General features: G+C 44.8%; 4 protein-coding genes across 4 annotated transcripts; 2 read left to right on the forward strand and 2 right to left on the reverse strand.

The window, feature by feature from the left end:
- Nucleotides 1-10,108: 10,108 nt before the first annotated feature.
- On the reverse strand, nt 10,109-55,793 carry LOC130706842 (homeobox protein cut-like 1). The gene is made up of 4 exons (XM_057539507.1): nt 55,715-55,793; nt 55,016-55,623; nt 30,109-30,238; nt 10,109-10,990 (listed from the first exon to the last, which is right to left on the reverse strand). The coding sequence occupies exons 1-3, from the start codon at nt 55,791-55,793 to the stop codon at nt 30,197-30,199; spliced, it is 729 nt and encodes a 242-aa protein (XP_057395490.1). The 3' UTR covers nt 10,109-10,990; nt 30,109-30,196.
- Nucleotides 10,828-28,266, forward strand: LOC130706845 (dipeptidase 3-like). Its single transcript, XM_057539510.1, is given in 14 exon segments — nt 10,828-10,888; nt 21,817-21,928; nt 22,353-22,553; nt 22,852-22,975; nt 23,307-23,409; nt 23,582-23,771; nt 24,073-24,142; nt 24,263-24,314; nt 24,317-24,438; nt 25,558-25,880; nt 26,283-26,418; nt 26,519-26,659; nt 27,903-27,994; nt 28,044-28,266. Coding segments are annotated over 14 exon segments (1,950 nt in total).
- A 4,794-nt stretch (nt 55,794-60,587) lies between the features above and the next one.
- Nucleotides 60,588-116,014, forward strand: LOC130706843 (homeobox protein cut-like 1). The gene is made up of 4 exons (XM_057539508.1): nt 60,588-60,609; nt 70,482-71,089; nt 95,867-95,996; nt 115,133-116,014. Exons 1-3 carry the CDS (start codon nt 60,588-60,590, stop codon nt 95,906-95,908), a joined length of 672 nt encoding a protein of 223 aa, XP_057395491.1. The 3' UTR covers nt 95,909-95,996; nt 115,133-116,014.
- Nucleotides 98,404-115,295, reverse strand: LOC130706844 (dipeptidase 2-like). Its single transcript, XM_057539509.1, is given in 13 exon segments — nt 98,404-98,579; nt 99,499-99,586; nt 99,687-99,822; nt 100,225-100,547; nt 101,668-101,789; nt 101,792-101,843; nt 101,964-102,033; nt 102,335-102,521; nt 102,701-102,803; nt 103,135-103,258; nt 103,558-103,758; nt 104,183-104,294; nt 115,235-115,295. Coding segments are annotated over 13 exon segments (1,755 nt in total).
- Nucleotides 116,015-123,439: the final 7,425 nt, after the last annotated feature.

Raw genomic sequence — 123,439 nt, forward strand, 5'->3', positions numbered from 1 at the left:
TAGTCAAAACCCATAGAACATACAACACCAAGCGTGAATCCTAATGTAAACTATGGACTTTGGGTGCTAATGAAGTGTAAATGTAGATTCATCAATTGTAACAAATATACTTCTCTGCTGAGTAGTTGATAATGGTGGAGGCTATACATATGTGGGAACAGGGGGTACATGGGAAATCTCTGTACCTTTTCACTCAATTTTGTTGTGAACATAAAACTGCTCTAAAAAAATAAAGTCTACAAACTTTAAGCTATAAGATGAATAAGTTCTGAGGTTCTAATGTATAGCACGGTGACTAATTGATAACACTGCAATGTATAACTATAATTTGCTAAGAGAACTTAAAGGTTGACCCCCAAAACATATACATATATATTTATATATTCCTCTTTACCATAAATGTACGGCTGTGCTCCTGGCTTCTCTAATCTCTTCCAATCATCTATTTTTATTTCTGCTCAGCACCATGCTGTCTTAATTGGTAGAGTTTTATAATAGCGAGTCTTAATATCTAGTAGGTCAAAAATCGCCAATCCACTCTTCCATTTGCTGTTAAGAATCAGCTCACATGTTCTATGTGGGGGAGGGAGGTGAAGGAAATTCATTTTAGTGTCATAAAATCTCTAAAACAATTTGGGGAGAATCACATTTCCTGTAGATTGAAATTTTCTATTGAAATAAGATTTATTTCTCCATTCCTTTAGTTTTTCTTAAGTGTCTTTGTTTTATACTTTTCTCCATATAGTTGTTGCCTATTTTTGCTAGTTATTCCTAGGTACTTTATAATTGTGATAATATTATAAATGGTATCCCATTGCCTTTTCTAAATAGTTGTAGCAGAGTACAGAAATGCAACTGATTTTGTATATTGATTTTGTTTGCAGTATACTTGCTAAATAACCACTTTTATTCATTCGAATACTTCATATGTAGATTCTTTTGGTTTTTCTACAGGGACAAGATATCCTCAATGACTAGTGATAGCAGTTTCTTCTTCTCCAATGCTAAGAATTCTTCTTTTTCTTCCTGTGTAAGACTTCCTATATAATGCTGCAAAGAAGGATTATCTTATCTTATTGGTGAAAGGTGTCTTATCTTGTTTCCAATATTAAAAAAGAATGTTTTCAATGTTTCACCATTAAATATCACATCTGCTGAATATTTATACCTTCTAATGATAGTTTGTTCATTTTGTATCATGAATAGATACTGAATGTTATGGAATGCATTTTCTACATCTCCTGAGATTAAATTTTTTTTAAATCAAGAATTCAGTGGGGGACAGATGGATTGAGAGTTTGGGGTTAGCAGACGCAAACTATTATATATAGGATGGATAAACAACAAGGTCCTACTATACAGCACAGGGAACTAAATTCAATATCCTGTGATAAACCATAATGGAAAAGTATGAGAAAGAATGCATATATATGTAACTGAGTCTCTTTGCTGTACAGCAGAAATTAACATTGTAAATCAACTGTACTTCAATAAAAAACTGACTCTGGGGCTTCCCTGGTGGCGCAGTGGTTGAGAATCTGCCTGCCAATGCAGGGGACACGGGTTCGAGCCCTGGTCTGGGAAGATCCCACATGCCACGGAGCGACTAGGCCTGTGAGCCACAATTACTGAGCCTGCGCGTCTGGAGCCTGTGCTCCGCAACAAGAGAGGCCGCGATAGAGAGAGGCCCGCGCACCGCGATGAAGAGTGGCCCCCAATTGTCGCAACTGGAGAAAGCCCTCGCACAGAAACGAAGACCCAACACAGCCAAAAATAAATAAATAAGTAAATAAATTAAAAAATTAAAAAAAAAAAGATCGCATCATTAAAAAAAAACACAAAAAAAAAACTTACTCTGCATTCATAATATGTCACACTGTTCTAGACAGTAGAGGTAAAGCAGTGACCAAACAGATGAAAACACTTGCCCTCAGGGAGTTCACCTTGTATTAAAGGAGAACAAACACAATGAATAAATAAAATGCATAGTTTGTTACATATTGATCAACACAAAAGACAAAAATGAAGTAGAGAGGGGAACAGGTAGTGTGGGGAAGGAGGTCTGCAACTTCAAATGCAGTGGTAGGAATGGGTGTCATTGACAAAATGACATCTGGCAAGAGCCTGCAAGCAGAAACAAGAGCATAGCTTGTATGCAGTAAGCACTGCAAGGCAATATGAAGTTCTGTTACAAATTCTGTGAAGGAAAAGTGAATTTCTGAGTAGGTTCACTGGAAAATATAAATGTTAACATACTATTTTAGTTGCTAATTCCCTATCACAAGCAATGAAGCTTAAAAATCTTACATGAACTATTAAGTAAATTTAAAAAACAGCTGAAACCATTATAACCACCAGTAGTACCAAAGTAGCATTCTTATTAAAAGTATGAAAATAACCATTTCAATACAGAATACAGAAAGATAACAAAAATTATTCTGTTGTTCAAAGTAAATTATTATAAAATTTCAACTTGGGTCACAGAAGCCTATCAAAAAAATAAGTATGGGAAAAGCATAAGTGGAAAAAACAAATATTCACAAGTACAAGACCTAAAACTCATTGTAAGTACTCCCCATAAGTAATCTGACCCAATCCAGGGCTAACACTCTAAAGAAACATGAAAACAAAAAGACAATCACTCAGAGACCAGATGACAGAAAGAGGAAAGGAATCGTTTCAAAGATGTGTTACAGAAAGTTCAAGTACAAAATTTTCAAATGAATATTGAGAATGCAAAAGGAAAAAAGACCCAGCAAGTCTAACTAGCAATGAAACAAATAAGCAAAGACAAAAAGAGAAGTACATCTAAACACACAAAGACTGACCAAAAGAGAATAAGGAAACTCCTAAACCAAAAGGTCACAGAGGTGTCCTATCCAACATTAGCTCATGGGATGATGACAGGTGTTTATGGGGGGGAGGGGGGGCGGTGAATAGGTCAAAGTTAATCTGTTAGATTCTTGATGCAGTACATCTCAGAATCTTTCAAAATGCCACTATGGATTATGAATCACTAACCTACTTTGGGGGTAGGGTATGGGGGGCACAGAGTAAGTACGCATAAGGATGTAGTCTTTCCCATGCCAGCTCACCACGGAACCCTTTATTTTGCCCAAAAACAAAAGTCTGTGAGAAAAGTGTTGTCCTAAAGGATGGTAAGACAGATGAAATTCGTAAATCACTTTGAAGAGTTAAAGGAATGCTAAAAAAAAAAAAATTTAAGGACTTTCTGGTTGTTGTTTTTTTCTTTTATTATTGGTAGAAAGCCAGCCAAGAATCAGTTGGACTTACAAACATGAGTACATGGATGAATAAAAGATAGAAAAGAGGATAAATCAAAATTCTGATATATTTTACTGAAGAGGATATTTGGATACAAATTTTGTTATGAAGCAGTCCAACTATGCTAAAGTAAAGAAAGAAAAATGCAAGGGTTGTACTCGTCCTAACTGACAAAAGTGAAATAAATCACCAGGATGGAATGGTATCCAACCAGAGTTCTGGATGCTCTTGAGGACGACTATGAATTTGTAGGCAAAGTTAGATAGAATCATCCGAATAGCCCCAAATTTGGCTCCTACAAAGGCTCTGGAGAAGACCCAATAAAATAAGATTCATTGTGGATTTGTTGGAAGTATAGGGTAGGTGGAGGGAATTTTTAATTAAGAATAGACTCAGACACTGAAGTAAAAATAACCTAATAGAAGAAACACCGTAAAGTTATAGAATCTATAGATATCTGTATTAATTCTATATCTATAGGTAGATTCTGTATCTATAAAGAGAAATAGATATAAAACACCTGAAATTTTTTGAAGTGGTAAATAAACTGAGGCAGGAAATAATGTTGATTTAGACTTTCGACACATCTTAGACAACATTCTTCAACAAAGGCTTAAAATATTAAATCACTATCAAAAGAAATATTCTGCCCCAGATAGGAAAGTGGCTTGGTGGCAGAAAACAAAAGGAAGAAATAAGCAAAATTTCAAATATAGTTTATCTCGGGATTTTAGTGAAAACTAGTCTCATTTGTATAATATTGAAAAATGGAGCACACGGCAAATGTTCAGGTTTAGAAATGAGCAGTGAAATGCCAAGCGCCAGAGATAACCGATGGAGAGTTATTTATTTATTTAGTACAGTCCTGGCAATGACAAGGGTCATAGCCAGTATGATCCACGACATTCAAGGAAGCTCTCCACGTGCCAAACACCACCTGAGTCACTGTATGTGCATTACTTTGTTTAGTCTTCACAACTTCCTACAGAAGTAATTGCCATTTTATTCCATGAGTTTACAAGCTAGACAGTAAAGGCTCAGAGAGGAAAGTCACTTCCCCAAAGATCACTAAGTAGGAGGCAGTAATAGTAGCTACTAAATGATAGAGCTAAAATTTGAAACCTGGCAACTGACCCCAGAATCCTTACCTACTTTGGGGGTAGGGTATGGGGGGCACAGAGTAAGTATGCATAAGAATGTAGTCTTTCCCATGCCAGCTCACCACGGAACCCTTTATTTTGCCCAAAAACAAAGCACTGCGAGAAAAATGCTGTCCTAAAGGGTGGTAAGTCAGATGAAATTCATAAATCACTTTGAAACGTTAAAGGAATGCTAAAAAAAAAAAAAAAAAAAAAAAAAATTAACTACTGCACCAATGGTTCTCAAACTTGAGCATGCATCAGAATCACCTGGAAGGTGTGTCAAAGACAGACTGCTGGGCCCCATCCCCTCGAGTTTCTGACTAAGCGGATTTTGTGGGTTCCGAATTTCTATTTCTATCAAACTGATGTTTCTGCTCAAGGGCCCACACTTGGAGAAATATGGTCCTAAGCCACAGGTGGTGAAACAAAGAAAGCAAGAGATCACCATAAGAATGGTCTCGGGAAAAGGAGAAAACCTAGGTGAAGAAAGCTGGCGTGGAATTAAGGAAAGGAGGGATGAATCATCCAGTAAATGGGGTCAAGCTAAAATCACATGGAAATTTTCCTGGGCCTTTTGCTCCCTGGGTGGGCAAAGAGTCTTCCTGGGACCTCAAACAGCCTAAAACTATTCAACCCAGCTTCGGGCACAGTATAAATTTAATGGCAAAAGGATGTCCCCACGTTCAGGATCTCTGTACTCTGGCTACCACCACAAACCTTACCCACTGACAATGCCTAGAACTCCTTTAACAGGAAACAAAACGTTTTACTTTGTAGCAAGAAATAGAAGCTTGAGAAGGAAATAAGTCCTAAAAAGTGAATATATATCGCTGTCTACAGATCTCATTCCAAATGTAAATGACTGCTTATAGATTAACCATAGGTCTAATATAACATGGCATGTCTAATATTCTTAAAATTACAAAAATTCAGTTTTATTACTTTGGAGAGGAAGCATGATGCTACATGCAAGGCATCAAATTTGGTGTTAGAAATCCTATATTTGGGGATAAATGACTTCTGACAAGTCTTTTTTTGTTTCTTTGTTTATATTTTATTTTTGGCTGCGTTGGGTCATCGTTGCTGCACGTGGGCTTTCTCTAGTTGCGGCGGGCGGGGGCTACTCCTCGTTGCGGTGCACGGGCTTCTCATTGCAGTGGCTTCTCTTGTTGCAGAGCACAGGCTCTAGGCACGTAGGCACGTGGGCTCAGTAGTTGTGGCTCGCGGGCTCTAGAGCGCAGGCTCAGTAGTTGTGGCGCATGGGCTCAGTGGCTCCGCGGCATGTGGGATCTTCCCGGACCAGGGCTCGAACCCGTGTCTCCTGCGTTGGCAGGCGATTCCTAACCACTATGCCACCAGGGAAGTCCAGACATTTTCTTCATACGTAGAAAAGGAGCAGTAGGGACTTCCCTGGTGGCACAGTGGTTAGGAATCGCCTGCCAATGCAGGAGACACGGGTTCGAGCCCTGGTCCGGGAAGATCCCACATGCCGCGGAGCCACTGAGCCCATGCGCCACAACTACTGAGCCTGTGTGCCACAACGACGGAAGCCCGCGCGCCTAGAGCCCGTGCTCCGCAACAAGAGAAGCCAGCGCAATGAGAAGCCCGCGCACCGCAAGAAGAGTAGCCCCCGCCCGCCTCAACTAGAGAAAGCCCACGCGCAGCAACGACCCAACGCAGCCAAAAATAAATAAATATAAAATTAATTAATTTTTTTAAAAAAAGGAGCAGTAATTCCCCACAGAGATGTGAGGATCAAAAGGGATCCTATTTGTGAAAGCATTTGGTCAATTATAACTCACTTTTTCAATTATAAGGTGTTAGGACTACTTCGGGGAGTAACACGTTTTATACAAGCTGTTACTAGATGTGCACTGTATTCAAGTTTAGGGTGCATATTAACGTCCAGTGTCATTTATACACAAGAGATGCCTTCTAGGCTCAAGAGACAAAAGTTACAAGCGATAATCAGGCATTCATGAAGCTGGGATTTGATAACGTTTCTCCCAGTCTAAACGCAGTGGGAAAAATCCAGAACTGAAAGTGGACACAAACTACTTAGTATTTTAGGAAAGCAGGAGAGACACAACAGGATTGGGAAGAAGTATCAAGTCTATCAGAAGCTCTCAGGGACGCCTGGCGTCTACCTACAGAGGCTGCAACCAGCATATTCTTAGGACAAAACCCTAAGGTAGTGGGTGGTTTTTTGTTTGGTTTTTTGTTGCCTGAGAGTGAGCTACTGTCCCGATATCTCACTCTAAAACCTATAGAAAGAGAAGGGCTGTGTTCCTCCAGCTGTGGCACCTCAGGGTAGGGTCCTCTACCTAAGGCTCTGAAAAAGTAAGGAGGGCACAGTGCTACCTCATAGTACAAAAAGGTACGTGAAAGACCTATGTTCTCCTTCCTCTGCTGCTGGCAGGCACTAAGATGAGGAAGAGATGCTCAGAAGGCCATGGCATGGTGATGGAGGAGTCCAGTCTGGCTGCGGCACCTTCACGACCTTCGGAAAACTGTCGGCAAGCTTTCAGTAGAGTAGGTTCAGGCCACAACGTGCATATTCATCTTTCATCTGTTTAAACAAGGCACTCAATAGTAGGTGTCACTGGTCACTTCCTATTGAACAAAGCCTACAAGATTTTAGGTAAGCATCAAGACACTGATGTTGGGTCAGGCGAAGATTTCTTAGCTATGACACCAAAAAGTATATTGATAAAAGAAAAAAATAAGCTGGGCTTCATTCAGATAAAAAATAATGCATTTCAAAAGACACCATTACAAAAGTAAAGACGTGCCATGAACTAGGAAAAAATATTTGAAAATCATATATCCAATCAAGGACTTGTATCCAATAATGACACGTGTTGGCAAGGATATGGAGAAACTGGAACCCTCATGCTTTGCTGGTGGAATTGTCACATTCGAAACTGCTACTTTGAAACACTGATTCATCATATGACCCAGGTAATTACCCCTAGGTAACCACCCAAGTGAAATTAAAACTACATGCACACATCAGCCAGAGCGGCGAAAACGTGGAAACAAACCAAATGTCCATTAATTGGTGGATGGATAAATAAAATGTAGTATATCCATACTATAGAATATTCTTTGGCAATATGATACATGCTACTGCATAACCTCAAAAACATTACGCTAAATAAAAGAAGCTAGACACAAGAGACCACATACTGTATGATCCCATTTATATGAAATGTCTACAAAAGGCAAATCTATAGAGGTAAGAAGTAAATTATCGGTTGAATGGGTCTGGGGGTGGGAATGAGAGTGATTCCAAACAGGCACAAGGTTTCTTTTGGAGGGTGATGGAAATGTTCAAAAATTAGATTACATGATAGGTGCATACAACTCTACAAATTCACAGATTTTACTAAAAACCACTGAATTGCATATACTTCAAAAGAGTCAATTGTATGGCATGTGAATTATACATCAATAAAACTGTTTAAAAAATAAAGAAATTTAAAAGAGAAGTCAGGGACAGCCCTGACCCCAAACCTCACTATGAAATGTTAACATATTTACACAGAAATCTGCCACTTCTCCTGATGTCGCCCTTCCAGAAACTTGACTCTTAGGATGACAAAGAACACGAACGAAGAGTAAGAGACCTCCAAACAGGGTCTAAGATAGCCGTGGCTCATTTATGCACTTTAGACTACAGGAGAAAATGGAAGTCCTCCCCTCGCCCCTACCCAGCCTGAGATGAAAACTTAATGACGCATAGGTACAAATGCAGGGCACCTAATTTGCAGCTCGATTATCTGGTTTTCCTCAGCAGCTACATTAACTAAGTGACAGTTAATACTGAGGATGGGATCAGAAGCAAACTATCAAAGCACAGGCCTCTGGGTCTGGTCAGCCCCTTACAACTTCACACCACTGAGGGCAGGGCAGCAACGGTACCCTGGTGGCCAAAAATGGTTATGACATCTGTTATCTGAGGCTGGAAAGAGAAATCAGTTTCTCAAAATGAGGTCATCAAAATGGCCATGGGTATGCACCCATTTATGATACAGGTTCTCTTGCCTCACTCAAACCAACTGAATCAGAACCTCCAACAATGATACCTAAGAATCTGCATTTTTAACAAGCCCCCTCGATGATTCTTATGTTTTACATTTTATTGTGCACAAGAGCCCTTTACTTAGAGAATATTAGAGATGGAAGGAACCTTGATGATCATCTAACCCAAAGTTCACATACTGTAGATGAAAACACTGGGGACCAACGACGTAACATGATTTTCAAAGATCAAATAGTTCTTTAAACTCTTTTAAAAAAACAAAACAAAACTATGTCTCTAGTCCTAAAAATTGTCAAGAATACTACTGACAAAAGAGAATATAAAATGTACCTCGTAAATATTTTCTTCAAAGATTGATGAAGATAACATGCTTCATCATTTAAAGGGATATGTTTCTGCTCTCAGGAAAATTAATCCAGAGCACCTCATTACCTGAAGCTGCCAACTAAATGAGTCATCATAACAGTTAAATTATTTTTTCCTTGTTGGTATGTTCAGCTTAATTATTGCCTTTTTTCCCCAAACCTACCTCCCTTGAGAAAATGCATAGGTTATTTGACCCAAGACACCAACATTCTTACAGATCACAAGCATTAAGTCATCATTTCCTCTGAAGCCACATCTCCAGGGCTGCAAGTCATATTTTTATATTAATGCAGCCTGAATTCTCCTGTGCGTGGGTCCTAAATCATGAGCTAGCAAGAGGGAGGAGATATGGGGATATATGTATATGTATAGCTGATTCACTTTGTTATAAAGCAGAAACTAACACCATTGTAAAGCAATTATACTCCAATAAAGATGTTAAAAAAAAAAAGATTACATTCTATTGGAGGAAAACAGTCAATAAACAAATATACAAATTAATTAAAAAAAAAAAAAAGTGGGTCTGTTTCCAGGGGCCTATTTAGCCAGTGGGTTCATCACCCGAAACCTCAGGCTCCCTTTCATTATTCCTGCTTGATCCTGCCTTTTGATAATTTCCAGTAAAGCACTGTTGTCTTATTTTCTGCTTTAGACAAGCTTAAGGGAGAGTTTCTTAAGTCACTTGACCAAAATATATTTTGGAGCATGGAAAGAACATAGTTTCTTTTTGGGGGGGGGGGGGGGTTGTTTTCACAAAAGGATTACTTGGATTCAAAATCTTGTTCACTGACTTGTTAATCGTGATGTAGTGACATGACAAATTTCTCAGCCTGTTAGAGGCTTTAATTTCTTTTTCACAAAATGTAAAGAATAACACCTACCTTGCAAGGTTTTTTTGCAAAGAGTCTAAAAAACACGTAGCACGTAAAATAGATAATATATGTAACACGAACAGTGTCTATTGTATATATATAATTGTCAATGAAAAAATGTTGCCTGCCGTATCAGTAAACAAAGGATGTTGCAGCCATCAAGCCATCACATTATAGCCGCCCCAAGAGTGAACCCTGAGGAAACTCAGGATGGAAACAGGATGCCCACCATCTAGCAGTCAACTGCCACAGCCTCCCCTGATGGTGCACCCCGAGGGAACTCAGGATGAGAAAGCACAGGATACTGGCCCACATAGCTGAGGTGCATATCAAAGGAAGGATTTCAGTGAGCCCAGACTTTTGCATCTTCCCAGACACAGAAAAACACTGAAAATTCATTAACTCGAGATGTCTGGTTTTCTTTAATTAACAGGAATCTTTCGATGTTCCGATGACCTGGTCTTTGTTGCAAAAACTCCTATAGTTGATGGTTCCTTCCTCTCCTTTTTGGATCAGTCCCTCAGAGAGAGCTGAGAGGCTGTGTCCCAGGCTTAAGTCCTCAGTTTTGCCCACCCAATAAAACATATTTCTCAACTTTGAGGTTGTGCATTTTTTTCAGTCAACATCATATATATGTTAAATATACATGCATAGAATATATATACACAAATATACATATATATTAGTGTAGGGGGTAAAAACATGGACTTTTCCTTGTTATTTAACCACTCTGAACCTCAGTTTCCATTTCAGCAAAATAGACATATTAACAGGTCCTAAATCACAGTGTTGTCAGAAGGGCTAAACACACATAAAGCATGTACCCGCTGTCTGGCAAACAGTAGGAGCTCAACAAATGTTGTCCAATGGCAAGGCAGCCCTCAAGAGACCAGCGGTCAGTACGTGGTGGGTATTATGATTATTGTTCATTTCTTTCAGGGGCAATCTGGAAGCGCAGAGGCAGAGGTTTGGAGGAATTTTAGGGGTCCACACAATACACCCAGGTGGGAACAACACAGATCCCCTGAGTGGGGTTCAGGGAGCACCTCAGCAGCCCTGGCCCTTCCTGCTCTCTCAGTTGGGAGGGTCTCAATGCTGGACTTTGTATTTTCAAAAGATGGCCCGGGCCTTCTTCAGAGAAGAGGAGGTGACAGACAGCATGATGATGGCTGATGAAGGTGTGGGATGATGAGCGGAGAGTCAGCTTGTACCAGAAACATCAACACTCAACCAATGCCTGGCTCTACTTCCTCACCTGTTGATTGATGACTAGGCTTTACCTAGTTTCAGGACGAGAGTAAAACACAAGGATTCGAAATAGAGTCACAAGTGTAGAAAACAAACTTATGGTTACCAGGGGGGGAAAGTGGGGAGGGGAGAGGGACAGATTGGGAGATTGGGATTGACATATACACAACACTACCTATAAACTAGATTACTAATCAGGACCTACTGTATAGCACAGGGAACTCTACTCAGTACTCTGTAATGACCTGTATGGGAAAAGAGTCTAAAAAAGAGTGGATTATATGTCTATGTATAACTGATTCACTTTGCTGTACACCCGGAACTAACACAACATTGTAAATCAACTATACTCCAATAAAAATTTTAAAAAACACACGCAAGGATTCTCCAAAGATCTTATGTTTGGACCTGATTCCTAGATCTTCTTCTGGGAATTGGGGGTGGGAGGAGAGAGAGTGAAGGAAACAGTGAGGTGGGGCGGGGGGACGTGCATAGGGAAATGAGCGCTTCATGGTGGAAGCACTGAAGCACCACAAAAGGAGTTCCATCGATCCTGGAGAAATCCCCTCACGTCCCCTCCAGGAAAACTTCAAAACTCAGGACTGTCGATTCAGCGCACCTGAAAAAAACAGAGCAGATGGACGTCAGGACCCCGTTGGGATCCTGCAGCTCCATGGCTGCGGCCCCAGCAGTTTTTGAGGGCAAACAGCTTACTCCAGAGTATTGATCCAGCCACAGCAAGGTGCAATCTGCTTTAAAAAAAAAAAAAAAAAAAGTCTGTTTGAGAAATAGACCCACAGACACAGAAAACAAAATTTCGGTTACCGAAGGGGAAAGGGTGAGGGGAGGGATAAATTAGGAGTGTGGGATTAACAGAGACACACAGATATATGATATATGTAAAATAGATGAACAACAGGGTCCTACTGTAGAGCACAGTATTACTGTGCTCAATATTACTCAATATCTTGCAATAAACGATAATGAAAAAGAATCTGGAAAAGAATATATATATACGTATGTATGTATACGTATGTATGTGTGTATGCATAACTGAATCACTTTGCTGTACACCTGAAACCACCAACAATGTAAATCAACCATTCTTCAGTTTAAAAAAATAATTTAAAAATAATTTTAAAGTCTGTGTATGTACAGCAACCCTACCCCGTCAAGCCGGGAAGACGAACAGCAGTTAAGTGTAGACAGAGGCAACCCACCACATTGTCCCCAGCACGCAACTCCAGACATGGTCAGAAGCCTTTTACTGCCTGAGAGTTTTAGCACATGAGGGGGAAGCTTTTCAACTCAATTAGCATTCAATGGTCCTGATGCTCAATCACAGGGATCAGCTGGGAAGTTACTAAAGCCATTACCAGGGGCTGGAGTCGCCAGCTGAGTTTGAAATGTCAGTGCCTTTCCCCTGACACCACCTCCCCTCTTCCCACTGTCCCTCCCAATCAGAGGTCCTGATAATTTGGTAACCTTTCACAACAGCAGGCAGTCATCCTTCAGTCTTGGGATCAGGGACTTTGAAATACCCAAGGAGTCAATTACAGCTTGGCTCTGTCCCTGGGAAAAGAAAGCAGCATCCGAGAGGTGGAAGGAATTGGGGTCCTGGGCAACGCGGGCACGTGAGTTCCGAGGCGCCTTCTCCCAGATGCTGCCTGCATCCCACCAAAGCTTCCGAGGAGACCACAGCCTGTAGGGGTAGAAAGAAGAGCCTGGGAAGACCCAGCTCAAGGTTGCTCTAAGCAAAAGAGAATATGAATGGAGAATTGTCTCGAATTAGAGGAGGATTGCAGGAATGTAACCCTTTGTATTCTAAAGATCTGACAGTGAATTGGTAGGTAGGTAGGACCTTGGCTAGTTGTTAATCAATACCCATTGGCCCTTTCTCTTTGCTGCATCCAGATTCCCTTCGACAGCCCCCTTGCCTCTGGGTGGGGCCCTGGAACGAGCCCTGACCAGTGGACCATGCGCAGAAGTGGCTCTGTCCTCTCTGGGCAGAAGAGGCCAAGAGCGTGCGTGCCTTCTCCAAGCTCCCTTCTTCCAGCGCCGGGGCTCGGAGGACCTGAGGAAGGTGACGCCACAACGTTGAAGGACCCGGAGTCCCTCACATCTGCAAAGAACAGAGTCTCCCACTCCAACCCTAGCCAGTAAATCGAGCAAGAAAGAAAACTTGAACCTGTATGGATGAAGAATGTCGCCTGCCCTATCAGTCAACAGAGTGTTGCAGCCATCAAGCCATCATCAGCCATGGCAGCCATCCCCGATGGTGCACCCGGAGGGGATTCAGGATGGAGAAAAGCAGGATGCTGGCTCTAGAGAGTTCAAATGCACATCAAAGGAAGGATTCCAATGAGCCCAGACTCCTGCCTCTTCCCATACACAGAAAAATGCTAAATTCATTGACTTGAGATGTCTGGTTTTTCTTTCATTAACAGTAATCTTTTGATGTTCCGACTACCTGGTTGTTTTGGGGTTTAACGTTTTGTTTTGTTTTGTTTTTGCAAAACTCCTATATGTCCTGGTTCCTCCCTTCCCTCTTCAGTGCAATCTCTCAGAGCGATCTGACACTGCCTCCCGGGCTTAAGTCCTCAGCAAGTCCACCAAAAAAAAGATGATTCTCAACTTTTAGTTGTGCATTTTTTTCAGTCAACACCTGCTAAGCCACTGAGATTTTAGGTTGTTTGTTAGTACAGCTACCATCAGTTATCCTGACTGACAAAATGACATAATCAGAATTACAAACAAAAATATCCATCATATATATATATATATATAAATATATATATATAAATATATATATATATATAATATATATATATATATATATATATATATATATATATATATATAAACAACAAAATAACTGAATTAACTGTCCAAAAAAGGGAGCTGGTTAAATAAAGGATGGTACACGATACAGCCGTTAAGACACGTCTTTAAAATGATGCTAATGACACAGGGACACGATAAAAAGTGAACTTATTGTGTTTTATACTGCAGAGTAGTAACCAAAAAGTAATTGTAAAATAATTTAAGTACTTTGCTTAGAGTCTTTGAAGGGGATTTATGGATCACAGGTTTTTTTTTTTAAATTCTCCCTTTCCCGTCTTACTACAGCACTTGCTCCCACACTTCCTTCTTCAAATATTCGTGCACAAAATCCCCGCCACTAGCCTACTTACCTCTAGCCTCCCCTTCCTTTTTTCCCCAATACTGTGCCCCCAAAACTAAAGGACAGTCCACCATGCAGAAAAGGAAGAATAGGTGGGAGGAGGGTAAGACTGCTAACAGTCACACATCAACAATGCTCACCCAGAACCTCTGGCAAAAGGAACTTCATTTTTCTACATCTTTCCAGAATCAGAATCTTGCTCACCTCTGGCCCAGGCTCAAAGGGAGCTCTTGTCGTCAGAGAAAAATTAAGGAGTTCTCCACTGCCTGTGAAAGTAACTGAGGATGCTTTCTGATACATTGCAGGCACGGAGAGAGAGCATGTTTAGCTTAGTCAAGGCCTCTTTTATGACATGGAAAGAAAAGAGGTGAAAGTTACATTAAAATGAAGAATCAAAGAGTTCTTTGATTTTTGAAAGAAATCATTAATTGCATGACTTTTGATCAGACTGCATGTCTTATCAAATCTGGAGCTCATACTTGCACGTGGATGAATAATACAAGAGTCCCCACAAGATCCCTCTTCCTCTGCAGCCCCATGTTTTTCTCCCTTTGGCTGGTGACAGTGGTTTTGCTCCTCTACGTGAGTTGGATGGGTTGGGAATGTGTCACTTTGAAAAGAAGATGCCCTAACACCTCTCCATAAAAAAGGCAGAGTTCTGGTTACCTCAGCCCTCCCATCCATTCTGGGCACCCACTCAGGGCTCCAAAATGATCTTGTTGGCTGGGCCTTCACAGTAGATAGGTGTGAATTAAATGACGAAGCTCTGGGCTGCGTCAGACAGAGGGGGCAAATCATAGTGTCTGATAGGACAGGTATTTTGCCTGTTTTTAAACTTCTACACGATGGGGGATCCTTTTCTAGGCTGACCCATCTGGAAGTTGCTTCCCCCCCACCCCCGCCCCAGGTATCAAATTCAGCCTCAACAGAACATGGGCCCTCAGAGATGCCACAAACATAGAGACCCCAGAATGAGAAAAAGGAGAGCGCTGTAAACCTGGATCTCAAGGAGGACAGAAACAGGCATTTTGCAGACAGCATGAAAGGAAAGCACAGAAAATGACTCCACTTAAAACAGAATTTTGAAAACAAAAAACAAAAAAACAAAAAACAGAATTTTGAGCTACAACAGCTCCGGGGACTTGAATTCTCTCCAGTTAGTAAATACATAGTTTGCACCATCTTACCACAGAATAATCTGAGATGAGATGAGAGACAGGGTACTAAAGATCGACAAAACCTAGATTTTGAGTGAGGAGGACTCTGAAATGGGCAAGAATAGAGACATCTGCACTCAATACAAAAAGCTGAGAGTTTTGTCCACCCTTGTGAGGAAGGTATTAAGAACCTCAGTAAAGGGGCTTCCCTGGTGGCGCAGTGGTTGAGAATCTGCCTGCCAATGCAGGGGACACGGGTTCGAGCCCTGGTCTGGGAAGATCCCACATGCCGCGGAGCAACTGGGCCCGTGAGCCACAACTACTGAGCCTGAGCGTCTGGAGCCTCTGCTCCGCAACAAGAGAGGCCGCGATAGTGACAGGCCCGCGCACCGCGATGAAGAGTGGCCCCCACTCGCCGCAACTGGAGAAAGCCCTCACACAAAAACGAAGACCCAACACAGCCAAAAATAAACATAATAAATAAATAATAAATAAAAATTTTTTACAAAACACCAAAAACATAAAATCTGGAAAAAAGTTGAACACCTATATACGCCCTGCAGACTTTACATTTAGTATTTTGAAGAAAAAAAAAAAAAAAAAAACAAAGAACCTCAGTAAAAATGACTTCGAGTCTTCAATTACTTACTCCTTTTCTTAGTAAAAGTGGAGGGAGATAAACCACCTTAGTAATCGTTACGGATAATATCCGGACTATGGGTGTGTCACTGGCAATCTCAGAAAGTGGGTCTCTCTTGCCCTCCTGGGGCCCCTGGGGCTGTGCCAGCCCACCGGCACGCCCCATGTGGGGTGTCTGCTAGACTAGGGCATGGGTGGGGAGGCCCAGGTGTGAGGGGCCAGGTAGAGTACCTCTGCCTCCCCCCTGATCTCCTCCACAAAACTGCCCCTCCTCCTGAAGCCTGACCCCCAAGTCACACGTTCCTTATCATGACCTCACTGGGTAGTGATGACCTCACCGGCCTTCTAACAGTTTCCATGGCCGCGTAACTGCCAACGTGCTGCCCTGAGAAACTTCCCTGACAGTTCTCCACCAGATACCAATCTCTTTGGTTGTCTGAGTGAGAATGTGTGACTGGATCGTCTATATTAACTCAGACCTGTGCTCTGTTCCATGGGTGGGCAGTGCGGCAGGTACACCGAGACCGCCCGGAGGCATGGTGTCCACACAACCTCACCTGGCTGCCTCATGTTCCTGTGGGGTTTGCCCACTACGTATACCTGAGCGCGTTCCCAGCTGTAAGTAATACCAGTGACCTGGGACACCTTCAGGGACCCACAGTGCTCACTGCTGAGGACAAGTGAAAGGTCATCCCTGGACAAGTGTGCAGGATGGTCCTGATCTTTATAAATGTAGCTTCCCCTTTGGGCTACAGATGCTTCCATTCAGACCCTTTCCTGATTGGCCTCTTAGCAAAAGACAAGTGCATTTTTGTTGGCAAATGGTAAATGGAGCAGTTTGAGGAAGAGGGCCACTCTTGAAACACACCTTCAAACCCAGGCACCTCTGTGCTGTCGTGGAGACATCTCTATCGGTGCCCTCACACACATCCCATCCTGAGCTGCTGAGTACTAGGGGAGAGGGTGGTGCCATATTGATGGGAAGACCGGAAGCACCAAGAGGGCTGTTGAAGTGCTAATGAGACTGGAGGGCTGAGGAGATGGTGTCCAAGGAGGCTGGGTTGATGTGAGCCTAGACTTGGTACCCAGAACGCGGTTCTCAGTCTCCTGGTCACTCTGCCTCAGTACTTGGCCTTGTTCTAATCTACATAAAAGTATCAGAGGGCTAGAGTTCAGTGTGGTCGAAACAGGCAGTATAAATGGGGCCCAAGAGGGGTTGCCAAGGTGGGAGGGGTTCTTCACCAATTTATATTAGATTATTTTTTTCCAAAACTTGAAAGACATTTCCATTAAAGCCTCAGAAGTGACAGACTGCAAGAAATGTTTTCTCTGTTGTGGAAGGGAGAGATGGAGAGGCTCATGGTTGCACTGACTTTCGGGTTCTACTGTTTTCCCTGGAAACGGTGAAGAGACTTCCTCATGTGCTGCAGCCGTAGGCTCTAGGAACTGCTTTTGCAGCCAGTGTCCCTTTTCTAGGGACTCATAGAGGTGATGGGCCAAGGCTGTGTTTTGGATGTCAAGTCGATTAAAGGTCTTCAGCCAGAAACTGGGAGAGACATGAGAGAGGGAAATTCTGGCAGGAGGCTGTGTACAGCGGAAATGACTGATCAGTTCTGATTTTCTTTGCAGCAGCAATGGCTCCCGTTTCTCCCCCTACCCCTGGCCACTACCATGTCCTCTACCGAGGGTGTGGAGAAACGCAGTTGGGCTGGCATGGGGAGACATACTGCCTGGCTGGTGGCTACCGGGCCTACGGGGATGTTCCTTTGGCCACGCCAGCAAAGGTGGAAGCAGAGAAGCCAGTCCCCAGACATGCTCCCAAGAGAAAGCGCGCTCCGGAAGAGTCAGACGAAGACCTGGGTTGCCCCAGACCCAAAATCCGGCGATTGGAGCATTCATGGAGCTTCGGACTACAAGGTGCTTTGATTCTCAAGCAGGGTGGCCCAACCTCTGGGCACATCCCCTCTGCAACAGCCCCAGTAAACGAAATGTCCCATCCTTACTTTCTCAAGGTCAACAACAGGGAGTCCCCTCCTAAAGAAGGTTCTCTCGCATTGCCACTCTCTCAAAGGCTGCCCCCAGTGTGGGTCCCACCTGTGGGCCTGATCAGCCTAAGGGCAGAGTTGTCTCTTCCCTTCTCTGAGTCGGACCAAATCGTCTTAGTAACACCTCTTCACAGTGGTGACCGTGTTTCACGGGGGCTGCTGCTGAGCCTTTATCTCATCCTTTCATGGTGGAGAGGGAGGATTATAATGATTTTTACTTCTAGGGGAGAGGGTGGTGCCATATTGATGGGAAGACCGGAAGCACCAAGAGGGCTGTCGAAGTGCTAATGAGACTGGAGGGCTGAGGAGCTGATGTCCCAGGAGGCTGGGTTGATGTGAGCCTAGACTTGGTACCCAGAACGCAGTTCTCAGTCTCCTGATCACTCTGCCTCAGTATTTGGCCTTGTTCTAATCTACATAAAAGTATCACAGGGCTAGAGTTCAGTGTGGTGGAAACAGGCAGTATAAATGGGGCCCAAGAGGGGTTGCCAAGGTGGGAGGGGTTCTTCACCAATTTATATTAGATTATTTTTTTCCAAAACTTGAAAGACATTTCCATTAAAGCCTCAGAAGTGACAGACTGCAAGAAATGTTTTCTCTGTTGTGGAAGGGAGAGATGGAGAGGCTCACGGTTGCAATGACTTTCGGGGTCTACTGTTTACCCTGGAAACGGTGAAGAGACTTCCTCATGTGCTGCAGCCGTAGGCTCTAGGAATTGCTTTTGCAGCCAGTGTCCCTTCTCTAGGGACTCAGAGAGGTGATGGGCCAAGGCTGTTTTGGATGTCAAGTCGATTAAAGGTCTTCAGCCAGAAACTGGGAGAGACATGAGAGAGGGAAATTCTGGCAGGAGACTGTACAGCAGAAGTGACTGATGAGTTCTGATTTTCTTTGCAGCAGCAGTTCCTTTGGCCACGCCAGCAAAGGTGCAAGCAGAGAAGCCAGTCCCTAGACATGCTGCCAAGAGAAAGCGCGTTCCGGAAGAGTCAGACGAAGACCTGGGTTGCCCCAGACCCAAAATCCGGCGATTGGAGCATTCATGCAGCTTCGGACTACAAGGTGCTTTGATTCTCAAGCAGGGTGGCCCAACCTCTGGGCACATCCCCTCTGCAACAGCCCCAGTAAACGAATGTCCCATCCTTCCTTTCTCAAGGTCGGCAACAGGGAGTCCCCTCCTAAAGAAGGTTCTCTCGCATTGCCTCTCTCTCAAAGGCTGCCCCCAGTGTGCTTCCTTCCTGTGGGCCTGATCAGCCTAAGGGCAGAGTTGTCTCTTTCCTTCTCTGAGTCGGACCAAATCGTCTTAGTAACACCTCTTCACAGTGGTGACCGTGTGTTTCACGGGGGCTGCTGTTGAGCCTTTATCTCATCCTTTCATGGTGGAGAGAGGAAGGATTATAATGATTTTTACTTCTAGGGGAGAGGGTGGTGCCATATTGATGGGAAGACCGGAAGCACCAAGAGGGCTGTTGAAGTGCTAATGAGACTGGAGGGCTGAGGAGATGGTGTCCCAGGAGGCTGGGTTGATGTGAGCCTAGACTTGGTACCCAGAACGCGGTTCTCAGTCTCCTGATCACTCTGCCTCAGTACTTGGCCTTGTTCTAATCTACATAAAAGTATCAGAGGGCTAGAGTTCAGTGTGGTGGAAACAGGCAGTATAAATGAGGCCCAAGAGGGGTTGCCAAGGTGGGAGGGGTTCTTCACCAATTTATATTAGATTATTTTTTTCCAAAACTTGAAAGACATTTCCATTAAAGCCTCAGAAGTGACAGACTGCAAGAAATGTTTTCTCTGTTGTGGAAGGGAGAGATGGAGAGGCTCACGGTTGCAATGACTTTCGGGTTCTACTGTTTTCCCTGGAAACGGTGAAGAGACTTCCTCATGTGCTGCAGCCGTAGGCTCTAGGAATTGCTTTTGCAGCCAGTGTCCCTTCTCTAGGGACTCACAGAGGTGATGGGCCAAGGCTGTGTTTTGGATGTCAAGTCGATTAAAGGTCTTCAGCCAGAAACTGGGAGAGACATGAGGGAGGGAAATTCTGGCAGGAGGCTGTGTACAGCAGAAGTGACTGATCAGTTCTGATTTTCTTTGCAGCAGCAGTTCCTTTGGCCACGCCAGCAAAGGTGCAAGCAGAGAAGCCAGTCCCCAGACGTGCTCCCAAGAGAAAGCACTCTCCGGGAAAGTCGCACAAAGATCTGGGTTACCCCAGACCCAAAATCCGGCGACTGGAGCATGGTGCCAGGAGGTAGACCCCACAGCATCTTGCTGGCTGAGGCACTCTGAAGAGAGGGCAATGGTTTAACTGCCTAAGGCAGCGAATGCCTCTTCCTGCAGTGACCCGCCCCGTCCCCCCACTGCCCACTGCCACAGATCACAACCTGCGTCGTTCCGTTTGAGCCTTCCTCAGCCAGGAGCCTCCTGCCACACTAAATGGCCAAAAGCAAGGAGCCTCAGAAACTGAGGTTTGAAATGACAGTCTGCCCTGAACATCCCAGGGCTGAAGCTGGCCTGGAAGAAAACGGGACGTTCCTCTGCTCAATCCTCACGGGCCCCTTTGTCAGCTGAAGACAGAAAAGTCTGCACTCTGCGAGCCGAGAAGAATGCAGGAGCAGAGACAGGGTGCAGAGAAGCCTTAGCAGTCTACCACATGGGCTCCTGCTCTGAGCCATTGTCAGCGGCCACCACCACAAACCAGGGGGGAGCTGGGTTCTTTGAAACTGAAAGCAGCAATCTGTGGCTTCCCAAAGAGCCTCCTGCCTGGGGTCTCAGGAGGCAGGATAGAGAGACCCAGGAAGACCTGCTCCCTGAAGCAAGAACAGGATGGAGAGTCAAGGAGCACGCACCCTGCCCCGAGGTTCACATGCTCCTTTATTCCCAGCCCTTTCTGTCCCCAGGGGGGTCCCTTACTGCTCAATGTTTTTCTGTAACAGACTTCTAGGGTCGCCAGTGCTCACACTTAGGTCACTACCCCTGTGCTAGGCACTCCTGCTACCCAGGAAAGGTGCCAAAGGTGGAACAGCTCCAGGGGGTGCCAGGGATCAGAGCAAAAACTGGAGAGGCTGGGGATGAAGGAGTTTGGGCACAGTCCCTAAAGCATCTCAGGGGTTGAGCTTCTGTGAGAAGGCACATCCCCTCTATCGGTGTGTGTGTGTGTGTGTGTGTGTGTGTGTGTGTTGGAGGGAGGGGGTCCCCAGAGGAGGCAGCTAGGGGGAGGGCCTGAGGCTGGAAATGGGGAGTGGCGTGCGGCCTCTGAGCAAGCACAGGCACTTAGCCCTTGAGGTTTCTGGGAAAGCTAGAGCCACAAGGGCCACGAGATAAGGCAAGTGTAGCAGCAGAGCCCAGGTGCCAGGTCTTTCCTCAGAACCTATACTTCTTCACGAGGCCAGGCCTTCCATGCTGAGGTAGGAGGGATCCTGGCCAGAAGGTCGGCCAGCAGCCCTGGGAGGAAGGTTGCTGCGATGGGGGCTCTGCTGCCATGGAAATGACTTCATTTCCTTCCACTCAAATAGCCTACTGACTGGGTTCCTGCTCTGTTGAGGAAAAGGGTCGTTGACTCTCCCCAGAAGGGGTTCAGTTCACATCCCAAAAGTCCCTCTCTTCAGGCCCTGGGGAGGTGTAGCAGCTCCTGAGGGCACTCTTTCCTGAGGCTGGCTGACAGAAGTCGAGGGGGGGGGGGGGTTCCTGAGAGTTCCCGGGTGCTGGTTGAAGTCCCCAGAGACTGGTCATGCAGGTTGGGGAGTCAAGTAGGTGGAGAGAGAAGGTCGGGGGCAGAGGGCCCCTTCCTGAATCCAGAGCTCACAAGGTTCCCCCATTTCCAGAAACTCTCTCTTCCCCCACACCAGCCCACATGGCCCCATACCGGGAAACCGGGAGCCCAGAGCACCTGTGGCCGCAGAGACACTGGCACGCAGCCCTCGGAGTGGGCGGGGCCGGCTGCAAGCAGATGGGGACGCGGTGTGCTCCCGGGAGGCCTCGGGCTGAAGGTGGCCCTCTGAGAGAAGCGGCCCAGCTTGGCCAGGAAGGTTAGAGGCGGGGGAGAGCAGCCTAGGGCGCCCCCTCGGAGCAGTGGGAGTGGGAAGAGGCGCAGGGGCGGAGGGAACCCGCGACGGGAGGCGAGTGGGCTCTCAGCAGAGGCCAGCTTAGCCCGCGGGAGCTGCCTCGGAGCAGGGGGCGGGAGGGCAGTGCCGCCCCGGGGCTGCCGGGCTTCGCGGATCGCGGCTCTCCGCACACGGCTCGCAGGGCCCTGTGACTCTGTATCCCCTCCCTCACCCCGCCCCCCTCGCGAGGCCGCGCCGCTGGCTGGCCTGTGTGGACGGGCACAACCCCATCGCCCGCCCCTCTCACACCCGCCTCTGCCCACCTGCCTGGCCCTGCGCAGCTTGCGGCCCGGGGGCCTCGAAGGTCCCCGCGCACTCAGCCAGCGGCCTCTGCTGTGTCTGCTGCTGCGGCCGGGAACCCGCGGCCGGACCACGCCGGGCACCTCCAGCACCCCGAGTCCGCGGGAGCGCACGCCGGCCCTGAGGCGAGACTTCCCGCTTGTGGACGGGGGGCTGCAGTGTGTGCGGGTTGGCGGGGGCCGGTGGGGGCCTAGCCTGGCCCTGGGCAGGGGAGGAGGTCCGGAGCATGCAGAGCTAGTGGGGAGGCTCCCTCACACCACCCCTGGATGTCCTCTCCATCATCTATGGATGCCCTTCCCCTTCTCTGTCATCCCCTCCCTGGTGGGAACCCCTCAGCCCAGGCCTCAGCTGCTCCTAGTATAGTCTGTGTGACAGTGTGAGGTGGGGGGACCCCCCCCCCGGCTGGCCCAGGCCAGGCAATGTGTCCTGCCTGATCCCAAGACCTAAGGAGCCCACCCATTTGCCTTGACCTCCCTCCAGCCACAACGACATGCCCCTGGTCCTGAGGCAGTTTTACAATGGGCTCCAGGATGTTAATCTGTGCAATTTCAGCCATGGCCAGACCAGCTTGGACAGGCTGAAAGACGGTCTCGTGGGTGCCCAGGTACCAAAGGGACACACAAGGTGCCACCATGGCTGCTGGGGAATGTGGGGCAGTTTGGGGGCCTCAGAGACCACAGGTGAGTCACACTGGAACTAAGTTACCATAGTGGCTTAGAAAGTGCCATGCCATGGATGCTGGGGGCTACAGGGGTCACAGTGAGCCAACCTGACGGGCATCCGAGTACCACAGAAAAAGCAACGCATTCCATGTGACTTCTGGGCACAGTGAGTGCTGTGCCAGCTGAGGAGGCTATGAGAAGCCCAAGGAGTTCCAAAGCCCAAACCAAGCCCTGGCCTTCCCTCAGTTCTGGTCAGCCTACGTCCCATGCCAGACCCACGAACGGGATGCTGTGCGCCTCACCCTGGAGCAAATTGACCTCATCCGCCTCATGTGTGCCTCCTATTCTGAGCTGGAGCTTGTGACCTCACTTAAAGGTAGACGGGGGACTTGCCTGGTAGTCCAGACGTTAAGACTCTACGCTTCCACTGCAGGGGGCTCGGGTTTGATCCCCGGTGGGGGAACTAAGAGCCCTCATGCTGCGCGGCACGACCAAAAAAAAAAAAAAAGGTAAACAGACTGGTGGTGGTAGGTGCTAGGGACTTCAGTAAGCTACCCCTGCCTCTGAAAATGATCATCTGACCTACCTGCCCCCAGCTCTCAACAATACCCGGAAGTTGGCTTGCCTCATTGGTGTGGAGGGCGGCCACTCACTGGACAGTAGCCTCTCCATCTTGCGGACCTTCTATGCGCTGGGTGTGCGCTACGTGACACTCACCCACACCTGCAACACGCCCTGGTGAGCGCAGTGCAGATGGTAAGGGCCCAGTGAGGCAGGGATCTGCCCAAGATCACGCTGGGGCCCAAAGCAAGTTTACCCCTGGGATCCGGCCCTGAACCTGGGGTGGGGAGGGGAATGGAGGTTCGCAGAACAAGACTGAATCCCCAGAAGGGCCCTCCTACTGCCAGGCACAGCCCAGTTTGGGTCCCTCCTCTTGCACCAGGGAGTTGCAGGTGTAGACGGTTCGACAGAACCTCTTTCTAGGCTCTTGTAGCCAAGTCATGGCCACCAGTCAGACTGCCTCCTGGCCATCCTGCAGGGCACAGAGCTCAGCAAAGGGTATCCACCCCTTCTACAGCAATGTCAGTCGGCTGACCGGCTTGGGCGAGGTAAGGACCCGGGTTCCATACCCTGCCCCACATGAATGTACAGCCCCGCCTGTTCCCTACAGATAAATGCACACAAGGTAAATGCAGCCCTGATGCCCTCTCCCCATCCTGTCCCTGCAGAAGGTGGTGGCAGAAATGAACCGCCTGGGCATGATGGTGGACTTGTCCCATGTCTCGATGCTGTGGCACGGCGAGCCCTAGAAGTGTCACAGGCACCTGTCATCTTCTCCCACTCAGCTGCCCGGGGTGTGTGCAAGAACACTCGGAATGATCCTGATGCTACCCTGCAGCTTCTGGTGAGAGACTGCCCTGGCCCTCACACCTAAAGCAAGAGGTTCAAACCGGGAGCCCTTGAACCTGAGCCTCTTCTCCCTCAATTTCCTCAAACCCCAGGTTAAATATCTTCTGCCCCCAAAACCCACGGTCCACAGCCCCTGAACTCTTGAGCCCTAGGTGGGGGTCTAGGTGCTAAGATACTCCACCAAACCCGGAAACCCAGGGCCAAGACACCACCCAGACCAGGGCTGCGGCTCCTCCATTCACACAAACCCAGAGAGGAGACGACTCTGACCTCAACACCTTCCTCACAGAGGCCGAGAGAGGGAACAGGCAGCTGGCTGTGCTGGGGGCCAAGCTGACTGTCCACCGGTCCGCCCCTGCAGAAGAAGAACGGTGGCATCGCGATGGTGCCCTTGTCCGTGCGGGTGCTGCAGTGCAACCCGTTAGCCAACGTGCCTACTGTGGCAGGTGAGCCTCACCCTGGGCTCTCTGAAAACTCTGATTTGGAGCTGAAGCTGGCTCCAAACTTGGGGAGGACTTCAGAAGAGCCCCAGTGGTTTGACCCACCTGTTGGCAATAGGTACAGCTCCCAAACACCCAATAACGGACGGTACACAGCACCTTGGTGCCATGTGGAACTGGAGCCACGGAATCAAAACTGCGGTACTGATGGGTAGCAGGGAGGCTGTCAGACACAGAGCCCGGGTGCTGCCCATCTGTGCCTCTGCAGGGGCTCCTAAAGCGCACTGCCCCTACCTCTGGCCAAGGGACTGGACAGCTCCTTAGGTCTCTGGGGTCTTCATCAGTTGTACTCTTGTTCCTCTCTCATCCTCCACACCCGGGGAAAGGAGCCCCCACAGGTTCTCAAGGAGACTGGGAGGCAGGGTGAATCGTGGGTGGGAAATGGCCCAAACAGGGGGCTCTGGGGTCCACTCCAAATCTGAAGTCCAGTCTAGAGCCAGCTGGGATCACTTCAGATCAAACCTCAGGGCCCTCGAGTTGGTACTCTCGGTGCCAGGCCACGAAGGAACTGGACTGGTTGGCCTACAGGCTGCAAAAAGGGGAATCAACAGAGGCCAGTCATCACCCCCACCCCTGCCCTGGAAGCCCCACACTGCTGACTTCCCATTCTTCAGATCACTTCGACCACATCAGGGCAGTCACTGGATGCAAGTTCATCGGGATTGGCGGAGATTATGACGGGGCTGGCCGGTGAGTGCTTCCCCATGGCTTGTCTCGGGCTGGCTGGGCAGCAGTGGGGCTTTCACAGCCACCGTGCCCACCACACTGTGGTCCTCATGGCCTTGACCATAGCCTCAGGTGTGCTGGCCCAACTGGTATCTCCCCTCTCCCAGGGTCTGCTTCCTGGGCTCTCCTGTCTGTTTGGCCCTACTCTAGGTCATCATATTTGTCTAAAACACCACACAGAGCTCATCTGCCCAGCACCTGCGCCCACCCAGTGCCAGCAGACCCACGGCCTCTGAGCAGACTCTTCGCAAGGTCTGGGCTGGGCTGACCATCGTCTCTGCCTGCAGCTGGGTCTGTGCATGCAGGGGGGTCAACCCAGTTCTTAAAAAGCTTTTCTTCTCTTTATAAATGGAGGCAAAAATTGCATTCAGTGAAAGGCATAGCTCTTAACAGTACAATTCAATGAGTTTTGACGAATAGTCGAGGCGCTTTTGGGGCCTTCCTTTGAAGGATGAAGAGCAGGAGTGAATCATTTACTCTCTGCAAGTCTCCATTTTCCATATCTGACCAGGGCTGGGGTTCAGTGGACCCTGGACACATAGGGCTTTGGTTCTGACTCAGGACCAGGGAACAGGTCTGAGGCCCAATAGCTGGCTGGCTGGCGGCCACACAGGTTCCCACAGGGGCTGGAGGACGTGTCCATATACCCGGTACTGATAGAGGAGTTGCTGAGGCGTGGCTGGAGTGACGAAGAGCTCTGGGGTGTGCTTCGAGGAAACGTGCGGCGGGTCTTCAGACAGGTGGAACAGGTATGCTGGGCTGGGCAAAAGAGTAGCTCTGAGCAGGTGGTCTGAGCAGGTGTACGTGGGGGTGCTGTGAGAGGTGCTGCCCGCTGACTGCCGCCTCCAGGTACGGGAGGAGAACGAAGGACAGAGTCCCTTGGAGGATGAGTTCCCAGATGAGCAGCTGGGCAGCTCTTGCCGCTCCGTCCTCCCACGTCTGCATCAGAGAGAGGATCTGGCTCCAGACCAGAAACTAACCAGAGCTGCGGTTCGTGGGAATCCCACTTTGTCACCTAAGTGGTCATTCTCAAAATCTTGCCCCCACATGGGCCCAGGCCTCACAGTTATTGCTGCCTTCCCAGTCCTCATTGTTTGGCTCTGGTGATCCAGTTAATCCTGCCAGATGTCACTTTGGCAGCCACAGATACCCCACAAAGTTTCCTTGCATGCGAGCACAAACATTTCCTATGTATTATTCTCTTCTGATAATTCTTTCAATGTATCCCTTCTGGCTTTGTGCAAAGCGATTCTTTGTTTTGTACACGGGGACCACATCTGGGAAAACATCGCCGCACCCTCATAAGTGACAGGGGGAGACCCGAACTGGCCAAGCCATGACAGGAGCTCGCCGCTGCTGAGCTCTACAGATCCCGCCCCTTCCACACAGTTCGCCAATTCCGCGGCGAGCTCATCTTTCTTGATGTTCTTCCCTTAGGAGACGTGTACAATGCAGCAGGAGTCTCAACCCGTTCCCCGTGGTCACTTGTGCTAGATGGAGCTTTGCAGTGTTCTGTGCCGGCCGTGGGCTGCTGGTGGAACACTGTGTGACAACTGCCTGCACAGGACTTCAGGGTTCATGAAATGTCTGTCTTCCCAGCCTGACGCTGCTAAAAACCACGCTTCCCAGAGAAGGAGAGAGATCCAGCTGGTCCACACCTGCATACACATTTGTTGACATGTGCAGATGGCGGCAGGCTCTAGCAGGACCCACATCAGCCTAAATTCAAGAACTCCGGTGCCAGCCCTTGACAGCAGCTGAAGGGGGGTTTACAAGAGATGCAACCTCGAACCATACCCTAGGCTGAGTCAGAGGTGCTGTTGGAAGAAATAGGCCGTTGTGTCACTTTCCCGAAGAGTTTGGCCACGAGAAAAGTCCCCCAGAGCCCAGCACTGTGGGAGAGGCCTCACCCACAGAGCAGGGCAAGTGTCCCAGGCAGGGTGCCCCGCGCCCGGCACCCCGCCAACGCAGCAGGAAGGTGCCCCCCCCCACGCCCCAGACAACGGGAGCTCTCCCTTCCTCAATAATTGAGCTTCTCATCCAAAAGAGGTTCTCTTCCCACCCAAACATTAGAGCTTCTAAATATTTCAGGATCCCTGGGTTGTAGAGGGTCACTCGCCGTGCCCTTTGGATAAATGAAGCCAACGGCAGCTGCTTCTGGGCTGGCCTTGAACAAAACCATCAAGATGGAAAATCTCTGCTCCTGCCCTTCCTCCCGTCACCCCCCGTCAAGCCTTTCCTGCTGCATGCAATGACCCGGCTCTTTTGTGAGCAGGTGAAGAACACCCCCGGTGCGTGCAGTTCTGTGGTCCCTGCAGAGATGAGGTGGGTGCGGGGGACCCTCAACCATGCTGGCCTCTGCTGCCATCCCCAGGGCCCTTGATATGGGCTTCAGCACAGCACAGCCAGCCTCAGGAGGCCTGTGGGACCACTGGGGCCCCGGTGCCGATCCCCTGGATGTTCCTGGGAACGCTCCCACGACTCCAAGGCGAGTCCTGCCAGCACCCAACTCCACCAAGCTGGCACTCCTTACCTTTTCCGGATTCCGTTCGCAGCTCCCTCCTCATACGCATTCTCAAAGCTTCCAAGAGGGGTGACCCCACTTCTCTGCTACAACTCCACCCTGAAGGCAGCCCCCGCCTGACAGCACCGCCCCCCCCCCCGCCCCCCGCAGGGCAGCCCTGAGTAGCTGCCCCTCCACGTGGACTGTCCGTTCCCAGGTCCCACGCCAGCCCGCCGAGGGGTGGAGCCTCCAGGAGAGCCACTGTCCGCTCGCACTGCCCCAGCATCACCACCGCCACTTGCCGCCACTCTGCACTTGCCTCCTGTGTGCTTCCCCACCCCGGTCCCCTGCGTGGGTCCCCCGCTGCGCGTACACAAGCCTGTGCAGAGACAGAGCACAGCCACCACGTCTGAGCCTCGCCGCTGACGTCTGTGCTTGGAGAGGCTGGAGGAAGCTGCTCCCCAGTCGGCTTCACCGCAGAGTCCTGGTACCCAGTCTGCCTCCAGCAGGGAGGTGATGGGACCCCACGGAAGGATGCCCAGAAGCTCTCCCGGCCTGCGGGGTCTGGGGCTGTTCAGCTCTCTAATGCTGGGTCCTTCGGAGATAAAGTCTTCAGTCACCTGCCTGGGCACCCCATCCCCTCTGAAGATACAAACTAAACCTCCTCCAGGGTCTTGGCCTGGAGGGAGGAGCCGTCCAGGGTCAAAGCCCATCCCTCTCTCTTCCCACCTCTAGACCTGTGGGAAGGGCTCAGGCTAAACTCCCGGTGCCTCTTCTCTCAAACCCTCAAATGATAAGAGAAGAGGTATGTCTGTCCACCTTGCAGGGTCCTTACTCCGCCTGCCAGTAGGTGACATGGTCCTGGAGGTGCTTCTTAAACTGCCAGTCTCACTGTCTTAGCCTCAGAGTTACACACGCCCAGGAAGGACCCCGGGTACACGGCGTCCCGTTACTCCCAACTCTACTCCTGAGCGTCAGGGTTAGCTGACAGCAGGGGACAACCCATTTCAGGGATTTCTCATTTCCAAGGGCTCTTGAATGCAGAAAGAGCCCTAAGAGTCAAAGGAATTTGGCTCCAGTGGTGAAGTTACAAGTCATCTGGCAAACACTTGCAGCTGGAGGGCCAACTAAGCACCCCCTTAAATCTCACCACACAGACTCTGCTGATCCGGGCTGGCCGGTGTGGTTCTCCTAAGGTTGCTTGTGCTATCGATCATCTTGCTGTACCTCCCAGTTAAAGATACAGCCTTAGGAAGATGGCTGGACCCAGACCATCAGGCAATCATATTTACCCATTGACCTACCCTCTTCCTCCCTCCTTCCTCCCTCGCTTTGGAAGCTTTAGCGAAACATATTTCACTTCCCACTTTACAATGAAATCATTAGCCTCTAAATAATGCACCTTGCATGGATAGGAGGGCAGGCAGTCTGCACACACACCTGTGCTGGTCGCTCTGCCCAGTGAAAGGGAGGAGCAGAGTATTCCCCAAGGGGCTTTCTCGGCGCTTCGGAGGCTGAAATTTGAGGGTTGACGGGGTGTGCACGTCAGGAAGTGAAAGAGAGAGACTCCAGCTGCGGGAGAGGAGGGGAGAGACTCTCAGTGGTCTTCCTAGGTAGTGAGCTGTCGGAGCGAGTGGCATTCCTCCCCATCTCGCCCATGAAACTGTAAACACAGCACATGTCTCTGTGTCCTTTTCCTAACAATGGATTATTTTTTAAAATCTTTTAACTCTGTGTGTTGTTGTACAGGAGGGTCACTGAGGGATATATTTGAGACTAGGACCCCTAACTCCATGAATAGCAAAGTTAATATCTGATGCAGCCAGGACGTTGCAAAGCCTCTTGGGACCCCAGGCACCCAGGATCGCTGTGCACGGAAGAGCCAGCTGCCCATTCGCTGCTCATCCCCCTGCAGGCTCCCCTGTCACTTGCTTACCTGGCCTCCTGTCTGTATGTTCCCTGTTGCAGCTCACGGTGCTTGACTAACTGAGCCCGAAGCATTCAGAGCCTCTTCTGCTGGGTGCTCAGAGCACTGATCCCAAGAGCTGCACCACCAAAACAGGATTCTAAGGGTCGACAAAATGGGAAATCTTGCAGTTTATCCTCTTTCTAAGGACCCACTGTACTTTTTGTTAGTAAAGCCTCTTAGATAACCTTTAAGAAAGACACCTGGGTTTTTCCCCAAACTCACTCAACTTTTCCCATAATGAAATTTTTATTAATATCCCGCAGACTTGTGCTTCACAAAAACACTCAGGAAGTCTTTTCCAGAAGCGTATAGGTCGTGTCTGCAACAGTAGTTCTCGTGCAAATGCAGCAGTGAACTTTGCATGACTGTTTCAAGGATGTTTAATGAAAGCCAAGGGCATGATTCCTAAAATGCAATTCAGTGAAGATAATTATACAAGGAAATAAACTAATATGGTTCAAGTCATTGGCCTTCTGGTAGACCAGTGAGAGGCATCTGCCTCAGACTGCCTACAGGGGTGGATGGGGCGGGGGACCTTGGATGGTCACTCCTAAAGGGCACTCCTCTCCCAGACTTTGTAAGTACTAAACAGCCCACAATTCGAGGTTAGACTCTCAGAGGGAAATCAAAAGCACTGTTATCTTGCTTTAATAATTGAGGATAGGATCTATATGCTTTGGAGAGGAGAAAAGCAAATGGCAGAGATGCCATCCAAGTAGGAAACTTGGTGAGCTAATCAGTATTCTCCCCTGAATGGAAGTCTCTATCCTCCTCCAGGACTGAGGCAGGGACGGACTTGCCTGAGGTCATATAGTGAGTTGGTAAGAGGAGAAAGTCACATCCAGTTCCCAGACTCTGTTCAGCGATTACTCACCCTACCAACAACCCAAAGACCTCAGCTCTTCTTGAATATCTTGAACTGAGTTGTGGGCTTGTAAGGTGCCCAGAAGTTTTGTATGGTTTTGTTTTATTTCTAGTAAGTAGCTGGAAGTCTGAGACCACGGTTGATGCACAACCAGAGGAAAGGGAAGGAAAAGAGGAAAAAGTAGATGAAGTGCGTCCTCCTGAACTCTTGCTATTTTGGCTTCAAACTTCACTTCTCCGTACTCTGACCATGAAAATACCGATGGTCATGGTGATGGCAGTGGCTGTGATTTACTGAGCACCCACTCTGTACTCTGTCCCGTCTTAAGCAGGCTCTCTTGATTCTCATGCTGGTTCTGTCTCATTTTTCTGACTTTTAAACCTTGGAATGTCCCACCCACTCCTCTTCTCCACCCTCACTCACTCCCTTGATGATCTCATGCAGCCCCAAGATTGTTAATGAACTACACACTGATGATCGTATCCCAGCCCCGGCCTCTCCCGGGGCCCCGGATGCTCACACGCCTCTGTCTACCCATCACCTCCACTTGGGTATCCAACAGACTACTGCTGCTTAATGCGCCTGAAGCCAAATTCTTGGTTCCTGCACCCCACAACCAAAGGGTTCTCCTTTCACCCAGTTCTCCGTTTCAATATGTGACAACTCCAGTTTACCCATCGTTCAGGACAAAATCTTTTTTTTTATTGCAAAAGTGTTGTTTCTTTTTTCTTAAATTTTTATTGGAGTAGAGTTGATTTACAATGTTGTGTTAGTTGCAGGCTTACAGCAAAATGAAATCAGTTATACAGATACGTATATCTGCTCTTTCTTAGACTCTTTTCCCGTACAGGCCATTATAGAGTATTGAGTAGAGTTCCCTGTGCTATACAGTAGGTCCTTATTAGTTACCTGTTTTATACACAGTAGTGTGTACGTGTCAATCCCAATCTCAGGACAAAATCTCGAGGTGTCTCTTTGTGTCTCACTATTCACCCAACCCACCCCTCACACTAGCTCATCCTACAGGTTCTACCTACAGAATATTTCCAGATTCTGACGGTCACTTATCACCACGACCACTGCTGAAATCCAAGCTCTCTTCCTCTCTCACCTGGAGATGCAGTCACCTCCGACCTGGTCTTTTGGCTTCTCCACTTACAGTGTTGTTGTTGTTTTTATTGGAGTATAATTGCTTTACAATGTTGTGTTAGTTTCTGCTGTACAATGAAGTGAATCAGCTATAGGTATACATATATCCCCTCCCTCTTCCCCCCCATCCCACCCTTCTAGGTGGTCACAGAGCACCGAGCTTACAGTCTTAAAAGCTACTTTCCACTGAACAACCAGAGTGGTCTTTCTAAAATATACATCAGGTCATTTCTCTGCTCAAGGCCACCAGTTGTTTCCCATCTCACTTACAGTAACCCTGCCAGGCTGTATGATCCAACCAGCCCCTGCGTGCACACACACACACACACACACACACACACCCTCTCTGCCCTCTTCTCCTTGACCCCCACTTTCCCACCCCTCCAGCCACACAGAGCTTCTTCATGCTCCTTGAACTTGCCAAGCACTCTCCCACTCCAGCACCTTTGAACTCGCTCTTTGCCGTACCTGCACATCTATATGGCACCTCATTTTCGTCCAGGGTCTGTTTAAGTATCATCTTATCAAAGATGCCTTCCTTGACTGTCCTTTAAGAAACGTCATCCCCACATGCATACACTGTCTCCCCTACCCCTCAGCCCGGCTTTATTTTTCTTCTAAGTATCATAACCACCTGACACAGATGTCATTGCCGTTTTCCATCTTCCCATGTTAGACTATTAACATCCGAAGAGGAGAGACTGTTCTGTTTACTGCTTGATTTCCAGCACCTAGAATACGCCAGAGTATGGATTTATATGTTTATATTATTTGTTAAATCAATGAGTGCAGGTACCGTGATCCAATTTTACAGATGAAGAAACAGAGACTCTTAGAAGCTGATTACCTGCCAAAGACCAGTAAGCGGTTAAGTTCAACCAGTAAGTTCATCAGACACTGGAGTCTTTGCCTTGGTGTCCAGTCCCCTGTGGTGCCACCACGTCCATCACGTTCACAACAATAAGGCATCTCCTTCTCCCGACCTCTCTTCTGCTGCTTCCGGGAAACAAACTGCTCTCGGGAGGTGTGGTGGGGAAATGCACAAACCAGCAACAGGCAGAGAGAAGTACAGGGTGTGTGCGGTTTTATTGGTGCCACACACCCGGCCTCTTCTGTCTCTTGTAATCGAGTTGCTGAAATGTGTACGGCTGGCCCAGATTCCAGGGCACCTACTCCAGAGGAAAAGCGGGGCTTGCAAAGGAGGCTGGAGATGCCCACAGCCACTTTGCTGAGCCTCATCACACACGCTGCTCAGGCTTCTGGATTAATCATGAGATGTGGAAAAGAGCAGGAAATCTACCTCCGTAACTGCAGCTCAGCTGGGTTCCTTAGGACATTTCCCAGCAGGCAGAGTGATCCCCGCTTTGCCAGTACTGCAGGCCCATCATTAAGCCTAAGATCCGCCATCTCCTCCTGGGAACAGAGTGCCTGACTCGCCCTCCCACCAAGACCTGCCGGGGGAGCCAGTGGACGCCCCTGACCCAGAGCTGCCAACAGATGCCGCCGCCCACCTGGCTGCCACAGGATGGGGCCGGGAGGGACAGGGCAGCTGGCCCCAGTCCGGCTTCCCGCTCCCCCTCCCCCGCCCCTCCCCCCCAGCGCTGACTCCCCCCAGCTCTTGTCAAACAGAACCAGCTCTGCTACTTACCAACTGTATCACCTTGGGCACGTTATTTAATCCAAGCCTCGGTTTCTGTGTGTAAAGTGGGGGTCAAGATCACGCTTACCTCCTAGGGTGGCTGTGAGACTGACTGAGATGAGGTCTACATTGCAGCCAGCACAGTGCTTGACCCGTAATGGAGCTGGGTAGGTGGTAGCTGTCATCAACACAGACTCAGAGGGCTGGCAGGGGTATCAGAAACCTTTCAGCCAGTGGGAGGCACTGCCAACGACACCCCTGGTAGGCAGGGAGAGCTGGACCAGTTGCCAGCCAGCCCATCCCTCAGTCTCGGGGGCAACTGCAGGGGTTCCTACCAGCCCCTCCCTCCTTCCTGCATCTGATTCCGATGCCATCAGCAGTCAGTGAGCCCAGAGGGACTCTCCAAAGCTCCCCTGGCTTTCCAGTTTCTAATTTCTACCATGATAACCTACCGTGGGTCCAGAGAAAGGCAAACTCTTGGCCACCTGAGGGACAGGGAGGCAAGATACCCAGTCTCGCTGTGGCTGATGGTAGAAAGCACGATGGCAACTCAGGTTTCTAAGCTTCCAAAGACAGTGGGGCCAGGCATGTGCCTACCAGCTTGGGTGAGTCTATTGCTACATCTTGGGGAACTGTGTTAGCCGCCTGGCATCCTGTTGCTGACATGACCTGGCTCACAGTGAGAGTGTTAACACACAGAAATCAGCAGACGTTGCCAGTCAAGGTGCCTCCCTTACCCCTACCCCCAAGAGCTGGTGAACGTTTATCAGCCCACCACCCAGCAAGACTGTTCTCGCTCCCCACCCCTGCCTTGGTGGCTTGTAACTATTCCCCTCACACTACACGCCCATCTCAAGTGTTCCTGAAATAAACCGCCAGAGACAGGTGATGAGAAGCCACTGGGGATGCGGGCAGGGGGGCTGACCCCCTGAGCCAGCATTAAGGCTCCGCCTCCCTCCTTTCACTGTCTGTGCTCCTTCTCGGAAGAAAGTTCACCAGCAGGTATTTGGATGCAAAGACTCATCACCAAGATCTTTGCACCAGTGCTCCGAGGTGCATGTGGAGCAAAGAGGCAACCAGAAAAATGACTCAGAGCCCCGGAACTCTGACCTCTAGGGGACCACCTAGGGTCACAGAGACTTGTGGACTCCGCCCAGACCCCATGGAGAGCCTTGTGAGGAAGAGCTTGTGGGGCTGGTGGAAAAGGAGGGCTATCCAGTGTCAGCCAGCATCAGCGAGCTCAGCAGAGACCTCAGCTTCTCTGGGGTCACATCTGCATCGCCCCTTGAGGAAGCTGAAAGGAATCCAGGGCAGCAGCCTTGAGGCTGAGGGAGACGGAGCATCTCTGCCCCCATGCCCTTCACCAAATGGACACTGGCCGTTCTGTTCCATCAGGAGCATCGCTGAGCAGCAGCAGCTTCTCCAAGGACCCGGGGGCCCCGGATACTGGGAGTGGCACCGCGGGACCCCCGATGGGCATCCCCCTCCCTCCCCCTCTCTCCCCCACGGAACCCCTTTCCTCCGCAGCAGTAGGTTTCTCCCTGAACTTTACCCTTAAGGGAATCTGGTGCATTCTCTCCTACAATATTTATGACCCACATCAATTTTTCATTCATCCCATCACTCAGCTTCTCAGGCGAGTTTGGAAACTTTCCCTCTGAGTTCTCCTTCTGCTGAGGGTGAGATGGGGACCGGAGTAAAGCCCCAGGGACCTGCTGCACCATCCGCCCCGCCATCCTCCTGCCCAGAGAGCCAGTGTCTGCCACGTTAACTGCCAGCCCGTCCGCCCCTCTTTCTAAGCCGCTCACAATCTGATTACACCTCAAAGTCCGACCTTACACCCGACCTCTGCGGCCCCTGGCCCCCCCCCCCCCTTCTCACTGTGATCTGCAAACACAAAGCTTCCCCTCCCTCTCTGGGTGGGGAAAGGGGTTCCTATTGCTTCTGACCCTGTCCTTCCTTTGGTGCATCTGGCCCTGCCTCATGCTCCAAGCCCAGACCAATTCCACATCTTCCCCCAAGCCACGTTTCCCCTCATCTAACCCCCATACCATCTCCTTGCTCATCCCTGTTTCACTTCAGCCAGTAATTAATGACTCAGTATTTAGCTGTTCTTTAACTATTCTCTCTGGCTGAAATGTAAGCTCCCTAAAGACAGAGTCTGCACTTTCACACTTCTGTGGCCTGGTTCCCATGGGGCTTACGGTATATAGCACCAGCTACGTAGCAGGTGCTTCATAAATAACTAGATACAGAAATAAATAGCAAAGAATAAAATAACATAATAAAATGATAAATAATAATATAATTATAAATAAACGATTTAATACATAACTTGGTGGAAATCATTTGGACTTTTCTCTAATTTCTACCATGGGTCTTGGTAGAAGACCCATGGTAGAAATTATTATAATTGGGTCTTGTTTTTATCTGGTCTAGTCTCAGATGTAATGATGATAATACAGAGATGTTCTTATCTCTGAGAAATACGATAGTATGTTAATTATATTAATAATAATAACGATTGCTCCAATTTATTGAGCCCTTACTCTGTGCTGGAAGCAGCAAAGTGTTTTGCAGGCACTATCTAGCTGACCTTTCAGGTAAGTGTTGTTATAACCCCCATTTCACAGGTGAAACACAGAGAGGTTGTGACTTGTCCAAGGACACACAGCTAATACGCGTTACAGCAAATGCTCAACAGCTGTAGCTCAGACCAGGGCCCGTGCTTAAACGTCGCCTCGTTCCTGCCACAGCTAGTAGCCCTGCATCCCTACATCCCTGCGCACAGTCTCCAGGAGGGCAGCCTGAGGTGTGGACAATGCAGTAGCCACCAAAGGCCGGTGCAACCAGCCCAGCAAAAGAGGAGAACCTTCAGGTAAATATGGGGAATGAGCATAAACACTTATATCTGCTCCCGCCTGAAATGCCAGAAATGTTACGTAAAGGAATAACAAAAGGGTCGCTCCCCAAAGACAGGGAGAGGAGGGGAAGCCACAGCATCAACACGACACAACAACCAAGACCCAACACGGCCAAAATTAAATAAATAAAATAAATTTAAAAAAATTATATCAGAAACGAAAAGTACTTCTACTTAGAGACAGATTCAGCAGTAAGGATACTGACAGCAACAGAGAAAAAACAAAAGAAAAAAAACATTAAAAATTAGAGAGTACAAAACAATGAGAAAGACACAGCCCAGGTTCATTTAATACAGGGACAACTAGTCCTTAATACCTTACCTGTCTAGTAGAAATCACTACAATGCAACTTATTTTTACTGTGTATAATGTCACTCTAATTTATCTAGAAAGGATTAAATTGTGTTCAGCATTTTCTTTTTAAGAAGCATGAACTCGTTAAATTTAAAAGTTTTTTAGTTAAAATGTTTATAACATAGAATCCTAAAATAGTTTTCTCCTGATAGTCTGCCTTCCTCTATATGTACAAGCAGTCATATGTGATGATCTGACTGGACCTGTTTAGAAAGAAAAGGCAACTTTGCCCAAGAAGCTACTTTGCATGAACCTGAGATGAGGTGGAAGAAGGAAAATCACTGGACTGACTGAAGCAGAGTGATGATTAGGGATCAATGAAAATAGAACAGTAAACTGAGGGCCATGAATCCTGGCACAGCAAACAGGAGTAACTGAAAGTTTTCAGGAAAATAGTTATGTGGGATGCATATGCAGTCAACTAACCTTTGACCACGGTGCCCAAAACACAAAATGGGGAAAGGATAGTCTATTCAATAACTGGTGTTAGGAAAATTGATACCCACATGTGAAAGAATACCATAGACAAAAATTAACTTGAAATGGATTAAGGACTTAAATGTAAGACCTGAAACCATAAAACTTCTAGAAGAAAACATAGGTGGTAAGCTATTTGACATAGGTCTTCGCCATATCTTTCTGGATTTGACACCAAAAGCACAAGCAATAAAAGTAAAAATAAACAAGTAGAACTACATCAAACTAAAAAGTTTCTGCACAGCAAAGGAAACAACCAACAAAATGAAAAGGCAACCTATAGAATGTGAGAAAACATTTGCAAACTACCTATCAGATGAGGGATTAATATCCAAAGCATGCAAAGAACTCATATGCCTCAATAGCAAAAAAAAAAAAAAAAAAAAAAAATCCAATTAAACAGTGGGCAGAGGACCTGAATAGACAGTTCCCCAAAGAAGACATACAAATGACCAATGGATATATGAAAAGGTGCTCAACATCACTAATCATCAGGGAAATGCAAATCAAAACCACAATGAGATATGACCTCACTACCTATTATAATGTTTATTATGAAAAAAGACAAGAGATGACAAATCTTGGTGAGGATATGAATAAAGGGAACCCTTGTACACTGTTGGTGAGAATGTGAATTGGTGCAGTCACTATGGAAAACAGTATGGCGGTGACTCAAAAAGTTAAACATAGAACTACCGAATGATCCGGCAATCCCACTTCTGGATACATATCCAAAGGAAATGAAATCAGTATCCCAAAGAGATATCTGCATTCCCATGTTCACTGCAGTATTATGACAATAGCCAAGATAAGGAAACCTGTGTCCATCAATGAATGAAGAAAGAATATGTGGTATATATATTCAATGGAATATTATTTAGCTATAAAAAAGAAGGGGAAAAAAAGGAAAAAAAAAAAAAAAAGAAGGAAATCCTGTCATATGTGACAACATGAATGAACTCGGAGGGCATTATGTTAAATGGAAAAAGTCAGACTGAGAAAGACAAATGCTACGTGGTATCACTTACATGTGCAATCTTAAAAAAAAAAAAAAAAAATGAACTAATAGAAACAGAATAGAAGGGTCCTTGCCAGGGTCTGGGAGATGAGGGAAACAGGAAAACGTTGGTCAAACGTACAAACTTTCACTTTTAAGAAGAATATGAATAAGTTCTGAGGATCCAATGTACAACATGGTTACAGTAGTTAATAATACTGTCTTGTATACTTGAAATTTGCTGAAACAGACTTTAAGCATTCTCACCACCAAAAAAAAAAAAACCAAACAAAAAACAAGGGTATGGGGGTAGAGGGGAACTATGTGAGGTGATGAAAATGTTAATTAACTTCATCAGGACCAGTATTTCCCAATGTCTAGGTGTATCAAATCAGTTTGTACACTTTAAATATATACAATTTTATTTGTCAATTATACCTCAAGAAAGCTGGGAAAACAAGAACTAAATAAATATTGAGTAAATGAAAAAAAGTTATGAGGTAGGTGTTTAGGAAATATTAATCAGGAAACACTGTACAGACAGGACTAGAGCAGACAGGTACTGCAAACAAGGAAGTAATCTCTCTCTTCTTCTATGGCAATAAACTAAGAGTACCCATGCCTGACAGCAATTCATCAGCAATGTCCCAAAATTCAGATTCCCAAGAGAAAGAACAAACGAATAGGAGAGAAGAGATGCTACGTATATCCTCAGCCCATGGCTTTATCTGTTTTCAGGCTACAAACCAGTTTCTTACAGTCCCCTGGGAATAGGAACATGAACCTGCAGGAGGATAACGGCTGCTTTAACATCTCTCTCTAAGCTCATCAACGATGTGCTAATAGTTCATACATTTAAGCCAGACACTCGTAACTCATTTTCAGTGGTGCAATTGTCTAATAAATTGTTGGAAACTTTGAAAAATCTTCAGTGTTCCATAAAAATGAAGCCTTTTCACAATCATTGAAACCCGTAATGCAAAACAAATGTATTTCCTTGATAAATTTAGTTTTAGGTAAGCTTTAATTTATATGCTAAATTTTTTAATTTAGTTCAAGTTTTGGCAGAGACATGTTTATTTTAATTGTTGGCCTTCAAAACTCTAGCTTAGGAATAAGCATCTGCTTCTTTTCAATTTTCCGCATAAACTGGATAAATTTCTTCAAGTTGCAAATGAGGGGTGAACATACACTGTATTGCTTCTGGAAAGGTTACAAAATTGCAGCACTTTTTGTGAATCCTTTATGAGAGATCTTACAGCATTACCCTTAAATCTTAACTAGGGTTCTTATATGTACTTACATTTAAGCTGTTTTCAAAGAACATAATACATTAGCATCTAGACCTTGTGCCCAAATAGCCCTCTTTGGAGCACTTGTCGAATACTCTAATACATTTTGAACTCCTCTCATTGCTTTATAGAGATTCTCAAAACACATGGATCCTTTCTCTAAGATGAAAAACCTCCCAGAGGAAAAGCACAAACACAGCCTCAGCCCACCTATATTGGAGACCCTGTAACCGATCTGACAAACATACAGTGCGTATTTCTCCAGCTATAGCCTTTGGAAGAAATCAATAAAACTTTCAGAAAGGTAAAGTTAGAGCTCTTGAAACACTGTAGGAGGTAACATTCATCCTTTGCAAATACCTTAAGAAAACTGACTTCTGAGAGAATCCAATCCCTATTATAAAATAGTCTTCCTTCACCAGTAATGGCAACACTGGTAAAGGCACTGCTAAGCATGTTTGCACTCATCTGAACCAAGCAGGCATAGAACCTAGGTAACAACGCCCACTGGCTATTAATATGATTGAAACTATCTGTGAATTGGGACTCAGTTGATATTCAGATGTAAAACCCCTGAAAATCTACAAGAGCGTTTTCTTCTGGGGTGTTTTATCTCGTCGGTTTCTTTTTCAGTCTACCTTTTAAGGTATTACCCAATCGCCATGTTATGTATGGTGTCTAGCCATGGTACTGATGTTCATGATTCCATGAAATGGCATCTTTGCTTTACAAAGTATCAGGCTTATAACAGAGAGAGTGGTGAAGGACTAAGAAACATACTTCAATAGAGCCAGTTGACTTGCTGGACACTAACATCCAGTCAGGAGCCTCAAGTAAAATCTCTGCCCAAAAGTTTCAATTGCTAAATAGCAAGGGAATAATACCAAGGCCCAATCACAGAGTAGCAAATACCAGAGGCCTGGGAAAATCCCAAGAGAATAGCTTCACTGGCAGTGATTCTCAAATGTTCAAGGTACACAAGAATCACCTGGTGAATGTGTAGAAACAGCTTCTGAGGCCGATCCTCTGAGATTTTAATTCAGCAGGTCAGGCGAGGTCCATGAATTTATAGTTCTAACACGGCTGGCGGAACCAGAGCTGCTGCTCTGAGGAACACACTTTGAGAACCACTGCCCCACCACTATTAAATCAGAGTCGGCAGTCTTCTAAAAGGCAAGGTGACTTGCATGTTCATTAAAGTTTGAGAATCACTGCTTTAGGAAATGAGGCAACAGGTTTGTTTGGTTTTTTCCTTCTTCCTGTGATATCAGGATAGGGAGATGGTGAAAAGAGATGTTTTCAAAAGAAAGTAAGTGCTTAAATCACACTCTTTGTCATGAAACAAACCTATCTGGCCACCTTGCTCACCTTCCCCAATGAAGCATCACTCACTCCTTCCTTTATCCACCTCTCCATCCTCACTGTACCTTACCTAGGGCTCACGAGGAGACAGAGGTCCCATATGAACTTCAGATCTGCATGTTATAGATTTCCCGGGAAAATCTAGAATTCATATAATTGTTTTTCTAGTCCATAAAAATTGCACTGGCATTAAACAAAGAATCAAGTTTGAATTACATACGTTTAGAAAACTTTTCATGTAAATAACTTCACAAGAAATTCACAGAAAAATATTTTTTTAGACTGATTGGCAACAGGGCCACGACAAGAGCAAGAAATGTCAACAGAGGGGCCTCCTGTGGTCACCCATGTCTCAGAGATGGAGGAAGGAAAGATAGCCTCTTGACTGATTTGCACTGTATGTAATTTTACATTACATGTAATTACGTGGACTAAACCAAGTGTAACACAGAAGACTAAACATGCTATCATTCCATGTGATGAGCCTCTACAAAGAGGAAAAAACAGAAGATGTGAAAAAAAACACTTTTTTTCTACTTTAATTTTGTACCTATATGAGATGATGAATGGTCACTAAACTTACTGTGATAATCATTTCATGATGTATGCAAGTCAAAGCACTACGCTATATACCTTAAACTTTTACAGTGCTGTATGTCAATTATATCTCAGTAAAACCGGAAGGGAAAAAAAAAAAGTGGAAGATGTGAATATATCAAGCCTTGGCAATGGGAAAGGCCTAAGTCCACGTGACTAATCACACCTCCTTCTTGCTGATTCAGGCTATTGTAGATTCAGCAGCTCCAGCAGCGAAACAGCTTATCTGTTAATAAGCTACAGAAAGAAGAGCCCCAAGTCCCATCACGCACTGCAGAAATGTGAGTTGAACTGGCAAACATCTCCCAATCCACCACAACAACCCCTTGCCTCGCTTACCTGAAACTTTCACACATACCACATCTCCCCAATTATTTCCATAATCAGTGAGCCTATTGCCGATCTAAAACCTGACACATACATGAGTAGATTCCAGGTCTGTTAAGTACCAAGAGCAAAGGAGGACACAGAAAAACACCGCATTTAGTCTCATTTTCTCTGAGAAATTCAGTGCACTGCAAGACAGCACTGGACTGACAACACGGAACCAAGGTTCTAACACCAGTTTTTCTACCAGATACCTTGAAGCAAGTCACTTGGCCTCTTTCATCTCATTTCTTTCGAAATTAGACTACATTATCATTCAGATACTTCCATATCTAGGAGTCTGTGATTATGCTGAGTATCCATGCTACTAGAAAGCCAAAGAAACAGCTACTCAGAAGCACATGGAAAATAACCATCTTGGATGAGACTTCAGAGCTGCAGTGGCACTAGCTCCACACAAGGCATCCTAATCCCAGGTCAGAACTCGGTACTGCAGGCTGCCCAGAAACTGGGGCATATAATAAGGTGATGGGGCATATTCATATGAGCATCCTTCCTAACTTATTCAACCAGAAGTCTTTCATGAATACCACCCAGATGCTGAACTTAGGATCGCCATCCTTAGGTATCAGGGATTAAAGTATGATCCAAAGAGTTCAAGTTGCCTCCAAAATGTCTGCAACTGCATGGAAGTTGAAGGCCTCACTCACCTCATTCCCACCACATCCTGCAAATCCTTTTCTTAGAAGGAAATCAGAAACTCCCTTTTTTGAAGACAGATGGGTAATTCATGTACAACCATCTATGAGACTGCCTGCATGGGGCCTCCTTGTTTGAAGACTACAGAGATTTTAAATTAAAAGAACCATCTATGTCAACTCTGCCTAGATGATGTGTTCAAAGGGAAGACTCAAAGCAGCAAACTAGAGGGAACTTTTCGTTTACTTATTTCTAAAAAGCCAAATAAAGCCTCTAGGAATGGTTATCTGTCATTTCCTTTCTCAGCACCCACTGTTCCTTCTTCTGGCTGCAGTCACAATTTTTATTTGCAAACCACGACTACCGCCCTCAGTGGACCCATGTCTTCTGTCCCAGGGTTCCTTTTCCTCTAAGAATTTTATGATCTGCATGAATCACTTTGCATAGATAACTAAAATTGATCATTAAAATCTGAAATTTAAAAAAAAAAAAAAAAAAAGAGCATGCAACACCCCGTTCTTATTTTGCTTCAAGGATACTCCTACTGAGCTCATGGAGCTGAAAGCTGCAAAAACTTGAAGGATCCTCCTCTCAGGTTGAAAGACTAGGACATGAAGTACCCAAGTATGCCACACAGAGTTCAAGAAAAGGAATACAGCCAGATCTTCCATCTAAGTATCAGGAAGAAATCGGAGGTAGGGAAAAGAATTGGGGTAGCTCAGCAGTAGCCTTTTTCTTAACGTCAGAAGCCTGATTTTTATTCCGAAACAAGACTATAAAACAACATTTCCCAGACATTCTCGCATGGAGGTGTAATCATGTGACTGTGTCTGGGCCAATGACCTGCAAGAACAAGTGTTATGCTGGCTTCCAAAAGGCTCTGGCAAAAGTCCAGCTTAATGAAATGAAAATGTCTGATTAGACCTTGACTTGTCCTGACAACTCTGGTCACAGGGAAAGCAGTCTTATTGACTCATCATGTCATTTCGCTCAACTATTAATGCAAGGAGTATCATGAGGAAGAAAGAACTGCTTGCAAATGGACAAAATAAGCAACAAATACCCCTGTCAACAGTATTAAATTATTTATCAATCACACACTACAGGTTATATCACAGTAGTTACAAGGATGGAGGCCACTGGGTCCTCACCAACAAAAAGACTGGTTCTTCCACTTTTAGGACAGTTATGTAGAGCAGGGGTCCCCAACCCCCCAGGAACCTGGCCGCACAGCAAGAGGTGAGTGGCGGGGAGCGAGCGAAGCTTCATCTGCCGCTTCCCATCACTCACATTACCACCTGAACCATACCCCCAACCCCCCGTCCGTGGAAAAACTGTCTTCCACGAAACTGGTCCCTGGTGCCAAAAAGGTTAGGGACCGCTGATCTAGAGGACTACAGCGCACTCAGCGTTTATCAGGAGTCTGTGCTTTCATAGAATCTACTCTTCAGTAAGTCTACGAATCTTTTATCCTTGGCCCTAAACGCCAAAATCAGGGTTGTACTTTATTATAATCAAGGTGTTCAGGAATTTCTGGTGAAAATGAAAGTTTATACTCATATTAAAAGTGAATAAATGTTTCTGAATCTACCTTTCATCTTTGGTTAATATGTTTCTTACTAAACAAGCCAAATTCATAAAGGAAAAGACAGGTTACCTCATAACACTTTCTTTTCAACTAAAGCAGTAAAGACCCACACTAACACCGCATTTTTTTACTTCCAAATTCTATACATCAGGCTTCTCACAGAAACTTTCACTTCAGCCAGTGGAATACCTTGCAGGAGGCAAGCACTCAAGAAATATTTGTTACGGTGACTTGAACATAGTAACACATTAGGTGAACATTATAGGAAGTTAGCCTAAGGGCTCTTCACTGAGAAGAAAACAGCTTTTTACCATGTTCTTTATTGCCAAGTGAAAGGATATACATATATAGCCTTGTTCGCTCAAAATGTACCCTCTCCACATCACTGACATCCTGTAAATGGCCATAAATCACAACTGGTCCCTGTCATGAGAAAAACTGTGTGTCAACTTGAGTGTGTCTGCCTTAAAAGACAGGTGCAAGGGTACAATCAAACATATTTAAGTGCTTGGGAAAGAAACACTGCTCTACAGAAGCAAGGGACTATTAGGAATTATAATTAGGAATTATATATGGAATTATAGCAGGAATATTCCTATATATAGGAATTATAAACATATACACCTTTTATAGCAATAGACTCCAGACAGGAAATCAGGATGAGACTGGTCTATCCTGGCATTCATTTCATAGAGTTTAGTTTTGTCTGATGAATATTTAAACCCAAAGCACTGCAGTGGTAGTGCCAATATATGTCATATTTTCAGTTGCATCTCCTTTCTGGACTAGGAGCGCCCCTAACTACTCATAAGCCTTAAAATCCTAATTATTGGGTAGACCAGCGGCAGACTGGAGTGACACGAAATTAAGGTTGACTTTTAAGAAAATAGGCACATGTCTTGTACTGCTCTATTAGATACACTTTGGCATTTTGCAGAGCCCAAATGAATTACAGAAGAGACACAGGTACTGTTAATACATCACATGCCTTCTAAAAATCCTGGAAGACGTGGGGAGTCCCACATCATTTCTTTGGGACTAGAGACGTTGCCAAGGACTAAAATTGATGATGCATAGAAGGAGAACCCTCCAAAACTAACTCCTCTGCTTTGCTGACCCAAAGGAAGCCAAAGGAAAGAGACTCTCTCACTCCAAGTAACTCCCTAAACTAACAATGTTTAGAAAAAACAAGTATTTTCAAGATGGTTCAGAGTTGGAGGATAGCAGGCAGAGAGTAGAAACTGACTTGGATTTGATTATGGGGTCACGAGAAAGGATCAGAAATGTTCATTTTTAGTTGTTATTACTGAAGTTTTTATAAAATCCCAAGACATTCACTAGAACTTTACTAATTAAGACACGTAACCCACACACGACTAGACTACAAATACTTATAATACATGTTTTTGGTTTTTGGTTTTTGAGAAAGAAATCTCAACTACCAAAGGTTCACCAGCTGCAGGACTTCAAAGGCAGTAACAGGAGCAATGGTCTCCAATGACTCAATTTGGAAAGAAAAATCTCTCACACAACCCACCCATTAGACAAGATGACATATACATCTACTTCAGGACACCTTACGTTTTGGATGAATAGCCTTGAATTTACTTCACAGCCAATAGCTTGCCAGAGAAAACTTCGAGTTGGATCCTATTACTTAATACACTAAATCCACAGCTCAAAGTCCATCTCACTGGATAACTGAATAGAACTAGCGATGGGAATTAAAACTGAGGATGCCAGCAGCCCTGATTTCACTGTTATTATTTGTACTGTGTGAAATGATTTTCATATTGGCAAGTATGGGATCTCTGAAACTGTGCACTCTTCCTATCTACCATGGTACATAACGATTATTTGCCCATGCACGCTCTGAGGGGCAATGTGGTACAATGAAAGGAGCCCTGAGCTTGAGTCAAAACCAGTTCTAGTGCCAGCTCTGCCACTATCTGGCTGAAGACCTTGGACCACACTTTAGGTCCAAGTTTACTCATTAATTTATTTAATAACCATGATTTGATCACAGACCTAAAAGAACACAACATTGCTCAGCTGTAAAAGGGGGGAAACTAGACCTAGTTTATAGAACTGGTGTTAGATTTAAATGAGATAATGGGTGTACTTTGCATCCAAGACACATTGGTGCTAGTCTTCTTCTACCATACCACAACTATCAGGCACTGTGTTCAGTCTAAAACACCACTGCAGGGAGCACACTGGAAGCCCTCATCACGTTTGTCATCACTGGGTAAAGCCTCTTGCCTCTTAGTCAGTAAAATCCATGAAGGCCAGGATTTTCTTCTTTCTAATACACAGACACATCCTCTGAACCTGCATGTGCCTCAGCACATAGTAAGCACTTAATAAATAATTGTTGAATGAATAAATTCTCTTTTATTCCTTAAAATAACTCTGGATCAACTAATATTTTTACCATTTTACAGTGAGGAGGCTGAATAATGAGATAAACTGTCTATAAAATCAGGTGATAAGTCCCTTCCAATTCCACAATGCTATCTATAGTTTTTATATTTTCCAATAGTTCATCATTATATCATTCTTCCTAAATAATTGCTACTTACTCACATTTATTGGTTATTGCTTAAATAATAGCAAGAGTCTCCAACTATAAAATCTACTCCTATCTTTAAGGAAAATAAAATATTTGAACTATAAAAAAAATCATTTGTTTCTAAGAAAACTTTATTCTCACATCTACACACAAACTATCTAATGAGGTTATTCTTAAGAAACTCTTCCAAGTAATTTTCCCAACCTGAACTTCCATATCCTTTTCGCCAAATAAGAAGCGAAATAAACAATCAGTCAAGAGTGATATTAAAAACATGGGGGCATGGGGCTTCCCTGGTGCCGCAGTGGTTGAGAGTCTGCCTGCCGGTGCAGGGGACACGGGTTCGAGCCCTGGTCTGGGAGGATCCCACGTGCCGCGGAGCGACTAGGCCCGCCTGTGAGCCACAGTTGCTGAGCCTGCGCGTCTGGAGCCTGTGCTCCGCAACGGGAGAGGCCGCGTAGTGAGAGGCCCGCGCACTGCGATGAGGAGTGGCCCCCACTTGCCGCAACTAGAGAAAGCCCTCGCACAGTAAACGAAAACCCAACACAGCCATAAATAAATAAATAAATAATTCCCATTGGAAAAAAAAATTGTTTAAAAAAAAATAATAAATAAATAAAAAATAAAAACATGGGGGCAATCCTGTCCCTAAAACATTTCTTCACCAAAATTTGGATTCTTTCACTTTAAGAGCAGCAAGATCATCTTTTTTACTATCTTTCAGAAGATAACTGTAGCTTCCCTAGTCTGGGGCCCTAAATGAGAAAGACCTCGGTTAGATGCAGCCAATGTCACAGGGTCTCGTGGCTCTGAATCAGTATTTCCACACACTCCCAATCATAAATGCCCCAGAGACCTCCTATCCCCAAAACGGACACTGCTGTATCTCAAGTTCAGGTTTACAGAATGATGGCCTCCTCCAAGGCCTTCCTTAGAAAACGTATTCCCAAATTTGCCATCTCACCTCACGCTTCCTTCTCCAAAAGCAGCCTACTCTTTACCACTTATAAGTCTTCTCCTCTAGAGGGCTGAATGTATATTGGGGCACTCAGCAGATATTACACTCTACTCCATCAAAAGGATCTCATAAATTTGTTTTCATTTAGTAATTAACATTCCTCTAGACTCGCAGAAGTGCTGAGGGCAAAGTCATAACGCTTTTAATGGCAAAATCAAAATGGAAGCCCAGGTCAGACTTCACATCTAATGCTGTTGCTGGCAGACCCAGTGATTTTGAGACCGAGCAAGATGATTTTATCGTTAAGGCATCACCACTGCTGTGCAGGGAATTTCTCTTTCATTACACCTCAGCTCCGTCCCACCTCAAAACGCTGGGTAGAGTTCTAACGTGCTCTGAAACCACAGCAACTTATGACAGAGCAGCCATCATGATGACCTGTAAGTCATCAAGATACATATCAACCACTGGCTATGTTATTAATACCTGAAGTATCAAATTTGCTAAGGAAGCAAAAAGGAGCTTCATTCTTCCTCAAGGGGAATCAGAAACCAGTATGTTCAAGAGAGGATTTCCATAGGAAAACCGCCCCTGCCTCAGACAGCACCTACCATCAACATGTTTATGGGCAAACACAGTATCAGAAAAACATGCTGTGAGTCTTAGAAACAGCATATGCCTCATTTCATAGGGGCTGCTATGGTGCTAGGCATTGTTTTTTGTTTTTGGGGTTTTTTTTTTTTACTGCATTTCAGAGAAATAACCGTAAAATGAAGGTCTATAACCAGCAGATAACACAATAAACAACAGCATCAACTTCTGCACCCTTTTTGTGAATGGTTTCCCTATGCTTTAATTGAAAAGGTAAGTTTTAATATGCTTTGTGTTTTCTCTCAAAATAGTTTGGGACCAATTCTATTCTAAGACTTCTGTATTTACCATCTCCATCCAAGGTCCAAAGATTACAGAATTTACAAATGAAGGACACCCCCCTACACACACACACACACACACACACACACACACACACACACGTCAGTAATAGAGGAGCTATGACAACAAAATTCCTGAATGACAGAAAGAAACACAGAGGACAGTGGCTTGAAACAGCAATGGTGGTCACCACAAGCTTTGTCCTAGAGTTCAGCTCAGGTCTTTCTGAAAGCCTGGACCAAAAATTCACAAAAACAAGAAGCAGTAACACAGTTCACATAACTTTCCTGAGCTTAAATATATAATAGAGCTGGGTAACTGTCCAACCTAGGTTGTATCTTCAGGGAATCTCAAACTCTCATAAAAAACCAAGGTTTCTGGCTCAAGAAAAGGCTTAAAGTTAGAGATGAGCATTGTTAAATCACTGGTTCCTATTCACATTTCAACCCTTGAAATAACGTTTCACTACTTGTCTCAGTCACCAGCGACTCTAGTCTGTCTTGAGAAAGCTCACACGCCTCCCTGGACTCAGCCATCTCCTTCTCACCGACAGGTCAGGTCCAATGCAACCAAAGCTTAATTCACTTTAAAAGATATGTGAACTATTATTCAAGGACAGTAGCTGTCTGTTCACAGAAGCTTCATCCACATCAAGGCAGCTGAGTTTGTGAGCTTGATTTTTGTATTCTTCTTTCATTCTGTCAAAATTCAAGCTTACAGATATTTCTACTTTCAGTCTATTCTTTAATAAATGTCCCGCTCAGTGGAAGACAGGACTCAGAGTTTCAATGACATAACTGTATATTTTCCCAAGAAAATTGTTTATGTACCTTTCCATAAATGTTTTAACTTTTTCACCTAGAATATAAAATCCTTGAAGAAAATGTCTGTCTTCTATAGTTTAGCAAGATACATGCTCAACACAATTTCCAAATCACCTTTAGTACCAATTTTAACCATGAAGAACACTGAAAATTCTACTGTAAATTATCAAATATATGGAAGCAAATATATAAATGAAATTCTTCTGTCATTTAGTACCAAGAAGAGAGATACAAATATAGGATAATTTCTCAAATGAGTTTCAACTACTTAATGTGCTACTTTAAAGCATATTCACAAACAATAGAAATAATCAATCTGAAGAACTGGATTCATCTCTATACACAAGGGACATTTTTATACAGTTGCTCGAAGAATTAGCCACACAAGCACAATAGGTACCATAAAGATTAAAAGAAAGTAACTGCATTAAAAATACTTCAGTTTATTAAAAGGAACGGTTCCTATTTTATATGTATACACATCTATTTTTATAGAAAAGAACACATCTATTTTTATTCTAATTTCCATGACTCACTCCCCACCCATTCACCGAGGAGATAGATAACAGTTGATCCTATTTTTCACCTTTTAATTTATTCTACCTGGAGAAATAAAATTCATCACTGTCCCATGTTATTTTCCCTCCCCTTTGGACATTTATCCACTAAATAAACATCTACTACCCACTGCTGTTAAGCAGTGTGCTGGGTCCTGGGGCTCCATCCCAGTCTCCTCCGCTGGTTTCCCCTATTTGCCCCAATTTCTAAGCGCTGAAGTGTCCCAGGACTCAGCCCTGTCTCATCCTCAAGTCAGTCTACACATGCTCACTTGGTGGTCTCAGCTAGTCTCCTGGTCTAACTAGCATCTATCCTATGCTGACCACCCCCATGTTTATGTATACTGCAGACCTCTTTCCTGGGCTCCAGTTTCACATATGGACTCACCAACTCATCCTCTGCCAATAGATGTTTTACAGATCTCGAACGTTTAACAGGCCCACCTAACTCCAGATCTTCTCCACCAAACCTCCTTTCAAAGGATGAAGTTGATGACAACTTCGTCCTTCTAGTTAGTTAGGCTGAAATCCTTGAAATCATCCTGACACCTCTTTCTGTCATACCCCACATCCAAGCTATCAACAAACCTCTCTTGGAAGGCTGGCCAAGGAGACACTTTGACGTAAGCTTCTGCCCAATCCTGACGCCTCTGCCTCCCTCCCACTATGTTGTTCCCAAGGGCACATGCTTACAAGTATTCTACACACTAAACCCTGTCTGAGTCTACTTCCCAAATGATCCAAATGCTTCAAGTCTTCACTACAAACATCCATTACAATATTGTGCATACAACAGCTTATCCCTACTAGAAATAAAACAAAGGATGATTTTAGCTGATCTATGTGTAGAATCATATAGTTATAGATTCAGAGATTAAGGATATTTCTTGTCTTCTTTACAAGGACACTGAATGCCTCATGCTGCCTTACTACTCTTTTTGTTTATCCTTCATGCAGCAATGAAAGGCTTTAAATAAATCTTATCCATTCAAGTCCAACTGGTATTTTTTCTTTCTCTTCCCTGAGGAGCATCTTTTTTCTATACTACCACTTCTCTATTACTTCAGTTATTCACTGCCTTTAGTTGTTTATCTTATTTTTTTCAGAAATATTCCTTCATAACAAGGAGGTGCTAAAAACCTCATTTCACAAGTAGGTATGAAAAAGAAATATCTTGAACACCTTTCCTAAAAAGAAATCTAAAGGTAGGTAATTTAGTACATAAGCCTTTAGGAAAGCATTAGAAGAAAGTAAGACAAGGTCAAATATCAACAATTTACTGAACATAAATTCTCATTACACAAAAAAGTATCTCTCCTTATAACTTCAAAATATTAATAGGGCAACACAGCAAAATATCAAGTGTCAGATGCAGCTAGACTACAAAATGTTATGTTTTTATTTTAGAAGTATGTTTTTTATTATTGCTGAAACGAGAATTTTAGAAAAAAAACTACCATCAGTTTCTTAACATGTAATTTATTTGTAAAAGTCAACCAAAACAATCTGAATTCAATCATCAGCTCAGGAAGCAGATTCCATGACATTTTTTTTCCCCTAAATGCTAAACGACACAGGCAGCGATAAAATATGCAGAGAAAGAACCATGTCACAGAAGATGTGACAATTTTGATAAATGACGATAAACTGTGATGTAGAACAGCCGTTTGTAAGCTGCTGTTTTCAAAAACATGTATTTTAATGATGATTTTTGCCAAATATCATTTTAGAGAGATATTCTGTAATAAAACCATTGACAAACAAAATTGGTACCTTATTATAAATTAGAACAGAAATGTATTTAAGTTTTTCAGCAAACTTGTAATTTTGCTTTGAATGAGAATGCATTTTAGATCCAGTCAGTTCCTTACAATGTTAAACACAGTCATCATCTGACCCAGAAATCCCACTCCGAGCTATAAAACAGAAATTAAAACATACTTTCACACAGACCCTTGTACATGAATGTTCACACATGCAACATTATTCATAAAAGACAAGAAGTGCAAACAACCCAAATGTCCATCAAGTGACATATCATATCAATAGAACAGAATATTATTCAGCAATAAGAAGGAATAAAGTACTGATACATGCTACAATACGGATGAACCTTGAAAATATTATATTAAGGAAGCCAGTCACAAGAGGCTACATATCATCATGTTTATATGAAATATAAATTCTATTTATATGAAATGCCCAGAATAGGCAAATCCCTAGAAATAAGATGTAGATAAGTGGTTGCCTAGGGTTGAGAGTGTAGAGGGAATGGAGAATAATTGCTAATGGATATAGGGTTGCTTTCTGGGGTAATGAAATGTTCTAGAATTGTGCACCGTGATGGCTGCACAACTCTCTGGCTATACACAACCTCTGAATTGTACACTTCAAGTGGGTGAACTGTATGTGAACTACATCGCAAAAAAGCTATTTAAAATGCCAGTTAAAAAGGCCAGTCATGGGCTTTCCTGGTGGCGCAGTGCTATAGAATCCACTTGCCAATGCAGGGGACACGGGTTCGAGCCCTGGTCCAGGAAGATCTCACGTGCTGCGGAGCAACTAAGCCCACGAGCCACAACTACTGAGCCCAAGTGCCACAACTACTGAAGCCCGCGCGCCTAGAGCCCACGCACCGCAAGGAAGAGTAGTCCCCGCTCGACGCAACTAGAGAAAGCCCACACACAGCAACAAAGACCCAACGCAGCCAAAAATAAATAAATAAATCAATTTACTTTTTAACAAAAGGGCCGGTCATGTTGTAGCTGTTTATAACTTGTATAGACTTTTCAAAGTCTAAATCCCTAATTATTAAAATATGTTTCTTACTGTCCACAAACCTCATTTCCTTACATAAAACCATCTGCCTATTCCACTATAAATACTACACGTAGTGAAAGAAAGTGCTTCTAAAATTAAATCATGTTTTCAAAACAGATTTCTCCTTAATATATTTAATTTTAATGATTCGCATGTGAATTATCCACACTTTCCATTAACTATGGTTAAATTTTCAATCTCAGATAAGTATCCCCCAATACAAAAGCACATTAACAGGCCATTCCTCTCCCAACACAAGCTGTGTGGACTAAATTTTTAACGTATTAGCTTGAATTTTAAAAAGCAAAATTAAGGAGGCAGATCTGTAAGAAAAGCAAGCACATGAAGTCTCAGAAGTTTAGAATGGAAAATATTTTCAAGATTGATCCTCTTCAGGACTACCGAAACTTTAATATCTAAGAACTAACCCCAGGAATTTTGTGATATTCTCATATCACCTTACTTTTTAAATTTTTATTGGAGTATAGTTGATTTACAATGCTGTGTTACTTTCTGCTATACATACCTTACTATTTTGCCTTAGTATTTATATTTACATTAAGTTGATTCCTTTCCTTTCTTTTCTTTTTAACTTAGCAATGTATGACACAACATCAGTGAACTTATGGGTTTGGTAAGCTATCTGTACTAGTCGAACAAACATTACAATAAATAAAATTTTAAATGGTGATGTGTCTATCACTTAAAAACATCTTGCACATGATCAGTACTACATCTACCACACTATGGGAAACACTGATCTAGTTTTATCTTTTATTTTTATGGGTGAGAAAGTTGAACTTCCTGGTGACTCTCAAAAGTCTGTGCACATCAGAACCTCCTGGAGGGTTTGTGTTAAAATAGAGAGTGCTGGGCTCTTCCCCAAGAGCGTAGGTCTGGGGGAAGGTCTGAGAATTTACGTTTCTAACAAATATCTAAGTGGTACTAATGCTGCTGGCCCAGGGACCGCCCTTCAAAAACCACTGACCAAAACCTACTAACCCCAAATTAGTCAGACCAGAATTTAAACTAGAACCCAATCTTCTCTTAGATGCTCTTATAATTATATGCTCTAGCACACATGTTTAATGTTGCTGAATTTTATTCACCTTTCACTTAATTTTACTCTTTTCAATAAAGGTGATTATTAAATGCTAAAGATCAGGTTTATACATTTTTAAGACTTCAGAGTTGTTATAAAATAGTGATTAATAAAAATTTAAGGAAAAGAACATTACAATCACCTTTGAGGACCCTGAATCCCTTTTCTTGGTCACATACCCTCCGTTAGTCCTTTGAGATAAACATTATCTTCAAGTTTGTGTCTTATCATTCACTTGCTTTTCTTGTTAATTTTCTCATAGCTGTATCTCTAAATAACATATTGTTTAGGTTGTATGTTCTGAGCTTTATACTATATCTTTTTATGCTATTTGCTTTTTTATTCAATATGATGTTTTTGAGATGTAGCCCTCGGTTTTTATCAGTAATTCATTGCTTTCATGGCGGGACACTATTTCATCTACAAGAAAACAGCACTAAAATTGTTGACTTTTTTTTTCATTTTGAAAAAATCAGAGGTAAAAAAGAAGTTGCAAAAATAGTACAGAGAAGTCCTATGTATGCTTCATCCAGTTTCCTCCAATGGTTACATCTTACCTAACTATATTACAGTATCAAAACCAGCAAACTGGTTTTGGGACAATGCTTGTGTATAGTTTCATGCCATTTTATTATATATGCAACTCTCAATTTTTAAGTTCTTTTTTTTTTTTTTTTTCTCGCGGGCCGCACAGGCCGCGAGACCAAGGGCCGCGGGGACCGGGCCGGCGCGCCGCCCCCGCCCCGCCTCAGGCCGCCCGCGCTTGGGCCACCGCCCGGCGACGCGAGGCCAGTCCCACCCCGCCCCCACCCCCGCCTCCGGCCCGGGGGTCGCTCACCTTCCGCGTTGCCCCAGACCACCATGCCCGGGCACAGCCGCCGCCTCCGGCCTCGCTGGCCCCGCCGCCGCCGCCGCCACACGGTGCCCTCGCCTGGGGCGGGGAGAAGGGCCGGGAAAAGAATCGCACCGCCGCGCCGCGGTCCACGCTCGCCCCACGCTCCCAGCGGCCAACCTGAGCGCGCCCAATGGCTGCTCTGTCCCGCCCCCTCCGACGGGCGCGCGCGCCGCGGCTCCGCCCCGCCCCTCCCCATGCGGCGGCCGGCGCGCTCCCAGGCTCCTCCCCGCCCTTCCCGACCCGCGGCGGTTCCGGCCCCGGCTCGCACTCCGCCCCGCGCTGCGCAAGCGCCCGCCTCGCGCCTAGCCTCGGGCGACCCTGAACCACCTGCGCGGCGCCCCTCCCAGGCCCGCCCGCGGAGGTCAGCCCCTCCGCTGCACGTGACCGTCTTGCTCGTGGGGGCGGAGAGGAGCGCGGCGCCTGCCCGCCTTCCGCATCCCGAGACCTGCGCGCCTCCCGCTGGGGTTGATGCGCTGTTCTCCTCTCTGCGAGTCCCCGCCCCGCGCTGCACTCCCCAGTCCGGGAGGACACTAGTTCAGGGACTGACCATGCTTAATCAAGATCATTCTATTGATATTAATGAATATCTGAGTTACTTCCTTTATTCCCCCCCCCCCCGCCAATTAAAGACAATGCTCCTACCTATTAGAAAAATGAAAATCCAAACACTGACAGCCCCAAATACTTGCAAGAATGTGAAGTAATAGGAATGCTCATTCATTGCTGGTGGGAATGCAAAATAGTACAGCCATTCTGGAAGAGAGTTTGGCAGTGTCTTACAAAACTAAACATACTCTTACTATACGATCCAGCAATCGGACTCCTTGGTATTTACACAAAGGAGTTGAAAAATTGTGTCCACATAAAAAACCTGGACACAGATGTTTCATAGCAGCTTTATTCATAATTGCCAAAACTTGGAAGCCACCAAGATGCCCTTCGGTAGATGAATGGGTAAACAAACTGGTGCATCCAGATAATGGAATATTATTCAGCACTAAAAAGAAATAAGCCATCAACCCATGAAAAGATATGCAAGAACTTTAAATGCTTATTACTAAGTGAAAGAAGCCAATCTGAAAGGCTACATACTCTTTGATTCCAACTAAGTGATACCATAATGGTGGATAATGTCATTAGTCAAAACCCAGAGAACATACAACACCAAGCGTGAATCCTAATGTAAACTATGGACTTTGGGTGCTAATGAAGTGTAAATGTAGATTCATCAATTGTAACAAATATACTTCTCTGCTGAGTAGTTGATAATGGTGGAGGCTATACATATGTGGGAACAGGGGTACGTGGGAAATCCCTGTACCTTTCACTCAATGTTGTTGTGAACATAAAACTGCTCTAAAAAAATAAAGTCTACAAACTTTAAGCTATAAGATGAATAAGTTCTGAGGTTCTAATGTATAGCATGGTGACTAGTTGATAACACTGCAATGTATAACTATAATTTGCTAAGAGAACTTAAAGGTTGACCCCAAAACATATACATATATATTTATATATTCCTCTTTACCATAAATGTACGGCTGTGCGCCTGGCTTCTCTAACCTCTTCCAATCATCTATTTTTATTTCTGCTCAGTACCATGCTGTCTTAATTGGTAGAGTTTTAGAATAGCGAGTCTTAATATCTAGTAGGTCAAAAATCCCCAATTCACTCTTCCATTTGCTGCTAAGAATCAGCTCGCATGTTCTATGTGGGGGAGGGAGGTGAAGGAAATTCATTTTAGCTTCATAAAACCTCTAAAACAATTTGGGGAGAATCACATCTTCTGTAGATTGAAATTTTCTATTGAAATAAGATTTATTTCTCCATTCCTTTAGTTGTTCTTAAGTGTCTTTGTTCTATAATTTTCTCCATATAGTTGTTGCCTATTCTTGCTAGAGTTATTCCTAGGTACTTTATAATTGTGATAATATTATAAATGGTATCTCATTGCCTTTTCTAAATAGTTGTAGCAGAGTACAGAAATGCAATTGATTTTGTATATTGATTTTGTTTGCAGTATACTTGCTAACCACTTTTATTCATTCGAATACTTCATCTGTAGATTCTTTTGGTTTTTCCACAGGGACAAGATATCCTCAATGACTAGTGATAGCAGTTTCTTCTTCTCCAATGCTAAGAATTCTTCTTTTTCTTCCTGTGTAAGACTTCCTATATAATGCTGCAAAGAAGGATTATCTTATCTTGTTGGTGAAAGGCGTCTTATCTTGTTTCCAATATTAAAAAAGAATGTTTTCAGTGTTTCACCATTAAATATCACATCTGCTGAATATTTATACCTTCTAATGATAGTCTGTTCATTTTGTATCATGAATAGATACTGAATGTTATGGAATGCATTTTCTACATCTCCTGAGATTAAATTTTTTTTAAATCAAGAATTCATTGGGGGAAAGATGGATTGAGAGTTTGGGGTTAGCAGACGCAAACTATTATATATAGGATGGATAAACAACAAGGTCCTACTATACAGCACAGGGAACTAAATTCAATATCCTGTGATAAACCATAATGGAAAAGTATGAGAAAGAATGCATATATATGTAACTGAGTCTCTTTGCTGTACAGCAGAAATTAACATTGTAAATCAACTGTACTTCAATAAAAAACTTACTCTGCACCCATAATGTGTCACAGTGTTCTAGACAGTAGAGGTAAAGCAGTGACCAAACAGATGAAAACACTGGCCCTCAGGGAGTTCACCTTGTATTAAAGGAGAACAAACACACTGAATAAATAAAATGCATAGTTTGTTACATATTGATCAACACAAAAGGCAAAAATGAAGTAGAGAGGGGAACAGGTAGTGTGGGGAAGGAGGTCTGCAACTTCAAATGCAGTGGTAGGAATGGGTGTCATTGACAAAATGACATCTGGCAAGAGCCTGCAAGCAGAAACAAGAGCATAGCTTGTATGCAGTACGCACTGCAAGGCAATATGAAGTTCTGTTACAAATTCTGTGAAGGAAAAGTGAATTTCTGAGTAGGTTCACTGGAAAATATAAATGTTAACATACTATTTTAGTTGCTAATTCCCTATCACAAGCAATGAAGCTTAAAAATCTTACATCAAAAAAAAAAAAAACCTTACATCAACTATTAAGTAAATTTAAAAAACAGCTGAAACCATTATAACCACCAGTAGTACCAAAGTAGCATTCTTATTAAAAGTATGAAAATAACCATTTCAATATAGAGTACAGAAAGATAACAAAAATTATTCTGTTGTTCAAAGTAAATTATTATAAAATTTCAACTTGGGTCACAGAAGCCTATCAAAAAAATAAGTATGGGAAAAGCATAAATGGAAAAAAGAAATATTCACAAGTACAAGGCCTAAAACTCATTGTAAGTACTCCCCATAAGTTATCTGACCCAATCCAGGGCTAACACTCTAAAGAAACATGAAAACAAAAAGACAATCACTCAGAGACCAGATGACAGAAAGAGGAAAGGAATCGTTTCAAAGATGTGTTACAGAAAGTTCAAGTACAAAATTTTCAAATGAATATTGAGAATGCAAAAGGAAAAAAGACCCAGCAAGTCTAACTAGCAATGAAATAAATAAGCAAAGACAAAAAGAGAAGTACATCTAAACACACAAAGACTGACCAAAAGAGAATAAGGAAACTCCTAAACCAAAAGGTCACAGAGGTGTCCTATCCAACATTAGCTCATGGGATGATGATAGGTGTTTATGCGGGGTGGGGGTGGGGGGTGGGGGGTGGGGACGACGGGGTGAATAGGTCAAAGTTAATCTATTAGATTCTTTATGCAGTACATCTCAGAATCTTTCAAAATGCCACTGTGAATTATGAATCACTAACCTACTTTGGGGGTAGGGTATGGGGGGCACAGAGTTAAGTACGCATAAGAATGTAGTCTTTCCCATGCCAGCTCACCACGGAACCCTTTATTTTGCCCAAAAACAAAAGTCTGTGAGAAAAATGTTGTCCTAAAGGATGGTAAGACAGATGAAATTCATAAATCGCTTTGTAAAGGAATGCTAAAAAAAAAAAAAAAAAAAAAATTTAAGGAGTTTCTGGTTGTTGTTTTTTTCTTTTATTATTGGTAGAAAGCCAGCCAAGAATCAGTTGGACTTACAAACATGAGTACATGGATGAATAAAAGATAGAAAAGAGAATAAATCAAAATTCTGATATATTTTACTGAAGGGGATATTTGGATACAAATGTTGTTATGAAGCAGTCCAACTATGCTAAAGTAAAGAAAGAAAAATGCAAGGGTTGTACTCGTCCTAACTGACAAAAGTGAAATAAATCACCAGGATGGAATGGTATCCAACCAGAGTTCTGGATGCTCTTGAGGACGACTATGAATTTGTAGGCAAAGTTAGATAGAATCATCCAAATAGCCCCAAGTTTGGCTCCTACAAAGGCCCTGGAGAAGACCCAATAAAATAAGATTCATTGTGGATTTGTTGGAAGTATAGGGTAGGTTGAGGGAATTTTTAATTAAGAATAGACTCAGACACTGAAGTAAAAATAACCTAATAGAAGAAACACCGTAAAGTTATACAATCTATAGATATCTGTATTAATTCTATATCTATAGGTAGATTCTGTATCTATAAAGAGAAATAGATATAAAACACCTGAAATTTTTTGAAGTGGTAAATAAACTGAGGCAGGAAATAATGTTTATTTAGACTTTCGACACATCTTAGACAACATTCTTCAACAAAGGCTTAAAATATTAAATCACTATCAAAAGAAATATTCTGCCCCAGATAGGAAAGTGGCTTGGTGGCAGAAAACAAAAGGAAGAAATAAGCAAAATTTCAAATATAGTTTATCTCGGGTTATTAGTGAAAACTAGTCTCATTTGTATAATATTGAAAAATGGAGCACATGGCAAATGTTCAGGTTTAGAAATGAGCAGTGAAATGCCAAGCGCCAGAGATAACCGACGGAGAGTTATTTATTTATTTAGTACAGTCCTGGCAATGACAAGGGTCATAGCCAGTATGATCCACGACATTCAAGGAAGCTCTCCACGTGCCAAACACCACCTGAGTTACTGTATGTGCATTACTTTGTTTAGTCTTCACAACTTCCTACAGAAGTAATTGCCATTTTATTCCATGAGTTTACAAGCTAGACAGTAAAGGCTCAGAGAGGAAAGTCACTTCCCCAAAGATCACTAAGGTAAGTAGGTGGCAGGAATAGTAGCTACTAAATGATAGAGCTAAAATTTGAAACCTGGCAACTGACCCCAGAATCCTTACCTACTTTGGGGGTAGGGTATGGGGGGGCACAGAGTAAGTATGCATAAGAATGTAGTCTTTCCCATGCCAGCTCACCACGGAACCCTTTATTTTGCCCAAAAACAAAGCACTGCGAGAAAAATGCTGTCCTAAAGGGTGGTAAGTCAGATGAAATTCATAAATCACTTTGAAACGTTAAAGGAATGCTAAAAAAAAAAAAAAAAAAAAAAAAAATTAACTACTGCACCAATGGTTCTCAAACTTGAGCATGCATCAGAATCACCTGGAAGGTGTGTCAAAGACAGACTGCTGGGCCCCATCCCTTCCAGTTTCTGACGAAGCAGATTTTGTGGGTTCCGAATTTCTATTTCTAACAAACTGATGTTTCTGCTCAAGGGCTCACACTTGGAGAAATATGGTCCTAAGCCACAGGTGGTGAAACAAAGAAAGCAAGAGATCACCATAAGAATGGTCTCGGGAAAAGGAGAAAACCTAGGTGAAGAAAGCTGGCGTGGAATTAAGGAAAGGAGGGATGAATCATCCAGTAAATGGGGTCAAGCTAAAATCACATGGAAATTTTCCTGGGCCTTTTGCTCCCTGGGTGGGCAAAGAGTCTTCCTGGGACCTCAAACAGCCTAAAACTATTCAACCCAGCTTCGGGCACAGTATAAATTTAATGGCAAAAGGATGTCCCCACGTTCAGGATCTCTGTACTCTGGCTACCACCACAAACCTTACCCACTGACAATGCCTAGAACTCCTTTAACAGGAAACAAAACGTTTTACTTTGTAGCAAGAAATAGAAGCTTGAGAAGGAAATAAGTCCTAAAAAGTGAATATATATCGCTGTCTACAGATCTCATTCCAAATGTAAATGACTGCTTATAGATTAACCATAGGTCTAATATAACATGGCATGTCTAATATTCTTAAAATTACAAAAATTCAGTTTTATTACTTTGGAGAGGAAGCATGATGCTACATGCAAGGCATCAAATTTGGTGTTAGAACTCCTATATTTGGGGATAAATGACTTCTGACAAGTCTTTTTTTGTTTCTTTGTTTATATTTTATTTTTGGCTGCGTTGGGTCATCGTTGCTGCACGTGGGCTTTCTCTAGTTGCGGCGGGCGGGGGCTACTCCTCGTTGCGGTGCACGGGCTTCTCATTGCAGTGGCTTCTCTTGTTGCAGAGCACAGGCTCTAGGCACGTAGGCACGTGGGCTCAGTAGTTGTGGCTCGCGGGCTCTAGAGCGCAGGCTCAGTAGTTGTGGCGCATGGGCTCAGTGGCTCCGCGGCATGTGGGATCTTCCCGGACCAGGGCTCGAACCCGTGTCTCCTGCATTGGCAGGCGATTCCTAACCACTATGCCACCAGGGAAGTCCAGACATTTTCTTCATACGTAGAAAAGGAGCAGTAGGGACTTCCCTGGTGGCACAGTGGTTAGGAATCGCCTGCCAATGCAGGAGACACGGGTTCGAGCCCTGGTCCGGGAAGATCCCACATGCCGCGGAGCCACTGAGCCCATGCGCCACAACTACTGAGCCTGTGTGCCACAACGACGGAAGCCCGCGCGCCTAGAGCCCGTGCTCTGCAACAAGAGAAGCCAGCGCAATGAGAAGCCCGCGCACCGCAAGAAGAGTAGCCCCCGCCCGCCTCAACTAGAGAAAGCCCACGCGCAGCAACGACCCAACGCAGCCAAAAATAAATAAATATAAAATTAATTAATTTTTTTAAAAAAAGGAGCAGTAATTCCCCACAGAGATGTGAGGATCAAAAGGGATCCTATTTGTGAAAGCATTTGGTCAATTATAACTCACTTTTTCAATTATAAGGTGTTAGGACTACTTCGGGGAGTAACACGTTTTATACAAGCTGTTACTAGATGTGCACTGTGTTCAAGTTTAGGGTGCATATTAACGTCCAGTGTCATTTATACACAAGAGATGCCTTCTAGGCTCAAGAGACAAAAGTTACAAGCGATAATCAGGCATTCATGAAGCTGGGATTTGATAACGTTTCTCCCAGTCTAAACGCAGTGGGAAAAATCCAGAACTGAAAGTGGACACAAACTACTTAGTAATTTAGGAAAGCAGGAGAGACACAACAGGATTGGGAAGAAGTATCAAGTCTATCAGAAGCTCTCAGGGACGCCTGGCGTCTACCTACAGAGGCTGCAACCAGCATATTCTTAGGACAAAACCCTAAGGTAGTGGGTGGTTTTTTGTTTGGTTTTTTGTTGCCTGAGAGTGAGCTACTGTCCCGATATCTCACTCTAAAACCTATAGAAAGAGAAGGGCTGTGTTCCTCCAGCTGTGGCACCTCAGGGTAGGGTCCTCTACCTAAGGCTCTGAAAAAGTAAGGAGGGCACAGTGCTACCTCATAGTACAAAAAGGTACGTGAAAGACCTATGTTCTCCTTCCTCTGCTGCTGGCAGGCACTAAGATGAGGAAGAGATGCTCAGAAGGCCATGGCATGGTGATGGAGGAGTCCAGTCTGGCTGCGGCACCTTCACGACCTTCGGAAAACTGTCGGCAAGCTTTCAGTAGAGTAGGTTCAGGCCACAACGTGCATATTCATCTTTCATCTGTTTAAACAAGGCACTCAATAGTAGGTGTCACTGGTCACTTCCTATTGAACAAAGCCTACAAGATTTTAGGTAAGCATCAAGACACTGATGTTGGGTCAGGCGAAGATTTCTTAGCTATGACACCAAAAAGTATATTGATAAAAGAAAAAAATAAGCTGGGCTTCATTCAGATAAAAAATAATGCATTTCAAAAGACACCATTACAAAAGTAAAGACGTGCCATGAACTAGGAAAAAATATTTGAAAATCATATATCCAATCAAGGACTTGTATCCAATAATAACACGTGTTGGCAAGGATATGGAGAAACTGGAACCCTCATGCTTTGCTGGTGGAATTGTCACATTCGAAACTGCTACTTTGAAACACTGATTCATCATATGACCCAGGTAATTACCCCTAGGTAACCACCCAAGTGAAATTAAAACTACATGCACACATCAGCCAGAGCGGCGAAAACGTGGAAACAAACCAAATGTCCATTAATTGGTGGATGGATAAATAAAATGTAGTATATCCATACTATAGAATATTCTTTGGCAATATGATACATGCTACTGCATAACCTCAAAAACATTACGCTAAATAAAAGAAGCTAGACACAAGAGACCACATACTGTATGATCCCATTTATATGAAATGTCTACAAAAGGCAAATCTATAGAGGTAAGAAGTAAATTATCGGTTGAATGGGTCTGGGGGTGGGAATGAGAGTGATTCCAAACAGGCACAAGGTTTCTTTTGGAGGGTGATGGAAATGTTCAAAAATTAGATTACATGATAGGTGCATACAACTCTACAAATTCACAGATTTTACTAAAAACCACTGAATTGCATATACTTCAAAAGAGTCAATTGTATGGCATGTGAATTATACATCAATAAAACTGTTTAAAAAATAAAGAAATTTAAAAGAGAAGTCAGGGACAGCCCTGACCCCAAACCTCACTATGAAATGTTAACATATTTACACAGAAATCTGCCACTTCTCCTGATGTCGCCCTTCCAGAAACTTGACTCTTAGGATGACAAAGAACACGAACGAAGAGTAAGAGACCTCCAAACAGGGTCTAAGATAGCCGTGGCTCATTTATGCACTTTAGACTACAGGAGAAAATGGAAGTCCTCCCCTCGCCCCTACCCAGCCTGAGATGAAAACTTAATGACGCATAGGTACAAATGCAGGGCACCTAATTTGCAGCTCGATTATCTGGTTTTCCTCAGCAGCTACATTAACTAAGTGACAGTTAATACTGAGGATGGGATCAGAAGCAAACTATCAAAGCACAGGCCTCTGGGTCTGGTCAGCCCCTTACAACTTCACACCACTGAGGGCAGGGCAGCAACGGTACCCTGGTGGCCAAAAATGGTTATGACATCTGTTATCTGAGGCTGGAAAGAGAAATCAGTTTCTCAAAATGAGGTCATCAAAATGGCCATGGGTATGCACCCATTTATGATACAGGTTCTCTTGCCTCACTCAAACCAACTGAATCAGAACCTCCAACAATGATACCTAAGAATCTGCATTTTTAACAAGCCCCCTCGATGATTCTTATGTTTTACATTTTATTGTGCACAAGAGCCCTTTACTTAGAGAATATTAGAGATGGAAGGAACCTTGATGATCATCTAACCCAAAGTTCACATACTGTAGATGAAAACACTGGGGACCAACGATGTAACATGATTTTCAAAGATCAAATAGTTCTTTAAAAAAAAAAACAAAACTATGTCTCTAGTCCTAAAAATCGTCAAGAATACTACTGACAAAAGAGAATATAAAATGTACCTTGGAAATATTTTCTTCAAAGATTGATGAAGATAACATGCTTCATCATTTAAAGGGATATGTTTCTGCTCTCAGGAAAATTAATCCAGAGCACCTCATTACCTGAAGCTGCCAACTAAATGAGTCATCATAACAGTTAAATTATTTTTTCCTTGTTGGTATGTTCAGTTTAATTATTGCCTTTTTTCCCCAAACCTACCTCCCTTGAGAAAATGCATAGGTTATTTGACCCAAGACACCAACATTCTTACAGATCACAAGCATTAAGTCATCATTTCCTCTGAAGCCACATCTCCAGGGCTGCAAGTCATATTTTTATATTAATGCAGCCTGAATTCTCCTGTGCGTGGGTCCTAAATCATGAGCTAGCAAGAGGGAGGAGATATGGGGATATATGTATATGTATAGCTGATGTATAGCCCGAAGCTGGGTTGAATAGTTTTAGGCTGTTTGAAGTCCCAGGAAGACTCTTTGCCCACCCAGGGAGCAAAAGGCCCAGGAAAATTTCCATGTGATTTTAGCTTGACCCCATTTACTGGATGATTCATCCCTCCTTTCCTTAATTCCACGCCAGCTTTCTTCACCTAGGTTTTCTCCTTTTCCCGAGACCATTCTTATGGTGATCTCTTGCTTTCTTTGTTTCACCACCTGTGGCTTAGGACCATATTTCTCCAAGTGTGAGCCCTTGAGCAGAAACATCAGTTTGTTAGAAATAGAAATTCGGAACCCACAAAATCTGCTTCGTCAGAAACTGGAAGGGATGGGGCCCAGCAGTCTGTCTTTGACACACCTTCCAGGTGATTCTGATGCATGCTCAAGTTTGAGAACCATTGGTGCAGTAGTTAATTTTTTTTTTTTTTTTTTTTTTTTTTAGCATTCCTTTAACGTTTCAAAGTGATTTATGAATTTCATCTGACTTACCACCCTTTAGGACAGCATTTTTCTCGCAGTGCTTTGTTTTTGGGCAAAATAAAGGGTTCCGTGGTGAGCTGGCATGGGAAAGACTACATTCTTATGCATACTTACTCTGTGCCCCCCCATACCCTACCCCCAAAGTAGGTAAGGATTCTGGGGTCAGTTGCCAGGTTTCAAATTTTAGCTCTATCATTTAGTAGCTACTATTCCTGCCACCTACTTACCTTAGTGATCTTTGGGGAAGTGACTTTCCTCTCTGAGCCTTTACTGTCTAGCTTGTAAACTCATGGAATAAAATGGCAATTACTTCTGTAGGAAGTTGTGAAGACTAAACAAAGTAATGCACATACAGTAACTCAGGTGGTGTTTGGCACGTGGAGAGCTTCCTTGAATGTCGTGGATCATACTGGCTATGACCCTTGTCATTGCCAGGACTGTACTAAATAAATAAATAACTCTCCGTCGGTTATCTCTGGCGCTTGGCATTTCACTGCTCATTTCTAAACCTGAACATTTGCCATGTGCTCCATTTTTCAATATTATACAAATGAGACTAGTTTTCACTAATAACCCGAGATAAACTATATTTGAAATTTTGCTTATTTCTTCCTTTTGTTTTCTGCCACCAAGCCACTTTCCTATCTGGGGCAGAATATTTCTTTTGATAGTGATTTAATATTTTAAGCCTTTGTTGAAGAATGTTGTCTAAGATGTGTCGAAAGTCTAAATAAACATTATTTCCTGCCTCAGTTTATTTACCACTTCAAAAAATTTCAGGTGTTTTATATCTATTTCTCTTTATAGATACAGAATCTACCTATAGATATAGAATTAATACAGATATCTATAGATTGTATAACTTTACGGTGTTTCTTCTATTAGGTTATTTTTACTTCAGTGTCTGAGTCTATTCTTAATTAAAAATTCCCTCAACCTACCCTATACTTCCAACAAATCCACAATGAATCTTATTTTATTGGGTCTTCTCCAGGGCCTTTGTAGGAGCCAAACTTGGGGCTATTTGGATGATTCTATCTAACTTTGCCTACAAATTCATAGTCGTCCTCAAGAGCATCCAGAACTCTGGTTGGATACCATTCCATCCTGGTGATTTATTTCACTTTTGTCAGTTAGGACGAGTACAACCCTTGCATTTTTCTTTCTTTACTTTAGCATAGTTGGACTGCTTCATAACAACATTTGTATCCAAATATCCCCTTCAGTAAAATATATCAGAATTTTGATTTATTCTCTTTTCTATCTTTTATTCATCCATGTACTCATGTTTGTAAGTCCAACTGATTCTTGGCTGGCTTTCTACCAATAATAAAAGAAAAAAACAACAACCAGAAACTCCTTAAATTTTTTTTTTTTTTTTTTTTTTAGCATTCCTTTACAAAGCGATTTATGAATTTCATCTGTCTTACCATCCTTTAGGACAACATTTTTCTCACAGACTTTTGTTTTGGGGCAAAATAAAGGGTTCCGTGGTGAGCTGGCATGGGAAAGACTACATTCTTATGCGTACTTACTCTGTGCCCCCCATACCCTACCCCCAAAGTAGGTTAGTGTTTCATAATTCACAGTGGCATTTTGAAAGATTCTGAGATGTACTGCATAAAGAATCTAATAGATTAACTTTGACCTATTCACCCCGTCGTCCCCACCCCACCCACCCCCACCACCACCCCCCCCCGCATAAACACCTATCATCATCCCATGAGCTAATGTTGGATAGGACACCTCTGTGACCTTTTGGTTTAGGAGTTTCCTTATTCTCTTTTGGTCAGTCTTTGTGTGTTTAGATGCACTTCTCTTTTTGTCTTTGCTTATTTATTTCATTGCTAGTTAGACTTGCTGGGTCTTTTTTCCTTTTGCATTCTCAATATTCATTTGAAAATTTTGTACTTGAACTTTCTGTAACACATCTTTGAAACGATTCCTTTCCTCTTTCTGTCATCTGGTCTCTGAGTGATTGTCTTTTTGTTTTCATGTTTCTTTAGAGTGTTAGCCCTGGATTGGGTCAGATAACTTATGGGGAGTACTTACAATGTGTTTTAGGCCTTGTACTTGTGAATATTTCTTTTTTCCATTTATGCTTTTCCCATACTTATTTTTTTGATAGGCTTCTGTGACCCAAGTTGAAATTTTATAATAATTTACTTTGAACAACAGAATAATTTTTGTTATCTTTCTGTACTCTATATTGAAATGGTTATTTTCATACTTTTAATAAGAATGCTACTTTGGTACTACTGGTGGTTATAATGGTTTCAGCTGTTTTTTAAATTTACTTAATAGTTGATGTAAGGTTTTTTTTTTTTTTTGATGTAAGATTTTTAAGCTTCATTGCTTGTGATAGGGAATTAGCAACTAAAATAGTATGTTAACATTTATATTTTCCAGTGAACCTACTCAGAAATTCACTTTTCCTTCACAGAATTTGTAACAGAACTTCATATTGCCTTGCAGTGCGTACTGCATACAAGCTATGCTCTTGTTTCTGCTTGCAGGCTCTTGCCAGATGTCATTTTGTCAATGACACCCATTCCTACCACTGCATTTGAAGTTGCAGACCTCCTTCCCCACACTACCTGTTCCCCTCTCTACTTCATTTTTGCCTTTTGTGTTGATCAATATGTAACAAACTATGCATTTTATTTATTCAGTGTGTTTGTTCTCCTTTAATACAAGGTGAACTCCCTGAGGGCCAGTGTTTTCATCTGTTTGGTCACTGCTTTACCTCTACTGTCTAGAACACTGTGACACATTATGGGTGCAGAGTAAGTTTTTTATTGAAGTACAGTTGATTTACAATGTTAATTTCTGCTGTACAGCAAAGAGACTCAGTTACATATATATGCATTCTTTCTCATACTTTTCCATTATGGTTTATCACAGGATATTGAATTTAGTTCCCTGTGCTGTATAGTAGGACCTTGTTGTTTATCCATCCTATATATAATAGTTTGCGTCTGCTAACCCCAAACTCTCAATCCATCTTTCCCCCAATGAATTCTTGATTTTAAAAAAATTTAATCTCAGGAGATGTAGAAAATGCATTCCATAACATTCAGTATCTATTCATGATACAAAATGAACAGACTATCATTAGAAGGTATAAATATTCAGCAGATGTGATATTTAATGGTGAAACACTGAAAACATTCTTTTTTAATATTGGAAACAAGATAAGACGCCTTTCACCAACAAGATAAGATAATCCTTCTTTGCAGCATTATATAGGAAGTCTTACACAGGAAGAAAAAGAAGAATTCTTAGCATTGGAGAAGAAGAAACTGCTATCACTAGTCATTGAGGATATCTTGTCCCTGTGGAAAAACCAAAAGAATCTACAGATGAAGTATTCGAATGAATAAAAGTGGTTAGCAAGTATACTGCAAACAAAATCAATATACAAAATCAATTGCATTTCTGTACTCTGCTACAACTATTTAGAAAAGGCAATGAGATACCATTTATAATATTATCACAATTATAAAGTACCTAGGAATAACTCTAGCAAGAATAGGCAACAACTATATGGAGAAAATTATAGAACAAAGACACTTAAGAACAACTAAAGGAATGGAGAAATAAATCTTATTTCAATAGAAAATTTCAATCTACAGAAGATGTGATTCTCCCCAAATTGTTTTAGAGGTTTTATGAAGCTAAAATGAATTTCCTTCACCTCCCTCCCCCACATAGAACATGCGAGCTGATTCTTAGCAGCAAATGGAAGAGTGAATTGGGGATTTTTGACCTACTAGATATTAAGACTCGCTATTCTAAAACTCTACCAATTAAGACAGCATGGTACTGAGCAGAAATAAAAATAGATGATTGGAAGAGGTTAGAGAAGCCAGGCGCACAGCCGTACATTTATGGTAAAGAGGAATATATAAATATATATGTATATGTTTTGGGGTCAACCTTTAAGTTCTCTTAGCAAATTATAGTTATACATTGCAGTGTTATCAACTAGTCACCATGCTATACATTAGAACCTCAGAACTTATTCATCTTATAGCTTAAAGTTTGTAGACTTTATTTTTTTAGAGCAGTTTTATGTTCACAACAACATTGAGTGAAAGGTACAGGGATTTCCCACGTACCCCTGTTCCCACATATGTATAGCCTCCACCATTATCAACTACTCAGCAGAGAAGTATATTTGTTACAATTGATGAATCTACATTTACACTTCATTAGCACCCAAAGTCCATAGTTTACATTAGGATTCACGCTTGGTGTTGTATGTTCTCTGGGTTTTGACTAATGACATTATCCACCATTATGGTATCACTTAGTTGGAATCAAAGAGTATGTAGCCTTTCAGATTGGCTTCTTTCACTTAGTAATAAGCATTTAAAGTTCTTGCATATCTTTTCATGGGTTGATGGCTTATTTCTTTTTAGTGCTGAATAATATTCCATTATCTGGATGCACCAGTTTGTTTACCCATTCATCTACCGAAGGGCATCTTGGTGGCTTCCAAGTTTTGGCAATTATGAATAAAGCTGCTATGAAACATCTGTGTCCAGGTTTTTTATGTGGACACAATTTTTCAACTCCTTTGTGTAAATACCAAGGAGTCCGATTGCTGGATCGTATAGTAAGAGTATGTTTAGTTTTGTAAGACACTGCCAAACTCTCTTCCAGAATGGCTGTACTATTTTGCATTCCCACCAGCAATGAATGAGCATTCCTATTACTTCACATTCTTGCAAGTATTTGGGGCTGTCAGTGTTTGGATTTTCATTTTTCTAATAGGTAGGAGCATTGTCTTTAATTGGCGGGGGGGGGGGGAATAAAGGAAGTAACTCAGATATTCATTAATATCAATAGAATGATCTTGATTAAGCATGGTCAGTCCCTGAACTAGTGTCCTCCCGGACTGGGGAGTGCAGCGCGGGGCGGGGACTCGCAGAGAGGAGAACAGCGCATCAACCCCAGCGGGAGGCGCGCAGGTCTCGGGATGCGGAAGGCGGGCAGGCGCCGCGCTCCTCTCCGCCCCCACGAGCAAGACGGTCACGTGCAGCGGAGGGGCTGACCTCCGCGGGCGGGCCTGGGAGGGGCGCCGCGCAGGTGGTTCAGGGTCGCCCGAGGCTAGGCGCGAGGCGGGCGCTTGCGCAGCGCGGGGCGGAGTGCGAGCCGGGGCCGGAACCGCCGCGGGTCGGGAAGGGCGGGGAGGAGCCTGGGAGCGCGCCGGCCGCCGCATGGGGAGGGGCGGGGCGGAGCCGCGGCGCGCGCGCCCGTCGGAGGGGGCGGGACAGAGCAGCCATTGGGCGCGCTCAGGTTGGCCGCTGGGAGCGTGGGGCGAGCGTGGACCGCGGCGCGGCGGTGCGATTCTTTTCCCGGCCCTTCTCCCCGCCCCAGGCGAGGGCACCGTGTGGCGGCGGCGGCGGCGGGGCCAGCGAGGCCGGAGGCGGCGGCTGTGCCCGGGCATGGTGGTCTGGGGCAACGCGGAAGGTGAGCGACCCCCGGGCCGGAGGCGGGGGTGGGGGCGGGGTGGGACTGGCCTCGCGTCGCCGGGCGGTGGCCCAAGCGCGGGCGGCCTGAGGCGGGGCGGGGGCGGCGCGCCGGCCCGGTCCCCGCGGCCCTTGGTCTCGCGGCCTGTGCGGCCCGCGAGAAAAAAAAAAAAAAAAAGAACTTAAAAATTGAGAGTTGCATATATAATAAAATGGCATGAAACTATACACAAGCATTGTCCCAAAACCAGTTTGCTGGTTTTGATACTGTAATATAGTTAGGTAAGATGTAACCATTGGAGGAAACTGGATGAAGCATACATAGGACTTCTCTGTACTATTTTTGCAACTTCTTTTTTACCTCTGATTTTTTCAAAATGAAAAAAAAAGTCAACAATTTTAGTGCTGTTTTCTTGTAGATGAAATAGTGTCCCGCCATGAAAGCAATGAATTACTGATAAAAACCGAGGGCTACATCTCAAAAACATCATATTGAATAAAAAAGCAAATAGCATAAAAAGATATAGTATAAAGCTCAGAACATACAACCTAAACAATATGTTATTTAGAGATACAGCTATGAGAAAATTAACAAGAAAAGCAAGTGAATGATAAGACACAAACTTGAAGATAATGTTTATCTCAAAGGACTAACGGAGGGTATGTGACCAAGAAAAGGGATTCAGGGTCCTCAAAGGTGATTGTAATGTTCTTTTCCTTAAATTTTTATTAATCACTATTTTATAACAACTCTGAAGTCTTAAAAATGTATAAACCTGATCTTTAGCATTTAATAATCACCTTTATTGAAAAGAGTAAAATTAAGTGAAAGGTGAATAAAATTCAGCAACATTAAACATGTGTGCTAGAGCATATAATTATAAGAGCATCTAAGAGAAGATTGGGTTCTAGTTTAAATTCTGGTCTGACTAATTTGGGGTTAGTAGGTTTTGGTCAGTGGTTTTTGAAGGGCGGTCCCTGGGCCAGCAGCATTAGTACCACTTAGATATTTGTTAGAAACGTAAATTCTCAGACCTTCCCCCAGACCTACGCTCTTGGGGAAGAGCCCAGCACTCTCTATTTTAACACAAACCCTCCAGGAGGTTCTGATGTGCACAGACTTTTGAGAGTCACCAGGAAGTTCAACTTTCTCACCCATAAAAATAAAAGATAAAACTAGATCAGTGTTTCCCATAGTGTGGTAGATGTAGTACTGATCATGTGCAAGATGTTTTTAAGTGATAGACACATCACCATTTAAAATTTTATTTATTGTAATGTTTGTTCGACTAGTACAGATAGCTTACCAAACCCATAAGTTCACTGATGTTGTGTCATACATTGCTAAGTTAAAAAGAAAAGAAAGGAAAGGAATCAACTTAATGTAAATATAAATACTAAGGCAAAATAGTAAGGTATGTATAGCAGAAAGTAACACAGCATTGTAAATCAACTATACTCCAATAAAAATTTAAAAAGTAAGGTGATATGAGAATATCACAAAATTCCTGGGGTTAGTTCTTAGATATTAAAGTTTCGGTAGTCCTGAAGAGGATCAATCTTGAAAATATTTTCCATTCTAAACTTCTGAGACTTCATGTGCTTGCTTTTCTTACAGATCTGCCTCCTTAATTTTGCTTTTTAAAATTCAAGCTAATACGTTAAAAATTTAGTCCACACAGCTTGTGTTGGGAGAGGAATGGCCTGTTAATGTGCTTTTGTATTGGGGGATACTTATCTGAGATTGAAAATTTAACCATAGTTAATGGAAAGTGTGGATAATTCACATGCGAATCATTAAAATTAAATATATTAAGGAGAAATCTGTTTTGAAAACATGATTTAATTTTAGAAGCACTTTCTTTCACTACGTGTAGTATTTATAGTGGAATAGGCAGATGGTTTTATGTAAGGAAATGAGGTTTGTGGACAGTAAGAAACATATTTTAATAATTAGGGATTTAGACTTTGAAAAGTCTATACAAGTTATAAACAGCTACAACATGACCGGCCCTTTTGTTAAAAAGTAAATTGATTTATTTATTTATTTTTGGCTGCGTTGGGTCTTTGTTGCTGTGTGTGGGCTTTCTCTAGTTGCGTCGAGCGGGGACTACTCTTCCTTGCGGTGCGTGGGCTCTAGGCGCGCGGGCTTCAGTAGTTGTGGCACTTGGGCTCAGTAGTTGTGGCTCGTGGGCTTAGTTGCTCCGCAGCACGTGAGATCTTCCTGGACCAGGGCTCGAACCCGTGTCCCCTGCATTGGCAAGTGGATTCTATAGCACTGCGCCACCAGGAAAGCCCATGACTGGCCTTTTTAACTGGCATTTTAAATAGCTTTTTTGCGATGTAGTTCACATACAGTTCACCCACTTGAAGTGTACAATTCAGAGGTTGTGTATAGCCAGAGAGTTGTGCAGCCATCACGGTGCACAATTCTAGAACATTTCATTACCCCAGAAAGCAACCCTATATCCATTAGCAATTATTCTCCATTCCCTCTACACTCTCAACCCTAGGCAACCACTTATCTACATCTTATTTCTAGGGATTTGCCTATTCTGGGCATTTCATATAAATAGAATTTATATTTCATATAAACATGATGATATGTAGCCTCTTGTGACTGGCTTCCTTAATATAATATTTTCAAGGTTCATCCGTATTGTAGCATGTATCAGTACTTTATTCCTTCTTATTGCTGAATAATATTCTGTTCTATTGATATGATATGTCACTTGATGGACATTTGGGTTGTTTGCACTTCTTGTCTTTTATGAATAATGTTGCATGTGTGAACATTCATGTACAAGGGTCTGTGTGAAAGTATGTTTTAATTTCTGTTTTATAGCTCGGAGTGGGATTTCTGGGTCAGATGATGACTGTGTTTAACATTGTAAGGAACTGACTGGATCTAAAATGCATTCTCATTCAAAGCAAAATTACAAGTTTGCTGAAAAACTTAAATACATTTCTGTTCTAATTTATAATAAGGTACCAATTTTGTTTGTCAATGGTTTTATTACAGAATATCTCTCTAAAATGATATTTGGCAAAAATCATCATTAAAATACATGTTTTTGAAAACAGCAGCTTACAAACGGCTGTTCTACATCACAGTTTATCGTCATTTATCAAAATTGTCACATCTTCTGTGACATGGTTCTTTCTCTGCATATTTTATCGCTGCCTGTGTCGTTTAGCATTTAGGGGAAAAAAAATGTCATGGAATCTGCTTCCTGAGCTGATGATTGAATTCAGATTGTTTTGGTTGACTTTTACAAATAAATTACATGTTAAGAAACTGATGGTAGTTTTTTTTCTAAAATTCTCGTTTCAGCAATAATAAAAAACATACTTCTAAAATAAAAACATAACATTTTGTAGTCTAGCTGCATCTGACACTTGATATTTTGCTGTGTTGCCCTATTAATATTTTGAAGTTATAAGGAGAGATACTTTTTTGTGTAATGAGAATTTATGTTCAGTAAATTGTTGATATTTGACCTTGTCTTACTTTCTTCTAATGCTTTCCTAAAGGCTTATGTACTAAATTACCTACCTTTAGATTTCTTTTTAGGAAAGGTGTTCAAGATATTTCTTTTTCATACCTACTTGTGAAATGAGGTTTTTAGCACCTCCTTGTTATGAAGGAATATTTCTGAAAAAAATAAGATAAACAACTAAAGGCAGTGAATAACTGAAGTAATAGAGAAGTGGTAGTATAGAAAAAAGATGCTCCTCAGGGAAGAGAAAGAAAAAATACCAGTTGGACTTGAATGGATAAGATTTATTTAAAGCCTTTCATTGCTGCATGAAGGATAAACAAAAAGAGTAGTAAGGCAGCATGAGGCATTCAGTGTCCTTGTAAAGAAGACAAGAAATATCCTTAATCTCTGAATCTATAACTATATGATTCTACACATAGATCAGCTAAAATCATCCTTTGTTTTATTTCTAGTAGGGATAAGCTGTTGTATGCACAATATTGTAATGGATGTTTGTAGTGAAGACTTGAAGCATTTGGATCATTTGGGAAGTAGACTCAGACAGGGTTTAGTGTGTAGAATACTTGTAAGCATGTGCCCTTGGGAACAACATAGTGGGAGGGAGGCAGAGGCGTCAGGATTGGGCAGAAGCTTACGTCAAAGTGTCTCCTTGGCCAGCCTTCCAAGAGAGGTTTGTTGATAGCTTGGATGTGGGGTATGACAGAAAGAGGTGTCAGGATGATTTCAAGGATTTCAGCCTAACTAACTAGAAGGACGAAGTTGTCATCAACTTCATCCTTTGAAAGGAGGTTTGGTGGAGAAGATCTGGAGTTAGGTGGGCCTGTTAAACGTTCGAGATCTGTAAAACATCTATTGGCAGAGGATGAGTTGGTGAGTCCATATGTGAAACTGGAGCCCAGGAAAGAGGTCTGCAGTATACATAAACATGGGGGTGGTCAGCATAGGATAGATGCTAGTTAGACCAGGAGACTAGCTGAGACCACCAAGTGAGCATGTGTAGACTGACTTGAGGATGAGACAGGGCTGAGTCCTGGGACACTTCAGCGCTTAGAAATTGGGGCAAATAGGGGAAACCAGCGGAGGAGACTGGGATGGAGCCCCAGGACCCAGCACACTGCTTAACAGCAGTGGGTAGTAGATGTTTATTTAGTGGATAAATGTCCAAAGGGGAGGGAAAATAACATGGGACAGTGATGAATTTTATTTCTCCAGGTAGAATAAATTAAAAGGTGAAAAATAGGATCAACTGTTATCTATCTCCTCGGTGAATGGGTGGGGAGTGAGTCATGGAAATTAGAATAAAAATAGATGTGTTCTTTTCTATAAAAATAGATGTGTATACATATAAAATAGGAACCGTTCCTTTTAATAAACTGAAGTATTTTTAATGCAGTTACTTTCTTTTAATCTTTATGGTACCTATTGTGCTTGTGTGGCTAATTCTTCGAGCAACTGTATAAAAATGTCCCTTGTGTATAGAGATGAATCCAGTTCTTCAGATTGATTATTTCTATTGTTTGTGAATATGCTTTAAAGTAGCACATTAAGTAGTTGAAACTCATTTGAGAAATTATCCTATATTTGTATCTCTCTTCTTGGTACTAAATGACAGAAGAATTTCATTTATATATTTGCTTCCATATATTTGATAATTTACAGTAGAATTTTCAGTGTTCTTCATGGTTAAAATTGGTACTAAAGGTGATTTGGAAATTGTGTTGAGCATGTATCTTGCTAAACTATAGAAGACAGACATTTTCTTCAAGGATTTTATATTCTAGGTGAAAAAGTTAAAACATTTATGGAAAGGTACATAAACAATTTTCTTGGGAAAATATACAGTTATGTCATTGAAACTCTGAGTCCTGTCTTCCACTGAGCGGGACATTTATTAAAGAATAGACTGAAAGTAGAAATATCTGTAAGCTTGAATTTTGACAGAATGAAAGAAGAATACAAAAATCAAGCTCACAAACTCAGCTGCCTTGATGTGGATGAAGCTTCTGTGAACAGACAGCTACTGTCCTTGAATAATAGTTCACATATCTTTTAAAGTGAATTAAGCTTTGGTTGCATTGGACCTGACCTGTCGGTGAGAAGGAGATGGCTGAGTCCAGGGAGGCGTGTGAGCTTTCTCAAGACAGACTAGAGTCGCTGGTGACTGAGACAAGTAGTGAAACGTTATTTCAAGGGTTGAAATGTGAATAGGAACCAGTGATTTAACAATGCTCATCTCTAACTTTAAGCCTTTTCTTGAGCCAGAAACCTTGGTTTTTTATGAGAGTTTGAGATTCCCTGAAGATACAACCTAGGTTGGACAGTTACCCAGCTCTATTATATATTTAAGCTCAGGAAAGTTATGTGAACTGTGTTACTGCTTCTTGTTTTTGTGAATTTTTGGTCCAGGCTTTCAGAAAGACCTGAGCTGAACTCTAGGACAAAGCTTGTGGTGACCACCATTGCTGTTTCAAGCCACTGTCCTCTGTGTTTCTTTCTGTCATTCAGGAATTTTGTTGTCATAGCTCCTCTATTACTGACGTGTGTGTGTGTGTGTGTGTGTGTGTGTGTGTGTGTGTGTAGGGGGGTGTCCTTCATTTGTAAATTCTGTAATCTTTGGACCTTGGATGGAGATGGTAAATACAGAAGTCTTAGAATAGAATTGGTCCCAAACTATTTTGAGAGAAAACACAAAGCATATTAAAACTTACCTTTTCAATTAAAGCATAGGGAAACCATTCACAAAAAGGGTGCAGAAGTTGATGCTGTTGTTTATTGTGTTATCTGCTGGTTATAGACCTTCATTTTACGGTTATTTCTCTGAAATGCAGTAAAAAAAAAAAACCCCAAAAACAAAAAACAATGCCTAGCACCATAGCAGCCCCTATGAAATGAGGCATATGCTGTTTCTAAGACTCACAGCATGTTTTTCTGATACTGTGTTTGCCCATAAACATGTTGATGGTAGGTGCTGTCTGAGGCAGGGGCGGTTTTCCTATGGAAATCCTCTCTTGAACATACTGGTTTCTGATTCCCCTTGAGGAAGAATGAAGCTCCTTTTTGCTTCCTTAGCAAATTTGATACTTCAGGTATTAATAACATAGCCAGTGGTTGATATGTATCTTGATGACTTACAGGTCATCATGATGGCTGCTCTGTCATAAGTTGCTGTGGTTTCAGAGCACGTTAGAACTCTACCCAGCGTTTTGAGGTGGGACGGAGCTGAGGTGTAATGAAAGAGAAATTCCCTGCACAGCAGTGGTGACGCCTTAACGATAAAATCATCTTGCTCGGTCTCAAAATCACTGGGTCTGCCAGCAACAGCATTAGATGTGAAGTCTGACCTGGGCTTCCATTTTGATTTTGCCATTAAAAGCGTTATGACTTTGCCCTCAGCACTTCTGCGAGTCTAGAGGAATGTTAATTACTAAATGAAAACAAATTTATGAGATCCTTTTGATGGAGTAGAGTGTAATATCTGCTGAGTGCCCCAATATACATTCAGCCCTCTAGAGGAGAAGACTTATAAGTGGTAAAGAGTAGGCTGCTTTTGGAGAAGGAAGCGTGAGGTGAGATGGCAAATTTGGGAATACGTTTTCTAAGGAAGGCCTTGGAGGAGGCCATCATTCTGTAAACCTGAACTTGAGATACAGCAGTGTCCGTTTTGGGGATAGGAGGTCTCTGGGGCATTTATGATTGGGAGTGTGTGGAAATACTGATTCAGAGCCACGAGACCCTGTGACATTGGCTGCATCTAACCGAGGTCTTTCTCATTTAGGGCCCCAGACTAGGGAAGCTACAGTTATCTTCTGAAAGATAGTAAAAAAGATGATCTTGCTGCTCTTAAAGTGAAAGAATCCAAATTTTGGTGAAGAAATGTTTTAGGGACAGGATTGCCCCCATGTTTTTATTTTTTATTTATTTATTATTTTTTTTTAAACAATTTTTTTTTCCAATGGGAATTATTTATTTATTTATTTATGGCTGTGTTGGGTTTTCGTTTACTGTGCGAGGGCTTTCTCTAGTTGCGGCAAGTGGGGGCCACTCCTCATCGCAGTGCGCGGGCCTCTCACTACGCGGCCTCTCCCGTTGCGGAGCACAGGCTCCAGACGCGCAGGCTCAGCAACTGTGGCTCACAGGCGGGCCTAGTCGCTCCGCGGCACGTGGGATCCTCCCAGACCAGGGCTCGAACCCGTGTCCCCTGCACCGGCAGGCAGACTCTCAACCACTGCGGCACCAGGGAAGCCCCATGCCCCCATGTTTTTAATATCACTCTTGACTGATTGTTTATTTCGCTTCTTATTTGGCGAAAAGGATATGGAAGTTCAGGTTGGGAAAATTACTTGGAAGAGTTTCTTAAGAATAACCTCATTAGATAGTTTGTGTGTAGATGTGAGAATAAAGTTTTCTTAGAAACAAATGATTTTTTTTATAGTTCAAATATTTTATTTTCCTTAAAGATAGGAGTAGATTTTATAGTTGGAGACTCTTGCTATTATTTAAGCAATAACCAATAAATGTGAGTAAGTAGCAATTATTTAGGAAGAATGATATAATGATGAACTATTGGAAAATATAAAAACTATAGATAGCATTGTGGAATTGGAAGGGACTTATCACCTGATTTTATAGACAGTTTATCTCATTATTCAGCCTCCTCACTGTAAAATGGTAAAAATATTAGTTGATCCAGAGTTATTTTAAGGAATAAAAGAGAATTTATTCATTCAACAATTATTTATTAAGTGCTTACTATGTGCTGAGGCACATGCAGGTTCAGAGGATGTGTCTGTGTATTAGAAAGAAGAAAATCCTGGCCTTCATGGATTTTACTGACTAAGAGGCAAGAGGCTTTACCCAGTGATGACAAACGTGATGAGGGCTTCCAGTGTGCTCCCTGCAGTGGTGTTTTAGACTGAACACAGTGCCTGATAGTTGTGGTAGAAGAAGACTAGCACCAATGTGTCTTGGATGCAAAGTACACCCATTATCTCATTTAAATCTAACACCAGTTCTATAAACTAGGTCTAGTTTCCCCCCTTTTACAGCTGAGCAATGTTGTGTTCTTTTAGGTCTGTGATCAAATCATGGTTATTAAATAAATTAATGAGTAAACTTGGACCTAAAGTGTGGTCCAAGGTCTTCAGCCAGATAGTGGCAGAGCTGGCACTAGAACTGGTTTTGACTCAAGCTCAGGGCTCCTTTCATTGTACCACATTGCCCCTCAGAGCGTGCATGGGCAAATAATCGTTATGTACCATGGTAGATAGGAAGAGTGCACAGTTTCAGAGATCCCATACTTGCCAATATGAAAATCATTTCACACAGTACAAATAATAACAGTGAAATCAGGGCTGCTGGCATCCTCAGTTTTAATTCCCATCGCTAGTTCTATTCAGTTATCCAGTGAGATGGACTTTGAGCTGTGGATTTAGTGTATTAAGTAATAGGATCCAACTCGAAGTTTTCTCTGGCAAGCTATTGGCTGTGAAGTAAATTCAAGGCTATTCATCCAAAACGTAAGGTGTCCTGAAGTAGATGTATATGTCATCTTGTCTAATGGGTGGGTTGTGTGAGAGATTTTTCTTTCCAAATTGAGTCATTGGAGACCATTGCTCCTATTACTGCCTTTGAAGTCCTGCAGCTGGTGAACCTTTGGTAGTTGAGATTTCTTTCTCAAAAACCAAAAACCAAAAACATGTATTATAAGTATTTGTAGTCTAGTCGTGTGTGGGTTACGTGTCTTAATTAGTAAAGTTCTAGTGAATGTCTTGGGATTTTATAAAAACTTCAGTAATAACAACTAAAAATGAACATTTCTGATCCTTTCTCGTGACCCCATAATCAAATCCAAGTCAGTTTCTACTCTCTGCCTGCTATCCTCCAACTCTGAACCATCTTGAAAATACTTGTTTTTTCTAAACATTGTTAGTTTAGGGAGTTACTTGGAGTGAGAGAGTCTCTTTCCTTTGGCTTCCTTTGGGTCAGCAAAGCAGAGGAGTTAGTTTTGGAGGGTTCTCCTTCTATGCATCATCAATTTTAGTCCTTGGCAACGTCTCTAGTCCCAAAGAAATGATGTGGGACTCCCCACGTCTTCCAGGATTTTTAGAAGGCATGTGATGTATTAACAGTACCTGTGTCTCTTCTGTAATTCATTTGGGCTCTGCAAAATGCCAAAGTGTATCTAATAGAGCAGTACAAGACATGTGCCTATTTTCTTAAAAGTCAACCTTAATTTCGTGTCACTCCAGTCTGCCGCTGGTCTACCCAATAATTAGGATTTTAAGGCTTATGAGTAGTTAGGGGCGCTCCTAGTCCAGAAAGGAGATGCAACTGAAAATATGACATATATTGGCACTACCACTGCAGTGCTTTGGGTTTAAATATTCATCAGACAAAACTAAACTCTATGAAATGAATGCCAGGATAGACCAGTCTCATCCTGATTTCCTGTCTGGAGTCTATTGCTATAAAAGGTGTATATGTTTATAATTCCTATATATAGGAATATTCCTGCTATAATTCCATATATAATTCCTAATTATAATTCCTAATAGTCCCTTGCTTCTGTAGAGCAGTGTTTCTTTCCCAAGCACTTAAATATGTTTGATTGTACCCTTGCACCTGTCTTTTAAGGCAGACACACTCAAGTTGACACACAGTTTTTCTCATGACAGGGACCAGTTGTGATTTATGGCCATTTACAGGATGTCAGTGATGTGGAGAGGGTACATTTTGAGCGAACAAGGCTATATATGTATATCCTTTCACTTGGCAATAAAGAACATGGTAAAAAGCTGTTTTCTTCTCAGTGAAGAGCCCTTAGGCTAACTTCCTATAATGTTCACCTAATGTGTTACTATGTTCAAGTCACCGTAACAAATATTTCTTGAGTGCTTGCCTCCTGCAAGGTATTCCACTGGCTGAAGTGAAAGTTTCTGTGAGAAGCCTGATGTATAGAATTTGGAAGTAAAAAAATGCGGTGTTAGTGTGGGTCTTTACTGCTTTAGTTGAAAAGAAAGTGTTATGAGGTAACCTGTCTTTTCCTTTATGAATTTGGCTTGTTTAGTAAGAAACATATTAACCAAAGATGAAAGGTAGATTCAGAAACATTTATTCACTTTTAATATGAGTATAAACTTTCATTTTCACCAGAAATTCCTGAACACCTTGATTATAATAAAGTACAACCCTGATTTTGGCGTTTAGGGCCAAGGATAAAAGATTCGTAGACTTACTGAAGAGTAGATTCTATGAAAGCACAGACTCCTGATAAACGCTGAGTGCGCTGTAGTCCTCTAGATCAGCGGTCCCTAACCTTTTTGGCACCAGGGACCAGTTTCGTGGAAGACAGTTTTTCCACGGACGGGGGGTTGGGGGTATGGTTCAGGTGGTAATGTGAGTGATGGGAAGCGGCAGATGAAGCTTCGCTCGCTCCCCGCCACTCACCTCTTGCTGTGCGGCCAGGTTCCTGGGGGGTTGGGGACCCCTGCTCTACATAACTGTCCTAAAAGTGGAAGAACCAGTCTTTTTGTTGGTGAGGACCCAGTGGCCTCCATCCTTGTAACTACTGTGATATAACCTGTAGTGTGTGATTGATAAATAATTTAATACTGTTGACAGGGGTATTTGTTGCTTATTTTGTCCATTTGCAAGCAGTTCTTTCTTCCTCATGATACTCCTTGCATTAATAGTTGAGCGAAATGACATGATGAGTCAATAAGACTGCTTTCCCTGTGACCAGAGTTGTCAGGACAAGTCAGGGTCTAATCAGACATTTTCATTTCATTAAGCTGGACTTTTGCCAGAGCCTTTTGGAAGCCAGCATAACACTTGTTCTTGCAGGTCATTGGCCCAGACACAGTCACATGATTACACCTCCATGCGAGAATGTCTGGGAAATGTTGTTTTATAGTCTTGTTTCGGAATAAAAATCAGGCTTCTGACGTTAAGAAAAAGGCTACTGCTGAGCTACCCCAATTCTTTTCCCTACCTCCGATTTCTTCCTGATACTTAGATGGAAGATCTGGCTGTATTCCTTTTCTTGAACTCTGTGTGGCATACTTGGGTACTTCATGTCCTAGTCTTTCAACCTGAGAGGAGGATCCTTCAAGTTTTTGCAGCTTTCAGCTCCATGAGCTCAGTAGGAGTATCCTTGAAGCAAAATAAGAACGGGGTGTTGCATGCTCTTTTTTTTTTTTTTTTTTTTAATTTCAGATTTTAATGATCAATTTTAGTTATCTATGCAAAGTGATTCATGCAGATCATAAAATTCTTAGAGGAAAAGGAACCCTGGGACAGAAGACATGGGTCCACTGAGGGCGGTAGTCGTGGTTTGCAAATAAAAATTGTGACTGCAGCCAGAAGAAGGAACAGTGGGTGCTGAGAAAGGAAATGACAGATAACCATTCCTAGAGGCTTTATTTGGCTTTTTAGAAATAAGTAAACGAAAAGTTCCCTCTAGTTTGCTGCTTTGAGTCTTCCCTTTGAACACATCATCTAGGCAGAGTTGACATAGATGGTTCTTTTAATTTAAAATCTCTGTAGTCTTCAAACAAGGAGGCCCCATGCAGGCAGTCTCATAGATGGTTGTACATGAATTACCCATCTGTCTTCAAAAAAGGGAGTTTCTGATTTCCTTCTAAGAAAAGGATTTGCAGGATGTGGTGGGAATGAGGTGAGTGAGGCCTTCAACTTCCATGCAGTTGCAGACATTTTGGAGGCAACTTGAACTCTTTGGATCATACTTTAATCCCTGATACCTAAGGATGGCGATCCTAAGTTCAGCATCTGGGTGGTATTCATGAAAGACTTCTGGTTGAATAAGTTAGGAAGGATGCTCATATGAATATGCCCCATCACCTTATTATATGCCCCAGTTTCTGGGCAGCCTGCAGTACCGAGTTCTGACCTGGGATTAGGATGCCTTGTGTGGAGCTAGTGCCACTGCAGCTCTGAAGTCTCATCCAAGATGGTTATTTTCCATGTGCTTCTGAGTAGCTGTTTCTTTGGCTTTCTAGTAGCATGGATACTCAGCATAATCACAGACTCCTAGATATGGAAGTATCTGAATGATAGTGTAGTCTAATTTCGAAAGAAATGAGATGAAAGAGGCCAAGTGACTTGCTTCAAGGTATCTGGTAGAAAAACTGGTGTTAGAACCTTGGTTCCGTGTTGTCAGTCCAGTGCTGTCTTGCAGTGCACTGAATTTCTCAGAGAAAATGAGACTAAATGCGGTGTTTTTCTGTGTCCTCCTTTGCTCTTGGTACTTAACAGACCTGGAATCTACTCATGTATGTGTCAGGTTTTAGATCGGCAATAGGCTCACTGATTATGGAAATAATTGGGGAGATGTGGTATGTGTGAAAGTTTCAGGTAAGCGAGGCAAGGGGTTGTTGTGGTGGATTGGGAGATGTTTGCCAGTTCAACTCACATTTCTGCAGTGCGTGATGGGACTTGGGGCTCTTCTTTCTGTAGCTTATTAACAGATAAGCTGTTTCGCTGCTGGAGCTGCTGAATCTACAATAGCCTGAATCAGCAAGAAGGAGGTGTGATTAGTCACGTGGACTTAGGCCTTTCCCATTGCCAAGGCTTGATATATTCACATCTTCCACTTTTTTTTTTTCCCTTCCGGTTTTACTGAGATATAATTGACATACAGCACTGTAAAAGTTTAAGGTATATAGCGTAGTGCTTTGACTTGCATACATCATGAAATGATTATCACAGTAAGTTTAGTGACCATTCATCATCTCATATAGGTACAAAATTAAAGTAGAAAAAAAGTGTTTTTTTTCACATCTTCTGTTTTTTCCTCTTTGTAGAGGCTCATCACATGGAATGATAGCATGTTTAGTCTTCTGTGTTACACTTGGTTTAGTCCACGTAATTACATGTAATGTAAAATTACATACAGTGCAAATCAGTCAAGAGGCTATCTTTCCTTCCTCCATCTCTGAGACATGGGTGACCACAGGAGGCCCCTCTGTTGACATTTCTTGCTCTTGTCGTGGCCCTGTTGCCAATCAGTCTAAAAAAATATTTTTCTGTGAATTTCTTGTGAAGTTATTTACATGAAAAGTTTTCTAAACGTATGTAATTCAAACTTGATTCTTTGTTTAATGCCAGTGCAATTTTTATGGACTAGAAAAACAATTATATGAATTCTAGATTTTCCCGGGAAATCTATAACATGCAGATCTGAAGTTCATATGGGACCTCTGTCTCCTCGTGAGCCCTAGGTAAGGTACAGTGAGGATGGAGAGGTGGATAAAGGAAGGAGTGAGTGATGCTTCATTGGGGAAGGTGAGCAAGGTGGCCAGATAGGTTTGTTTCATGACAAAGAGTGTGATTTAAGCACTTACTTTCTTTTGAAAACATCTCTTTTCACCATCTCCCTATCCTGATATCACAGGAAGAAGGAAAAAACCAAACAAACCTGTTGCCTCATTTCCTAAAGCAGTGATTCTCAAACTTTAATGAACATGCAAGTCACCTTGCCTTTTAGAAGACTGCCGACTCTGATTTAATAGTGGTGGGGCAGTGGTTCTCAAAGTGTGTTCCTCAGAGCAGCAGCTCTGGTTCCGCCAGCCGTGTTAGAACTATAAATTCATGGACCTCGCCTGACCTGCTGAATTAAAATCTCAGAGGATCGGCCTCAGAAGCTGTTTCTACACATTCACCAGGTGATTCTTGTGTACCTTGAACATTTGAGAATCACTGCCAGTGAAGCTATTCTCTTGGGATTTTCCCAGGCCTCTGGTATTTGCTACTCTGTGATTGGGCCTTGGTATTATTCCCTTGCTATTTAGCAATTGAAACTTTTGGGCAGAGATTTTACTTGAGGCTCCTGACTGGATGTTAGTGTCCAGCAAGTCAACTGGCTCTATTGAAGTATGTTTCTTAGTCCTTCACCACTCTCTCTGTTATAAGCCTGATACTTTGTAAAGCAAAGATGCCATTTCATGGAATCATGAACATCAGTACCATGGCTAGACACCATACATAACATGGCGATTGGGTAATACCTTAAAAGGTAGACTGAAAAAGAAACCGACGAGATAAAACACCCCAGAAGAAAACGCTCTTGTAGATTTTCAGGGGTTTTACATCTGAATATCAACTGAGTCCCAATTCACAGATAGTTTCAATCATATTAATAGCCAGTGGGCGTTGTTACCTAGGTTCTATGCCTGCTTGGTTCAGATGAGTGCAAACATGCTTAGCAGTGCCTTTACCAGTGTTGCCATTACTGGTGAAGGAAGACTATTTTATAATAGGGATTGGATTCTCTCAGAAGTCAGTTTTCTTAAGGTATTTGCAAAGGATGAATGTTACCTCCTACAGTGTTTCAAGAGCTCTAACTTTACCTTTCTGAAAGTTTTATTGATTTCTTCCAAAGGCTATAGCTGGAGAAATACGCACTGTATGTTTGTCAGATCGGTTACAGGGTCTCCAATATAGGTGGGCTGAGGCTGTGTTTGTGCTTTTCCTCTGGGAGGTTTTTCATCTTAGAGAAAGGATCCATGTGTTTTGAGAATCTCTATAAAGCAATGAGAGGAGTTCAAAATGTATTAGAGTATTCGACAAGTGCTCCAAAGAGGGCTATTTGGGCACAAGGTCTAGATGCTAATGTATTATGTTCTTTGAAAACAGCTTAAATGTAAGTACATATAAGAACCCTAGTTAAGATTTAAGGGTAATGCTGTAAGATCTCTCCTAAAGGATTCACAAAAAGTGCTGCAATTTTGTAACCTTTCCAGAAGCAATACAGTGTATGTTCACCCCTCATTTGCAACTTGAAGAAATTTATCCAGTTTATGCGGAAAATTGAAAAGAAGCAGATGCTTATTCCTAAGCTAGAGTTTTGAAGGCCAACAATTAAAATAAACATGTCTCTGCCAAAACTTGAACTAAATTAAAAAATTTAGCATATAAATTAAAGCTTACCTAAAACTAAATTTATCAAGGAAATACATTTGTTTTGCATTACGGGTTTCAATGATTGTGAAAAGGCTTCATTTTTATGGAACACTGAAGATTTTTCAAAGTTTCCAACAATTTATTAGACAATTGCACCACTGAAAATGAGTTACGAGTGTCTGGCTTAAATGTATGAACTATTAGCACATCGTTGATGAGCTTAGAGAGAGATGTTAAAGCAGCCGTTATCCTCCTGCAGGTTCATGTTCCTATTCCCAGGGGACTGTAAGAAACTGGTTTGTAGCCTGAAAACAGATAAAGCCATGGGCTGAGGATATATGTAGCATCTCTTCTCTCCTATTCGTTTGTTCTTTCTCTTGGGAATCTGAATTTTGGGACATTGCTGATGAATTGCTGTCAGGCATGGGTACTCTTAGTTTATTGCCATAGAAGAAGAGAGAGATTACTTCCTTGTTTGCAGTACCTGTCTGCTCTAGTCCTGTCTGTACAGTGTTTCCTGATTAATATTTCCTAAACACCTACCTCATAACTTTTTTTCATTTACTCAATATTTATTTAGTTCTTGTTTTCCCAGCTTTCTTGAGGTATAATTGACAAATAAAATTGTATATATTTAAAGTGTACAAACTGATTTGATACACCTAGACATTGGGAAATACTGGTCCTGATGAAGTTAATTAACATTTTCATCACCTCACATAGTTCCCCTCTACCCCCATACCCTTGTTTTTTGTTTGGTTTTTTTTTTTTTTGGTGGTGAGAATGCTTAAAGTCTGTTTCAGCAAATTTCAAGTATACAAGACAGTATTATTAACTACTGTAACCATGTTGTACATTGGATCCTCAGAACTTATTCATATTCTTCTTAAAAGTGAAAGTTTGTACGTTTGACCAACGTTTTCCTGTTTCCCTCATCTCCCAGACCCTGGCAAGGACCCTTCTATTCTGTTTCTATTAGTTCATTTTTTTTTTTTTTTTTTAAGATTGCACATGTAAGTGATACCACGTAGCATTTGTCTTTCTCAGTCTGACTTTTTCCATTTAACATAATGCCCTCCGAGTTCATTCATGTTGTCACATATGACAGGATTTCCTTCTTTTTTTTTTTTTTCCTTTTTTTTTCCTTCTTTTTTATAGCTAAATAATATTCCATTGAATATATATACCACATATTCTTTCTTCATTCATTGATGGACACAGGTTTCCTTATCTTGGCTATTGTCATAATACTGCAGTGAACATGGGAATGCAGATATCTCTTTGGGATACTGATTTCATTTCCTTTGGATATGTATCCAGAAGTGGGATTGCCGGATCATTCGGTAGTTCTATGTTTAACTTTTTGAGTCACCGCCATACTGTTTTCCATAGTGACTGCACCAATTCACATTCTCACCAACAGTGTACAAGGGTTCCCTTTATTCATATCCTCACCAAGATTTGTCATCTCTTGTCTTTTTTCATAATAAACATTATAATAGGTAGTGAGGTCATATCTCATTGTGGTTTTGATTTGCATTTCCCTGATGATTAGTGATGTTGAGCACCTTTTCATATATCCATTGGTCATTTGTATGTCTTCTTTGGGGAACTGTCTATTCAGGTCCTCTGCCCACTGTTTAATTGGATTTTTTTTTTTTTTTATTTTGCTATTGAGGCATATGAGTTCTTTGCATGCTTTGGATATTAATCCCTCATCTGATAGGTAGTTTGCAAATGTTTTCTCACATTCTATAGGTTGCCTTTTCATTTTGTTGGTTGTTTCCTTTGCTGTGCAGAAACTTTTTAGTTTGATGTAGTTCTACTTGTTTATTTTTACTTTTATTGCTTGTGCTTTTGGTGTCAAATCCAGAAAGATATGGCGAAGACCTATGTCAAATAGCTTACCACCTATGTTTTCTTCTAGAAGTTTTATGGTTTCAGGTCTTACATTTAAGTCCTTAATCCATTTCAAGTTAATTTTTGTCTATGGTATTCTTTCACATGTGGGTATCAATTTTCCTAACACCAGTTATTGAATAGACTATCCTTTCCCCATTTTGTGTTTTGGGCACCGTGGTCAAAGGTTAGTTGACTGCATATGCATCCCACATAACTATTTTCCTGAAAACTTTCATTTACTCCTGTTTGCTGTGCCAGGATTCATGGCCCTCAGTTTACTGTTCTATTTTCATTGATCCCTAATCATCACTCTGCTTCAGTCAGTCCAGTGATTTTCCTTCTTCCACCTCATCTCAGGTTCATGCAAAGTAGCTTCTTGGGCAAAGTTGCCTTTTCTTTCTAAACAGGTCCAGTCAGATCATCACATATGACTGCTTGTACATATAGAGGAAGGCAGACTATCAGGAGAAAACTATTTTAGGATTCTATGTTATAAACATTTTAACTAAAAAACTTTTAAATTTAACGAGTTCATGCTTCTTAAAAAGAAAATGCTGAACACAATTTAATCCTTTCTAGATAAATTAGAGTGACATTATACACAGTAAAAATAAGTTGCATTGTAGTGATTTCTACTAGACAGGTAAGGTATTAAGGACTAGTTGTCCCTGTATTAAATGAACCTGGGCTGTGTCTTTCTCATTGTTTTGTACTCTCTAATTTTTAATGTTTTTTTTCTTTTGTTTTTTCTCTGTTGCTGTCAGTATCCTTACTGCTGAATCTGTCTCTAAGTAGAAGTACTTTTCGTTTCTGATATAATTTTTTTAAATTTATTTTATTTATTTAATTTTGGCCGTGTTGGGTCTTGGTTGTTGTGTCGTGTTGATGCTGTGGCTTCCCCTCCTCTCCCTGTCTTTGGGGAGCGACCCTTTTGTTATTCCTTTACGTAACATTTCTGGCATTTCAGGCGGGAGCAGATATAAGTGTTTATGCTCATTCCCCATATTTACCTGAAGGTTCTCCTCTTTTGCTGGGCTGGTTGCACCGGCCTTTGGTGGCTACTGCATTGTCCACACCTCAGGCTGCCCTCCTGGAGACTGTGCGCAGGGATGTAGGGATGCAGGGCTACTAGCTGTGGCAGGAACGAGGCGACGTTTAAGCACGGGCCCTGGTCTGAGCTACAGCTGTTGAGCATTTGCTGTAACGCGTATTAGCTGTGTGTCCTTGGACAAGTCACAACCTCTCTGTGTTTCACCTGTGAAATGGGGGTTATAACAACACTTACCTGAAAGGTCAGCTAGATAGTGCCTGCAAAACACTTTGCTGCTTCCAGCACAGAGTAAGGGCTCAATAAATTGGAGCAATCGTTATTATTATTAATATAATTAACATACTATCGTATTTCTCAGAGATAAGAACATCTCTGTATTATCATCATTACATCTGAGACTAGACCAGATAAAAACAAGACCCAATTATAATAATTTCTACCATGGGTCTTCTACCAAGACCCATGGTAGAAATTAGAGAAAAGTCCAAATGATTTCCACCAAGTTATGTATTAAATCGTTTATTTATAATTATATTATTATTTATCATTTTATTATGTTATTTTATTCTTTGCTATTTATTTCTGTATCTAGTTATTTATGAAGCACCTGCTACGTAGCTGGTGCTATATACCGTAAGCCCCATGGGAACCAGGCCACAGAAGTGTGAAAGTGCAGACTCTGTCTTTAGGGAGCTTACATTTCAGCCAGAGAGAATAGTTAAAGAACAGCTAAATACTGAGTCATTAATTACTGGCTGAAGTGAAACAGGGATGAGCAAGGAGATGGTATGGGGGTTAGATGAGGGGAAACGTGGCTTGGGGGAAGATGTGGAATTGGTCTGGGCTTGGAGCATGAGGCAGGGCCAGATGCACCAAAGGAAGGACAGGGTCAGAAGCAATAGGAACCCCTTTCCCCACCCAGAGAGGGAGGGGAAGCTTTGTGTTTGCAGATCACAGTGAGAAGGGGGGGGGGGGGCCAGGGGCCGCAGAGGTCGGGTGTAAGGTCGGACTTTGAGGTGTAATCAGATTGTGAGCGGCTTAGAAAGAGGGGCGGACGGGCTGGCAGTTAACGTGGCAGACACTGGCTCTCTGGGCAGGAGGATGGCGGGGCGGATGGTGCAGCAGGTCCCTGGGGCTTTACTCCGGTCCCCATCTCACCCTCAGCAGAAGGAGAACTCAGAGGGAAAGTTTCCAAACTCGCCTGAGAAGCTGAGTGATGGGATGAATGAAAAATTGATGTGGGTCATAAATATTGTAGGAGAGAATGCACCAGATTCCCTTAAGGGTAAAGTTCAGGGAGAAACCTACTGCTGCGGAGGAAAGGGGTTCCGTGGGGGAGAGAGGGGGAGGGAGGGGGATGCCCATCGGGGGTCCCGCGGTGCCACTCCCAGTATCCGGGGCCCCCGGGTCCTTGGAGAAGCTGCTGCTGCTCAGCGATGCTCCTGATGGAACAGAACGGCCAGTGTCCATTTGGTGAAGGGCATGGGGGCAGAGATGCTCCGTCTCCCTCAGCCTCAAGGCTGCTGCCCTGGATTCCTTTCAGCTTCCTCAAGGGGCGATGCAGATGTGACCCCAGAGAAGCTGAGGTCTCTGCTGAGCTCGCTGATGCTGGCTGACACTGGATAGCCCTCCTTTTCCACCAGCCCCACAAGCTCTTCCTCACAAGGCTCTCCATGGGGTCTGGGCGGAGTCCACAAGTCTCTGTGACCCTAGGTGGTCCCCTAGAGGTCAGAGTTCCGGGGCTCTGAGTCATTTTTCTGGTTGCCTCTTTGCTCCACATGCACCTCGGAGCACTGGTGCAAAGATCTTGGTGATGAGTCTTTGCATCCAAATACCTGCTGGTGAACTTTCTTCCGAGAAGGAGCACAGACAGTGAAAGGAGGGAGGCGGAGCCTTAATGCTGGCTCAGGGGGTCAGCCCCCCTGCCCGCATCCCCAGTGGCTTCTCATCACCTGTCTCTGGCGGTTTATTTCAGGAACACTTGAGATGGGCGTGTAGTGTGAGGGGAATAGTTACAAGCCACCAAGGCAGGGGTGGGGAGCGAGAACAGTCTTGCTGGGTGGTGGGCTGATAAACGTTCACCAGCTCTTGGGGGTAGGGGTAAGGGAGGCACCTTGACTGGCAACGTCTGCTGATTTCTGTGTGTTAACACTCTCACTGTGAGCCAGGTCATGTCAGCAACAGGATGCCAGGCGGCTAACACAGTTCCCCAAGATGTAGCAATAGACTCACCCAAGCTGGTAGGCACATGCCTGGCCCCACTGTCTTTGGAAGCTTAGAAACCTGAGTTGCCATCGTGCTTTCTACCATCAGCCACAGCGAGACTGGGTATCTTGCCTCCCTGTCCCTCAGGTGGCCAAGAGTTTGCCTTTCTCTGGACCCACGGTAGGTTATCATGGTAGAAATTAGAAACTGGAAAGCCAGGGGAGCTTTGGAGAGTCCCTCTGGGCTCACTGACTGCTGATGGCATCGGAATCAGATGCAGGAAGGAGGGAGGGGCTGGTAGGAACCCCTGCAGTTGCCCCCGAGACTGAGGGATGGGCTGGCTGGCAACTGGTCCAGCTCTCCCTGCCTACCAGGGGTGTCGTTGGCAGTGCCTCCCACTGGCTGAAAGGTTTCTGATACCCCTGCCAGCCCTCTGAGTCTGTGTTGATGACAGCTACCACCTACCCAGCTCCATTACGGGTCAAGCACTGTGCTGGCTGCAATGTAGACCTCATCTCAGTCAGTCTCACAGCCACCCTAGGAGGTAAGCGTGATCTTGACCCCCACTTTACACACAGAAACCGAGGCTTGGATTAAATAACGTGCCCAAGGTGATACAGTTGGTAAGTAGCAGAGCTGGTTCTGTTTGACAAGAGCTGGGGGGAGTCAGCGCTGGGGGGGAGGGGCGGGGGAGGGGGAGCGGGAAGCCGGACTGGGGCCAGCTGCCCTGTCCCTCCCGGCCCCATCCTGTGGCAGCCAGGTGGGCGGCGGCATCTGTTGGCAGCTCTGGGTCAGGGGCGTCCACTGGCTCCGCCGGCAGGTCTTGGTGGGAGGGCGAGTCAGGCACTCTGTTCCCAGGAGGAGATGGCGGATCTTAGGCTTAATGATGGGCCTGCAGTACTGGCAAAGCGGGGATCACTCTGCCTGCTGGGAAATGTCCTAAGGAACCCAGCTGAGCTGCAGTTACGGAGGTAGATTTCCTGCTCTTTTCCACATCTCATGATTAATCCAGAAGCCTGAGCAGCGTGTGTGATGAGGCTCAGCAAAGTGGCTGTGGGCATCTCCAGCCTCCTTTGCAAGCCCCGCTTTTCCTCTGGAGTAGGTGCCCTGGAATCTGGGCCAGCCGTACACATTTCAGCAACTCGATTACAAGAGACAGAAGAGGCCGGGTGTGTGGCACCAATAAAACCGCACACACCCTGTACTTCTCTCTGCCTGTTGCTGGTTTGTGCATTTCCCCACCACACCTCCCGAGAGCAGTTTGTTTCCCGGAAGCAGCAGAAGAGAGGTCGGGAGAAGGAGATGCCTTATTGTTGTGAACGTGATGGACGTGGTGGCACCACAGGGGACTGGACACCAAGGCAAAGACTCCAGTGTCTGATGAACTTACTGGTTGAACTTAACCGCTTACTGGTCTTTGGCAGGTAATCAGCTTCTAAGAGTCTCTGTTTCTTCATCTGTAAAATTGGATCACGGTACCTGCACTCATTGATTTAACAAATAATATAAACATATAAATCCATACTCTGGCGTATTCTAGGTGCTGGAAATCAAGCAGTAAACAGAACAGTCTCTCCTCTTCGGATGTTAATAGTCTAACATGGGAAGATGGAAAACGGCAATGACATCTGTGTCAGGTGGTTATGATACTTAGAAGAAAAATAAAGCCGGGCTGAGGGGTAGGGGAGACAGTGTATGCATGTGGGGATGACGTTTCTTAAAGGACAGTCAAGGAAGGCATCTTTGATAAGATGATACTTAAACAGACCCTGGACGAAAATGAGGTGCCATATAGATGTGCAGGTACGGCAAAGAGCGAGTTCAAAGGTGCTGGAGTGGGAGAGTGCTTGGCAAGTTCAAGGAGCATGAAGAAGCTCTGTGTGGCTGGAGGGGTGGGAAAGTGGGGGTCAAGGAGAAGAGGGCAGAGAGTGTGTGTGTGTGTGTGTGTGTGTGTGTGTGTGTGTGTGTGCACGCAGGGGCTGGTTGGATCATACAGCCTGGCAGGGTTACTGTAAGTGAGATGGGAAACAACTGGTGGCCTTGAGCAGAGAAATGACCTGATGTATATTTTAGAAAGACCACTCTGGTTGTTCAGTGGAAAGTAGCTTTTAAGACTGTAAGCTCGGTGCTCTGTGACCACCTAGAAGGGTGGGATGGGGGGGAAGAGGGAGGGGATATATGTATACCTATAGCTGATTCACTTCATTGTACAGCAGAAACTAACACAACATTGTAAAGCAATTATACTCCAATAAAAACAACAACAACACTGTAAGTGGAGAAGCCAAAAGACCAGGTCGGAGGTGACTGCATCTCCAGGTGAGAGAGGAAGAGAGCTTGGATTTCAGCAGTGGTCGTGGTGATAAGTGACCGTCAGAATCTGGAAATATTCTGTAGGTAGAACCTGTAGGATGAGCTAGTGTGAGGGGTGGGTTGGGTGAATAGTGAGACACAAAGAGACACCTCGAGATTTTGTCCTGAGATTGGGATTGACACGTACACGCTACTGTGTATAAAACAGGTAACTAATAAGGACCTACTGTATAGCACAGGGAACTCTACTCAATACTCTATAATGGCCTGTACGGGAAAAGAGTCTAAGAAAGAGCAGATATACGTATCTGTATAACTGATTTCATTTTGCTGTAAGCCTGCAACTAACACAACATTGTAAATCAACTCTACTCCAATAAAAATTTAAGAAAAAAGAAACAACACTTTTGCAATAAAAAAAAAGATTTTGTCCTGAACGATGGGTAAACTGGAGTTGTCACATATTGAAACGGAGAACTGGGTGAAAGGAGAACCCTTTGGTTGTGGGGTGCAGGAACCAAGAATTTGGCTTCAGGCGCATTAAGCAGCAGTAGTCTGTTGGATACCCAAGTGGAGGTGATGGGTAGACAGAGGCGTGTGAGCATCCGGGGCCCCGGGAGAGGCCGGGGCTGGGATACGATCATCAGTGTGTAGTTCATTAACAATCTTGGGGCTGCATGAGATCATCAAGGGAGTGAGTGAGGGTGGAGAAGAGGAGTGGGTGGGACATTCCAAGGTTTAAAAGTCAGAAAAATGAGACAGAACCAGCATGAGAATCAAGAGAGCCTGCTTAAGACGGGACAGAGTACAGAGTGGGTGCTCAGTAAATCACAGCCACTGCCATCACCATGACCATCGGTATTTTCATGGTCAGAGTACGGAGAAGTGAAGTTTGAAGCCAAAATAGCAAGAGTTCAGGAGGACGCACTTCATCTACTTTTTCCTCTTTTCCTTCCCTTTCCTCTGGTTGTGCATCAACCGTGGTCTCAGACTTCCAGCTACTTACTAGAAATAAAACAAAACCATACAAAACTTCTGGGCACCTTACAAGCCCACAACTCAGTTCAAGATATTCAAGAAGAGCTGAGGTCTTTGGGTTGTTGGTAGGGTGAGTAATCGCTGAACAGAGTCTGGGAACTGGATGTGACTTTCTCCTCTTACCAACTCACTATATGACCTCAGGCAAGTCCGTCCCTGCCTCAGTCCTGGAGGAGGATAGAGACTTCCATTCAGGGGAGAATACTGATTAGCTCACCAAGTTTCCTACTTGGATGGCATCTCTGCCATTTGCTTTTCTCCTCTCCAAAGCATATAGATCCTATCCTCAATTATTAAAGCAAGATAACAGTGCTTTTGATTTCCCTCTGAGAGTCTAACCTCGAATTGTGGGCTGTTTAGTACTTACAAAGTCTGGGAGAGGAGTGCCCTTTAGGAGTGACCATCCAAGGTCCCCCGCCCCATCCACCCCTGTAGGCAGTCTGAGGCAGATGCCTCTCACTGGTCTACCAGAAGGCCAATGACTTGAACCATATTAGTTTATTTCCTTGTATAATTATCTTCACTGAATTGCATTTTAGGAATCATGCCCTTGGCTTTCATTAAACATCCTTGAAACAGTCATGCAAAGTTCACTGCTGCATTTGCACGAGAACTACTGTTGCAGACACGACCTATACGCTTCTGGAAAAGACTTCCTGAGTGTTTTTGTGAAGCACAAGTCTGCGGGATATTAATAAAAATTTCATTATGGGAAAAGTTGAGTGAGTTTGGGAAAAAACCCAGGTGTCTTTCTTAAAGGTTATCTAAGAGGCTTTACTAACAAAAAGTACAGTGGGTCCTTAGAAAGAGGATAAACTGCAAGATTTCCCATTTTGTCGACCCTTAGAATCCTGTTTTGGTGGTGCAGCTCTTGGGATCAGTGCTCTGAGCACCCAGCAGAAGAGGCTCTGAATGCTTCGGGCTCAGTTAGTCAAGCACCGTGAGCTGCAACAGGGAACATACAGACAGGAGGCCAGGTAAGCAAGTGACAGGGGAGCCTGCAGGGGGATGAGCAGCGAATGGGCAGCTGGCTCTTCCGTGCACAGCGATCCTGGGTGCCTGGGGTCCCAAGAGGCTTTGCAACGTCCTGGCTGCATCAGATATTAACTTTGCTATTCATGGAGTTAGGGGTCCTAGTCTCAAATATATCCCTCAGTGACCCTCCTGTACAACAACACACAGAGTTAAAAGATTTTAAAAAATAATCCATTGTTAGGAAAAGGACACAGAGACATGTGCTGTGTTTACAGTTTCATGGGCGAGATGGGGAGGAATGCCACTCGCTCCGACAGCTCACTACCTAGGAAGACCACTGAGAGTCTCTCCCCTCCTCTCCCGCAGCTGGAGTCTCTCTCTTTCACTTCCTGACGTGCACACCCCGTCAACCCTCAAATTTCAGCCTCCGAAGCGCCGAGAAAGCCCCTTGGGGAATACTCTGCTCCTCCCTTTCACTGGGCAGAGCGACCAGCACAGGTGTGTGTGCAGACTGCCTGCCCTCCTATCCATGCAAGGTGCATTATTTAGAGGCTAATGATTTCATTGTAAAGTGGGAAGTGAAATATGTTTCGCTAAAGCTTCCAAAGCGAGGGAGGAAGGAGGGAGGAAGAGGGTAGGTCAATGGGTAAATATGATTGCCTGATGGTCTGGGTCCAGCCATCTTCCTAAGGCTGTATCTTTAACTGGGAGGTACAGCAAGATGATCGATAGCACAAGCAACCTTAGGAGAACCACACCGGCCAGCCCGGATCAGCAGAGTCTGTGTGGTGAGATTTAAGGGGGTGCTTAGTTGGCCCTCCAGCTGCAAGTGTTTGCCAGATGACTTGTAACTTCACCACTGGAGCCAAATTCCTTTGACTCTTAGGGCTCTTTCTGCATTCAAGAGCCCTTGGAAATGAGAAATCCCTGAAATGGGTTGTCCCCTGCTGTCAGCTAACCCTGACGCTCAGGAGTAGAGTTGGGAGTAACGGGACGCCGTGTACCCGGGGTCCTTCCTGGGCGTGTGTAACTCTGAGGCTAAGACAGTGAGACTGGCAGTTTAAGAAGCACCTCCAGGACCATGTCACCTACTGGCAGGCGGAGTAAGGACCCTGCAAGGTGGACAGACATACCTCTTCTCTTATCATTTGAGGGTTTGAGAGAAGAGGCACCGGGAGTTTAGCCTGAGCCCTTCCCACAGGTCTAGAGGTGGGAAGAGAGAGGGATGGGCTTTGACCCTGGACGGCTCCTCCCTCCAGGCCAAGACCCTGGAGGAGGTTTAGTTTGTATCTTCAGAGGGGATGGGGTGCCCAGGCAGGTGACTGAAGACTTTATCTCCGAAGGACCCAGCATTAGAGAGCTGAACAGCCCCAGACCCCGCAGGCCGGGAGAGCTTCTGGGCATCCTTCCGTGGGGTCCCATCACCTCCCTGCTGGAGGCAGACTGGGTACCAGGACTCTGCGGTGAAGCCGACTGGGGAGCAGCTTCCTCCAGCCTCTCCAAGCACAGACGTCAGCGGCGAGGCTCAGACTTGGTGGCTGTGCTCTGTCTCTGCACAGGCTTGTGTACGCGCAGCGGGGGACCCACGCAGGGGACCGGGGTGGGGAAGCACACAGGAGGCAAGTGCAGAGTGGCGGCAAGTGGCGGTGGTGATGCTGGGGCAGTGCGAGCGGACAGTGGCTCTCCTGGAGGCTCCACCCCTCGGCGGGCTGGCGTGGGACCTGGGAACGGACAGTCCACGTGGAGGGGCAGCTACTCAGGGCTGCCCTGCGGGGGGCGGGGGGGGGGCGGTGCTGTCAGGCGGGGGCTGCCTTCAGGGTGGAGTTGTAGCAGAGAAGTGGGGTCACCCCTCTTGGAAGCTTTGAGAATGCGTATGAGGAGGGAGCTGCGAACGGAATCCGGAAAAGGTAAGGAGTGCCAGCTTGGTGGAGTTGGGTGCTGGCAGGACTCGCCTTGGAGTCGTGGGAGCGTTCCCAGGAACATCCAGGGGATCGGCACCGGGGCCCCAGTGGTCCCACAGGCCTCCTGAGGCTGGCTGTGCTGTGCTGAAGCCCATATCAAGGGCCCTGGGGATGGCAGCAGAGGCCAGCATGGTTGAGGGTCCCCCGCACCCACCTCATCTCTGCAGGGACCACAGAACTGCACGCACCGGGGGTGTTCTTCACCTGCTCACAAAAGAGCCGGGTCATTGCATGCAGCAGGAAAGGCTTGACGGGGGGTGACGGGAGGAAGGGCAGGAGCAGAGATTTTCCATCTTGATGGTTTTGTTCAAGGCCAGCCCAGAAGCAGCTGCCGTTGGCTTCATTTATCCAAAGGGCACGGCGAGTGACCCTCTACAACCCAGGGATCCTGAAATATTTAGAAGCTCTAATGTTTGGGTGGGAAGAGAACCTCTTTTGGATGAGAAGCTCAATTATTGAGGAAGGGAGAGCTCCCGTTGTCTGGGGCGTAGGCGGGGGGCACCTTCCTGCTGCGTTGGCGGGGTGCCGGGCGCGGGGCACCCTGCCTGGGACACTTGCCCTGCTCTGTGGGTGAGGCCTCTCCCACAGTGCTGGGCTCTGGGGGACTTTTCTCGTGGCCAAACTCTTCGGGAAAGTGACACAACGGCCTATTTCTTCCAACAGCACCTCTGACTCAGCCTAGGGTATGGTTCGAGGTTGCATCTCTTGTAAACCCCCCTTCAGCTGCTGTCAAGGGCTGGCACCGGAGTTCTTGAATTTAGGCTGATGTGGGTCCTGCTAGAGCCTGCCGCCATCTGCACATGTCAACAAATGTGTATGCAGGTGTGGACCAGCTGGATCTCTCTCCTTCTCTGGGAAGCGTGGTTTTTAGCAGCGTCAGGCTGGGAAGACAGACATTTCATGAACCCTGAAGTCCTGTGCAGGCAGTTGTCACACAGTGTTCCACCAGCAGCCCACAGCCGGCACAGAACACTGCAAAGCTCCATCTAGCACAAGTGACCACGGGGAACGGGTTGAGACTCCTGCTGCATTGTACACGTCTCCTAAGGGAAGAACATCAAGAAAGATGAGCTCGCCGCGGAATTGGCGAACTGTGTGGAAGGGGCGGGATCTGTAGAGCTCAGCAGCGGCGAGCTCCTGTCATGGCTTGGCCAGTTCGGGTCTCCCCCTGTCACTTATGAGGGTGCGGCGATGTTTTCCCAGATGTGGTCCCCGTGTACAAAACAAAGAATCGCTTTGCACAAAGCCAGAAGGGATACATTGAAAGAATTATCAGAAGAGAATAATACATAGGAAATGTTTGTGCTCGCATGCAAGGAAACTTTGTGGGGTATCTGTGGCTGCCAAAGTGACATCTGGCAGGATTAACTGGATCACCAGAGCCAAACAATGAGGACTGGGAAGGCAGCAATAACTGTGAGGCCTGGGCCCATGTGGGGGCAAGATTTTGAGAATGACCACTTAGGTGACAAAGTGGGATTCCCACGAACCGCAGCTCTGGTTAGTTTCTGGTCTGGAGCCAGATCCTCTCTCTGATGCAGACGTGGGAGGACGGAGCGGCAAGAGCTGCCCAGCTGCTCATCTGGGAACTCATCCTCCAAGGGACTCTGTCCTTCGTTCTCCTCCCGTACCTGGAGGCGGCAGTCAGCGGGCAGCACCTCTCACAGCACCCCCACGTACACCTGCTCAGACCACCTGCTCAGAGCTACTCTTTTGCCCAGCCCAGCATACCTGTTCCACCTGTCTGAAGACCCGCCGCACGTTTCCTCGAAGCACACCCCAGAGCTCTTCGTCACTCCAGCCACGCCTCAGCAACTCCTCTATCAGTACCGGGTATATGGACACGTCCTCCAGCCCCTGTGGGAACCTGTGTGGCCGCCAGCCAGCCAGCTATTGGGCCTCAGACCTGTTCCCTGGTCCTGAGTCAGAACCAAAGCCCTATGTGTCCAGGGTCCACTGAACCCCAGCCCTGGTCAGATATGGAAAATGGAGACTTGCAGAGAGTAAATGATTCACTCCTGCTCTTCATCCTTCAAAGGAAGGCCCCAAAAGCGCCTCGACTATTCGTCAAAACTCATTGAATTGTACTGTTAAGAGCTATGCCTTTCACTGAATGCAATTTTTGCCTCCATTTATAAAGAGAAGAAAAGCTTTTTAAGAACTGGGTTGACCCCCCTGCATGCACAGACCCAGCTGCAGGCAGAGACGATGGTCAGCCCAGCCCAGACCTTGCGAAGAGTCTGCTCAGAGGCCGTGGGTCTGCTGGCACTGGGTGGGCGCAGGTGCTGGGCAGATGAGCTCTGTGTGGTGTTTTAGACAAATATGATGACCTAGAGTAGGGCCAAACAGACAGGAGAGCCCAGGAAGCAGACCCTGGGAGAGGGGAGATACCAGTTGGGCCAGCACACCTGAGGCTATGGTCAAGGCCATGAGGACCACAGTGTGGTGGGCACGGTGGCTGTGAAAGCCCCACTGCTGCCCAGCCAGCCCGAGACAAGCCATGGGGAAGCACTCACCGGCCAGCCCCGTCATAATCTCCGCCAATCCCGATGAACTTGCATCCAGTGACTGCCCTGATGTGGTCGAAGTGATCTGAAGAATGGGAAGTCAGCAGTGTGGGGCTTCCAGGGCAGGGGTGGGGGTGATGACTGGCCTCTGTTGATTCCCCTTTTTGCAGCCTGTAGGCCAACCAGTCCAGTTCCTTCGTGGCCTGGCACCGAGAGTACCAACTCGAGGGCCCTGAGGTTTGATCTGAAGTGATCCCAGCTGGCTCTAGACTGGACTTCAGATTTGGAGTGGACCCCAGAGCCCCCTGTTTGGGCCATTTCCCACCCACGATTCACCCTGCCTCCCAGTCTCCTTGAGAACCTGTGGGGGGCTCCTTTCCCCGGGTGTGGAGGATGAGAGAGGAACAAGAGTACAACTGATGAAGACCCCAGAGACCTAAGGAGCTGTCCAGTCCCTTGGCCAGAGGTAGGGGCAGTGCGCTTTAGGAGCCCCTGCAGAGGCACAGATGGGCAGCGCCCGGGCTCTGTGTCTGACAGCCTCCCTGCTACCCATCAGTACCGCAGTTTTGATTCCGTGGCTCCAGTTCCACATGGCACCAAGGTGCTGTGTACCGTCCGTTATTGGGTGTTTGGGAGCTGTACCTATTGCCAACAGGTGGGTCAAACCACTGGGGCTCTTCTGAAGTCCTCCCCAAGTTTGGAGCCAGCTTCAGCTCCAAATCAGAGTTTTCAGAGAGCCCAGGGTGAGGCTCACCTGCCACAGTAGGCACGTTGGCTAACGGGTTGCACTGCAGCACCCGCACGGACAAGGGCACCATCGCGATGCCACCGTTCTTCTTCTGCAGGGGCGGACCGGTGGACAGTCAGCTTGGCCCCCAGCACAGCCAGCTGCCTGTTCCCTCTCTCGGCCTCTGTGAGGAAGGTGTTGAGGTCAGAGTCGTCTCCTCTCTGGGTTTGTGTGAATGGAGGAGCCGCAGCCCTGGTCTGGGTGGTGTCTTGGCCCTGGGTTTCCGGGTTTGGTGGAGTATCTTAGCACCTAGACCCCCACCTAGGGCTCAAGAGTTCAGGGGCTGTGGACCGTGGGTTTTGGGGGCAGAAGATATTTAACCTGGGGTTTGAGGAAATTGAGGGAGAAGAGGCTCAGGTTCAAGGGCTCCCGGTTTGAACCTCTTGCTTTAGGTGTGAGGGCCAGGGCAGTCTCTCACCAGAAGCTGCAGGGTAGCATCAGGATCATTCCGAGTGTTCTTGCACACACCCCGGGCAGCTGAGTGGGAGAAGATGACAGGTGCCTGTGACACTTCTAGGGCTCGCCGTGCCACAGCATCGAGACATGGGACAAGTCCACCATCATGCCCAGGCGGTTCATTTCTGCCACCACCTTCTGCAGGGACAGGATGGGGAGAGGGCATCAGGGCTGCATTTACCTTGTGTGCATTTATCTGTAGGGAACAGGCGGGGCTGTACATTCATGTGGGGCAGGGTATGGAACCCGGGTCCTTACCTCGCCCAAGCCGGTCAGCCGACTGACATTGCTGTAGAAGGGGTGGATACCCTTTGCTGAGCTCTGTGCCCTGCAGGATGGCCAGGAGGCAGTCTGACTGGTGGCCATGACTTGGCTACAAGAGCCTAGAAAGAGGTTCTGTCGAACCGTCTACACCTGCAACTCCCTGGTGCAAGAGGAGGGACCCAAACTGGGCTGTGCCTGGCAGTAGGAGGGCCCTTCTGGGGATTCAGTCTTGTTCTGCGAACCTCCATTCCCCTCCCCACCCCAGGTTCAGGGCCGGATCCCAGGGGTAAACTTGCTTTGGGCCCCAGCGTGATCTTGGGCAGATCCCTGCCTCACTGGGCCCTTACCATCTGCACTGCGCTCACCAGGGCGTGTTGCAGGTGTGGGTGAGTGTCACGTAGCGCACACCCAGCGCATAGAAGGTCCGCAAGATGGAGAGGCTACTGTCCAGTGAGTGGCCGCCCTCCACACCAATGAGGCAAGCCAACTTCCGGGTATTGTTGAGAGCTGGGGGCAGGTAGGTCAGATGATCATTTTCAGAGGCAGGGGTAGCTTACTGAAGTCCCTAGCACCTACCACCACCAGTCTGTTTACCTTTTTTTTTTTTTTGGTCGTGCCGCGCAGCACGGCATGAGGGCTCTTAGTTCCCCCACCGGGGATCAAACCCGAGCCCCCTGCAGTGGAAGCGTAGAGTCTTAACGTCTGGACTACCAGGCAAGTCCCCCGTCTACCTTTAAGTGAGGTCACAAGCTCCAGCTCAGAATAGGAGGCACACATGAGGCGGATGAGGTCAATTTGCTCCAGGGTGAGGCGCACAGCATCCCGTTCGTGGGTCTGGCATGGGACGTAGGCTGACCAGAACTGAGGGAAGGCCAGGGCTTGGTTTGGGCTTTGGAACTCCTTGGGCTTCTCATAGCCTCCTCAGCTGGCACAGCACTCACTGTGCCCAGAAGTCACATGGAATGCGTTGCTTTTTCTGTGGTACTCGGATGCCCGTCAGGTTGGCTCACTGTGACCCCTGTAGCCCCCAGCATCCATGGCATGGCACTTTCTAAGCCACTATGGTAACTTAGTTCCAGTGTGACTCACCTGTGGTCTCTGAGGCCCCCAAACTGCCCCACATTCCCCAGCAGCCATGGTGGCACCTTGTGTGTCCCTTTGGTACCTGGGCACCCACGAGACCGTCTTTCAGCCTGTCCAAGCTGGTCTGGCCATGGCTGAAATTGCACAGATTAACATCCTGGAGCCCATTGTAAAACTGCCTCAGGACCAGGGGCATGTCGTTGTGGCTGGAGGGAGGTCAAGGCAAATGGGTGGGCTCCTTAGGTCTTGGGATCAGGCAGGACACATTGCCTGGCCTGGGCCAGCCGGGGGGGGGGGGTCCCCCACCTCACACTGTCACACAGACTATACTAGGAGCAGCTGAGGCCTGGGCTGAGGGGTTCCCACCAGGGAGGGGATGACAGAGAAGGGGAAGGGCATCCATAGATGATGGAGAGGATATCCAGGGGTGGTGTGAGGGAGCCTCCCCACTAGCTCTGCATGCTCCGGACCTCCTCCCCTGCCCAGGGCCAGGCTAGGCCCCCACCGGCCCCCGCCAACCCGCACACACTGCAGCCCCCCGTCCACAAGCGGGAAGTCTCGCCTCAGGGCCGGCGTGCGCTCCCGCGGACTCGGGGTGCTGGAGGTGCCCGGCGTGGTCCGGCCGCGGGTTCCCGGCCGCAGCAGCAGACACAGCAGAGGCCGCTGGCTGAGTGCGCGGGGACCTTCGAGGCCCCCGGGCCGCAAGCTGCGCAGGGCCAGGCAGGTGGGCAGAGGCGGGTGTGAGAGGGGCGGGCGATGGGGTTGTGCCCGTCCACACAGGCCAGCCAGCGGCGCGGCCTCGCGAGGGGGGCGGGGTGAGGGAGGGGATACAGAGTCACAGGGCCCTGCGAGCCGTGTGCGGAGAGCCGCGATCCGCGAAGCCCGGCAGCCCCGGGGCGGCACTGCCCTCCCGCCCCCTGCTCCGAGGCAGCTCCCGCGGGCTAAGCTGGCCTCTGCTGAGAGCCCACTCGCCTCCCGTCGCGGGTTCCCTCCGCCCCTGCGCCTCTTCCCACTCCCACTGCTCCGAGGGGGCGCCCTAGGCTGCTCTCCCCCGCCTCTAACCTTCCTGGCCAAGCTGGGCCGCTTCTCTCAGAGGGCCACCTTCAGCCCGAGGCCTCCCGGGAGCACACCGCGTCCCCATCTGCTTGCAGCCGGCCCCGCCCACTCCGAGGGCTGCGTGCCAGTGTCTCTGCGGCCACAGGTGCTCTGGGCTCCCGGTTTCCCGGTATGGGGCCATGTGGGCTGGTGTGGGGGAAGAGAGAGTTTCTGGAAATGGGGGAACCTTGTGAGCTCTGGATTCAGGAAGGGGCCCTCTGCCCCCGACCTTCTCTCTCCACCTACTTGACTCCCCAACCTGCCTGACCAGTCTCTGGGGACTTCAACCAGCACCCGGGAACTCTCAGGAACCCCCCCCCCCCCCCGACTTCTGTCAGCCAGCCTCAGGAAAGAGTGCCCTCAGGAGCTGCTACACCTCCCCAGGGCCTGAAGAGAGGGACTTTTGGGATGTGAACTGAACCCCTTCTGGGGAGAGTCAACGACCCTTTTCCTCAACAGAGCAGGAACCCAGTCAGTAGGCTATTTGAGTGGAAGGAAATGAAGTCATTTCCATGGCAGCAGAGCCCCCATCGCAGCAACCTTCCTCCCAGGGCTGCTGGCCGACCTTCTGGCCAGGATCCCTCCTACCTCAGCATGGAAGGCCTGGCCTCGTGAAGAAGTATAGGTTCTGAGGAAAGACCTGGCACCTGGGCTCTGCTGCTACACTTGCCTTATCTCGTGGCCCTTGTGGCTCTAGCTTTCCCAGAAACCTCAAGGGCTAAGTGCCTGTGCTTGCTCAGAGGCCGCACGCCACTCCCCATTTCCAGCCTCAGGCCCTCCCCCTAGCTGCCTCCTCTGGGGACCCCCTCCCTCCAACACACACACACACACACACACCGATAGAGGGGATGTGCCTTCTCACAGAAGCTCAACCACTGAGATGCTTTAGGGACTGTGCCCAAACTCCTTCATCCCCAGCCTCTCCAGTTTTTGCTCTGATCCCTGGCACCCCCTGGAGCTGTTCCACCTTTGGCACCTTTCCTGGGTAGCAGGAGTGCCTAGCACAGGGGTAGTGACCTAAGTGTGAGCACTGGCGACCCTAGAAGTCTGTTACAGAAAAACATTGAGCAGTAAGGGACCCCCCTGGGGACAGAAAGGGCTGGGAATAAAGGAGCATGTGAACCTCGGGGCAGGGTGCGTGCTCCTTGACTCTCCATCCTGTTCTTGCTTCAGGGAGCAGGTCTTCCTGGGTCTCTCTATCCTGCCTCCTGAGACCCCAGGCAGGAGGCTCTTTGGGAAGCCACAGATTGCTGCTTTCAGTTTCAAAGAACCCAGCTCCCCCCTGGTTTGTGGTGGTGGCCGCTGACAATGGCTCAGAGCAGGAGCCCATGTGGTAGACTGCTAAGGCTTCTCTGCACCCTGTCTCTGCTCCTGCATTCTTCTCGGCTCGCAGAGTGCAGACTTTTCTGTCTTCAGCTGACAAAGGGGCCCGTGAGGATTGAGCAGAGGAACGTCCCGTTTTCTTCCAGGCCAGCTTCAGCCCTGGGATGTTCAGGGCAGACTGTCATTTCAAACCTCAGTTTCTGAGGCTCCTTGCTTTTGGCCATTTAGTGTGGCAGGAGGCTCCTGGCTGAGGAAGGCTCAAACGGAACGACGCAGGTTGTGATCTGTGGCAGTGGGCAGTGGGGGGACGGGGCGGGTCACTGCAGGAAGAGGCATTCGCTGCCTTAGGCAGTTAAACCATTGCCCTCTCTTCAGAGTGCCTCAGCCAGCAAGATGCTGTGGGGTCTACCTCCTGGCACCATGCTCCAGTCGCCGGATTTTGGGTCTGGGGTAACCCAGATCTTTGTGCGACTTTCCCGGAGAGTGCTTTCTCTTGGGAGCACGTCTGGGGACTGGCTTCTCTGCTTGCACCTTTGCTGGCGTGGCCAAAGGAACTGCTGCTGCAAAGAAAATCAGAACTGATCAGTCACTTCTGCTGTACACAGCCTCCTGCCAGAATTTCCCTCCCTCATGTCTCTCCCAGTTTCTGGCTGAAGACCTTTAATCGACTTGACATCCAAAACACAGCCTTGGCCCATCACCTCTGTGAGTCCCTAGAGAAGGGACACTGGCTGCAAAAGCAATTCCTAGAGCCTACGGCTGCAGCACATGAGGAAGTCTCTTCACCGTTTCCAGGGAAAACAGTAGAACCCGAAAGTCATTGCAACCGTGAGCCTCTCCATCTCTCCCTTCCACAACAGAGAAAACATTTCTTGCAGTCTGTCACTTCTGAGGCTTTAATGGAAATGTCTTTCAAGTTTTGGAAAAAAATAATCTAATATAAATTGGTGAAGAACCCCTCCCACCTTGGCAACCCCTCTTGGGCCTCATTTATACTGCCTGTTTCCACCACACTGAACTCTAGCCCTCTGATACTTTTATGTAGATTAGAACAAGGCCAAGTACTGAGGCAGAGTGATCAGGAGACTGAGAACCGCGTTCTGGGTACCAAGTCTAGGCTCACATCAACCCAGCCTCCTGGGACACCATCTCCTCAGCCCTCCAGTCTCATTAGCACTTCGACAGCCCTCTTGGTGCTTCCGGTCTTCCCATCAATATGGCACCACCCTCTCCCCTAGAAGTAAAAATCATTATAATCCTTCCTCTCTCCACCATGAAAGGATGAGATAAAGGCTCAGCAGCAGCCCCCGTGAAACACACGGTCACCACTGTGAAGAGGTGTTACTAAGACGATTTGGTCCGACTCAGAGAAGGAAAGAGACAACTCTGCCCTTAGGCTGATCAGGCCCACAGGAAGGAAGCACACTGGGGGCAGCCTTTGAGAGAGAGGCAATGCGAGAGAACCTTCTTTAGGAGGGGACTCCCTGTTGCCGACCTTGAGAAAGGAAGGATGGGACATTCGTTTACTGGGGCTGTTGCAGAGGGGATGTGCCCAGAGGTTGGGCCACCCTGCTTGAGAATCAAAGCACCTTGTAGTCCGAAGCTGCATGAATGCTCCAATCGCCGGATTTTGGGTCTGGGGCAACCCAGGTCTTCGTCTGACTCTTCCGGAACGCGCTTTCTCTTGGCAGCATGTCTAGGGACTGGCTTCTCTGCTTGCACCTTTGCTGGCGTGGCCAAAGGAACTGCTGCTGCAAAGAAAATCAGAACTCATCAGTCACTTCTGCTGTACAGTCTCCTGCCAGAATTTCCCTCTCTCATGTCTCTCCCAGTTTCTGGCTGAAGACCTTTAATCGACTTGACATCCAAAACAGCCTTGGCCCATCACCTCTCTGAGTCCCTAGAGAAGGGACACTGGCTGCAAAAGCAATTCCTAGAGCCTACGGCTGCAGCACATGAGGAAGTCTCTTCACCGTTTCCAGGGTAAACAGTAGACCCCGAAAGTCATTGCAACCGTGAGCCTCTCCATCTCTCCCTTCCACAACAGAGAAAACATTTCTTGCAGTCTGTCACTTCTGAGGCTTTAATGGAAATGTCTTTCAAGTTTTGGAAAAAAATAATCTAATATAAATTGGTGAAGAACCCCTCCCACCTTGGCAACCCCTCTTGGGCCCCATTTATACTGCCTGTTTCCACCACACTGAACTCTAGCCCTCTGATACTTTTATGTAGATTAGAACAAGGCCAAATACTGAGGCAGAGTGATCAGGAGACTGAGAACTGCGTTCTGGGTACCAAGTCTAGGCTCACATCAACCCAGCCTCCTGGGACATCAGCTCCTCAGCCCTCCAGTCTCATTAGCACTTCGACAGCCCTCTTGGTGCTTCCGGTCTTCCCATCAATATGGCACCACCCTCTCCCCTAGAAGTAAAAATCATTATAATCCTCCCTCTCCACCATGAAAGGATGAGATAAAGGCTCAGCAGCAGCCCCCGTGAAACACACGGTCACCACTGTGAAGAGGTGTTACTAAGACGATTTGGTCCGACTCAGAGAAGGGAAGAGACAACTCTGCCCTTAGGCTGATCAGGCCCACAGGTGGGACCCACACTGGGGGCAGCCTTTGAGAGAGTGGCAATGCGAGAGAACCTTCTTTAGGAGGGGACTCCCTGTTGTCGACCTTGAGAAAGTAAGGATGGGACATTTCGTTTACTGGGGCTGTTGCAGAGGGGATGTGCCCAGAGGTTGGGCCACCCTGCTTGAGAATCAAAGCACCTTGTAGTCCGAAGCTCCATGAATGCTCCAATCGCCGGGTTTTGGGTCTGGGGCAACCCAGGTCTTCGTCTGACTCTTCCGGAGCGCGCTTTCTCTTGGGAGCATGTCTGGGGACTGGCTTCTCTGCTTCCACCTTTGCTGGCGTGGCCAAAGGAACATCCCCGTAGGCCCGGTAGCCACCAGCCAGGCAGTATGTCTCCCCATGCCAGCCCAACTGCGTTTCTCCACACCCTCGGTAGAGGACATGGTAGTGGCCAGGGGTAGGGGGAGAAACGGGAGCCATTGCTGCTGCAAAGAAAATCAGAACTGATCAGTCATTTCCGCTGTACACAGCCTCCTGCCAGAATTTCCCTCTCTCATGTCTCTCCCAGTTTCTGGCTGAAGACCTTTAATCGACTTGACATCCAAAACACAGCCTTGGCCCATCACCTCTATGAGTCCCTAGAGAAGGGACACTGGCTGCAAAAGCAGTTCCTAGAGCCTACGGCTGCAGCACATGAGGAAGTCTCTTCACCGTTTCCAGGGAAAACAGTAGAACCCGAAAGTCAGTGCAACCATGAGCCTCTCCATCTCTCCCTTCCACAACAGAGAAAACATTTCTTGCAGTCTGTCACTTCTGAGGCTTTAATGGAAATGTCTTTCAAGTTTTGGAAAAAAATAATCTAATATAAATTGGTGAAGAACCCCTCCCACCTTGGCAACCCCTCTTGGGCCCCATTTATACTGCCTGTTTCGACCACACTGAACTCTAGCCCTCTGATACTTTTATGTAGATTAGAACAAGGCCAAGTACTGAGGCAGAGTGACCAGGAGACTGAGAACCGCGTTCTGGGTACCAAGTCTAGGCTCACATCAACCCAGCCTCCTTGGACACCATCTCCTCAGCCCTCCAGTCTCATTAGCACTTCAACAGCCCTCTTGGTGCTTCCGGTCTTCCCATCAATATGGCACCACCCTCTCCCCTAGTACTCAGCAGCTCAGGATGGGATGTGTGTGAGGGCACCGATAGAGATGTCTCCACGACAGCACAGAGGTGCCTGGGTTTGAAGGTGTGTTTCAAGAGTGGCCCTCTTCCTCAAACTGCTCCATTTACCATTTGCCAACAAAAATGCACTTGTCTTTTGCTAAGAGGCCAATCAGGAAAGGGTCTGAATGGAAGCATCTGTAGCCCAAAGGGGAAGCTACATTTATAAAGATCAGGACCATCCTGCACACTTGTCCAGGGATGACCTTTCACTTGTCCTCAGCAGTGAGCACTGTGGGTCCCTGAAGGTGTCCCAGGTCACTGGTATTACTTACAGCTGGGAACGCGCTCAGGTATACGTAGTGGGCAAACCCCACAGGAACATGAGGCAGCCAGGTGAGGTTGTGTGGACACCATGCCTCCGGGCGGTCTCGGTGTACCTGCCGCACTGCCCACCCATGGAACAGAGCACAGGTCTGAGTTAATATAGACGATCCAGTCACACATTCTCACTCAGACAACCAAAGAGATTGGTATCTGGTGGAGAACTGTCAGGGAAGTTTCTCAGGGCAGCACGTTGGCAGTTACGCGGCCATGGAAACTGTTAGAAGGCCGGTGAGGTCATCACTACCCAGTGAGGTCATGATAAGGAACGTGTGACTTGGGGGTCAGGCTTCAGGAGGAGGGGCAGTTTTGTGGAGGAGATCAGGGGGGAGGCAGAGGTACTCTACCTGGCCCCTCACACCTGGGCCTCCCCACCCATGCCCTAGTCTAGCAGACACCCCACATGGGGCGTGCCGGTGGGCTGGCACAGCCCCAGGGGCCCCAGGAGGGCAAGAGAGACCCACTTTCTGAGATTGCCAGTGACACACCCATAGTCCGGATATTATCCGTAACGATTACTAAGGTGGTTTATCTCCCTCCACTTTTACTAAGAAAAGGAGTAAGTAATTGAAGACTCGAAGTCATTTTTACTGAGGTTCTTTGTTTTTTTTTTTTTTTTTTTCTTCAAAATACTAAATGTAAAGTCTGCAGGGCGTATATAGGTGTTCAACTTTTTTCCAGATTTTATGTTTTTGGTGTTTTGTAAAAAATTTTTATTTATTATTTATTTATTATGTTTATTTTTGGCTGTGTTGGGTCTTCGTTTTTGTGTGAGGGCTTTCTCCAGTTGCGGCGAGTGGGGGCCACTCTTCATCGCGGTGCGCGGGCCTGTCACTATCGCGGCCTCTCTTGTTGCGGAGCAGAGGCTCCAGACGCTCAGGCTCAGTAGTTGTGGCTCACGGGCCCAGTTGCTCCGCGGCATGTGGGATCTTCCCAGACCAGGGCTCGAACCCGTGTCCCCTGCATTGGCAGGCAGATTCTCAACCACTGCGCCACCAGGGAAGCCCCTTTACTGAGGTTCTTAATACCTTCCTCACAAGGGTGGACAAAACTCTCAGCTTTTTGTATTGAGTGCAGATGTCTCTATTCTTGCCCATTTCAGAGTCCTCCTCACTCAAAATCTAGGTTTTGTCGATCTTTAGTACCCTGTCTCTCATCTCATCTCAGATTATTCTGTGGTAAGATGGTGCAAACTATGTATTTACTAACTGGAGAGAATTCAAGTCCCCGGAGCTGTTGTAGCTCAAAATTCTGTTTTTTGTTTTTTTGTTTTTTGTTTTCAAAATTCTGTTTTAAGTGGAGTCATTTTCTGTGCTTTCCTTTCATGCTGTCTGCAAAATGCCTGTTTCTGTCCTCCTTGAGATCCAGGTTTACAGCGCTCTCCTTTTTCTCATTCTGGGGTCTCTATGTTTGTGGCATCTCTGAGGGCCCATGTTCTGTTGAGGCTGAATTTGATACCTGGGGCGGGGGGGGGGGGGGAAGCAACTTCCAGATGGGTCAGCCTAGAAAAGGATCCCCCATCGTGTAGAAATTTAAAAACAGGCAAAATACCTGTCCTATCAGACACTATGATTTGCCCCCTCTGTCTGACGCAGCCCAGAGCTTCGTCATTTAATTCACACCTATCTACTGTGAAGGCCCAGCCAACAAGATCATTTTGGAGCCCTGAGTGGGTGCCCAGAATGGATGGGAGGGCTGAGGTAACCAGAACTCTGCCTTTTTTATGGAGAGGTGTTAGGGCATCTTCTTTTCAAAGTGACACATTCCCAACCCATCCAACTCACGTAGAGGAGCAAAACCACTGTCACCAGCCAAAGGGAGAAAAACATGGGGCTGCAGAGGAAGAGGGATCTTGTGGGGACTCTTGTATTATTCATCCACGTGCAAGTATGAGCTCCAGATTTGATAAGACATGCAGTCTGATCAAAAGTCATGCAATTAATGATTTCTTTCAAAAATCAAAGAACTCTTTGATTCTTCATTTTAATGTAACTTTCACCTCTTTTCTTTCCATGTCATAAAAGAGGCCTTGACTAAGCTAAACATGCTCTCTCTCCGTGCCTGCAATGTATCAGAAAGCATCCTCAGTTACTTTCACAGGCAGTGGAGAACTCCTTAATTTTTCTCTGACGACAAGAGCTCCCTTTGAGCCTGGGCCAGAGGTGAGCAAGATTCTGATTCTGGAAAGATGTAGAAAAATGAAGTTCCTTTTGCCAGAGGTTCTGGGTGAGCATTGTTGATGTATGACTGTTAGCAGTCTTACCCTCCTCCCACCTATTCTTCCTTTTCTGCATGGTGGACTGTCCTTTAGTTTTGGGGGCACAGTATTGGGGAAAAAAGGAAGGGGAGGCTAGAGGTAAGTAGGCTAGTGGCGGGGATTTTGTGCACGAATATTTGAAGAAGGAAGTGTGGGAGCAAGTGCTGTAGTAAGACGGGAAAGGGAGAATTTAAAAAAAAAAACCTGTGATCCATAAATCCCCTTCAAAGACTCTAAGCAAAGTACTTAAATTATTTTACAATTACTTTTTGGTTACTACTCTGCAGTATAAAACACAATAAGTTCACTTTTTATCGTGTCCCTGTGTCATTAGCATCATTTTAAAGACGTGTCTTAACGGCTGTATCGTGTACCATCCTTTATTTAACCAGCTCCCTTTTTTGGACAGTTAATTCAGTTATTTTGTTGTTTATATATATATATATATATATATATATATATATATATATATTTATATATATATATTTATATATATATATTTATATATATATATTTATATATATATATTTATATATATATATATATATGATGGATATTTTTGTTTGTAATTCTGATTATGTCATTTTGTCAGTCAGGATAACTGATGGTAGCTGTACTAACAAACAACCTAAAATCTCAGTGGCTTAGCAGGTGTTGACTGAAAAAAATGCACAACTAAAAGTTGAGAATCATCTTTTTTTTGGTGGACTTGCTGAGGACTTAAGCCCGGGAGGCAGTGTCAGATCGCTCTGAGAGATTGCACTGAAGAGGGAAGGGAGGAACCAGGACATATAGGAGTTTTGCAAAAACAAAACAAAACAAAACGTTAAACCCCAAAACAACCAGGTAGTCGGAACATCAAAAGATTACTGTTAATGAAAGAAAAACCAGACATCTCAAGTCAATGAATTTAGCATTTTTCTGTGTATGGGAAGAGGCAGGAGTCTGGGCTCATTGGAATCCTTCCTTTGATGTGCATTTGAACTCTCTAGAGCCAGCATCCTGCTTTTCTCCATCCTGAATCCCCTCCGGGTGCACCATCGGGGATGGCTGCCATGGCTGATGATGGCTTGATGGCTGCAACACTCTGTTGACTGATAGGGCAGGCGACATTCTTCATCCATACAGGTTCAAGTTTTCTTTCTTGCTCGATTTACTGGCTAGGGTTGGAGTGGGAGACTCTGTTCTTTGCAGATGTGAGGGACTCCGGGTCCTTCAACGTTGTGGCGTCACCTTCCTCAGGTCCTCCGAGCCCCGGCGCTGGAAGAAGGGAGCTTGGAGAAGGCACGCACGCTCTTGGCCTCTTCTGCCCAGAGAGGACAGAGCCACTTCTGCGCATGGTCCACTGGTCAGGGCTCGTTCCAGGGCCCCACCCAGAGGCAAGGGGGCTGTCGAAGGGAATCTGGATGCAGCAAAGAGAAAGGGCCAATGGGTATTGATTAACAACTAGCCAAGGTCCTACCTACCTACCAATTCACTGTCAGATCTTTAGAATACAAAGGGTTACATTCCTGCAATCCTCCTCTAATTCGAGACAATTCTCCATTCATATTCTCTTTTGCTTAGAGCAACCTTGAGCTGGGTCTTCCCAGGCTCTTCTTTCTACCCCTACAGGCTGTGGTCTCCTCGGAAGCTTTGGTGGGATGCAGGCAGCATCTGGGAGAAGGCGCCTCGGAACTCACGTGCCCGCGTTGCCCAGGACCCCAATTCCTTCCACCTCTCGGATGCTGCTTTCTTTTCCCAGGGACAGAGCCAAGCTGTAATTGACTCCTTGGGTATTTCAAAGTCCCTGATCCCAAGACTGAAGGATGACTGCCTGCTGTTGTGAAAGGTTACCAAATTATCAGGACCTCTGATTGGGAGGGACAGTGGGAAGAGGGGAGGTGGTGTCAGGGGAAAGGCACTGACATTTCAAACTCAGCTGGCGACTCCAGCCCCTGGTAATGGCTTTAGTAACTTCCCAGCTGATCCCTGTGATTGAGCATCAGGACCATTGAATGCTAATTGAGTTGAAAAGCTTCCCCCTCATGTGCTAAAACTCTCAGGCAGTAAAAGGCTTCTGACCATGTCTGGAGTTGCGTGCTGGGGACAATGTGGTGGGTTGCCTCTGTCTACACTTAACTGCTGTTCGTCTTCCCGGCTTGACGGGGTAGGGTTGCTGTACATACACAGACTTTAAAATTATTTTTAAATTATTTTTTTAAACTGAAGAATGGTTGATTTACATTGTTGGTGGTTTCAGGTGTACAGCAAAGTGATTCAGTTATGCATACACACATACATACGTATACATACATACGTATATATATATTCTTTTCCAGATTCTTTTTCATTATCGTTTATTGCAAGATATTGAGTAATATTGAGCACAGTAATACTGTGCTCTACAGTAGGACCCTGTTGTTCATCTATTTTACATATATCATATATCTGTGTGTCTCTGTTAATCCCACACTCCTAATTTATCCCTCCCCTCACCCTTTCCCCTTCGGTAACCGAAATTTTGTTTTCTGTGTCTGTGGGTCTATTTCTCAAACAGACTTTTTTTTTTTTTTTTTAAAGCAGATTGCACCTTGCTGTGGCTGGATCAATACTCTGGAGTAAGCTGTTTGCCCTCAAAAACTGCTGGGGCCGCAGCCATGGAGCTGCAGGATCCCAACGGGGTCCTGACGTCCATCTGCTCTGTTTTTTTCAGGTGCGCTGAATCGACAGTCCTGAGTTTTGAAGTTTTCCTGGAGGGGACGTGAGGGGATTTCTCCAGGATCGATGGAACTCCTTTTGTGGTGCTTCAGTGCTTCCACCATGAAGCGCTCATTTCCCTATGCACGTCCCCCCGCCCCACCCCACTGTTTCCTTCACTCTCTCTCCTCCCACCCCCAATTCCCAGAAGAAGATCTAGGAATCAGGTCCAAACATAAGATCTTTGGAGAATCCTTGCGTGTGTTTTTTTAAATTTTTATTGGAGTATAGTTGATTTACAATGTTGTGTTAGTTCCGGGTGTACAGCAAAGTGAATCAGTTATACATAGACATATAATCCACTCTTTTTTAGACTCTTTTCCCATACAGGTCATTACAGAGTACTGAGTAGAGTTCCCTGTGCTATACAGTAGGTCCTGATTAGTAATCTAGTTTATAGGTAGTGTTGTGTATATGTCAATCCCAATCTCCCAATCTGTCCCTCTCCCCTCCCCACTTTCCCCCCCTGGTAACCATAAGTTTGTTTTCTACACTTGTGACTCTATTTCGAATCCTTGTGTTTTACTCTCGTCCTGAAACTAGGTAAAGCCTAGTCATCAATCAACAGGTGAGGAAGTAGAGCCAGGCATTGGTTGAGTGTTGATGTTTCTGGTACAAGCTGACTCTCCGCTCATCATCCCACACCTTCATCAGCCATCATCATGCTGTCTGTCACCTCCTCTTCTCTGAAGAAGGCCCGGGCCATCTTTTGAAAATACAAAGTCCAGCATTGAGACCCTCCCAACTGAGAGAGCAGGAAGGGCCAGGGCTGCTGAGGTGCTCCCTGAACCCCACTCAGGGGATCTGTGTTGTTCCCACCTGGGTGTATTGTGTGGACCCCTAAAATTCCTCCAAACCTCTGCCTCTGCGCTTCCAGATTGCCCCTGAAAGAAATGAACAATAATCATAATACCCACCACGTACTGACCGCTGGTCTCTTGAGGGCTGCCTTGCCATTGGACAACATTTGTTGAGCTCCTACTGTTTGCCAGACAGCGGGTACATGCTTTATGTGTGTTTAGCCCTTCTGACAACACTGTGATTTAGGACCTGTTAATATGTCTATTTTGCTGAAATGGAAACTGAGGTTCAGAGTGGTTAAATAACAAGGAAAAGTCCATGTTTTTACCCCCTACACTAATATATATGTATATTTGTGTATATATATTCTATGCATGTATATTTAACATATATATGATGTTGACTGAAAAAAATGCACAACCTCAAAGTTGAGAAATATGTTTTATTGGGTGGGCAAAACTGAGGACTTAAGCCTGGGACACAGCCTCTCAGCTCTCTCTGAGGGACTGATCCAAAAAGGAGAGGAAGGAACCATCAACTATAGGAGTTTTTGCAACAAAGACCAGGTCATCGGAACATCGAAAGATTCCTGTTAATTAAAGAAAACCAGACATCTCGAGTTAATGAATTTTCAGTGTTTTTCTGTGTCTGGGAAGATGCAAAAGTCTGGGCTCACTGAAATCCTTCCTTTGATATGCACCTCAGCTATGTGGGCCAGTATCCTGTGCTTTCTCATCCTGAGTTCCCTCGGGGTGCACCATCAGGGGAGGCTGTGGCAGTTGACTGCTAGATGGTGGGCATCCTGTTTCCATCCTGAGTTTCCTCAGGGTTCACTCTTGGGGCGGCTATAATGTGATGGCTTGATGGCTGCAACATCCTTTGTTTACTGATACGGCAGGCAACATTTTTTCATTGACAATTATATATATACAATAGACACTTCGTGTTACATATATTATCTATTTTACGTGCTACGTGTTTTTTAGACTCTTTGCAAAAAAACCTTGCAAGGTAGGTGTTATTCTTTACATTTTGTGAAAAAGAAATTAAAGCCTCTAACAGGCTGAGAAATTTGTCATGTCACTACATCACGATTAACAAGTCAGTGAACAAGATTTTGAATCCAAGTAATCCTTTTGTGAAAACAACCCCCCCCCCCAAAAAAGAAACTATGTTCTTTCCATGCTCCAAAATATATTTTGGTCAAGTGACTTAAGAAACTCTCCCTTAAGCTTGTCTAAAGCAGAAAATAAGACAACAGTGCTTTACTGGAAATTATCAAAAGGCAGGATCAAGCAGGAATAATGAAAGGGAGCCTGAGGTTTCGGGTGATGAACCCACTGGCTAAATAGGCCCCTGGAAACAGACCCACTTTTTTTTTTTTTTAATTAATTTGTATATTTGTTTATTGACTGTTTTCCTCCAATAGAATGTAATCTTTTTTTTTTAACATCTTTATTGGAGTATAATTGCTTTACAATGGTGTTAGTTTCTGCTTTATAACAAAGTGAATCAGCTATACATATACATATATCCCCATATCTCCTCCCTCTTGCTAGCTCATGATTTAGGACCCACGCACAGGAGAATTCAGGCTGCATTAATATAAAAATATGACTTGCAGCCCTGGAGATGTGGCTTCAGAGGAAATGATGACTTAATGCTTGTGATCTGTAAGAATGTTGGTGTCTTGGGTCAAATAACCTATGCATTTTCTCAAGGGAGGTAGGTTTGGGGAAAAAAGGCAATAATTAAGCTGAACATACCAACAAGGAAAAAATAATTTAACTGTTATGATGACTCATTTAGTTGGCAGCTTCAGGTAATGAGGTGCTCTGGATTAATTTTCCTGAGAGCAGAAACATATCCCTTTAAATGATGAAGCATGTTATCTTCATCAATCTTTGAAGAAAATATTTACGAGGTACATTTTATATTCTCTTTTGTCAGTAGTATTCTTGACAATTTTTAGGACTAGAGACATAGTTTTGTTTTGTTTTTTTTAAAGAGTTTAAAGAACTATTTGATCTTTGAAAATCATGTTACGTCGTTGGTCCCCAGTGTTTTCATCTACAGTATGTGAACTTTGGGTTAGATGATCATCAAGGTTCCTTCCATCTCTAATATTCTCTAAGTAAAGGGCTCTTGTGCACAATAAAATGTAAAACATAAGAATCATCGAGGGGGCTTGTTAAAAATGCAGATTCTTAGGTATCATTGTTGGAGGTTCTGATTCAGTTGGTTTGAGTGAGGCAAGAGAACCTGTATCATAAATGGGTGCATACCCATGGCCATTTTGATGACCTCATTTTGAGAAACTGATCCTCTTTCCAGCCTCAGATAACAGATGTCATAACCATTTTTGGCCACCAGGGTACCGTTGCTGCCCTGCCCTCAGTGGTGTGAAGTTGTAAGGGGCTGACCAGACCCAGAGGCCTGTGCTTTGATAGTTTGCTTCTGATCCCATCCTCAGTATTAACTGTCACTTAGTTAATGTAGCTGCTGAGGAAAACCAGATAATCGAGCTGCAAATTAGGTGCCCTGCATTTGTACCTATGCGTCATTAAGTTTTCATCTCAGGCTGGGTAGGGGCGAGGGGAGGACTTCCATTTTCTCCTGTAGTCTAAAGTGCATAAATGAGCCACGGCTATCTTAGACCCTGTTTGGAGGTCTCTTACTCTTCGTTCGTGTTCTTTGTCATCCTAAGAGTCAAGTTTCTGGAAGGGCGACATCAGGAGAAGTGGCAGATTTCTGTGTAAATATGTTAACATTTCATAGTGAGGTTTGGGGTCAGGGCTGTCCCTGACTTCTCTTTTAAATTTCTTTATTTTTTAAACAGTTTTATTGATGTATAATTCACATGCCATACAATTGACTCTTTTGAAGTATATGCAATTCAGTGGTTTTTAGTAAAATCTGTGAATTTGTAGAGTTGTATGCACCTATCATGTAATCTAATTTTTGAACATTTCCATCACCCTCCAAAAGAAACCTTGTGCCTGTTTGGAATCACTCTCATTCCCACCCCCAGACCCATTCAACCGATAATTTACTTCTTACCTCTATAGATTTGCCTTTTGTAGACATTTCATATAAATGGGATCATACAGTATGTGGTCTCTTGTGTCTAGCTTCTTTTATTTAGCGTAATGTTTTTGAGGTTATGCAGTAGCATGTATCATATTGCCAAAGAATATTCTATAGTATGGATATACTACATTTTATTTATCCATCCACCAATTAATGGACATTTGGTTTGTTTCCACGTTTTCGCCGCTCTGGCTGATGTGTGCATGTAGTTTTAATTTCACTTGGGTGGTTACCTAGGGGTAATTACCTGGGTCATATGATGAATCAGTGTTTCAAAGTAGCAGTTTCGAATGTGACAATTCCACCAGCAAAGCATGAGGGTTCCAGTTTCTCCATATCCTTGCCAACACGTGTTATTATTGGATACAAGTCCTTGATTGGATATATGATTTTCAAATATTTTTTCCTAGTTCATGGCACGTCTTTACTTTTGTAATGGTGTCTTTTGAAATGCATTATTTTTTATCTGAATGAAGCCCAGCTTATTTTTTTCTTTTATCAATATACTTTTTGGTGTCATAGCTAAGAAATCTTCGCCTGACCCAACATCAGTGTCTTGATGCTTACCTAAAATCTTGTAGGCTTTGTTCAATAGGAAGTGACCAGTGACACCTACTATTGAGTGCCTTGTTTAAACAGATGAAAGATGAATATGCACGTTGTGGCCTGAACCTACTCTACTGAAAGCTTGCCGACAGTTTTCCGAAGGTCGTGAAGGTGCCGCAGCCAGACTGGACTCCTCCATCACCATGCCATGGCCTTCTGAGCATCTCTTCCTCATCTTAGTGCCTGCCAGCAGCAGAGGAAGGAGAACATAGGTCTTTCACGTACCTTTTTGTACTATGAGGTAGCACTGTGCCCTCCTTACTTTTTCAGAGCCTTAGGTAGAGGACCCTACCCTGAGGTGCCACAGCTGGAGGAACACAGCCCTTCTCTTTCTATAGGTTTTAGAGTGAGATATCGGGACAGTAGCTCACTCTCAGGCAACAAAAAACCAAACAAAAAACCACCCACTACCTTAGGGTTTTGTCCTAAGAATATGCTGGTTGCAGCCTCTGTAGGTAGACGCCAGGCGTCCCTGAGAGCTTCTGATAGACTTGATACTTCTTCCCAATCCTGTTGTGTCTCTCCTGCTTTCCTAAAATACTAAGTAGTTTGTGTCCACTTTCAGTTCTGGATTTTTCCCACTGCGTTTAGACTGGGAGAAACGTTATCAAATCCCAGCTTCATGAATGCCTGATTATCGCTTGTAACTTTTGTCTCTTGAGCCTAGAAGGCATCTCTTGTGTATAAATGACACTGGACGTTAATATGCACCCTAAACTTGAATACAGTGCACATCTAGTAACAGCTTGTATAAAACGTGTTACTCCCCGAAGTAGTCCTAACACCTTATAATTGAAAAAGTGAGTTATAATTGACCAAATGCTTTCACAAATAGGATCCCTTTTGATCCTCACATCTCTGTGGGGAATTACTGCTCCTTTTTTTAAAAAAATTAATTAATTTTATATTTATTTATTTTTGGCTGCGTTGGGTCGTTGCTGCGCGTGGGCTTTCTCTAGTTGAGGCGGGCGGGGGCTACTCTTCTTGCGGTGCGCGGGCTTCTCATTGCGCTGGCTTCTCTTGTTGCGGAGCACGGGCTCTAGGCGCGCGGGCTTCCGTCGTTGTGGCACACAGGCTCAGTAGTTGTGGCGCATGGGCTCAGTGGCTCCGCGGCATGTGGGATCTTCCCGGACCAGGGCTCGAACCCGTGTCTCCTGCATTGGCAGGCGATTCCTAACCACTGTGCCACCAGGGAAGTCCCTACTGCTCCTTTTCTACGTATGAAGAAAATGTCTGGACTTCCCTGGTGGCATAGTGGTTAGGAATCGCCTGCCAATGCAGGAGACACGGGTTCGAGCCCTGGTCCGGGAAGATCCCACATGCCGCGGAGCCACTGAGCCCATGCGCCACAACTACTGAGCCTGCGCTCTAGAGCCCGCGAGCCACAACTACTGAGCCCACGTGCCTACGTGCCTAGAGCCTGTGCTCTGCAACAAGAGAAGCCACTGCAATGAGAAGCCCGTGCACCGCAACGAGGAGTAGCCCCCGCCCGCCGCAACTAGAGAAAGCCCACGTGCAGCAACGATGACCCAACGCAGCCAAAAATAAAATATAAACAAAGAAACAAAAAAAGACTTGTCAGAAGTCATTTATCCCCAAATATAGGAGTTCTAACACCAAATTTGATGCCTTGCATGTAGCATCATGCTTCCTCTCCAAAGTAATAAAACTGAATTTTTGTAATTTTAAGAATATTAGACATGCCATGTTATATTAGACCTATGGTTAATCTATAAGCAGTCATTTACATTTGGAATGAGATCTGTAGACAGCGATATATATTCACTTTTTAGGACTTATTTCCTTCTCAAGCTTCTATTTCTTGCTACAAAGTAAAACGTTTTGTTTCCTGTTAAAGGAGTTCTAGGCATTGTCAGTGGGTAAGGTTTGTGGTGGTAGCCAGAGTACAGAGATCCTGAACGTGGGGACATCCTTTTGCCATTAAATTTATACTGTGCCCGAAGCTGGGTTGAATAGTTTTAGGCTGTTTGAGGTCCCAGGAAGACTCTTTGCCCACCCAGGGAGCAAAAGGCCCAGGAAAATTTCCATGTGATTTTAGCTTGACCCCATTTACTGGATGATTCATCCCTCCTTTCCTTAATTCCACGCCAGCTTTCTTCACCTAGGTTTTCTCCTTTTCCCGAGACCATTCTTATGGTGATCTCTTGCTTTCTTTGTTTCACCACCTGTGGCTTAGGACCATATTTCTCCAAGTGTGGGCCCTTGAGCAGAAACATCAGTTCGTTAGAAATAGAAATTCGGAACCCACAAAATCTGCTTCGTCAGAAACTCGAGGGGATGGGGCCCAGCAGTCTGTCTTTGACACACCTTCCAGGTGATTCTGATGCATGCTCAAGTTTGAGAACCATTGGTGCAGTAGTTAATTTTTTTTTTTTTTTTTTTTTTTTTTTTAGCATTCCTTTAACGTTTCAAAGTGATTTATGAATTTCATCTGACTTACCACCCTTTAGGACAGCATTTTTCTCGCAGTGCTTTGTTTTTGGGCAAAATAAAGGGTTCCGTGGTGAGCTGGCATGGGAAAGACTACATTCTTATGCATACTTACTCTGTGCCCCCCATACCCTACCCCCAAAGTAGGTAAGGATTCTGGGGTCAGTTGCCAGGTTTCAAATTTTAGCTCTATCATTTAGTAGCTACTATTCCTGCCACCTACTTACCTTAGTGATCCTTGGGGAAGTGACTTTCCTCTCTGAGCCTTTACTGTCTAGCTTGTAAACTCATGGAATAAAATGGCAATTACTTCTGTAGGAAGTTGTGAAGACTAAACAAAGTAATGCACATACAGTAACTCAGGTGGTGTTTGGCACGTGGAGAGCTTCCTTGAATGTCGTGGATCATACTGGCTATGACCCTTGTCATTGCCAGGACTGTACTAAATAAATAAATAACTCTCCGTCGGTTATCTCTGGCGCTTGGCATTTCACTGCTCATTTCTAAACCTGAACATTTGCCATGTGCTCCATTTTTCAATATTATACAAATGAGACTAGTTTTCACTAATAACCCGAGATAAACTATATTTGAAATTTTGCTTATTTCTTCCTTTTGTTTTCTGCCACCAAGCCACTTTCCTATCTGGGGCAGAATATTTCTTTTGATAGTGATTTAATATTTTAAGCCTTTGTTGAAGAATGTTGTCTAAGATGTGTCGAAAGTCTAAATAAACATTATTTCCTGCCTCAGTTTATTTACCACTTCAAAAAATTTCAGGTGTTTTATATCTATTTCTCTTTATAGATACAGAATCTACCTATAGATATAGAATTAATACAGATATCTATAGATTGTATAACTTTACGGTGTTTCTTCTATTAGGTTATTTTTACTTCAGTGTCTGAGTCTATTCTTAATTAAAAATTCCCTCAACCTACCCTATACTTCCAACAAATCCACAATGAATCTTATTTTATTGGGTCTTCTCCAGGGCCTTTGTAGGAGCCAAACTTGGGGCTATTTGGATGATTCTATCTAACTTTGCCTACAAATTCATAGTCGTCCTCAAGAGCATCCAGAACTCTGGTTGGATACCATTCCATCCTGGTGATTTATTTCACTTTTGTCAGTTAGGACGAGTACAACCCTTGCATTTTTCTTTCTTTACTTTAGCATAGTTGGACTGCTTCATAACAACATTTGTATCCAAATATCCCCTTCAGTAAAATATATCAGAATTTTGATTTATTCTCTTTTCTATCTTTTATTCATCCATGTACTCATGTTTGTAAGTCCAACTGATTCTTGGCTGGCTTTCTACCAATAATAAAAGAAAAAAACAACAACCAGAAACTCCTTAAATTTTTTTTTTTTTTTTTTTTTTAGCATTCCTTTACAAAGCGATTTATGAATTTCATCTGTCTTACCATCCTTTAGGACAACATTTTTCTCACAGACTTTTGTTTTTGGGCAAAATAAAGGGTTCCGTGGTGAGCTGGCATGGGAAAGACTACATTCTTATGCGTACTTAACTCTGTGCCCCCCATACCCTACCCCCAAAGTAGGTTAGTGATTCATAATTCACAGTGGCATTTTGAAAGATTCTGAGATGTACTGCATAAAGAATCTAATAGATTAACTTTGACCTATTCACCCCGTCGTCCCCACCCCCCACCCCCCACCCCCACCCCGCATAAACACCTATCATCATCCCATGAGCTAATGTTGGATAGGACACCTCTGTGACCTTTTGGTTTAGGAGTTTCCTTATTCTCTTTTGGTCAGTCTTTGTGTGTTTAGATGTACTTCTCTTTTTGTCTTTGCTTATTTATTTCATTGCTAGTTAGACTTGCTGGGTCTTTTTTCCTTTTGCATTCTCAATATTCATTTGAAAATTTT

This window comes from Balaenoptera acutorostrata, unplaced genomic scaffold (genome assembly GCF_949987535.1).
Source record: "Balaenoptera acutorostrata unplaced genomic scaffold, mBalAcu1.1 scaffold_814, whole genome shotgun sequence".
Lineage (NCBI taxonomy): Eukaryota > Metazoa > Chordata > Mammalia > Artiodactyla > Balaenopteridae > Balaenoptera > Balaenoptera acutorostrata.

Bases quoted from the DNA above. Each gene is read 5' to 3' on its own strand.
- LOC130706843 (XM_057539508.1), top strand. From the start codon at position 60,588: ATGCATCAGAATCACCTGGAAG. The intron at 60,610-70,481 runs GTGTGTCAAAGA...ATCTTGATTAAG, and splicing joins GCATCAGAATCACCTGGAAG to CATGGTCAGTCCCTGAACTA. The intron at 71,090-95,866 runs GTGAGCGACCCC...GTCGACCCTTAG, and splicing joins GGTCTGGGGCAACGCGGAAG to AATCCTGTTTTGGTGGTGCA.
- LOC130706842 (XM_057539507.1), bottom strand. From the start codon at position 55,793: ATGAATGAGCATTCCTATTACTTCACATTCTTGCAAGTATTTGGGGCT. The intron at 55,624-55,714 runs GTAGGAGCATTG...ATCTTGATTAAG, and splicing joins GATTTTCATTTTTCTAATAG to CATGGTCAGTCCCTGAACTA. The intron at 30,239-55,015 runs GTGAGCGACCCC...GTCGACCCTTAG, and splicing joins GGTCTGGGGCAACGCGGAAG to AATCCTGTTTTGGTGGTGCA.